At 40.4% G+C, this 144,179-nt stretch overlaps 2 protein-coding genes across 4 annotated transcripts; one reads left to right on the top strand and one right to left on the bottom strand.

Moving 5' to 3' along the window:
* Positions 1 to 29,021: 29,021 nt before the first annotated feature.
* On the bottom strand, positions 29,022 to 73,580 carry FAM120B (family with sequence similarity 120 member B). 3 transcript variants are annotated; one of them, XM_083352257.1, is made up of 11 exons: positions 73,443 to 73,580; positions 65,449 to 66,511; positions 64,731 to 64,911; positions 56,079 to 56,174; positions 47,900 to 48,072; positions 46,353 to 46,445; positions 34,039 to 34,245; positions 32,835 to 32,943; positions 32,145 to 32,285; positions 30,533 to 30,590; positions 29,022 to 29,133 (listed from the first exon to the last, which is right to left on the bottom strand). In XM_083352257.1, the coding sequence occupies exons 2-11, from the start codon at positions 66,472 to 66,474 to the stop codon at positions 29,121 to 29,123; spliced, it is 2,097 nt and encodes a 698-aa protein (XP_083208383.1). In that variant the 5' UTR covers positions 66,475 to 66,511; positions 73,443 to 73,580; the 3' UTR covers positions 29,022 to 29,120. The 3 variants fall into 3 exon arrangements, with proteins under 3 accessions (XP_083208383.1, XP_083208382.1, XP_083208384.1); XM_083352256.1 differs by lacking the exon at positions 73,443 to 73,580 and adding an exon at positions 71,750 to 71,769; XM_083352258.1 differs by lacking the exons at positions 30,533 to 30,590; positions 73,443 to 73,580 and adding an exon at positions 71,750 to 71,769.
* Positions 73,581 to 87,809: 14,229 nt separating this feature from the next.
* On the top strand, positions 87,810 to 104,154 carry DLL1 (delta like canonical Notch ligand 1). Its single transcript, XM_083349563.1, has 11 exons — positions 87,810 to 88,572; positions 89,498 to 89,830; positions 91,655 to 91,715; positions 92,068 to 92,325; positions 97,500 to 97,560; positions 98,319 to 98,449; positions 98,590 to 98,759; positions 98,865 to 99,081; positions 101,807 to 102,602; positions 102,712 to 102,826; positions 103,253 to 104,154. Exons 1-11 carry the CDS (start codon positions 88,513 to 88,515, stop codon positions 103,256 to 103,258), a joined length of 2,208 nt encoding a protein of 735 aa, XP_083205689.1. The 5' UTR covers positions 87,810 to 88,512; the 3' UTR covers positions 103,259 to 104,154.
* Positions 104,155 to 144,179: the final 40,025 nt, after the last annotated feature.

Below are 144,179 nucleotides of genomic sequence, written 5' to 3'. Positions count from 1 at the left end.
TTGTTTTTTTAACAAAAATTTAAAGAGGAAAAAAACACCCTAGACTGTAAATGTTAGCATTTATATTGTAAAAGATGATGTGTCTGAAATGAACTTAGGGGGAAAAAAGCCTACACCCAACTGGCAGCACGTTGAAGAGACATGGTTCAGGGCAACCGTGTAAAGTGAATACCATTGGCCCTGTACCAATTGGAACACTGGTTGGACCGCAGTTGCAGCAGCAAAATGTCTTGAGCGAGTCCCACATGGTGTCCCTGAAATTTGAGATAAGCAAATGAGACTTTGCTTCAAGCTCTTTTCTGTTTGGATGGTTAAAGCGGTGTTCAAAAGAAGCAGAATATTTTTATCAGTATTGTGTGCTCTGGGCAATTGACTCTAGTTGGTTCTGTTTGTTAACGACTCTGTTTATGATATTTGTTTTATTCCATAATGAGAATGTTAAACAGAGTTAAGATTCTTTCCCTTCTGTATTTTTATTTAGGTTTTTTTTTTAAAATCCAGATACAATTTCTCATAATGATTTTATAAATATGCAAGAATTTTAATATTTTCCTCCACCTCTTTCTCCTCTCCTCCTCCTCTTCACAATCCAGTCAAGATTGATCGTGGGTGTCTCCTGACTTAGACAAGGTTTGAATCCCAGGATTGCCAGTTTCACATCTCAGATACCCCAAGACACCTCAGGTTTCATTTCCAGAGGTGTATTGCTCAAAGGTACTTTGGGAGATGTGACATGGGAAACTAGTCTGTCCCCCTTCAGAAGTTTCTGCCACCTTCCCATTAGTAAGAAAAGGAGAACAGGGAAAAAAAAGTCACTTGCACCTTTCTTTTTCTTTCTGTGTTTTTTCCTCCCCTCATCACTGTCCCCTTTGGTTCTCCCAAGGAAAGTTGTGAATAATGAAGGGTCACCAGAATCTCACCTTTTAGTTTTGTAGGTGATGAGATGTTGCTTGTTCACACTGATGTGAGAACAGCTCCTCAGCGGGGAACTGTGTTGTTAGAAAGTCAAGATAAAATTATAATGCCCTGACACCTCTTTCAGTTTGCATCCCTCCCTTGAAATTCACACAGTGAAGATTTGATGAACCTGTGTGTTAGCTTTAATTGAGAGGGATGAAACAGTTCTTCTAAGCTGGCATAAGGCTCTTTTTACTAAATTTAAATATAGTGTTTTGTTTCCATTTCTCTTTTCAAAATAAGATTGGGATTTGAAGGCCAGATGACCTATCATAAATCTGCTCAATAGAAACTCTTCTGTACCTGGTGTAGAATAAGAAAATAAATACCAGGAGTGGAGAGAAAGCATCGTTTCTTGTTCTGAAATGCTGCTGGTGTGGGGATAGTGCTGGTCTCATCAGGGAAAGTTATGGAAAAGTTGCTTTCAACAGGTGATCCCTGTTGAATACTATTTCTACATTCCAAAAAACGGGAAAGAAAATGAGCTTTTTTTTGCTCTGAAATAGATTCAGCTTGTGTAGAAAGTAAAAATGTTACTATTACTTTTAGGATGGAATTTTCCACAATGTGGGTTATATAAGTGAGGCCAATTAATGTTCTCCAGGATGTGTCCATTTTCTAGTCTCTGATGGATTTAATTGTAGTCTCTGTATGGATTAAATTCTCTCTTCTCTCTCAAATTCTCCATTCTCTCTCAATACAGGCTACCGTGATGGGTCTTTATTTTGTGGGTAGCAGCAGGAAGACTTCAATGTATGCTTGGTGTTTCCTAAAATCCATAAAGTCCATTTATATTCCATAAATCTTATAAACAATCAAACAAACAAACAAAAAACTTGTCTTGAATGTTCAAACAAGAGGAAAAGGTCTATATTGTTAGGTCTCTATTGTAGAAGCCTACGAATCTATTAAATTGACCAGGACCATCCAATGTAATCTGACAATAAACAGCTTGTGTCAGTTACTTTCTCAATTTTTTCCAGAGCACTTCTGCTTCCTTCATGCTCCTCCTTTCAACAGATCAGGCTAGTATCTCCCCCCCCCCCCCCCCGGTTTAGCTCCTTAAAAAAAATGAAAGAAAGAATTGGCTTCAAGTGCATACTTGGCTATTCTCTGTGGCTTGAGTTCCGCTATATCTTGCCTAGGCCAGAAAAACCTCATATTTTTGAAAGTGTGATATTCAATTCTGTGCTACCAACTTTTGTACTTCCACTTCCAATAGTCTATTGGCCCTTGGGATAATGGGAGGTGCAAGTGGGAGCATTTCAAAGCTCCGGAAGTCCTCTATTCTATTTGGTGTGAGTCCAAAGGACAAAAAGAAGTCATCAGCACAAGTATGTTATCTAACACCTTCCAATAATGGTGATCTGTACCACAAACGTAGACATAAGGACAGGTCTGTTTTCTTCTGCATTTGTTTTAAATTCTTCCAGATGTGAACAGGGCCTAGAAATAGTTACAACCTAACAAATACATCGACTGTAATGGCAGAAAACAGTTAGGTTTCTTTAATATGAGCAACTGACAGGAACCTCTAGTGTAGGATCATATGATTTAGTATCAAACTGAATTGCATTTTTTATTGCACCATTCCTAAAATAAGCTAAAAATGATATTTTAATCTCACAGTTACACAGATTTAATTCATTTGTTTTCAGTATACACATTTCAGTATACACAAATCCGGTCCACAAAAATTAAGATCACCACTAGATAGCTACAAAAACATTCAAACAACAATTTTTTTTCCTACCTAGTGGTCATCTGGATTTTTGCACCTCAGGTATAGTTGCCTTTTTATACCACTTTGTAGTTAAGCCATGCCATTATTTGAGTCTGGAATCCCCAAGTTTAAAAATGACACTCTAGCTACCTCACAGGGTCTGTGTAATTCAGATGTATTTCAGCTCTTGATAGAAGATCTTGTTTGCCTGCCTTTCAATATGGCTTTTGAAGTAATGCTTTTGCAGGTTTATGGAAGCTGCCGGTGGTGGTGATGATGATTTTTAAACAGAAGGGAATGATTAAAAATCAGGCAATAAATCATAGGGGAATAAAAATGGCAATGTCTTAATCGAATGCCAGAACAATCAACATCATGCTTTAAATATCAAAAGTATTATTACACTGGTAATGATCTTTGCTGTCCAAATTCATTGGCTTCTCTGTCTTGGAAAACTCATGGGCATGTAAAAAGGAATCATGTAGCCCTTGTCAATAAGAGAAATTAGTAAAAATAATTCAGTCCTTGAACAAAGGACTGTTAAATTGCATATGCTAATAAAAATCACAGCACAGTGTAGAGCTGAAATAGTGGCATATATAATGATTTCATAAAGTAATTACTTCTATGCTGCCCAGACTCCTTCTGTGATGGGCGGTTTCTAAATTTGATAAATCAATAATCAATAAAACAAGTACAGGATTTGACCACTTCATTGTTGGAAGAACTCTCATCATCTGATCATCAACATGCTAAAGATAAGTGGAGGAGACCAAGTTGAGAAGATGGGGATAGGTAGACCATTTGCTCAGCTGGTTTATTTGTCAGTATGAAAAACTCTGCCATTACATTTTCGGTTGCCATGTAAATTAGGTCTGCCTGTTGTGATACATCAATTAAGCTGTTTGAATAAATTAATCTGAAAATTCTATGAGGACGTGTCTTTGCTTTGGGATTAGACAGGGAAAAATCAAAACAAAGCAAAATAATCCTGACCCAGTCACTTTGGCGGGAGAGATCTGTTTTGTGATTTGTTTTCCTCAGCAGATAATTCATGGGTTGAACATCTTTCGTGCATATATTGTTGTGTTTAAATAAGGAGTCAAAAGCTTCACCATTTGGTTTAAAAGGCCTCAAACACTTCTCATAATTTAACTTAATAGACTTCAGCAATGTGCCAGCTAAACAGAATGCCATGTGCATATTGAAATGGAGCAGCAGTTTGCAGCTGACTATTGCTTCATTATTTCTACTGATTACATATTCATCCCGCCTCATGAAGCAGCCTTGCTGATGATTTGAGTGAAAACTCTTTATGCTGTGCCAAGTGAAATGACTGCCACACTGGCTTCAAATCCCAGTTTTAACAATGAACGTAGAAGCATAGTGAGGTACAAAATCCCAGTGCACAATCCTCTGCATTGAAACGTATGGATGGTTAAATGGGTTTAAGCTATATCATGCTAGCAGATTAACTCGATGTAAGACTCACAAATCTTGTTCAGCTGTCTTTAAGACTCCATAGCAAAATAATAATAATAAAATTAACGAGCCAAATTATGCCATCATTATAAGGGCCTTGACTGCCAAAAATGTTTTGCTTTGGGTCTTCTGTGATTGTGATTTCAGAAAGGGAGCTTTAAGCTCTGCTGTAAGGATGGAATCTACTCAGCAGTCATAGAATTCTTATAAACACAGCTCTGTGGGTCTAAATCAGGGGTCCCCAACCCACAGTCCATGGACCAGTACCAGGCCATGGCATGCCAGCAACCGGTCCGCACAAACAAGCAAAGCCCCATACATGGGATGCAGGTAGCATTCAAAACTTTCTCCTGGGAACCGGTCCCTGGTGCCCAAAAGGTTGGGGACCTCTGGTCTAAATCATACAGCTGTTACCTCCCCTGAGTAGAGAGAATAGCTTTTCAGGTGTTCAGTGATTATCAATGGCTACTAGTCATGACAGTAATATGAGTCCTCCAGAATCAAAGATTTCTAATTTGCAGAGTACTGAAAATTCCACAGAGTACCATTTTATTGCCTCTAGGGCTGAAGGATCATAGTGGCCCATCATCAACTACAGGCAAGACCCAGTTTTCAACAGGGCTAGGGAAACCAGGAATTTTGAGAAAGTCTTAGTGGGGAAGACCCCTACTGCCAAGCATGCAATGAGGGTTGTGTTTGTTCAGTGGGCATTTAGTTGTCTGAGCACTGTGGTGTGGAGGACATGAAAAAAGTGAGATGACAGATTTATTTCTTTAGTATCTTTTCAACCTATCTTCCCTCTAAAGAGCTCACGGAGGTCTTTGAGATAACACAACAAGCCGGTGAGATGAGTTGGCCTAAAAGATAGCAACTGATCTAAAGTCACTGAAGGAGCCTCATTGTATGATGCATGGAGGTTAATGTTTGGGTAGCTAACCAGAATCCCCAACATGATGTTAAATGTAATCGTATGTTCCATAGACTAGATATATCTATATAAACAAAACTTGAGGATAAGGACAAAGATATTCTTTGATGTGGCAGCACCAAAATTAACCATTTTACTAAAATCGAGGTAAAAGTGCTTTTTACATAACCCTTTAGCAAAAGAGGATAATTTTAAAATCCCTCCTTTTGAAAATAACTTGTTACAGACCCACTAGAAACAAAACAGCATGTCTAATAAAGCAAGTATATCTCTGAATCTTTGCTCTCATGGGTTAGCTTTAGTTTGCTATAGTTTTGCTTATTGCCCAGCATCAAGACTGTGTAACTTTTTGCCCAGATAAAGATGTATAGTACATGCCCCACCTGATTTGAGAAGATTCAAAAATAGTTGTACGTTTGTACTAACAAGTTGCACACACTGATCTCTAGAGCTGGAGCACAGCTGTTTATATTTTCTATATCTCTGATAATTCTGGACATAATGGAACATATTGGGGTTGGGTGGGAAATTACTACTAAGATTAATTGCCAAAAAAAACTCTTTTTAACACATGAAAGATTCCCTCTGGAATTGTGTCTCTACATCACATTCTGGCAAAATAATAAGCATGAAGGTTGAGAAACAATGCCTGCTTTGGAGAAAAGGGTGGTGGCGGTAAAAGGATGGTTGGTAAATATTGCAGACCAATTATTCAAATACCCCATTCACAGTTCTTTATTAAAGCCAGACTAAATTAGCAGGTCACCTCCCCACTCAAGTCATGTCTGTTTACTCTCAATAATGACAAAATGTAGACGACTGTCTGCTAGGACCAGGGTAGAGTTGGCACATGCATCCCAGACTAGCAGAATGTTGTGGGAAACAGAAATGGAAGCATCTTGATATATGAGAAAAAATTGTCATGGGAATTATTGTTTCTCAGTGCAACAGCTATAATAAATAGTTGCCATATGCTAAGCACAGATGCCTCTTTGAAAAGCATCACAGTGGCAGCCCAGCCAATGTTCTCTAGAGTGTCGGATCTTTTATCAAACAATTGCCTCATTGCAATATGAGCTAGTGCCCCCAAGAAAAGGTATCTCTCTCTTTTTTTTCTTCTCTTTAAAAAAAACAAAACTTTAGCTACAGAGCACATTACCAGTTTAACATAAGTGGTAATGTTCTGTGGGCTTTCTATAGAAACTGAAACGGAATCACTTCAGCAAGGTGGAAGATGTTGAAAAACGTATCCTTAGATTTCCAAATATTTCTTAGCATATCTAGGAGAAGAAAAACAAGGAGAAGATAGTGCTAGCTTTCAGTTTCAGAACAGGAAAAAAAAGCCCTGTAACCAAATAAAATGAGAAGGAAGAAGTGCCAAGTTTATTTGGGTGTACGCACAGGATAGGATAAGGGACGCAGTGGCTCAGTGGGTTAGGATGCTGAGCTTGTCGATCGGAAGGTCGGCAGTTTGGCGGGTCGAATCCCGAGTGCCGCGTAACAGAGTGAGCGCCTGTTACTCGTCCCAGCTTCTTCCAACCTAGCAGTTCGAAAGCACGTAAAAATGCAAGTAGAAAAATAGGGACCACTACGGTGGGAAGGTAACAGCGTTCCGTGTGCCTTTGGCGTCTCATCATGCCGGCCACATGACCATGGAGATGTCTTCGGACAAGCGCTGGCTCTTCGGCTTTGAAACGAAGATGAGCACCGGCCCCTAGAGTCGGAAATGACTAGCACGCATGTGCGGGGGAACCTTTACCTTTACCTTACAGGATAGGATAAGCCTAAGTAAGTGACTTCAGTAAGATCGCATCTTGGAAACTAAGATTTGGAGCTTAATGTAAAATATTACGATTTGTCCTCAGGAATCCATCCATATCTCAAGGTTTAAATAAATTTCTCCAGAAAGTAAGAACTGCTAGTGGTCACTAATCCAGAGATTCAAAAACTGCGGGTCACAATTCCTGGGGAAGTTCTGAGCAGCTTTGGAAGAGAGCCACAAACTTGGGTGGGTGGGAGGTGATATTCAAAATGATTTTGACTTTCCCTGGGCCAGCTGGTTAACTAACTCAAGAGTCCTGGGGAATGAAATCTGACACAAATTTTGATGACATCATTTCTTACAGGACCCAAGAAAAGAGTCACCTCTGCAAACAAACTCTTAGCAGAGACCAGCAGGAGACTAGTTGGAAGGACATAGCTCAGTCTTCCCTCTGATTGACAGTTGCCATGGAGATGCTGCTGTTAATGAGGGACAGACCAGGGACAGACTGTTGCTGGAGTTGGACATATTGGTCTTACGCAGCAGCAACTTTCCTCATCCTTCTCAACCATTTTCATGATCATCCATACCATTGCCATTTACATTTGTAGGAGAAAGCTGGTTGCATTTGAGATACTAAGAAGGAACGACTCAACCCAGAAAATGGAGAAAAGCCATTCTCTGCCCTCAGTCTCACAAAGGGGTGTTTCAGGCAGTGCTGAATTACTCAAGATGGGAGGACCAGCAACCTAAGCCATTTCCTGCCCTATATGCACTGAAGCACAGAAACAACAGGTGCCATGCACAGAGAGGCTTTGGCAGAGAGGTTACTTAGCACCCAGGCCATCTCTTCTTTGCAAGGGCTGTAGCATAACTTCTGCTGTAGAAATATCATAGCTCCAACAAATACAGCAGCAGAGGTGGGACATGGGATTTAAGCAGTCATGGGCAGCAGGCTAGACATAGAAAGAGGACAAAGCCTTCTCTGCTCAGAGCTTTCCCACCTGGAAGACAAAGCTGGCATTTGCCTGTTTTAACATGGTGTGAGATTTGTCTGAAGACAAAAGCTCAGCACCTCATGGTCCTCCCCGCCAATTCTGCAGCTGTCAGCTTATAGGGACTCTTCAGGACTGCTAGTACATATACATGGGATGCCTCCTGGTAGTCATTGTAATTAAAAATGCCACATAGTATATGCACTGCCTAAAAATAGAGAAATCATAGAAATCATAAAAAACCCTCTGTACATGCAGACATGATGTAATATATCAGCTGAATCTCTCTCCTCTAAGAGCTTAAGGGAAGGTGAACTGTATATACTTGTCATGGCCCCATTGGAGCCTGGTTCGGAAGAGGAGGAGGAGGAGGAGGAGGAGGAGGAGGAGGAGGAGGAGGAGGAGGAGGAGGAGGAGGAGGAGGAGGAGGAAGAGTTGGAACCGGGACTATCCAACAGGGATGGCATGTTTCTCCCTTGGCATGTTTGGAGAGCAGGGGCTCAGGGCGATGCTGTCCCAGGCTCCTCAGGCATTGGGAGAAGCAGTTGATCAGACGGACAGATACCTGCCTTCACAGACACAGGAGAGAATGAGCTGCTGACAGGCAGTAGTGCTGATAGGCAGCAGATCCCCTCTGATGAGGACAGCTTCCTCCTCCACTCGATCCAAGGGCATGAACAGCAGAGCACAAACAAGCTCAGAGAAGGGCTGCAAGGCTACTCGGGGGAAAAAAGTCACTCCACTCCTCCTCACAAGAAAGATCTGGAGTGGAGTGACTTATGGAGAAGCCACAGGGAGTTCGTTTTTGCCAGGAACAATTGTTTGTTTTGGATTACACTCTCTTGGCTTTGACTCATGCCTTGCCTTGTCTTGAAGATTGCTTGTTGCCTCTTGCTTTGCTTAGCTGTAAGGATGGCCTTCTGCCTTTTATCTTGGACTTTGCCCTTATCTTGTGGAGTGCTGTTTGTCCTTTGCTTTGCTCTGTCTTTGGAACTGCCTTTGCCTTGTACCTTGTCTTTGGTCTGAGGACTGCTATGTGTCTTGTGCCTGAACTTTACTTTGTGGACTTCAGTTTGACTCATAGACTTGCTCAGCTGGGTGGATTGGACTTGGAACCTTGGAGCTTGCCCTGTGAGGGTGTCTTTGTATTATAGGGGCTGAGTGACTGAGTGACTGAGCATGGCTGCCTTCAGGGTAGCGTGGGGTGGAGCCTGACCAGTCATTGGAGGGCCATTCATTTATTGAGAGCAATAAAGAACTCTCTAGAGCCTGTGTTGCCTTGACCACTGGGCCATAACAATGCCATTCTGAGATATTCCGAATTCATTTCTGAGACACCACCCTGCTTCTTGCTACATGAACCTGGAGCTGTCCGGTAAATATCACAAACAGTTCTGTCAGCAAAACAGATCTGAATTTTTCTAGACAGTTGTTAATCAATTTCAAAATCCTTGCAAAAATATGGAGATTGATTTTCCCACTTTTGTAACTGACATGCACTGACCACAGCTTTCAAGTCTCAAAAAAGAGTCAAGCAAGTTGTTATTCTCTTTTTTGAACATGCACAGAAACCCTGCAATGGACCTTCAGTGTGCTTGCAGTTTCTTAAGCAATTTTTTAGTTTTATGGGGTAGGGCAGGGGTCTTCAAACTTGGCCCTTTTATGACTTGTGGACTTCAACTCCCAGAATTCCTCAGCCAGCAAAGCTGGCTGAGGAATTCTGGGAGTTGAAGTCCACAAGTCATAAAAGGGCCAAGTTTGAAGACCCCTGGGGTAGGGCATAACCCTATGCCCAACCCTTATCCAGACCTAGGACTGACTGGGTTGCCTTAAAACAGAGATGGCTCAGGTGGAGTTATGTGCAGATGCGTGGTGAAACAAAGGGGGGGGGGGCTTGCAAGAAATGACCACCAGTTTAGATAAGGAGGCCAATAAAATTGGCTTACATATGGATTTTGAGAAGAGCAGGTTTATGCAAGTCAGGATTAGTTTATGCTGAGTATATGCTCAGGATTACATGCCTATAACAGTCCTTGGCCAGGCTGTAGAACAAGTCCAACAATTTACTTATCTTGGTAGCATTGTATCTATCGATGGAGGTACAGATAAGGATATTAACTATCAAACTGGAATGGCAGCAGCCATGTTTCAATGCATGCGCTCAGTTTGGTCTATGGCAGCCTTAAGTATTACCACAAAGATAAAACTCTTCAAGAGTGTTGTCATTCCAACTGCAGTATATGCTTGTGAAACATGGAAGTGTACAACCAAGATGATTAAATATTTTTCAACAATGCTGCTTGAGAAGAATCTTCTGCATCTCATATTGTGACCACATCACTAATGAACAGGTACTACAAAGATCAGATTTAGAACATCTACTGGGAACTGTGAATGCAAATTTATTTATTTATTTTATTATATTTATATACCGCCCTTTCCCGAAGGACTCAGGGCGGTTTACAGGGTGGTTAAAACAAAAAATACAAAACTTAAAAACAGATTTAAAAAATTATATCCGTCCCTGAACAAAAAAAAACCCAGTTAAAATTAAAATTAAAATTAAAATTCTCAGCCTGGGCCAGAGAGCTCGAAGAGCCAGGACTTCAGGTCCCGGCGGAACGAATGGAGGTCAGGGGCGGTCCTAAGCTCCACTGGCAGCTGGTTCCAAAGGGCAGGTGCACCCACTGAGGCGGCCCTATCCCTGGGTGTTGTCCGCCGGCAGTCTCTTACCGGCGGTACCATGAGAAGACCCTCCCTGTGGGAACGCACTGGACGAAGGGAGCTTGATGCTGGCAGCAGGTGTGGCTCATTGGTTATATCTTACATGTGCCTAAAAACTGACATCTAAAAATTGCACTATGTTGGATACCTCCTGGGAGAAATGAGGCCGGCCTCAGAAAACTTGGAACACTTAAGAAAGATCTTAAAATTATTAATATCCCTTGGGATGATGCTGAAGATGCTGCAAACTGCGAGAACACACTTGCTGCTCAATGTGCTCTGCACAGGACATGATGATGATGATGATGATAGAAGCACTGTTCTGTAAGCCATAACCACGATTTTAGCTGTTGGAAAAATGCTTGACTGGAACACTACAGCAGCATTGCTCAACCCTGGCAATTTTAAGCTAGGTGGACTTCAACTCCCAGAATCCCCCAGCCAGCTACATGAATATATACTGTAATTCATACGCTTGTTTTGTATTACCTGATTTTTAAAAGTTTTATTTTAAGGAAGTTATATTTTCAAAAAGTAAGCCACCTCTAGAGTGGTTTTTTTTTCTTTGAATGGAGCTGAAGGAAGTGATTTTGGCCGATACCTCTTTTTGTGTCCTGTCCCCATACTATCTCATCTTCCAACACCAAGCCTTTTGAGTACATTATCATGAAAAAGGGAATAGGTAAAAAAATATTATTTTTTATCAACAGTCTGAACAGCATTCCACTCTTGAGAAGCCATAATTGTTGATTTAAACATTCTTAAATGTAAACCTAATAATAAACCTTCCAAAGTTCATCACTTTTGTGCAACCAGTTCCGTGTGCCATGACTCTCTTGTCTCAAGCTGCAGGGAAAAAACAAAACAGTTTCAAAAGTAGTTTAAGATAGGGTGGGATGCTTTCTTCTCCCCTTGTGTGTGAAAAGTGAAATACCACAACTCCAAGCATCATCTGCCAAGATGGGAGCTGAAGATGAAGACATCTGCAACCCATCTAGAAGATGACTTGGTTATACACCGCCCAAAGTCTCTCTCTCTGAGGGAAGTGGGCAGTTCAAATATGTGAACAATAAATACATGAAATTAAAATAAATAAGGTTGGGAATGACCAATCTACCAAACCATTAAGCCATGTGCATTCAATAGTGTAGATTACACTGTGAGGTCCATGAGTCCATTTGGAAATCTGTGTAGAAAAAAAAGAAAGAAAACCAGGGAACCATTATGTTGCACCTAGAATACCAAAATGAAAGCAGACACATTTGTTGGTGGATATGCCAGGAGGAGTGAAAGGATTTCAGCAGCATGGGAATGTAAATACCTAATAGGCCAAAGGTGGAACTAGGTTAAAAAAAAAGGGAAATTATGGCTAATACTGCTACTGGTGTGAATAGAGCTATAAAAGTCTTTAAAAAGCAAATGGCACCAAGAAAACAAACCAAAAAAAAAAATCACACTTTGTTTCACACTTCACTTTCTAAGGATGACTTGAAGGCATTCTCTGGCAGAGGGATAAGAAAGACCATGAAGCTTAACTAAAATCAGGGCCAACCCTGGAAAAATTAACACAATCTCTACCAAAAGTATTTCTTCCCCCTTCAATAAATGTACATGTTGATATATAAATGCCTAATATCAAACACCCATATATTTGCAGCTGAGACTTCTATATCCTGCAGCCAAACAATCTGTGTGCATTATTTCAGGTAAGTCTGGAATAATTTAGTGCTGATGGGGTTCACATCAGGATAACAGCAAAGCATCTGTGCTGGTGAGGGAATATGAATAGAGCCCCCCCCTCCCCCCTCCCCTGCTTCTCTTTGGAATGACCAGATGGCCCTGAATGGCAGATAGTTAAAAAAAAACAACAGACAGGCTCCATCTATTCCTCTTCTCACTCTAATCAAGGTTGATTGTTGTTATTTAAAAACAAAAACAAAACAGCTCAAACCCAAGACTAAATCTCCTGGATGTTTTATCAGAAACTATTTTGCCTCATTTACTCATTGTCCAGGAGACCACTGTCATTAAAATAGCTGTAACTTCACCAATATGTTCATTAATGTGTTTGGCCAGAGAGTGAAAAAGGAGCTTCACAAGGAGACTGCAATTTGTTATTAAACATGGGGTTATATATATCCATAAGAATTATGTGGAGCCATTGAGTTATTTCACTTCTCATGTACTGTAATAGCCAGTGGCACAATTAAGCTTCAGGCCTTAGAAACAGATTCTTGCTTTCACATTACGTGACTGGCACTTGTTTTGTCTCCGCCTAGAGAAATGCTGAGAGGACAGTTTTGCATGACATTGATGGGACTCTTGTTTCATCTTATGTCTTGGCTACTAGCAGCCAACTTCAAGAATAGGCACTCATGGCTCTTTCATTTCCCTTGTCTCCCCACCATCACCATTTGCTAGGAAAGAAAAAACATCAAAGAAATTCCATAGTAAGGACGCTACTTTTCCCTCTTCCCTCATAGCCGACTAAATAGACCTTCCTTCCTCTCCTCATTTACTGAAATTTAAGACAACAGCCATGAGGGCATCTGTGCAGAAATGCTCAACCATAGTGGAAAGCCAGAGAGTGGGGCCAAGGGCTGGATGGAAATGCTCAGATGCCCCAACTTTTCTATTAGCTGAATGCTGCAGGCATCAATACTGTATATCTGAGGCCACACACCCCTGAACCGTGAAGAGTACAGTCAGCCATTTTAGGACAATAGTCACAAAGCAGCTAATTCTGGTGGCAGCAAGCAAAAAGTTAACAAGATTGAAGTTTTGCTCACATTGCTCCCTTGATACCTTTGGCAGAGAAGTGTCCATGTGCCTCTTGTTGTCCAGTTTGAGGAAAATATAATGTGCCATAGCTATAAGCTGGGAGACTGGTAAATGATCAATTGGGTAACAACACCAGTGTTAGTGAGTGTGTTCCCTATTTACATACACTTGCCTTGCTAGTGTTGCTGGTATGTGGTTTCTCCTTGGCAATTCCTTGATTAGGGTAACTAAGTAAGCAGAAATGACCTTCCTGGTTATTTCTTAAGGATGCAGGTCACGAAGGAAGGTGATGATGGAACCTCTGTATAACTATTGCACATTATTGCACAGAGGGAAAGAGAACTGATGAGCATAACCATCATGACAGGAAAAACCATAAGAGCAAACAATGTCATGCAAAGGGAAGGAGTCAGGAAAAAAAAGAGATAGTCGTAAGTGCAGGGAGAAGCACCAGCCCAGAATACATGGAAAATATTTTCCAGTCAGCTAGATTTATAATCATAATCATAATAGTAAAGTTGGAAGGGACCTTGGAGGTCATCTAGTCCAACCCCCTCTCAGGCAGGAAACCTTACACCAGTGATAGTGAACCTTTTAGAGACCAAGTGCCCAAACCGCAACCCCAAACCCACTTATTTATTGCAAAGTGCCAGGGCTGCATCAGCATTGTGGTGCCCTCTAGGAGGGCGGGGGTGTGGCCCACTGGGTGGGCGTGGCCAGGGTGGTCACAGCAGACTGGGTGGGTGTGGCTGAGTAGGCGTGGCCATCTCGATCCTCTAACACCTCTACTTGAGCTTGCTAGCCGGCCATTTTGCCTGCTTTGTGCTGGGTGGGGTTGCTGCTCCGGGCAATGGCAGCAGTGCCCTAAGGGATCTGCGCGAGCTGCTAATGGCGGTGGTGCATGTGCCCACAGAGAGGGCTCTGAGTGCCGCCTCTGGCACACGTGCCATAGGCTCGCCACCACTGCCCTATACCATTTCAGACAAATGGCTGTCCAGTCTCTTCTTAAAAACTTCCAGTGTTGGAGCATTCACAGCTTCTGGAGGCAGGTTGTTCCGCTGTTTAATTGTTCTAACTGTCAGGAAATTTCTCCTTAGTTCTAGGTTGCTTCTCTCCTTGATTAGTTTCCATCCATTGCTTCTTGTCCTGTCTTTGGGCACTTTGGAGAATAGCCTGACTCCCTCTTCTTTGTGGCAGCCCCTGAGATATTGGAACACTGCTATCATGTCACCCCTCACCCTTCTCTTCATTAAACTAGACATACCCAATTCCAGTAGCCGTTCCTTATATGTTTTAGCCTCCAGACCTCTAATCATCTTTGTTGCTCTTCTCTATACTCTTTCCAGAGTCTCAACATCTTTTTTACATCATAGTCAGTGGCGTAGCATGGGTTGTCAGCACCCGGGGCAAGGCAAGTAATTTGCACCCCCTAACAGCACGCCTGGCACCCCCCTCCACAGTGGGTGGCGACCCGGTGGCTCGGATCAGATTCGCACAGCCAGCACTGCAGTGAGAGAGAGTGAGTGAGCCAGGCAGGGGCAGAGAGCTGCAAGTGCGAGCACGCCCCCCCCAGATGTTGCGCCTGGTGCGCCCGCCCCCCCCTGCACCCCCCACGCTACGCCACTGATCGTAGTGACCAAAACTGGATGCAGTATTCCAAGTGTGGCCTTACCAAGGCATTGTAAAGTGGTATTAATACTTCATGGGATCTTGATTCTATCCCTCTGTTAATGCAGCCTAGCACTGTGTTGGCTTTTTTGGCAGCTGCAGCACACTGCTGGCTCATATTTAAGTGATTGTCCACTAGGATTCCAAGATACCTCTCACAGTTACTACTATTGAGCAAGGTACCCCTTATACTCTACCTGTACATTTGGTTTTTCTTGCCTAAATGTAGAACCTTACTTTTTTCACCATTGAATTTCATTTTGTTAGATAGCGCCCAGTGTTCAAGTCTGTCCAGATCCTCCTGTATCTTAAGCCTGTCTTCTGGAGTGTTGGCTATTCCTGCCAGCTTGGTGTCGTCTGTAAATTTGATGAGTTCCCCATCTATCCCCTCGTCCAAATTGTTGATGAAGATGTTGAACAACACTGGGCCCAGGACAGAGCCCTGGGGCACCCCACTACACACTTCCCTCCATGTAGATGTGGTTCCATTGAGGACCACACGCTGAGTACGGCCAGTCAGCCAGCTACGAATCCATCTGGTGGCAATGCTGTCTAACCCACATTTTTCTATCTTATCAATTAATAGTTTGTGATCTACTTTATCAAATCCCTTACTGAAGTCCAAGTAAATTATATCCACAGCATTCCTCTGATCCACTAATTTTGTCACTTGGTCAAAGAATGCAGTAAGATTTGTCTGGCATGATCTGTTTTTGACAAACTCATGTTGGCTTTTAGTAATGACTTTGTTTGCCTCTAGGTGCTCACTGATTCCTTGTTTGATTATCTTTTCCAGAATCTTCCCAGGTATTTATGACCAAGGCTATTTCATAAAGAATGCCATTCTCTCTCTCTCTCCTCTCTCTCTCTCTTTTTTCCCCATTTTCCTGTTGTTAGACAAGTAAACACAACTTTGGGGATATACTGGCTTCCTAAAATTGACTCCAGAGTTCAACCCCTGTAGTACATATATTCTGTTCTACGTTGGTACTCCTAGAATTCTCAATCAGCACAACTGAAAGTTAGGAAACTTTGGAAGACATATAAATGACCTCACAAAAAAGGTGCCCGGCTTTGAACTACCATGTCAGCAGTGGACAATCCTGAACAGGATTCGCACCTCACATGGCATTTGCCGGGCTTTACTGCATCAGTGGGCTATAATATCCTCCCCTCAGTGTGACTATGGAGACCCTCATCAAACTGGAGATCACATAGCTATAAGCTGAGAGCATACACTGATCCAGTATCTGATTTCTTTCATATAAATGATGTTGCACCTCCATTGATATTTAAACATAGATCTTTTTAATATTTATATTTGATATTGGTATTTATTTACTAATCTAGGTAAAATGTTTATATGTATTGCTAGTTCATGTATAGTACGCCACATGCTAAATAAATGGAGACTTTTAAAAGTTTGACTAACAGCATCCCTGGAACGGTATCGGTGAGTGCCAAACCAGTCAATCTGACAAGATTGGCATCACACTGGGGATGCACCTGAAAAGCATAGTTTGCAGCAGGACAGCATGACTCAATTTTCTTCATTTAGAGGAAATCAGCAGGAGATGCAGATGCCTAAGATCTCAACACATCCTGGAGGGTGATGCTTTGAGGAAGACTAATTTGTCCTGTTACCCCCTTGAACAGAGTAAGGTGGCTGTATTGTCACAGATTTTTCTAAAAGTAAGGAACACAACACTGAGAAGAAGCATGTTTATTGTAATGATTATTAAAGGCCTCCTTGAGAAGAAAGAGGGACTCTGAACAATGGAAAAGCAAAGTTTTTTTTTTACATATTTAGAAATTGAGGGCTATAAGGTGGGAAATCCTAAGGATCTGATTTGCGGGCCAGTTTGGAGAAGCTAGGCCAGTCCTTGTCCATGTACTTGGGATTATTTCCATTGTTGGGCAAAATGGACCTTTCAGGAAGGCAGCAGAGCCAAAGAAGTCCATTGTTAAGGAGATGGGGTGTTGAAGTCATCAGCTGATAAGAAGATGGAAGACTGTGGGTTCTCCAGGTTGCAATTTCCTTGTAAGTGTTGACCTTGGGTTGGGCTGTGAGCTGGTAGGGAGCTTCTATTTTGAGGTCTAGATGGGATTAAAAGATATTGTCTGCAGTGTGTGTGTGTGTGTGTGTGTGTGTGTGTGTGTGTCATTTTGAGTAGGGTTGAGCGTGATCATATCCAAAAGATGGAGTTTGGGACAAAGAGTGTAGTCTACATTTACTGAATTAGGGTACATAAATGAACATTGGACACTAGAGGGAACTAGAAGGAACTAAAAATTACAATTAAACCAGAACATTTAAACTCAGGCTACAAATACAGAACCAGGCAAAATGCACTAATACTGAAGGATATTTGTGAACAATGGACCCATAAATTAATTTTAAGAGTGTCTGTCTCTATAGTGTTTAAAAGATGTTATGGAAGAGGAACAAGTTTCACCTGACAAGACTGATTTGAAAGTGGATTTAAAAATGACAACTTGTAAGGATGACATGGGAAAAAATGTTACATTGTATATATAAAAGAAAGTAGCTGATATTTTAATGATAGAAGCATATCAAGAATGTAATGGATTTCTGAAAATGAGTGTTTACAGTGATCCTAGTTTGAAAACACCAGTTTGTCACTCCCTTTTCAACTTCATCCTGATATCAACTGTTTACAAATTGTTATTACAAACTGAACACTTACAGATATACATGTAAAAAAAGTTTAAACATGTAAAAAAGATATTCTTAAAAATCTGTCTGTTATCACTCTCTGGGGAATTTGGTTAAATGTCCCTAACCAAATAGAAGGGAAAAATAGAGTAAGATATAAATGTCTATGGAGATTCTCACTCATCCAGCTTATAGTTGTTTCAAAGGTGCTTTTTCAAGGTCATAGTTGCAAAAAGCACCTTTGAGTAAAAGATAAAGTTTTCATTTCCAAAACTGGAAATTGTCAGCCACCTATTACCATTGCAATTTGTAGCAATGACTAAAAATTAGACCAAGTGATTTTTGTCAAAAGTTCAGTGAATAGAATGGATCCCAAACTTTTATATTTAACATATTCAAAGTCAGTCAGCGTCGCATAAACTGTTTGGTTCCTGACAAACATCTTTAAATTCATAAAAGAAAGGTAACTTTCCTGCTCTGAAATAAATGAATAAATTCCCAATACAATCACAACAGTTGTATTGTTTAGCCAAATGAGGCCTATAATAAGATTCAGGAAACAGAAAAATCCCGGGGCTCTGAATGAGTTCAATAAGGCTTATTTCCCACTGAATGTAAAATAACTAACATATATTTTCTGTGCAATCACAGTGAAATATCCGAGGGTTAGGGTTAGGGTTAGGAACCCTTCCCCCTTTAAAAAAAAACCAAAAAGAGCTACAACAGTGCAGTTACACTGAGTATGCAACTTGCATAAGATGACCTTCTGTTGAGTTATGTGGGGTGTATTCCCTCAAAACCCGCTAGAGCACTAGAACCTTAAACCCCTTGGTTACTTTAACTGGGCCTTCTCTGGAAGAGAGGTGGTAGAGGACAGCCTAAGCAGCCCATCTCCTTCCTGCCATTCCTTAGCAGGGATAAAAGTGAAACCAGAGGAGAGAATGTTTGTGGTGCCCTTAGCAATGGAGGGTTCCGTTGCCCCAGTAACTGGAACACTTCATCAGCTCAGCTAACAGATGGCCAGTGAGCAACAGGCAGCATATGTTCCAATAAGCCCTGACATCAGCACAGATGGAGGGTGGGCAGGAGGCTGGCCCTGCAACATAACCTGACATTTCCTTCTCACTTGGTGCTGCATTGTTATAGCTCACACAGGAAGATCAGCAGGGAAAAGTGAATAGCATTAGAGAATCTGCTCAAGAACCAATTACTCACACTTCAGTGCCGTTTTAGATTTTTTTACTTCACCAGAATGCAACATTGTTAACAACATTCAGCTGCACAAAAGGAAATGCAGTGGGTTTAACGGAAGGGCTTTCATCTTCATCCGTGGCAGGTTTTCCCAGGAACACTAATTAACAGGGAATGCCAAAGCATTCCCTTATCTACCTTATCTATTTTTTTCTCTCTGTGTCAGATAGAGATAGATGGATAGATAGATAGATAGATAGATAGATAGATAGATAGATAGATAGATAGATAATAGATAGATAGATAGATAGATAGATAGATAGATAGATAGATAGATAGATAAACCCAAACCATACACAGAACCTAGGATCATATCAGATTGTTTCTATTCAAGTTTTCAGGAACTGATCTGATAGCAGTATCATTTTATAAGTACAGCTTGGCTTGTAATTTTGATTCTAGTTTTCCTCTTTGTAATAGAAGCCAGCAGCTTCCATATCACCACTTAAAAACTTTTAAGGGCAACGAGACTTTCCTCAAGATTTCCTCAAGCCCTGCTAATGGTCTGGGAAGATGCAAAATGTAATGAATGGGAAAAGAGGTTGAAAACATAAAATACAAAATCTCAGTATCAGAAAGACAAAAATATCCAACAGACCTCTGGCGGCGGCAGTATATTTGTAGAAGATCAAGGAAACTCAGAGATGGAGACACATATCCACGCTTGAACCTCTTCTCATTTCAAAATATGAAAGCGAGTGGCTTATTTGGCTGCAATGCCTTTCCTAACAAAGCCAAAACATGCTGAGAAAATAAGGGTGAAAAGAAGTAAAATATTCATGTGTAGTTCCCCCCTCTGATATAATAGGTAGGTCAGTGATGGCGAACCTTTTAGAGACCGAGTGCCCAAACTGCAACCCAAAACCGACTTGTGTATTGTCGGGTGCTGGATGGGCATGGCCCATTGGGTGGGCGTGGCTGTGGTGGTAACAGCAGACTGGGTGGGACTAAAAAGTTCAATCAATCAATTCCAACTTTGCAAGATCTTTTTTTTACTGCGAGAAGTTGAAATTTTGATTGATTGATTGAACCTTTTTTTTTTGCACATGGCGGCGGAGGCCTAAAGCAAAAAGGTTTTATAAAACCCAGCTGAAGGCCTAGGACTGGGGCGACGGCACGTGTACCCACAGAGAGGACCCTGCATGCCATAGGTTTGCCACCATGGAGATAGGTGATGCCTTTCATGGTGTGGGAGGTGTTCACAGGCTCTTTTCTCTAATGTATCTCCATCCATCTTCTTTCTGTCAGTAGGGGAACAGACTTAAGGTACTTTTGCACAACCTAGCAATGGGCCAACCTAGGGACCTCTATGGCAGGTGTTCTCAGCCTTGGCAACTTTAAGATTTGTGGACTTCAACTCCTGGCTTAGGAATTCTGGGAGTTGAAGTCCACAAGTCTTAAAGTTGCCAAGGTTGAGAACCCCTGCTCTATGGAATGAATTCCTTGTTAGCTGAGAGAGTGAGCCAATCAGTAGATATGGCTGAGCATTCTGCAAAAATCAGGGACAGTTATGCAGACCAAGTTGTGACCCTTTATACAGAAATGAAAACTTGCTGTTTCAAAGAATTCTTGGTGACTGTTCTCCTACCTAGCACCTTCCACATGCATTAAGACTGCGTTTGCCTTTTGAGTTGTTGGTGATTCTTACTGACTGCCTGAACAATTCCTTGCAGTTGGCAAGATTTGGGAAGCGGTTTGTCCTTGACTTCTTCCTAGGCTTGAAAGGGTATGACTTACCCAAGGTCATCCAGCTAGCTTTGTGCCTAAGGCAGGATTAGAACTCATGTCATCTTGGTTTGTAGCTCAGTGCTTTAATCCCTGCTCCAGACTGACTCTCTTCAATATATTAAGAGTGCAGTGACCAAAAATCCCTATAAATAGTTTGTAGTAGAAACACCGGTCTGTTCAGGAAAATATGTTTCAATCTGTAGATGGATCTGAAACCTTCAATCAAAATACAGGTAGTCCTCTTTAGGAAAATATAACAAATGTTGATATTTGTATTTACTTAGTGTGGGAAAATGTCTATTACTAGATGAAGGGAGGTTATGTGGCAGGGTGTAATATTGGATTAAGTTTGAAGAAGCTTAGGTGTACTATGAAATTACTGATGGACCCAGTCACCATGTTGTTTAATTAGGCACTTGATTGTAAAAATAGAAAATCAATAAAATATTTACAAAATGCAGGTAGTCCTCGATGTAGGAGCACAACTGAGCCCAGAATTTATGTTGCTAAGTGAAAAAATTGTGATGAGAGTTTTGCCCCATTTTGCGACTTTTCTTGCTGCATTTGTTAAGTGAATCACTGCACATGTTAAATTAGTAACATGGTTGTTAAGTGAATCTGGCTTCCCCATTGACTTTGCTTGTCAGAAGGTCGCAAAAAATGATCACATGACTCTGGGACACTGCAACAGTCATAAATATGAACCAGTTGTCAAGCATCTGAATGTAAATCATGTGACCATGGGGATGCTGCAGCCGTCATAAATTCAAAAATGGTTATAAATCACTTTTTTCAATGCTATTGTAACTTTGAATGGTCACTAAATGAACTGTGGTAAGTTGAGGTTTACCTATATAGTAACTGTGACAGGAAGAAGAGTAAAGGGTCTACTAAATTCCAACCAATGTTATTGTTGTGTTGTTACAATGAGTATTATGATTTTCATTGAACAGATTAACTGATATAATTCATCAGTGATAGTATCAATTGTGTAATGGTGGGAATATCATATATGAGACACTAGTGTACCATTCCATTACCGTTGAAAACCCAGATTCAACAACCTGACCCACGTTTTTCTGTTTCATAGAAAACAGTTTATATTGCACAGGATATTTTTTTCTGGGTCTTCCAGGAAACTTTATGATAATATAATTCATAGACCAATGGTTATGTCCAAAAGATGTCTATGCTTTTTTTTTTGCTCTTCCGTTCTGGGACAAAGTCTTAGTTGTAGTTTCAGACCCTGTAGATATTTGATTTTTGATGAATCTGACTCATTTTCTTCATGCCGCTTTCCTTTGTTGCAGATCCACAATTTTTGGCAAAATGAATGTTATACGTTGTATGAATCAAAACACTGCTGTTACAGAATACTCATGGGGGCTAGAATCTTAGCTAAACTATGCCAATGTTAAACCTAGTAAGTAGGCCTCTCCCTAGCAGTTCCCGTGAAAGGGTTGTCTATGTAATGTTGAATCTTTCCATTATTCTTACTCAGGGTTGATCTTTACAGAGAAATCTAAAATACAAATAATAACAAGGAGGAAGACTGTTGACTTTTTTAATGCAATCTATCTCTCTCAGCCTTAAGTCTCCTTGTCAGCAACATGGGAGAAAATACTATTGTCTTTTGCTTAAAAGGGAATTATGGGGCTGATAACTAGATAATTTTATTATTATTTATTTATTTTATTTATTAAATTTTTATACCGCCCTTCTCCCGAAGGACTCAGGGCGGTGTACAGGGCAATAAATATCAAAATATAAATACAAAAGTTAAAAAAGAGTTTAAAAGAATTAAATAATTATGCCCAATATAATACAATAATAAAAGTGTGTTAGAACTAAATCCAACCCCAAACCCATCAGACCAGGCCAGATTGTTCAAATAAATAAGTTTTTAAATTGCGCCGGAAGGAGCGAAGGTCGGGGGCCATCCGGAGCTCAACCGGCAAGCGGTTCCATAGGTCTGGCGCGCCCACAGAGAACGCCCTCCCCCTGGGGGCCACCAATCGACATTCTCTGATCGGAGGCACCCTGAGGAGGCCCACTCTGTGGGAGCGCACTGGACGGAGGGAAGTTGATGCCGGCAGCAGGTGCTGCCGTAGGCAATCCGGACCCATGCCATGTAGGGCTTTGTAGGTCATAACCAGCACCTTGAATCTCACCCGGAGGGCAACTGGCAGCCAATGCAACTCGCGGAGCAGAGGTGTAATGAAAGTAATAGGACCACTTTGGTATGAGTTATACCTCTGTGGTTTAAACTCGAAGGAACAGATGTAGACACATGCCTACCCTATGTTATTTGATATCGTATTCACGGAAGTAATTTTCTCCTTTATAACTGAATCTCATTTTTTAAAAAACTATCAGCATTATTACCTAATGTAACAATACAGCACAACACATCTTGCCCAGGTTCGCCTGGTGCGCCAGTTGCGGCCCTATCTGGACCGGGATGCCCTGTGCACGGTCACTCATGCGCTCGTGACCTCTCGCCTTGACTACTGTAATGCTCTCTACATGGGGCTTCCCTTGAAGACCACTCGGAGGCTCCAACTGGTACAGAATGCGGCCGCGAGAGTTGTCTTGGGAGTTTCCCGGTACTCCCATGTTACACCTTTGCTCCGCGAGCTGCATTGGTTACCAGTTGTCTTCCGGGTGAGGTTCAAGGTCTTGGTTATGATCTTTAAGTCCCTACATGGCATGGGTCCGGGGTACCTCGGGGACCACCTGCTGCCGGCTTCAACTCCCCTCCGCCCTGTGCGTTCCCACAGAGAGGGCCTCCTCAGGGTGCCTCCGGTCAGGGAATGCCGACTGGCGGCCCCCAGGGGGAGAGCCTTCTCTGTGGGTGCCCCGGCTTTGTGGAACCAACTGCCGGTGGAGCTCCGGACGGCATCGGACCTCCGAACTTTCCGTCGTGGTCTGAAGACCCATTTGTTTGAATTGGCTGGTCTGGCCTGATGGGGGAGCTGGGTTTTAAATTGTTATTTTAGATTGTATTATTGTTTTTTAATTGGGCATTGATTTAATCTCTGTTTTAACTTTTGTATAGTATTGTATTTTTATTTATATGCCCTGTGAACCGCCCTGAGTCCCCAGGGAGAAGAGCGGTATATAAATTAAATAAAACGTAAACGTAAACGTAAACATCTGCTAAACCTAACATATATTTGCTGATAATGCTGCAGTTGGCATTTTATTGATCTTCTAGCACTGGTAAAGAGACGAAAGATAAGAAGTGTTTTATTTAATTCCTGGAGGGATGAAGGCAATCATTGTCTTGATAGGGAGATTCTTAGTATGCTGCATCACCAGACCACTGCTGGTGGGTGAAAAATGCATCTGAGCCCTCTGAATAACTGTTCCTAGATTTTGCATACATAACAGAGCTGTTTTTGCCCTGGCCCTATAAAAAGCATGTTGCCTTGAAGTCCTTTCACAAGTCTTGCAGGTGCCTGAAAACAGCAATTGGAGGGCGGGGCTGTAGAGAGTCTCCCTCCTTCTCTTCTCCTACTAACCAGCTCTTTACTGTAGTTATAGGGCTAAGAGACTGAATGCTTTGTAATGAAGGTATATTGTAACATTTCTCACCAGGTGGCACTTTGTTAGCAACAATTAGATCCTGATTGATCTTTGAAGAGCTAATTCTTACACAGTTTTGCGAGGGTCCTAGAAGGAGCAAGTGTTGAGTGGGAGCACTTTAAGAGTATTAGTGGGGTGGGAGAAAAGAAGAATAGAGCCTCAAGACATTTGCAATACAATGGCTGGGTCTCCTTTGCACCCCTTTAGCAAGCATTAGTTAGCACAGTAATTTGCTCTTACTCCTGTTATTATCCCCTTGGGCCCTAATGGTCACTTTATTAATTAGCTGAAAATTGTATTCTAGGTCAAATGGCAGCTTTGTTCCTCCATTGTTGCAAATTGCTACTGGCAGAGCCCAGATAAATAGGAGGGTTATTGTGAATTGAGAGTGATCCTTTGCTGTTCAAGATAAAGGCCACGGACCAGCTGCACTTTCTAGGACTCCAGAAACGATTTTAAACACCACCTTTCCCAAAATTGGTTTTTAAACAGTTACATCTATTTGGTTGGTACAATTTCTAATCATGGTTTGATCCAGCTCTACTCTATGTGCCAACCTTATATAGCAAACTTTCTTAGGTTCAGACGTACTCCCTGGCTTATTGGTAACAAAAGAATTCACAGCTCTTGCTTGGTATTTTCAGTGTTAAATGTTTCTTCTTCTTCTTCAGTTTGATCCAAAGTTGAAACTGCCTTACCACCCTTTCTACCAGCCTTTCCAACCTGGTGTCCTCCATTGCTTCCCCAACAGCTTAAATTTGTAGCCAACCATCCCAGGCTGCAAATATTGGGATGATAACAAAAGATGCAAAATACCACTGTTTACCAGTCATCTGGATTTTTGCAATCCAGATTTAGTAGCCCAATTCTACCCCTAAAGCATCTGAAGAGGATCTGTCTAAGAAAGAGCTGCTTTATCTGTATAAACTGAGACCTTAGTGCTACCCAATTATAATCAAACCATTTGTATTTCAAAGCTCATGTGCATTATAATAAAATGTGTCTTTAGCTTTGTTTAAAGTGGCCTCACAGCCTTTTTGCTCCATAATGGAGCATCATAATAGTGGTATTTAGAAGGTGAAGGCTGGGATCAGATCTTCGTTGAAAATGAAAATAGCTCCATACAACTATCTTCTGCTCTTCATTTAGATTTATTTATTTAAGAAAATTTATATGGCTGTCCAACTCACTCTCAGGACTCAAATTGATGCAAAGTTCATGTGTAAATTAAGCAAAGCTGCCCACATTTGTTCAGCTTAAGACATAATGTAGCATTATGTGCATAATGTATCACCTGCATTAATCCAAAATCCCAAGTAATGAACAGCAGTACTTCAGATTCAAACTAATTATCTAAGACTATATTGCTGGAATGTAAATATGATATTATATTTCTGGCTCCTCATTTTACTGACCTTGGAAGGATGGATGGCTGAGTCAAGCTTGAGCCGGTCAGGATCAAACTCCAGACATTGGGTAGAATTAGCCTGCAATACTGCATTCTAACCACTAGGCTACCAGTGCTCATTACAAAATAAGGTCTAGCTTGGCATTGAAGAAAATGCTTAATTTTTTCCCCATCAGGTTTTGTGAGTGCAAGGCCTAGTACAATTTCTTAATGATAAGGAAAATTGGATATAAAGAGGAAAAAGATCAATGAAGTGTAAAGCCCCATCCAACTGGCATCTAGTTCTAGTTATTATTATTATTTATTAAATTATCCTGCGCTTATGCATTTCCAGAATTACAGAAATATTCTTTTGTCCCCCACTTTATAATGCAGTATAGTTCTGATAAAATGATTTGTATAAAGCCATAAAACAAGGGATAGTGACAGTTCAAATCATGCTGCTAGCTTCTTCAGAGCACATCTGATACTGAACAAATATTATGTTGTTATATATTGCCATGTTCTATACAGTACCATGCTTACAGCAATTGCTAATTGTCAAGCAGATGAGAGTTGTTTTGGATCCTGCCATTCGTGTACAAGCAAAGTTGATAGGAAATGATTGCTCTGTCATAAAACAGATCTGGAAAACTTTAGGAGTCTAGTGTAGTGGAATAAGACATTTCTCCCAATTCAGTAGAAAAGCAAGATAAATTCCTAAACATCCAAATGATTTAACTTATTGGTTAGTTCCATTAAACACAGCTGTACATAAGGACATAATCAAAGTCTAGAAGTATCAAAACGTTCCTCACTAAAGCAAAAGAAAATCAGACAATATTTTGTGCTAAGACATTAATATTTGCAATAGTGACAAATTCGTTACCAGTGTAGGTAACATTTTCAGTGGAGTTTAGGAGATGCCAGTGTCAGCCTGGTAACAAAACATTTGGAAACCAACCCATAAGCTCATGACCTCACATTAATATTTTCCCACTCTTTAAAATGCAACAAACAGATGATGCCTTGGCAGCCCTTTCCCATTCCTACCATTGTTTTCTTTTGGGAAAATACCAAGCAGATGCACACAAAGGTAGGTGGAGATAGAAGAAAATTAACTGAATGCTGCTGTTAGCCATCTCCAACCAGTCAGATGCAGGGAGCAATGATTGATTTATGGCAGGGGTGTCAAACTGCCAGGCCGCGGGCTGGACATGTCATCTGGAAGCTGCGCCCACCCCATTGCCGGCAATGGCAAAACAGTCCCAATACATCTCACGACATCACGTGACGTTGCAAGTTTGACATGTCTGATTTATGGTATTCTCAGCACTTCAGAGCTTTCCAAATCATTGGATGTGTGGTGGTTTCAAATGGTTTTTGGGAAAAAAAATTGGGAACTGGAAATCGGAGTACTTGGAGCTGGCCGTACCTACTTATTAAGAACCCTGGCCTCCCACGGCAGCTTATAACATAAATGTCAAATTATAAAAGCATGTTAAAATATGTAAGCTAAATGAACCCATAATAATGAAATAAAATTGAAGACTAACTGGGCATGACATAATTAGGTTGGCGTTTCAACATTAAAAAAGTTAATTTGGCCTGACGTACAGGGGCAATTAAAATAAAAGTCACAAAAATAACAACATGAGTTGATCCTGAGTTATATTAAAGTTCCTGAATAAATAAAAATAGGTATTTCCATATAGTTTAATGGAAAATAACACAAAATAGGTATTATAGATAGGTAAGGATTTTTATAGGAAAACTTCAGATAAGCTATAATTATCAAGACATAAATATATCTAATACAGACACAATTCCTAAGAACTTTTGTATCATAAATATTCTCAATTTATCTGAACGGAATACTCGCTACTTACCTTCAGTTAAATCTACAGTATTTGATAACTATACAGTAGTTCTATTTAATTAATTTTAAGTGCTGCTTTTGTACGTGCGACATCACGCTTAAATTCTTATTTTGCAATTATGTCCAAAAGGACAAGTATTAGATACAAGCCATACTGACATGGACACATGCCGTAGATCAGCTACAGTATGCCAGAAAAAAATGTATATATATTTGGCAGAAAAAAAATGAGACTACTTCTACCAGATCAGTTATGTGTGACTGATTGTTGCAAGTGAGAATAAAAACAGAAAAAAAACCCCATATTATTTGCTATATTTGATTCAGAAATCCCGTTGGTTTCAAAGGATCTTTTTTTCTGATGTCTGTGTTCACTTTGTCACATAAACCTTTTTTTTCTCAATAATAAAGTAGCTCCTGTCCATTCCTCCCCATGTTTGATCTGTTACTCACAACAAGATGTTCTGGACAAGCTTGGATTGTTTTATTATCCAAACCCAGCAGCTACTCCTTGACTCAGGACCCCAATTGAGACTGGAATTTGGGTATAAGTTGTGGCAGTTGTAACTTGAGGTACCAGGTGATTGGACCCTATTTTTCACAGTTTTTGTTTTACAGTGGATGTAAATCAAATGCACTCTCCCAAACGGCCGATTTTTGCCAGAAACTAGCAAAAATAAATCTGGAAACCTGCTTAAACCCCACCACCCTCAAATATGGTCTCATGACCATGGATGGGATGCTGCACCAATTGTAAATATGAACTGGTTGCCAAGTGCTCAAAATATGGTCACATGAACACGGGGGGGGATGGGACAGCGCAGCATTTTAGGATGGCCAGAGTGCTCTGTAGGCCATAAAGCACTCTTTCCAAAGCTTTTTTGACTATGAATGGTCATTTAACAATCAATTATAAGCTGAGGACTATGACAACTTACAACCCAGTTGGTACCAGAATTTCTATTGCTAAAGCAAGAAAGCTGTTAAATGAGTTGCACTCAATTCTATGATCTTTTCTGTCATGGTTATTAAGCAAATCACTGCAGTTGTTAAATAACTTAGTCAATGGTTAAGTGAATCCACTTTCACCCATTGACTTTGCTTGTCAGAAGCTGGCTGGACAGATCCCAAATGGCAGTCTTATGAATCCGGGAGAGCCTGATTGCTGTAAATACATGTGTTGCCAGTGGTGAAATTTTGATCACGTGTCCGTGGGGACGGCGCAAACAGTCGTAAGCACGAAAACTGGTTGTAAGTCATTTTTCAGTGCTGTTGTAACTTCAAACAGTCACTAAATGAATGATTGCAAGTCAAGGACCACCTCTACTTGTATATTTGAGTTGTAGCTTTTGAAAACTATTTCTTTAGAAAGAAAGCCTATTGTCAATGGTGCAACTACATGAGAACATGCAACTTTAAAGGGAAAGGCATTTTATTTTGTGGAAGATACATGGTGCCTCATTATGCTTTACAAATCATAAAAACAAATCGATCAATAACCTCATTTATTCACACAATTAACTCTGTACATTATAAGAACAGAACTTCTCTGCTCAAACTCATCTTATTCATTCATAGCCTTGAGGAGTGTCATCTTGGCCATCTAAAATGAAAAGAAATTAGTTATGAAGGAAAAATGAACAATTCATTCTAGTAAGAGAGAACCTCTCCTCTGCATCTTCTATGGGAGATAACAAAACAATAATGCAGATAACAAAACAATAATGCAGATAACAAAACAATAATGCAGATAATCCTCATTTAGCAACCACAATTGAGATAAATCTTCCATAATACAACGGGCACAATGGTGACCATTCACCCCTCAAAAACATTCAGGAAGAGCTACCGGTATTTTGAAAACCTCTTGAATGGCAACAACAAGGGAGCCAAATTAAATTCCTAGAGCAGTGTTTGTCAACCTCAACCACTTTAACTGGACCAACTGGCTGCTGGGAAATACTGGGAGTTGCAACCCACTTATCTTCAAGTTGCTGAGGTTGAGAAACTCTGCTCTAAAGCAGGGTTTCCGAATCTTGGCATCTTTTTAGATGTGTGGACTTCAACTCCCAGAATTCCTGAGCCAACAAGGAAATTCTGGAAGCTGAAGTCCATGCATTTTAAAGTTGTCAAGATTGGGAAGCCTAGTCCATGACATTAGGGCTGCAACTGAAAAAACAGCCCGTGAGCTGCATATCTGAGAGACCATGAAAAAAATATGGTGGCAGCATGGATGCAATGGGAAACAGGCAGACCGCCTCACTGTGAGGTGAAGGCAGTTCTGTAAGCACCTTGATGCCAAGCCAATTATTGATTAGTGCATTGACTGTACAATTAGATGCTACATGATTCTAGTGATTTTTGATTCTCTAATATAGGAAGTACCATAGTTAGTACTTCTGCCAGTTTCTGAATGGTCTTCTGAGCACAGCGTAAACCAACAAGTAAGGATAAAGGTATGGGTTACTATGGCTAGGACCTCTCACTCCCTCCTCAAGCTGGGTTAAGGTTCCTGGGCCACAGCCTCCATATAGTTATCTAGTAACAGTAATTACTTCAGGAGGAAGTCATGGATTTGCTGATTTGGGGAAGTGTCCCCCCACCACTTTCAAGAGTTATCACTGGAGCTGGCAGAGATCCCTTCTGTACAAACGATAACTCTACAGATAATACTCCACTTACAACTCTTTGTTTAGTGACCACTCAAAGTTACAACAGTGTTGAAAAAAGTCACCATTTTTAACACGGGTGTTACGGCATCCATCATGTTTGGGTTCATTTTCAGTGTATTTTATTCCACCCAGCTCTGAACAGCCTCCATTTACCAGGTCAGGATTCTCATAGCATCTGCAGCTTGGCCCAAGGTAAAGATGTACAGCTGAGTATCATCAGAGCACTGATGACATCTCACCTGAATCAACAGATGACCTCTCCCAGGGGCTTTAGACAGAGGTTAAAGAGAATTTTCCTTACTTTATCCCGTTTCTTCAAAACCTACTTACCGAGGAACAAATTGGAATTGTCCCCTCAAGGATTGGTGGCTTGGTCTATATTGTGAACCTGAGGTGTGGGAACAGATTAATTTATAACATGCACAAAAAGCAAAGAAACATGTTCTTTAGAACTTTGCAAATACTATTTCTTATATTTTAGGAAGTGACAGTCCCTCAAAATGCTCAGAGTGATGTCTATTCTTGATCCATGTGGTATTTTTGTTTCAGGCCCTGCTATTTTACCTCATATGTAACTGGAAGCCTTCCCATCAGTCACAAAACATCTCAGGACTATAATGACATGAGTGGGAAAAGAAACTGGAAGGACAGATTTTAGAATTTTTCATGGAACACGTGATCTATAATCTGAGAAAAGGATGTTCATTTTTAGGGGAGGGAGGGAGAAAGAGATTGAAGAAGTAACACAACAAACAACAAACCCAATATTCCACACGTATTTTCTCTCTTACCCGGCAAGATTCTCTAAACCACCCTTCTCCATTCTGGGGCCATCTAAGTATATTGGCACTGTAAATCTTGGAATTAGCCATCAGTGTGGCTTTTGTTTCAAAAAGTATGATAAATGTGTATCAAAAATATTGCAGAGGGATCATCTGTCTTCAAAATGATTTGAGTGTGGTAAAGTAGTTGGGAAGTCTCGGATGAATTCTATTACTTTTCCAAGGAGCTTGGAAGCAGGTTAAGCTAAAAAGCGACATCCATTAAAAAGCCTTCCTAATGTTACTATATATATATAGTTATATATAAAATCTTTATATATATTTATATATATATAAAATCTTTTCACTAATATCCTATTCTGCCACTGCACCTCTCTCTCAAACAGCTAAGAAGTGCTAGAGAGAGACTTGATCAGACCGTTGTTTAAAATGGTAAATCACACTTTTGTCATTTCAGCTGATAAATTAACAGATGCTCTAAGCTTGATGTTTTAAGAGGACTAATATAAGGCTGCCAACCACAGACAATTACAGAGCCAAATTGCAGACAATTAAGTGTGATATTTTAATTGTCCCATTGAAAAACTGAAGAAAACTCAAGCTTGAAAGTGGGAACCGCCTTTATTGCAATTCAGAGCTCACTTTCAAGTATGTCCAAGAACCATTCAACAGAGATTCTGGACAAAAGCTTTACTGATCTGAGGAACAAATAAGGACAAGAGAAGACAGGCAATTGGTGGGCTGGCTAGTGAAATTCCTTAAGAATTGGATACAAAACAAACACAGAATGTCTTTGCTTAAACAGGGAAATCCTGCTGATACATGAGAAAGAAAGATATGCTGCAGTAAGATAACTTTGTTTTGACATGGTTATTTTTTTCTGTCGTTCTTAGAAAAGTTAGCTTTGCCTCATAATTAAAATAAGCCCTCTTCTTGTTTACTCACTATTTTCACTGTATAAAAATCAATTGACCACTCTCAGGGTTACGATCAAGACCATGACTCATACTTTAACTTAAAAAAAAAGTGAGGTGAAAAAAACTAAGTAAATAATTTCAAAATTATTTCAGTTGTAAAATGTGCAATATTTATTTATTTATTTATTTATTTATTTATTTATTTATTTATTTATTTATTTATTTATTTACTTACCTACCTACCTGAAGGCTGAAATTCAGAGAAGGAACCAGATTGTTGAGGCCCTGTCCACTGGCTTTCCCTGAACTGGGGCTGATGACAAGGAGACGGATTTCTTCTGTTCAGGGGCCTCCAGTGAGAACTTCTGCCTCTTCCAGGCTTCCCTAAAGAAAATGTTGGCCAGTGACAATACACTAATGAAAAAAATAGCCCCATATTTGCATTTAAAATGAAGTTTCTGTAGATGAAAGCATTCTGGTTTTTAAGCTAGAATGGAAAAAATATGGAACATATGTAATTACTACCTCTTTAACATATAGAAGCAACAGAGGTGAGGTTTATTATACATGTTTCAAGCAAAATTAGATTTTATCAATTTCTTGTATAAACAGGATTTGGTATATTCTGAGTGCATCCTGTCCTACGTGAAGAATGCATATCTCTTTTCCTGAAAGAACGTTCTCACACGTACATGGAGCTCCCTCATTCTTTTGGTTGGAGTTCTACTGATACAGGAAATCAAATAAGGCATTTATTTCCAATTTACTTCTTCCATGATTACTCTGTTTTTATAACAAATACTATTGGACTACAGCACATCAACATTTTATCTCTGAAGCTTTGTACCATTGGATCTTACATCTTGGCAAAGATGGATAAATTCTCATGAGTCACACGCAGTGAAATTTCTGAAGAATTCAGGTAGTACCTACCTGTGGTAAAGCTGCTTGGTCGTGGTCTGCTCTGGATTTTCCTCCCGTTTGCTGAGCTTACTTTGCAGATAAGGTCCATCAGATTCTGAAACTTTGTGCATCGTAATTCCTGTAGGTGAAGTAGTATTGGTAACTGAGAAATTTTCATTTCTTTTGAGGCAAATTAAAATTAAATCATAAAGGTTTGGTTCAGATGTTAATGATAAAAGTATGTGCTAGTAACCCAGTCCATCCCTAGACCATCCAAAGAGATGGATAAAATATGGTTACACAAGGCTTTCTCAATGTTGACAATTTTTAAGATGGATGGACTTCTTCAGCCAACATGGGCGTTCAAGTCCATCTAGCTTAAATGTTCCCAAGGTTGAGAAACACTGAATTAGACTAAAGCAGCTTGTCTACTTTTCCAATTCCAGGTATGGCTTCATTTAAAAAATGGCTTATTGTCCAATTATGAATGAATCAAAACCCAACAGTTTTTTAATCTTCCTTATGAACAAGGAAAAGATTGAAATGGTGAGCATGAATCTTAGATTCATTCAGCAACTACTGAATCATGATTTAGAACTCTGTGCATAAAGCCTCTGCTAACTTAAAAGGCTAGTTTTAATTTATAAAAGCCTGCGCTTTTCAAGTGTTATTTCATATACTGTAGAAGTGTTTTGTTCATTTTTATGAAACACATTGAAATAGCAATATATCAGCTCTCTAGTGGACAGTTGTCCTTGCATCAACATTCCAGTATTTATATAGTCCAGTGTTTCTTGATCTTAGACACTTTAGGATATCTGGACTTCAATTCCCAAAATCCTGGGAATTGAAGTCCAAACATTTTGTAGTTGCCATGGTTGAGAAATGCTGATCTAGTCCTTCCATTATAAACATAGAATACTTTTTGAAGTATCTGAAGAGATTACAAATAATCCATGACTGTACAGCACTTCTAAAACTAGAATCATGATTAGTAATGCTTAGAGAAGATTGTGACAAACCTATGTCATACTGAATTCATTATGTCAACTCTAATTATTACTAGAGCTGAGTCCATTTCTCCACATTAACCAAACATTAGACAGGAAAGTCTGGGAGACTGCAGGGGCTAAATGTAACATATACATAACACACACACACACACACACATTTTACTGACCTTTTTAAGTACAAAAAGGTTTTACTCAACCTAAAACCAAAACTGTATACTTGCATTGTGTTCCAGGAGCTGATCTAAAGGGCATCCTCTATGAACTTGGTGGTATTTCTCCTGAAAAAGTTTTCCATCAAATATATGCCATGGCATCAAGTCTTCCATTCGAAAGGGGAAACCACAGGCGCTATTGGCCATCACCAGCATACCTAGGCCCCGGACAAAGAGAGAACCAAGCTGTACTGCTCTTGAATCAATTTGGGCAAGCTGTTAAAAAGAGAAAGGGAGACCAGCAATTAATGGGAATTAATATGGTTCCTGTAGGTAAGAATGGTAGTTTTTTTACATTTAATACAATACATTGATGGCTTGCATGAAAGAAAAATGCAGTAGTTCCATGTTCTGCAACAAGATCTGGAAGAAATATAAAAATGTGTCTTACTGGCTTCCTCCATCAAGCATGAATTCCATGGTTCCCAGTATCACCCTGCATCCTGGATACAGTTGGAATACATCACATAGAATTTCCAGGCTACTAAGGAAGGAAATTTATCATCCATCCATTTGTCCGTCTGTCCATCCATCCATCCAATTTAAGAACTCTAGGATGTTACAACCATCCAGACCTGTAGTCTATCCGCATTTGGTGAAGAACTGCTAGGGAACATGGCCTTGAAACTGCCATTGTGGTCATGTCTTGTTTGTGGGCTTCCAATCAGATTCACTGGTATTAGTAGGAACCCCTGTTTGTTGTTACAGTATGTCCTATGACATATGTAGGCCAATATGACATATGGCCTATGCCCCTATTCTCTAGTTGTCTGGATGTTAGTATGGGAGGATTTTTAATAAAACCACAGAATATATGGCTGTTTCCAAATGTAGTAGTGACACAGACCCATCTACCTGGCAAATAAAAGTTTGTATTAACCCAGAATGGTACATGTAGAAGCCGTTTCCAGACAACACAACACAATCAGACAATGATAGTATGATAAGCCCTACAAGAACTTGTACTACAAACAAATACAATTTTAAGGTTATTGACAGCACTAGCATGGTATGGCTGGCAGAACTGAATTCTGATTACCAATAAATGGATTAAGATGCTTGTTTAGCTATGAAACTCCCTAGGTAGACAATTTAATGTTACCTTACAAAATTATCTAGCAAAAGAACATATTGAATTTAATTTATTATGAGCATGTTAACAAAGGAGAATGCTGAAGCAAGGATATGATTATAGAAAGCTTTCAGGTACTGTTCATTTGCTTTGGGCAGTCTAGTAAAATTAATTCACTTTGTGCAGAAAGATCTGTAATATCTTAAAATAATTGTTTTCTTCCTACCAATTGTCTAAAACCATGGAAACTTAAAGGCTCCGAATATATATTTTCTTGCCCACTCCTCCAAAGAGGTGGTAAGTTCAGTTCCCTTCAGTCATTTTAAATGACATCAATCAAACATACAGAATATTATAGTTCTGTGTTCCCCTTTTCCACCAGAATGCAGTGCTATTTATCTTGAAAATACAGTTATATTATGTGTGTGTTAAAGATTAGAGCTCAGGTTAGTCCTTCCTGCCTAATCAAAGAAGTAGCCCAGACAAGAGGGCTAAAAATAAGAAAGGTCTTAAAACTACAGCATTGGCTAGAAGAGACAAACTAGAATAACCAGTTCCATAATGCATCACAGTAAATATTTAACAGTAAACAAATCAGCAGTTTGGGGTTTATATGCTAGAAAGGTTTATTTGCTGAGCTTCACAAAGGCAGATTTGTGTAAAGTGATACTTTGGTAGGACAAAACTCATATTTACTGTAAGCTGAGGCTCAGAATGAACCTAAACAGACAACCCAATATCGCTTTACATTTCAGTGTCCCAACGAAGAATTCAAAAATCAAAACAGACCAAGGAACTCACTACAAATAAAGCCATGTTTATTCATCAAACTCAAGCCAATTAAATTCCTTTCCAAAGTTCAAAGGGATTTCTGTTTGAACCAAGCCCCAGAAGTTTCCTGTACTCCTGTTTTGACCAAAGGTGATGTAGAAAATCAGTAGATGGCAAGTGGAATATTCAAATTACAGCAGGAATAGGCCCCTTTTGACTTGAGAAAAAGAGGAAGCCACATGTCACCTACCATTTGGGTGAGCTGCTGATCAGCACAAATTGAGAACATTTTCTCCCCCAGTGAACACAATGGAGATTGCAATATATATGCTAAATTATGTTCTAAATGAGAACTGCATAGACATTTTTTTAAAAAATCAGTTCCCTTGAATCTCATATAGTGTGTGTGAGTGTGTGTATGTTTTCTTACAGCTATTATATTCTTGTAGACCTTTAGATGTTATCACACTTTGATAACGTCAACAGTGGTTTGAGGAAAGCTTAGTATTTAATAAAGTTTGTGTGTTTGTGTGTGTATGCATATGTATATGTATATGTATAAAGCCTTCCTAAAGGGGCGCTGCAGATGTATGAACTCTCAGAATCCCCCAGCCAGTATGGCTGTTACCAAGAATTCTAGAAATTAAAATTCATACATTGGAGGGCACCCAGATCAGACAAAACTGATGCAGAAATGACAAATCCCCAATTTTCAATTCTAGTCTAATGCTAGGATGTCACTACATGTATTTCAGGAAGGCCACTCTCACTAACGTCCCTTCCCCTCCTTCTCAAATAAGGAACAGAATATCCTAATTTGACAGGGCTGTTTGTTATGTATGCTGGAACTCAAGCCTGCTAAACAAAAGCTATTTTGTTATTGCAAAGAACACATAATAACAGATTTATGTATTTGTTTTCTGAAACTCAAAAATTGAAGCTTTTGCTTTTCTGATGCCGCTTCAATTTTTTTAAAAAAAAATAGGGTTTAGCTCTAATGCTACATATTTAGCATTGTCAATGGACCATGCCTACATTTCATACCTACGTTTGCAAACATAAGTAGAGAAGACAAAATTAAAAACTAGAGTTCAAAGTAGAAAACTTTTTTTTAAAAAAAATCATATTAGCAACATTATAGAGCAATACAAATACTCTATACAGATAGTCCTTGACTTATGACCACAACCACAATTGAGCCCCAAACTTCCATTGCTAAGCGAGACAGTTGTTAAGTGAGTTTTGCCCCATTGTACGACCTCTCTTGCCACCGCTGTTAAGCGAATCAATGTAGTTGTTAGTAACACGGCTGTTAAATGAATCTGGTTTCCCCATTGACTTTGCTTGTCAGAATGTTGCAAAAGGTTGATCATCACTTGACCATGGGCAGGGGTCAGCAACCTGAAACAGTGAAAGAGCCACTCGGAACCGGTTCCCTCACAAAAGGAAAAGCTGGGAGCTGCAAAAAATGTGTGCGCATGTGCGTACATCCCCGCATGCGCAGAACAGGGTTTGACTGAACAGTGGAGCCAAGGCAAGATATGCACCTACCCTGCATATTTGAATTGATTGGTTGAACTTTTTTAGTCCCACTTTTTTTTTTTGGACTGCACATGGCAGAGGACTGGGAGCCGCATGCGGCTCTGGAGCCGCGGGTTGCAGACCTGTGACCATGGGGGATGCTGCAACAGTTGCAAATGTGAAAAACAGTCATAAGCCACTTTTTTCAGTGCTGTTGTAACTTTGAGAAGTTACTAAATGCATGATTGTAAGTCAAGGACTAGCTGTAAATTGGTTTCAATGTATTATTGAAAGCAGGTATTGGTAGGACTGAGGATCAACAGGAAGGAAGAGATCCGAAGTGTGGGAGTGTGTTCCCTGATCCTTAGCTAATACTGGATTCATAAGAAGCAACTGTAGTTAACAGTGCTTCTGCACTCTTCATCCACTATGGTAACAACACTCTTTATTACTGCAACGGGTTACCATTGAAAAGTGTTTAGGAATCACATAATGCAAAATATGGCAGCTAGCTGGTACAGGTACAAGGATCACATAATGCATGAAATTAAAGACCTACAATTTAAGATGCTAGTATTCACTTTTAAATTCAATAGGAATTTTAAAAAAGCAGGATGGCATTGAATATCATAGTTATGTTCATGATATGGACAACTTTCTATCCCCTTGGGGTGGAACATGTCTAGAGCCATCTGTAGGTGATACAGTGAGTGGGGCCACTCAATCTGCTTCCCTCCCTTTGTCATCCTCCCCTGCTCTTATATAGCCATACTGTAAGGGCTGAAGTTGATGAACAGGGAACCAATGTTGCTTGGATCAGACAGACTTATGTCCTTAGGTGTCTTTTAGTCTCAAGGGTGGCTAAATCTATAATCTCTCTCTCTCTCACCCCACTTCTCTCCCTCTATCATCATCATCAATCAATACACTCTCTCAACTTTTTAACTAAGCTACCATCTCTTTAAGGGACACGGTGGCTCAGTGGGTTAGGATGCTGAGCTTGTCGATCAGAAGGTCGACAGTTTGGCGGGTCGAATCCCGAGTACAGAGTGAGTGCCTGTTACTCGTCCCAGCTTCTGCCAACCTAGCAGTTCGAAAGCACGTAAAAAAAACCCGGCAAATAGAAAAATAGGGACCACTACGGTGGGAAGGTAACAGCGTTCCGTGCGCCTTTGGCATCTAGTCATGCCAGCCACATGACCATGGAGACGTCCTCGGACAAACGCTGGCTCTTCGGCTTTGAAACGGAGATGAGCACCGGCCCCTAGAGTTGGAAACGACTAGCACGCATGTGCGGGGGATCCTTTACTTTTACCTTTACCATCTCTTTCTCTTTCTCTCTCTCTCTCTCCCTCCCTCCCTCTCACATCTATCACTAGAGTTCTGTGTTCTGTAATGGGCAAAAATCTTTTACATTTTCGTTACTATTTCGTGATGGGGTGGGCTTCTAGAGTACAGAGATTTATAGTAGCACTTCATACATGAACATTCTACTTCTTCTCCACAAAGTCATAAATATTCGGCGAAGAAAAAAAAAACTAACAGGAGGGGCAAAAGATGCATCCCTCTACCTTTGTATACTGCTCAAAAAAAAGGGTACAGAAAATAAGACATCCTACTATTAAATACAGTCCACTGTGTTGTTTAAGTGTTCCCTTTATTTTTTGAGCAGTATATATGCCAAACATTATAAACAAACCTTTACCAGGTTGTGGGGAGCACAACATTCATGGAAGAATATGTGGGAAGCAGATTGGGAAGTTTAAAAGGCTTGAATGCCTCTGATGGGCTGTAATGGAGGCTTGGAACAGGCTATGCTGTCCACTGAAATAAATCCTGAGATAAAGAAAGCCATAAATATCTTTTCTTCACATTGCATCCTCTGAGTTAGATTTAAAATGGTAGAGGAAATGTCAATTGACTAAGCAGCAACCATCCATACACTACTAATACAATCATGAATGAAAAAAATAAAACAATATGTTTCATACACTGAAATATGTTTCACTCCTGCAACAATAGTCTGAAATGGAGGCATATAAATAATTCCTTTTCCTTATTTTGACCTAGGGCAGTTCCACACCACCAAACTCTTCACTTTTCAATCTTTCACAAAGTAGTTTGAAACTGATCTGCAACCATTTTCCCTTCTCCTGACCTTGAAACACAGAGAACACCATGAACCAATCGGTGTTTACCCACTCCAGCTGGCCAACAGAAAAACACAAAAAAGTATAATCAAATCAGTATCTTGCCTCCTGAGATGCCATCAATCATGGAGTAATAAACATTTCATTTTCACTTTGCATAGAAAGAAAAGAAAATGCTAGCACTCTGTCCTTATTTCTTAACAAAAACAATGTATTTGTGCATAGTCATCTGCTAGCGAAAAAAATATATATGAGAAGTTACTGAGAGTGGGAGCTACATAGATGTTGGGGTTTAGAGAAGAATGCAAACAAAAGGATTGAAAACCTCAAATGCTTCCTGGCTGTTGTGCCATCATCTTTACAGTACATTAAAAAAAAAACCAACCCTAGGAATGTTGAAAATGAAATAATAACAAGTCGGCAAATTTACAAGTAAGCACTTTACCTAATATTTGTGACCATGGGACAGGCTGTTATGGCACTTGGATTGAGGAAGACATTAACACAAAAGGAACAGAATGCTAAACTCCTACCAAGTGGTGGCAGTTATTAATAATAACTACCAGTAATTAACTGGTTGAGACCAGGTAAATAGGGTGAAAAAATTCCTCCCAAGGGAAAAAAAATGGATCACTCACAACAGGGCTCTCCAACCTTGGCAACTTTAAGACTTGTGGACTTCAACTCCCAGAATTTCTCAGCCAGCTTGAACTCCACAAATCATAAAAGAGCCAAGGTTGCCTACCCCTGGACTAGACAATAGAGGCTTGATAGTACAGGAATATCGTATAGGGATAGTCTGAGTGTAGATGTAATAGCAGCAATATTGCCCTTAGAGACAGCTAATTAATCTTCTGATTTCAGTTCAACCCAATTCACAAAACCTTGTGGTTAGGCTAGCACAGTCTTACCTGACAATACGCCTAACTTCAGATGTTGTGCCCATGACTGATATGGAACATGAAAGAATGCTTTCATATGTATTTTCCTATGCTTTCCTATAATATAAAGTCATAGTCCAAGTAACTGCAACTGGAATGGGGATAGTTGTCATAGGAATGTTTTCAGTCCTCACTGAATATTTAGCAAATGTGTTCTCCGACTTTAATTTTAATTATTGCTAGGATTATATCATTGTTTTAAGTTGTAAAATCCAAAGTTATGCACTTTGAGTTTTTTGACTGTCAGCACAGAAACTCTGCCAGTAAATATGTACAATGTGCCATGCAATATTCTTCAAATTCTTGAGTTTCACCGCTAGGCTTCTACACTATCACTCCACCTCAAGCATAGGCAGATGTGAAGATTTGCATTCCTGCTCTTGTGTAACAAAGATAGGAAGACAGGTGCAGAAGAATGCAAGAGCAGATGTCAAGCAGGTGTGCCTGCTGTGACTTGCTTACTACTGGCTCCCTTCCCCCATACCACACCTGCCAAGAACAGGTCACTGCTGGTGCAGTAGATATTAGCCCAATAAATGCTATCTTCTCTCTTTATCCAACCCTTTTCTGATTAGCCTACAGAAAGAATGTATTTCAGATTCTCAACTACCTAGTCACTATATACCAGAAGTTGGTATAATATTTAACAGGCAATGCCAACTGATATGCAGTTGTTAATTGTATCCATCAGTTAAGTACTAGTTTTTGGAAGCTAGCCTTCTCCATATTTTTAATTGATGGGAGTTGACAAATAGAAAAAGCTGACATATGTCCTGCCAGGTTTGTGAATGTAATCTTAAATCTTATAGTAAACTTTACTTATAATAAACCTTGTAGCTCAACAGAACTTTCTTCCTAGTTCAATAATACATTGAACTGGGAGTAAGTCTAACTAAACAAAATGGAACTTGCTTCTGATTAGCTAAGCCCACCATTACCTGGCAAATGAATTACTCCAGTGAGCAAACTTATCCCTCTGCATTTGTTGAAATACACTTCAGAGCCTAGGCATAGAATGCAAAATAGTATCTGCTCCCCTAGAAAGCAAATATAAGGGATGCACTGTACCAGGGGTAGGCAACCTCAGCTCTTTTATGACTCATGGACTTCAACTTCCAGAATTCCTGAGTCAGGAATTAGAGGAATGGCAGAGAGGTATCAATAAATTTATTTGGGCAGGGAAAAGACCGAGAGTTAAATTTAAGATAATGCAAGATATACGTGAAAGAGGTGGTCTTAAAGTGCCCAATCTTAAATTATATTATGAGGCTTTATCATCAATTAGTAATTGGTTTAATTTAACAGAAGGGAGATTATTGAATATTGAGGGGTGTGATTTGTTATATGGCTGGCATGCTTATTTATTGTATGATAAAAAGGTGGATAATGTTTTTAAGACACATATATTAAGGTATGCCCTGTTGCGAGTTTGGAAAAAATATCGATATAAGTTAAGTTATAAAATACCAATTTGGGCAATACCTAAACATGCGATAGAAAATATAAATGTGGGATTTAAACATGATGTAACTACATATAAAGATATCCTTAGACCGGAAAGGAATGTATGGCAATTAAAGCCATTTAATATTTTAAAAGAGGAAAAAATAGTACAAACTTGGTTTCAGTATGGCCAGATACAAGCTAGATGGAAAGAAGATCAGAAAATTGGCATCTCAATATCAGTTGTAAATTTGGTAAAACAAATTAGAGATCAAAGTCAAGCACACATAAAAAGGATATATAATGCATTGATAGAAATAGATTCTGAAACGGAACTTGTTAAAGATTGTATGATAAAATGGGCCCAGAATATTCAAGAGCCAATTACAATGGATACTTGGGAAAAAATCTGGGTCAGAAATGTAAAATTTACACAGGCACATAACTTAAGAGAGAACTTTTATAAAATGTTTTATAGATGGCATTTAGATCCTAAAAAAATAGCATGTATGTATCCAAATTATCAGCCTAAATGTTGGAGGTATGGTTGTGATGATGCAATGTATTATCATATATGGTGGACTTGTAAAAAGGTTAAAGTTTTTTGGATTAAAATTTGGTGGAATATGCAGAAGATATTTAAGAAAAAGATAAAGGTTTTCTCCACAGTTATTTTTGTTGGGTATTATTACAGATTGTACTGTGATAGAGACTAAATTGATGTTGCATTTAATAACGGCAGCAAGTCTTTTGGTATCGCAATATTGGAAGAAGGAGGAATTGCCTACTATAGAAGAATGGACTTTAAAAGTTTTAAACTTGGCAGAAATGGCAAAAATTTCAGCATATTTGAAAGAACAATCGCAATAGAGATATATACTGGAGTGGAGAAGATGGATTGATTATATACAGAATAAATATGGGACTAAAAGGTTTCACTTAACATATGAATATTAGTATAATTATTATTAGAATTATAAGACATGTTATTATTTAGTTATGTTACCTTATGCCGTAACACTGGTTTTACATGTAAATGCTCTTCCAAAATTCATGATTTACAAACCACGATGTCTAAAGTTGCTCACCACAGTAAGGCAAAACAATGAATTATTCTCACGTTTTAGTAGGATGTCTAAATAAATTTGAATATGCTTTAGTCTTCTGTTAGGGACAGTAGAAGGAAAAACCAAAGTTAAGCTAAGAATGATGATACTGCACTTAAAAAAGGAAGATTGCCTTACACTTACTGAGAATATGCGTATTTATTTGAATGTATTTCTTTACTTATTTAGTTAGTTAATGTATAGAATGTAGTGATGAAGGCAGATAAAAGTGCAATATTTCTTTTTAGCTATCTTAAATTTAGGATAATTCTCTTTTCAATGAAACATATTAAGCAATTTTAATCTTAGGTATTCATTTTTATATTGGTTTTAGCATGGTACTTCATAGATATTGATTTCTGTAAATATTTACATGATTTCTATAATTTCTCTTGTGGAATACAAATTCACAATACTTGATTATGTAATTATTGTGCTGAAAACAGAAGCATTTTAGCCCCAATTCCCTGTCGGAATAAGACAGAAATTGCACAGGCATACTTGATGATGTTTTGTTGTTGACTTATTGCCATCATTATTTGATGATTTTTCATTTACAATCACAATAGCAAATTTGAAATGTGAGGGGAAGAAAATTGTTCACAGCTTTCTGATTTCAGTAGGAGGCATCACGTATACAGACTTTAGGAACGGTTATCCAGGAACAGCTGCTTCCGAGCAATTTGTAAGCCTATCTAAAAAGTGCTCATAAATGTACCAATAAAATATGTCAACATTACATGTTCTCATTCTATTTGCTTTACCTACACTTAAGGCCATAAAGTCAGGCAGTTAACAGCTCTGTAATGTAAAGTCTTTGGCTGTATGACACATGCTTCTCTACCCCCCCACCCCCCAAAAAAACACAATTAAATTAAAAGGCCACATTGTTTTAATTACAACCCTGGGTCTTTTTCTTACATGATGCAGATACATGACACTCAAATTCTTTGTTTGACAGAGCAGATAGAACTGCCAAATTAAAAAATAAAAATAAAAAATCCCAACAATGATGTTTTTAGCTGTCGAGAACAAGACAAGTACTGACAAGGTATAGAAGGAAGGCAAAAGATGCTTGGAATTTCAGAGTAAATACAGTATAGCAGAGAACAATGGGAAATGCCGTGGACACACGACTTGTGGGAGGCTCATTTACCTTGAAGTCAAACAAGGGAGTGTTAAAAGAGAATGAAGAATCAGTTCAAAGCAGCCAACATACCAAAGGTGGGGCTGGCTGGTAAAGATGCCCCACCCAGTGCCTTCCCCAAGAAGTGGCACATGCCCAAAGCTACTAAGCATGCAGTCATTAAAAGAAAAAGAAAAAAAAGACATACACACACACACTCTGTTTACCAGACAAGTGTATCACAAGCCCACAATATATTTTAAATGCATATTGTGTAGTTTGCTTGACTGCAACAAAAACCATAACTTGTGATTGCAAAATGATTTTTCATACAGGCATATACAATTAACTAAAGGTTAACTGAACTTGCATATGTTGACTAGGCAATACTGTAGATACAGGCTATGTACATAAAGGCATGCTTATCTTAGTAAACTAAACCACAGTTTACAGAATTGCCAGAACTAGAACAACAATGTAAATAATATGTCAATTGGGTTTCTGCAACCCAATGAGAGTTACAGGGCTTAGCATGTTAGGCAAACCCAGTTGTAGGGAATTCAGGTTATCAACCAAGAAGTGCCGTTCATGCTTTTCCATAGAAATGTCTAAAAATTCAATTATGGGCTAAAACCAACATAAGTAATATTTGCCCTAGGAAGACTTTTTTTAAAAAAAAAAATATTGATTTTTTTTTATAATAACAATCCTTAGTACCTAGTGTACAGCATGTTGTCTTGGTTCATAAATTTTGAAAAAAAACAAACAAAATGGTGGTTTTTGTTGTTGTTAGTTGCGAAGTCGTGTCCGACCCATCGCGACCCTATGGACAATGTTCCTCCAGGCCTTCCTGTCCTAAATGGTGGTTAATTAACAGTAAATAATAATTAATTTTTATACTACCATAATATATTAATAGTATATTTCTTTGATCTTCCCTTCTCCCAATAATATTCTCCTTCTTCAATCTTAAATATAATTGTTAATATTTTGAGTGTGTAAATGCTTAAATAAACATTTTTTTCATGTTTGTACAAATAATAGCATCCATATATAACTTTTTTTCTTATCAACTTGTGTTGTTTTTATAAAAATCATCTTATTAGTTCACCATATATATCCTATTTTCATAATTCTTATTTAAACTTAATTTCTCCTTAATAAAATGTAAAAATATTGGGATGATGTACGTATATGAAAAGTTTGAAATGCCCTAGGAAGTCTTAATGACTGTCAACCAATGGCCACACCACTTGAGAACCCTGTGCAGGTACAGGGGAACCAAGATCCAATATACCTAGAATGGGGGCAGGCTCAGGAATTCTGGGAGTTGAAGTCCACGAGTCATCAAAGAGCCACGGTTGCCTAGCCCTGACTTAGAAGAATTAAGAAACCTATCTTAAGAGGATGATTTAAATTTGGAAGAAGTTGCTCTTATCAAAATGCAAGTGAAAGTACTTGACCTTTCTATTGTTTGATACTTCTGATTTGTTCAAAAAATGGTATACAGATAGTCCTCGACTTACAACAGTTCATTTCATAACTGTTCGAAGTTATAACAGCCCTGAAAAAAGTGACCTATGACTGTTTTTCATACTTACGACCGTTGCAACCGCCCCATGGTCATGTGATCAATAATCAGATGCTTGGCAACTGATTCATATTTATGACGGTTGCTGTGTCCCAGGGTCATGTGACACCCCCCCCTTTTGTGACCTTCTGACAAGCAAAGTCAATGGGAAAGCCAGATTCACTTAACAACCATACTACTGACTTAACAACTGCAGCCACCGTGGTGGCAAGAGAAGTTGTAAAACGGGGCAAAACCTAAGAAATGTCTCACTTAGCATCAAAAAATGTTGGGCTCCATTGTGATCATAGGTACAAACAAGTACTGACAGATAATGGAGAAATGAGAGTCTGAATTACTTTCCAACTAAACCATCTGGGTCACAGTCATTGAGAAACAAGGGTTCCAATGTGGCAGATCTTTCTAAAGTTTTAGCTGGGTCAAAATGAAGTAAGGATTTCAGATATCAATAGTTCATCAGCAAAACAAAGCAGGAGAGAGACCCCCCCCTCCCCCCAAATCTAATCTCCTGCATATCTGCGTTAAGTCAAGAGAATGCCATGCAATCAATGTTCACCTTAGGGATATTGCGAGTATTACATTAAGAGTTGTGTCGGCTATACCTGCAGGTCGGCTAGCTGAGCAGCTGATTTCTCCTGGAGGCACAGGGCCTGAGCCATAAATGCATTCAGATCTTCTAAAGAGAGGCTGTCCACCTGTCCCAAGAGACCAAGTTTTAAGATAGAAGCTTAGCTTATAAGCAGAAAGATTCAAGCTTTGTTCATTATCTGCATTTCTTTTCAAGGGAATGTCAGTCTTACACCTTATCTCAATTGGTGCATGCTGATTTTCATATCTGAATCTGCATCAGAATTCTTCAAAGCTATAGTTGCTATACTCTGCTATTCGTGCTTTCATTTTTCCTTACAGTCATAGTAAACGTTAAAGATATATAGTACATGTATAGACACACATCCATTTCTGTACACACACCACTTTGGCTATATGTCAGGAGAAATACGATCCCACATTAAGAACTTTAGCAATGCTATTTTTGCTCAGTTTTAATTTTATTTTGAAAAAAAGGTTGGTTTGTTTTTTTGTTATTTTATGCAACATTAAAACAGGGAGTTACCTTAAAAAAACTTCCTTAATGTTTTGGCTTAATTTATTTATTATTATTAATTAATAGACACATGATAGAAGGGTGATGGAGTGAAAGCAATCTGATCTGAATGTTTGCTACCAAGGCAAGAACAAAGATCCAAGTCACGGCAACTTCCTTTAGTTAGCTCACTCGCAGCAGGCAATGGGAATTTATAGTTTGGTAATATGAATGTGAATTGCAAGAGACTTGAACTATAATTTCGCTTTCCCCAGTCTAGTATTCTTCAGATGCGCTGGAACTGCAGTTTGCAGAATTCCCAACTAGCAAGTACGAAGATCAGGATGGGTAGGAATTCTGGGATATTCACAGCTCTGAGGTGAATACAGCATCCAGTGAAGACTATCAACGGAAAGTTGGGCAGCATGTAAATTTAATGAATTATTATTATTCTGAATAAAAACACATGATGAAATACAATTACATGGTGAGCATTGTGACCTAGAAGTATGGCAAATAAATACCAAATAATCTGAAAAACAGGCAGAGCCTACATTTTACACATTTATTTCACTATCCCTTCAATGGATTTCATGTGTGTCACCTCCAAGGACTATTTGTATTCAAACTTGTATTTGTCTGGCAGTGCTCTAGTTGCTGAAATAATCATGGAACCCCTTAGCAAAATCCTTACAACCTATTTTTCCCAATAGATTTTCTTTTTATAAACCATCTCCATTATTCCAACCCCATTCTGGGCTCCACAGATGTGAGGTGGATTTTACATAACTAGAAGCAGTATTAGAAACGGGTGGCGATATCTTTCAGGAAAAACGCTTATCATGACCATAATCTTCTATCGCACAACCTTCCACATCTGTAAAGGGTGCAAGCCATAATTTCAAGATAGGGAAATCCCATTACACGTCCTCTTCCATAATTCAGTTTATGGTTAGAGGCAAGACCCAATCCAAGACATCAAGTAATTTAGTTTGCAATTTACTTATTCTAGAGTGCATAGAAAAATAGGCTGAATGTGGAAGGAAGAGCTAGGATTTTCTTTACTTGCAAAACAAGGTAGAGTAACAAGGAACAGATAGTGAAGAAGGGAATTTCCAGAGCCTGGAGTTCCTCTGCTGCATCTTGAAGTTGAAAGCATGCCAGAAAAGTCCAAAGACGTCGCTTCTCAGCCTCAGCGCTCCTGTTGAGCCAGAGCGTTCTCAGATTAGGAGGGTCACCTAGGAAAAAAAACCATTACAGGTGTCACAGAAGCAAGCTATGGAAAGTGGGCCATGGCATTTCAAGGAGAAACCTCAAGCTTGCAATAACTGTACTGAGCTTCTAAGACTATCAGAGAAGGGAGCTGTTACAGGTAATCCTCAATTTACAACAGTTCATTTAGTGACTATTCCAAGTTGCAATGGCACTGGAAAAAGTGAGTTATGACTGTTTTCACACTTAACGACCATTGCAGCATTCCCCCAAGCTCACATGAGCAAAATTCAAACGCTTGGGAACTGACTTGCATTTATGATGCCTTCAGTGTCCCCAGGTTGTGTGTGTGTCACGTGTTCACCTTTTGCGACCTTCTGACAAGCAAAGTCAACGGGAAAGACAGGTTCACTTAACCACCGTGTTACCGCTTTAACAACTGCAGTGATTCACGTAACAACTGTGGCAAGAAAGGTTGTAAGATGGGGCAAAATTCACTTAGCAAATGTCTCGTTTAGCAACAAAAAATTTGGGCTCAGTTGTGGCTGTAAATTGAGGACTTACCTATACTGAGATCAGAGCACCTGCTCTGGTTCTTTGTGAATTGCTGCACTGGTGCTAGGAGGCTTGCATGTTGGAGGGCAGAGGATTACAAAGCTGAAATATTTTGCACAATTCCCCAAATAAATTTGTTGGCATATGTAAAGAACATAACTCCACTGAAAATGTAACAGATACTTGGTAGAGGGGGAGACACTTTGCCTTTTCTCATAGTATTTTGATCTGGAACCCAATCGTTTATGAAATGATCTTGGAAGGATCCATTTTAACCTTTCATTTTTCTTCACCGCACACGTCCCCTCCATGACAATCATCTTTGTATTTTGCATACAGTTACAATTTCAAACATGCAGCAACTTGGTAAGTCTTCCTCCTTGAAAGAGAGAATCTTACAGATCTTTATAGCATCTACCAACTGGCTCCACCCCTCGGCCTCACCCCAATGTGCCTTTATTCCTCTAGCAAGGAAGGGGTCAGAAAAGCGAATAAACTGTCAAATGTGGCATTCTGCTGATACAGGATGATCATAACATGCATTTTGTAAACTGTAACTGAGGTTTCCTGCTGCATCCTACTCAATGGCTTTTTGATACAGCCAAAAGAAATGTGGGCACTCTGCCGTGCATATATTTTCTCATTCATTTCAAAAGCAGCAGATCAGGGAGTATTAAAGAATGGGAGAGGGCAACCTGTTTTTTTATAAAATAGCAAACCACACATTCACAGGTGTACCCATCTAGCTTTAGGATTGCACCATTTGTCAGAAATTGCTGGACAGGGCATTTCCTTTATATTATAATAGTATCTATTTTATAAGTGGATTTAATCTGCATATTGGAAATAGTCTTAAAATAAGGACACAATGTCTTATTAACCCTATTATCTAAGGCAGACATGTCAAACACAAGGCCCGGGGGCCTGATCCGGTCCACGAAGTGGTTTCATGTGGCCCGCGAAGCCATCCTGGAAACAGTGAGGAAACAGCCCCCACTGCCTTGGCCCTGGCCCAGAGACCCTCCTTCTGCCAGAGACCCTCAGATCTGTCCCACTCCTGCCCAGGCCCCCATAGGCACCCTTGATGCAAACGATGTATAGCTAGCCATGCTCACCCAGTAGGCCATACGCACTCTAGCCACGCCCACCCAGTAAGCCACGCCCACCCTGGCCATACCCACCCGGCCCCCTGAGAACAACCGCACTGCTGATGAGGCCCTCAATGAAATTGAGTTTGACACCCCTGATCTAAGGGATAATTAGAGAATGCCAAACCAGAGTACCTCCATGAAGCTATTATATATTTAACAAGAACACTTTTAAGTCCCTTATATTATACTGCATTTTATATATCTTATAACGAGATACTGCCTCCCCAAAACAAAGTTTCAAATGTTACTGTTTATCATTTTTACTTAACTGCCAAAATACTGATGAATATGAAATTAAAATTTGACACCTAGTAAGTGAATAATTTCTGGCCAGACAGTATTTTAATTCTGTATTTCAGATAAACCAGGTACTATTTTAAGACCCAATTGTCCAAGCTACATTTGGTAGCTTATCTTTTTTTCCTTTTTTTATTGTTACAAACAGAAGTTGCATTCCTCTGAATAAACTACTTGGCTGCTATAAATGATTGCAGTGTTGAGATATAACTGAGTGAAAAAAAGAGCTTGTTTATTTAGCAAACAAAACTCACTTAACCAAATGGTACTTTTTTCCCAAGACCCAAAACAGAAAATAAATATTTTGTTCTTCACCTTTAAGACTAGTTTCTTTCCAAGTGTGAATTTTCTTAAGTATAAGGCCCCAGGTTTAAAGAAAATGTGTACTTTCCCACACAAAGCTATATGGAGTTCAGGAGTACTATTGCAAGAATATCTAAATATCCCACAATTAAAGACATTTCTGTTTTTCTGTCTTTCACTCTTTATATATATTGCTAGCAATTTTTTTCTTTTCTAAAAGAACAAAGATCATATGGGCAAATTTCTGCAGGAGCCTTTGAACTGAGAAGCAATTCAGGAATACTTTTAATTAACAAAATAATACATGAGCAAAAAGTAATAAAACAGAAAAAGGAGTTCATCATTAAGAGCTAATGTGACAGTCTTCAGGTAACCTCTGACACTAATAATGGTGGCAATAATATAAATATTTTAGGAGGCAATCTTAAATGTGTTCGTGCAAAAGCCTTACTGAATTCCATTGGGCTTTCTTCCTAATAAATATATTTAATATTGCAATCTAGACTATTTAAGAATAAGTCCCACTAAAATATTATATAAAATCTCAAATCTTTAAATCCCTGAACAGCCTGAGGTCTGATTATCTGAACAAAGATTTTGTCCCATATATACCAACACAAACTCTTCAAACGTCCTTTCCCAGATACCGCTGACAAATCTGATGAGGCAAGTGGCTATTAAGAACTGGGCCTTTTCAGGAGTATCACATTAATGTTTGAATGCTGTGCTAGACAGTCCTGGGGTCTCTACTTTTTAGAGCCAAATAAAGCTTATCTGTCTTTTTATTCAGAGAGATTGAGATCAGACGTTCAAATTTTAGAAGGTGAACTTTAGGCGCAGGAGAAAAGAGCACATTGATTTTTCATGAAGGCTAATAGCTGCCTTAGAGTCTTGGCTCACAATTTTCTCTCTGATTCTGTCCAGTAGGCCACAGGATTTTAGCGAAACAATAAAATAGATTGTAGAACCTTCAAATGATGCTCATTTCCTTGTAGGTTAACACACAGCTGCTTGGCAATCTTCCTTGCAAGCATCTTAATGTTCTCTCACCAAAGAATTATGTAAGATATAAATATACAGTTGATATGGAAAGCTGCTGCTGACATTGGTCTCAGGCTGAAGAAACATGTCCCTTGAGAATTAGCATCTGTCAATATCTCATGCAAATATATGTAGTACAAAAGATTCTTTTCTACTAAATTGAATAAAAAAATCAGAAAAAAATCATTAGGTCTACCAATTTAATTAAAAAGGTAAAGGTAAAGTTTCCCCTGCACATGAGTGCTAGTCGTTACAGCTCAGTAAATTAGTAAAGGCTGGATTGGATTGGACCAGTCACAATATGGTTTTCTTGCTATGGATTATTATTTTCTGGAAGTCAAAAATGTTGTCTTATTAAATAGACATTTATTAATCAAACTATGATTAGCATGAGCTTGTGAGCTTAATCACTGTTAAATAACAACAAAGTTTAATGGAACATGATTTGAACTAGTTTTGTTTTGTCATGTGTGCAACTATATGTATGCACATGTATGTGTGTAGATTCCAAAAATACTGTTTAAACAAATGTGAACTTAAATTTGTTTTCCTTCATTGACTTCAACTGAAATGCAGTAGTAAAGCATTTTATGATTTAAAGTGTCCAGTGCTAAACTCCTTATTTGGTGAGTTATAGTTTCATCCTGAAGAAAAAAAAAAGGGCATGAGAAAATTTCAGGCATACAAAATTAAACGGCTCACTTTTTAGAAAAAAATAGTTGCTTTGGCATATTGTACTAAAAATAAACTGGAACTCTTCTGGACTAGTCTGAAAAAAAACACGGAAGTAGCAAACACTGCTCAGAGGCAACCCGTACTATAAATCCTCCTTTTGAGGGAATGTTTTATTGAAATTTCTCATACTTATATTCAGCCCAAATATGATTTTCTGCAAGCAAATTCCACAAGAGATTGCTTGGTGTTGTTGCATCCATAGAAGGAAAAAATAGCAGAGTATAAAATTCTTTCCAAATGCTACGTGCTGCCTACAAATAAAAAGCATTTTAAAAACAAGCTATCCTGTTTTTCACCATGTTCAATCCGCTCTCTAGATATTTTCTGCCCTAACTGAAATTGACTCACTCCCACCCAAAGAACAGACCGTTCCTCAGCACCCTGGGTATTTGTAGCTGGCCCAACAAGAGAAACAGGCTCAGTTTTTAAGATTTCTTAATTTCAAGGCATATTACTCAGGCAGAGTATTGAGAACAAAAATGAGGATTAGATGTATGGTATTTGAAGCCGTATAATATCTTAAGAGAAGAAAAGATTGTACAAACTTGGTTTCAGTATGGGCAATTACAGGCCAGGTGGAAAGAAGATCAGAAAATTGGCTTTTCAATGACTGATGAAAATCTGGTAAAGCAAATTAGAGATCAAGGTCAAGCACATATTAAAAGGATATATCTTGCATTGATAGAAATTGATTCAGAGACAGAACTTGTTAAAGACTGTATGATAAAGTGGGCTCAGAATTTTCAAGAAGTCATTACAATGGATACTTGGGAAAAGATTTGGGTGAGAAATGTAAAATTTACGCAAGCTCAAAACTTAAGAGAGAACTTTTAAAAAATGTTTTATAGGTGGCACTTAGATCCTAAAAAATTAGCAAGTATGTATCCGAACTGCCAGCCTAAATGTTGGAGGTGTGGTGGTGAGGATGCAACGTATTTTCATATATGGTGGACCTGTAAAAAGTTTAAAGCTTTTTGGATTAAAATCTGGTGGAATATGCAAAAGATATTTAGGAAAAGGATAAAGTTTTGTCCGCAATTGTTTTTACTGGGTATTATTACTGATACTACTGTTGTGGACACTAAGTTGATGTTGAATTTAATTACGGCAGCAAGATTTTTAGTAGGGCAATATTGGAAGAAGGAAGAACTGCCGACTATAGAAGAATGGACTTTAAAAGTTTCCAACCTAGTGGAAATGGCAAAGATCTCAGCGTATTTGAAAGACCATTCGCAACAGAGATATATTGTGGAGTGGAAAAAATGGATTGATTATATCCAGAATAAATATGGGGCTAAAAAGTTTCATTTAGCATTTGAATAAGTATTGATGTGATATTTATATTGCTTGTAGTTATTTTATAAGAGTTAAAGTACGATAGATTTAATAGTTTATTGTTGTTTGCATATGGTTGTTTATGATTGTTTTTACTTTTATACCTTGTATTTAGCTCTGGGAAGTCGGGGATGGGGAGGGAGGGAGGTGTTGGGGAGGGTTGGGGAGAGGGGAGGGGGTTGGGAGGGGTTTTGTTTTGTTTTGTTAAAAATATAATGTACTGTAAAACTTTTCAATAAAAAAAATGAGGATTAGAATTAAGAGTTCATTCAGCCTGACTTTTTTTTTTAAATCAAGACATTTCTACTGTTGTTGTTTTGCTTCTGTTTCCTCCATAGAATGTGCATAATTTCTCCTTATGGTCAGGGCTTTTTTTCTCATAGAACGCTAAGAACGGAGTTCCGGCACCTTTTTTGGATGGAAGCTTGTAGTGTAGGCAAGGCGGGTTGTATGACGTGTGAATTCCGGCACCTTTTTCTTTTACAAAAAAAGCACTGCTTATGGTCATCCTCATTATCAATGTGATGAATGACTGGATCAGCACAAAGTGCCCTAAGGATGCTACCCTACAGTTAGTTATGTTTTTGACTGTCCTAGATATTAAATGGGAAGGTGGCCATCTACTTTATGTGACCTGTGCTAATTGCTAGCAGGCCTTCATACTTTTCCAGCTCGACCTGCAAATATCAGGAACAGGGCAGGAAATCTTTGACACGCATAGCATGTTTTACTACTGAAATACAGTCCTTCCCCAATGATGTTAATTACTATTTTCTTTTCATTTAGAAACGAAGGATTTACTTTATGCCTCAGAGAATGTGTACTTCTTTGTTTATACTGGTTTCTCTGGAGAAGAATGGGACCTATCTGATAAATTTATTGGACAGAATATCCTTAAACTGAAGCTCAATTAACCACTTAAATTAAACTTAAGTCCTCTGGCAGCTGAACTAAACTAGCTTCTTATTAGGGAAACTTTACGTCATGCTATATTGGCTAATAGGGGGCACGATAGCTCAGCGGTTAAGATGCTGAACGTTTCTCTGTCTGGAAAGCAGACAGCCAGGGTTTGAGACCTGAGCGCTGTATGACAGGATGAGCTCCCATTACTTGCTCCAGCTCCTGCCAACCTCGCAGTTTGAAAGCATGCACAATATGAATAGATAAATAGGTACCGCTTTGGCTGGAAGGTTACTGCATGCTGTATTTTTATACTGGCCACATGATAACAGAAACGTCTCAGAGTCAGTCATGACTGACAGGGGAAACCTTCAATCCCTTTAATATTAGTGAAGATCAAACAAATATCTCTTTATACAGACTAAATCTCTTGAATTGTATACTATTTCAAATCCTAAGATGAAGACTTTGTTGGAAATGTAATAAATATGCAGATCTACTGCAAGTAATTAGGATTATGTGGTTGAGATTATCGAGATCAGCCTTCTCTAATCTAAGATTTTGACATATCTGGAGGACAACAGGAAAAGACTAATCTAGATCCTGAGCACTCTAGTTTCTGGTTCGATAAAGAACATAAATTGTACTGGTTCTCCTGGATAAAGATCTCTACCCAGAGACAGACAAGCTGTTCCTCATTAAAATTAAAATTGATTTCTCCTTATCGTTCAATACTATTAACTGTTAGGGTTGCATTCTTGAAAGGAATAGAAATACAGTCTTGGAATATTTTTGGATTCCAGCATGAGTATTTAATATATGTTCTTAAGTTTGGTGTGTACATCATTATGGCTGCTTTTAGCAATGTGTGATTGTGTGCACACACAGCACACAACTTTTTAGGAACACAAGAATAGTCTTACTGAATTAGCCTGTATTTAGACAGTGTTTGTCTCATCCCGTGGCCCACCTGATGCAAAGGGTAGCCTTCCTCATACATGTACGAAACATGTAGAAGTGGATGGGTCTCATGCTTGGAAGCAGTATCTCTCAAGGTAACTTAGGAAGAATGATTTGCAGATAGCATAGTTATGTTGGAAGAACTGTACTGACTTCCAATGTATTATTCAGAGTTCATTTTTGATAAATAAACTTGCATGGATAATTTTCAGGATCCTGCAGTGAATGTTTCTATCAAATGTGCTCGAGTACTAAATTAGGGTAGGCTGGCCTCCTAAATGGCAGGGCCTTATTAGAAATGGCATCTTAATTAAAAAGTTCATCCCTAAAAAAAGAAAAAGCTGACTCTTCTCACTTTAAAATAGGACAACGATAAATATTTTAATCTATTTACACATGATAGTTGACTCTTGCTTCCTGCATTTATGTTTTACTTGGAAACACTGCTGTTTGATATATATTTTTTAACATTACTGTAGAGTTGTTCTTTTTGGTTCTTGATATGTGGAATTTTACTGATGTTTAAGTGTTGTATTATTGTATGTTTTTGTATTATTGTTGTTATGTTTAAAGGTCACAAGCTTTTCTGAGACTTACAACATCTTCTTAGCATACACTACAATTTTTTTAAAAAATGTGTAACTTGACTTCTCAGAAATGCCTGATTCTCAAAACTACAATGTCTGATAGGATATTTCTCAACAGGTATTTTATATTTAGTTCACATTTTAATGCAGAAGGAAATCTTGTTCTACCTGGAAGTTGCTTGGGTTGCACTAGGTCTGGCTGCCGCAGGGAATTTCCAGCATAGACAAACCACTCCTTGACCACAGGGTAAACTCCCCTGGCATCTAAAGAATAAAGAATTGGTTCAATGAGTTTAGATGAGAACAGACATTGTACTATTTGTAAACCTTTGAACAGAAGGGTATGGTGATTTAGACTCATTCTCATACCAACTTAGAATAGATTAAACCCCAATGGACCCAATACATTTTTTTTCCAGAATAGTAACATTTAGAGCCGAGATTCCTAGAACTTTTGCCATCACACCTTCCTTTATCGTAATCTTAATGTACATGCTTCCCCTAAAAATCCAAACACCAAAAGGGAGAAAAATAAATAAAAAGTGTAATGAAAACTTTGGAAACGTTTTATTGTAACAACATAACTAAAAGGGCCTTCACACCTCCCCTGGACTCTGTCCACACCTATCCAAGGGGGGAACACGGTATTCCATATTTCAGGAGCCAGTATTGTTCTGTTAACCTGGGAAGAAGCCAAGCAGTCCTTAAGGAAGCAAACAGCTGTATTCTGGCTTTTCAAAATACAGTAGGTGATGTATTGAGATTGCTTATTATTAGTACTGCATATTGCCCATATTGCCCAACATGGATTTCCCAGTGATTATAACTAAATCTCTTTGATTGTTCTGCAATTTTCAGTACCACTGAATACGGTATCTCTCTTGATCATTCAGGACAGGGGTAGGCAACCTTGGCTCTTTTATGACTCGTGGACTTCAACTCCCAGAATTCCTGAGCCAGGCTGGCTCAGGAATTCTGGGAGTTGAAGTCCACGAGTCATAAAAGAGCCAAGGTTGCCTACCCCTGATGCAGGAGGTTCAGGAATAGGGTGCATGAGTGCAGATTTCAGGTCCCATCTGCCAAGTAAATTTCAGATAGCACCCCTTGCAAAAGAGATATTCCTCAAAACAGGGAAACTCTGCATAGTGCCCTATTTGAATTAAGTTTTTGTGTTACCCCACATCAAAATTGTGCAAAATTACCACCGGTTTTGAGCTGTCATGATCCAAATGGACAGAAAAGAAGATTCAGTGGGCAGCACGCTGTCCTGAGTATAAAATGCTCACCCCACTCCTACATCAGGAACAAAGGAACTGTGAAATTGTCCTTAAGAAAAAGGTCCATGTGCTTTTGAAGGATGCAATCAAATCTTCACATGGATGTTATTAGCTGCCGAAGTCTACAGCTTGTATCAAAGATATGATTATTATCCCCCACCCCTGCTGCCAATCCTCAACAGAAATGCTCACAACAATGAAAACCTTGGACAGGAGGAAGAGCCCTGCCGGGCGGGCAGACAGGTGTCTTGCTCGGCTGTGGCTTGGGGGGGACTTTTTTCAGTGCCATTGTAACTTCAAACAGTCAGTAAGTAAACTGTTATAAGTCGAGGACTACCTGTACTTCATCATTCCCCCCCCCCCTTTTTTTTTTGATCATGAAGTTTTGGACACCTTGCTAGGAGACTGGTGGTACTCGGATGTTGCCATATCCTAAAAGTGGTACAATGGGTGAAAAAGTTGAAAAGCCTTGGACTAGAAGACTCCAAGGTCCCTTCCAGCTTTATTCTGTTCTAAATTCTGAAACATTTGGCATGATTACAGAGTTGATGATTGCTTGATCAATGTGGTGAGAATGCCATATGATGGAAGTAAAGTATGCCGGAGAATAGAATAATTAGTGAATGGTTCAGTACTCAGCTGGAAGTAAGACAAAGGGTATTCTCTTGGCTCGTTAATGCATTTATAAATACAGTACATTCACAAAGAATTATTTGTGGAGGTTGGGGGCATGAAAGTACAAGTACTTTTATAGCAGATAATACCATGTTAGCTGACAAACTAACTATGTGGAAGACCACATAGGAGCTGTGTGTTGTGACTCAGGGCCAGCCTGTGGGTCCGACAGCCGGCTCCGATGTATCGGATGACTCAGATGAGGGGGAGGAGGGAGACGAACCGGCTGATGATGGTTTGGAGGCTTTGCAGAGCCCTCAGCCGGGGACCTCTTCTCAGCTGCGTGAGCCCGATAGTGCGGAGGATGATGACCCACAGCTGGCCCTGTTCAAGGACGCCCGACGCAGGAGGCAGTCGAGCAGGAACAAACAAAGAAAGGCTGTGGGACTCCTCGGGAGGAGGCACAGGGAGACCACGCCCTGAGCTCTCAATAAAAGGAGTGTTTGGGGAGGGGCTGGTTGCTGAAAGCAACTCTTCCGCTTGAGGAGACAAGCTCTAGTGTTTTTGTTAATTAAGTAATAAATCTTGGCAGATGCCTTTTAGCCTTGGACGCTCTCCAGTCTCTTCTTTCTGAATAGGGGTTTGCCTTACTACAAGGCCAGAAGAGGGCTGGTTCAGAACAGTTTGCTTTCAGCCTCCCACCCCTTACTACTACGATGGAGCAGCTTCTTGCCGAGAATACCCAGCTCACCCAGCAACTCACTTTGTTGGCAGCTCAGGTGGCTCAACTGCAAGCTCAGGTACATGCTGCACCCCCACCCAGGAGGAAATGTCAGATAGCTATGCCGGATAAATTTGCTGGTAATCCAGAACTGTTTCCTGCCTTCCTGGGACAATGCCAGCTTTTTATCAGCGTGAGAGCAGCTGATTTCCCCACTGACCGGGATAAGGTGGGGTTCGTGTTGAGTCTTCTGTCGGGGGATGCAGCTCGTTGGGGCACGCCTTTGCTGGCACAGCCTAGCCCTTTGTTGGATAACTTTGGGGGGTTTTGTGACCATATGCGCCTCATGTACGAGGACCCAATTAAGGCGCAGACCGCCACCCGACGCCTGAAAGCTTTGAGGCAGGGTCAGCGCCCCCTACAGGCCTATATCAGTGATTTCCGGCTGCTTAGCCAGGATTCCGCCTGGAATGAGGCTGCGCTCGTGGATGCCTTCCAGGATGGCTTGTCGGAGCAGGTGTTGGATGAGCTGGCCCGCGTGGACATTCCCTCAGACCTGAATGGGCTGATCCATCTTTGTCTGCGGATCGATGCCCGGCTGCAGCAGCGAAAGAGTCGCTGTGCCACTCCACAGACCCCTGCCGCTCCTGTTGTGCGTGAGCCCCCAGTCCAGAGGGAGGAGCCAATGGAGCTGGGTGCCGCCAGGTCCCGTCTCTCGGTGACGGAAATGGACAGACGACGATCGGGGGGGTTGTGTTTTTACTGTGGGGACCCTGGACATTTGGCTGCTTCTTGCCCGAGGAAGCGTCAGCGGGCATCAGTGACCAAGCCTGCCCCGAGAAAGTCTTCTACTTTGCTGTCGGGAAACGGCCCGAGCCCGATCTAGACGGTGTGATAGATCGGGCGACCCACAACGACCACGCCGAGCGACGCCGTTCTGACGGTGCCTGTGAACCTCCACGGCATTTGATTTTGGAGGCACGTCTGATCCTTCCTGGCAAGCCAGAGGGGATTCCGGTCCATGCCTTAATTGACTCTGGGGCTACCACTAACTTTATGGACTCGGCCTTCGTGGCCAAATGGGCTGTTCCCCAGTGTCCGGTGGATCCGCCCATGCTTGTGGAGACCATCGATGGTCGAGTGCTCCTGTCCGGGCCTATTACGGCCGCCACGCAACCCGTGTGTATGGCCATCAGTTCTCATGTGGAGGCCATCCAGTTCTACATCACTTCGGAACTGCACTTCCCCGTGGTCTTGGGATTGGCGTGGCTCCGGGCGCATGATCCACAGATCTATTGGTCTCAGAACTTGGTCACCTTCCCAAGTTTGCAGTGCGTGGATCACACCCGCCATATCTGTGCCGGCCAGGTGGAGGGTTCCCCAGGGGTTTCCTTGCCTCCCGAACTGTCCGACTTTGCTGATGTGTTCAGCGAGTCAGAGGCGGACCAATTACCCCCGCACAGGCCCTATGACTGTTCCATTGATCTAGTCCCTGATGCGCCTCTCCCAGTGGGGCGTTTGTACTCCATGTCGGAGCCCGAGTTGGCTGCATTGCGGGACTTCCTGACAAAGAATTTGGCTCGTGGTTTCATCCGGCCCTCGTCCTCGCCAGTGTCTGCGCCCGTGCTCTTCGTCAAAAAGAAGTCGGGCGAGTTACGGCTTTGCTGTGACTACCGGAAACTCAACGCCATCACGGTGCGTAACCGCTACCCATTGCCCCTCATCCCCGAGCTCTTGGACCGACTCCGGGAGGCTAAGATCTTCACGAAACTGGACCTGCGTGGAGCTTACAACCTCGTCAGGGTTCGGCCGGGTGATGAGTGGAAGACGGCGTTTGGTACTCGCTATGGACATTTCGAGTACACGGTGATGCCGTTTGGCCTGACCAACGCCCCCGCTGTGTTTCAGCATTTTATGAACGACATCTTTCGAGATCTGTTGGACCAGTTTGTCGTGATTTACCTGGACGACATCCTGATTTACTCCCCGTCGCGTGAAGCGCATCATCAGCATCTCCGTCAGGTCCTGCAGCGCCTCCGGAAACATCGGCTGTTTGCCAAGTTGGAGAAGTGCCAGTTCTACCAGGTGACCATCGATTTCTTGGGTCACCGCATTTCTCCTGAGGGCATCGCCATGGAACCGAGTAAAGTTGAGTCGTTGCAGAGTTGGCAACCCCCGCGTCGCGTGAAGGATGTTCAGCGACTTCTTGGATTTGCCAACTACTATCGAACATTCATCCCTGGCTTTGCTGCCTTGACAGCCCCCCTTACCCGGCTCCTGCAGAAGAAGACTCGGTTCCAGTGGAACGCCCCCGAACAACAGGCGTTCCAAGCTTTGAAGGACGCCTTCATGAAGGAGCCCATCTTGAAGCATCCTGACCCGCAACGGCCGTTTGTCGTGGAGGCGGACGCCTCCGACATTGCCATTGGGGCCGTGTTACTCCAGGCAGCGACGCCCAACGGTACCCTTTTCCCTTGCGCGTATCACTCTCGGAAATTGAACCCCTCGGAGCGCAACTATACCATCTGGGAGAAGGAGCTGCTGGCCATCAAGGCGGCGTTCCAGGCTTGGAGGCATCATCTGGAGGGGGCGCGGCATCAAATCGAGGTCCGGACGGACCACAAGAATCTGGAAAGCCTGCAGAACGCTCGGAATTTGAACCAACGCCAGATCCGGTGGTCCCTCTTCTTTGCGAGGTTTGACTTCCGGGTGCGGTACATACCAAGCGGGCACAACCAGAGAGCGGATGCTCTGTCCAGGAAGCCCGAGTACACCCGAGTGGAAGACAAGCTTCCGCCCAGGACAGTGATCCCCGTCGAGTCTTTTGCTGCGGTGCGGGAGCCGGTGGATATACGGGCTCGGATCCGGGAGGCGCAGCAGCAGGAGGCGTGGGTGGCTCAGCGGAAGGAAGAGGTGGGGCCAGATTCGCCTTGGTCGGTCACGGATGGACTCCTGTATTATCGTGACCGGCTCTATGTTCCAGGAGGGCCACTCAGGGGACTCGTCCTCAGCCAGTGTCATGATAACCCGGCTGCGGGGCATTTTGGCCTGTTCAAGACTCTGAACCTGGTCTCCCGTACCTTCTGGTGGCCCCGAGTCCGACACGATGTCCAGTCTTATGTCACCTCCTGCATCCCATGCAGGCAGGCCAAGTCAGCGACAGGGGCCCCGCCTGGTTTACTGCAGCCTTTGCCAACGCCCAAGAGACCCTGGGGGGCTGTGTCCATGGACTTTCTGACGGATCTACCCCCATCCTCCGGCTTCACGACAGTGTTTGTGGTGGTGGACATGTTGACCAAGATGGCGCACTTCATCCCCTGTCGCGGCTTACCGTCAGCTCGCGCCACTAGTCGCATGTTCATCCAACAGGTGTTCCGGCTGCACGGCCTTCCCGATAGAGTCGTCTCCGATAGGGGGGCCCAGTTTACAGCCCGCTTCTGGCAGGAATTGATGCGGGCGTTGGATATTAAGGTTTGCCTCTCGTCCGCGCATCATCCTCAGACCGACGGGGGTACCGAGAAGGTCATCGGCATCTTAGAGCAGTATCTGCGCTGCTACGTTAACCTGCAGCAGGACAATTGGGTGGACTATTTGGCCATAGCCGAGTTTGCCTTTAACAACTCGCAGCACACCTCCACGCAGATGACACCGTTCTTGGCCAACGTGGGTTATCACCCCCAGTTTTTCCCCCTTTCTCCCATGGACTCACTGGAGCCGGCAGCGAACGAATTCATGGCGGAGTTACAGGCGATCCATCGGTTGGTGCGACGGCAGCTGGAGAAGGCCAAGGCCGACTACAAGAGGTTCGCCGATCGGTCGAGAAGGGATACGCCTCCATTATCGGTGGGGGATCGGGTCTGGCTGTCCACCAGGAACCTACCATCCACTCGGCCGGCGAGGAAGCTGGACCACCGTTACCTTGGACCGTTCCCAGTCGAGGCCGTCATCAACCCGGTCGCCTATCGTTTAACTCTGCCACGTTCCCTGCGCGTACACCCAGTCTTCCATCGGTCCTTGTTGGTCCCCGAACAACCGGCTTGTCCACTTCGCCAAGCGGAACCTCCCCCATCAGGACCTCGTGATGGCGACAGCACCCCCGAGTACGAGGTCGCCAGCATCAGGGATTCCCGCTGGCTGAAAGGTCGCTTCCAGTACCTGATCGAGTGGAAAGGGTACGGGCCGGAGGACTTCACATGGGAAGACGCGACCGCCGTTCATGCCCCTGCATTGGTGACTGCTTTTCACGAACAGTTCCCATCCCGACCGCATCCGGATCGGCAGACCCGGGGGAAGGGCCCTGCGGTGCGGGATAGTGTTGTGACTCAGGGCCAGCCTGTGGGTCCGACAGCCGGCTCCGATGTATCGGATGACTCAGATGAGGGGGAGGAGGGAGACGAACCGGCTGATGATGGTTTGGAGGCTTTGCAGAGCCCTCAGCCGGGGACCTCTTCTCAGCTGCGTGAGCCCGATAGTGCGGAGGATGATGACCCACAGCTGGCCCTGTTCAAGGACGCCCGACGCAGGAGGCAGTCGAGCAGGAACAAACAAAGAAAGGCTGTGGGACTCCTCGGGAGGAGGCACAGGGAGACCACGCCCTGAGCTCTCAATAAAAGGAGTGTTTGGGGAGGGGCTGGTTGCTGAAAGCAACTCTTCCGCTTGAGGAGACAAGCTCTAGTGTTTTTGTTAATTAAGTAATAAATCTTGGCAGATGCCTTTTAGCCTTGGACGCTCTCCAGTCTCTTCTTTCTGAATAGGGGTTTGCCTTACTACAAGGCCAGAAGAGGGCTGGTTCAGAACACTGTGACCAAGGGGGCCTTCTCCCGGGTTCGACTAGTTCGCCAACTACGGCCTTATCTGGACCTGGATTCCTTACGTACAGTCACCCATGCCCTTGTGACCTCTCGCCTAGACTATTGTAACGCTCTCTACATGGGGCTGCCCTTGAGATCCACTCGGAAGCTTCAACTGGTGCAAAGTGCAGCGGCACGGACACTCTTGGGAGCCTCCCGATACTCCCATATCACACCTCTCCTCCGTGCGCTGCACTGGCTTCCGGTTGCCTTCCGTGTGAAGTTCAAGGTGCTAACGATGACATACAAAGCCCTACATGGCATGGGTCCGGACTACCTACGGGAGCACCGTCTGCCAATGTCAGCACCCCACCGTCCTGTGCACTCCCACAGAGAGGGCCTCCTCAGGGTGCCACCGCTCAAGGAATGTCGGCTGGTGGCCCCCAGGGGGAGGGCATTCTCAGTGGGTGCGCCAGCCCTCTGGAACAGCTTACCAACCGAAATCCGGATGGCCCCCGACCTCCGTACCTTCCGACGCGACTTAAAAACCTTCCTATTCCAGCAGTCCGGCCTGGCATGATAGCTTTAATTGGGGTCCCAGTTTGTTTTTACTATTGTTTTTTATTGTTCAATCTGTATACCTTCCTTCCTCTGTACACCGCCCCGAGTGTACAGGCGGTCTATAAAAACAAATAAATAAATAAATAAATAAATTTGCATGAATGTTAGATAGCTTATATAATGCAAGGAGAGGTATCTATTTTGACAATTAATCTATCAAAGATCAGTGTAGCTGTGTTCCATATACCTGGAATAAAAATGTATGTTTCCAAAAATAAAAAAAAAATCAGTTTCTGTTTCATCTCATGTTTTGTGCTAACTAATATGACTGTGCGATCCATTTGCAGAATTGCTTCACCTTACGTTGTACTATTTCTACTAAAATTTGTTTTCCTTCATTGGTATTCTAAAGATAATTTTGAAAAAAAAAAGAGTTAATATCTTAGGGACAACTTTCCAATCTACAATTATTACTTCAACGCTTGGGAGGAAAGTACACATTTTTCTTAAGGTAACATTAAAAAAAAATCTGTTGTACTAGGCTACAGTGTTTTGCTCTGCTTGCTGATTATTAACAGCTTTCATAAGTATTTGATTATGGAGGGTTTTACAAAATCTCCTTAAAAGGTTCAAAAATGCACCAGCCTTCAAGTGCACACCATTTCCTTCAATTATTTCCAATGGTCTTCTTCTAATTACATGTGGCTTGCCTACGGTATCAAGGACTAAATCGCCTTGCATTTAGAAAACTGCACAAATCCCTTTTTCAAAACTTGCGCGTAAGGATGTGACCCAATTGTACTACATTACTCCCAGCTTCGAGGATTCAATAGTACATTTCTACTGCACCTTTTACCTTTTGCAGATTCCAGCAGGATAGAATAGATGTGCTGGCGAGCAGGGCAGTAGATAAGTGCCTGTCCGGGAAGTGAAGTATCATATTCATCTTCCAACGTGTTGCTGCACTCAACTTCTGCACGGCTTAGGATATTGTATACCATATGATTTTCGGCTCGCATGTGTTGTTCTTTAGCTATCTGTCACAAGCAGAATAAAAAGAAACATTTGCTTTTGCTGTTGTCATTTTACGCTTAAGACTGAGATGGACTTCAGAACATGCTTTTAATTCTTTTTCTTTCCGTTTATGAGGGCCACAGAAACCCTAGAAGTGATGTGACATATGGAGGCAATGAAACTTTCAGCCCTTTTGTTATGGAAGACTAAGATAAAGTAGGTGGACTAAACCTAGCATTTATTTTCTGTATTTATGTGAGTGTTTGTTTCACTGACGTTGCCAAAAAAGTATACCACCCAAAATAGCCTCTTGTGTCACCTTCAACACCACTGAACTGTTCCACAAAGGCCATAAAAATGAACCTAAGAGCCATGAGTGGACTATGAGTTGTGTAACATTGGGAGACTAATGAGGATTTAATGCAAAAGGAGAACAGATTAGCCTGCACAACCTATAGAAGGATTAATAGTCAACATGGTAGATAAAATATCCATTTGTGTAGACAAAGAATCAGCTCTTTGTAATTGCCTGAATTCAGATAACCCAGGTAAGGAGTTACCTGAAAGATCTCCTGATCTAAACAAATGGGGAAATCTTTCTTCTGCTCTGCTGCTAAATGTAATGTGGATGTGAAGTCACAAGGAAGCCACGGAGAATGCTGTCCAGGCAGCAGGTAAGATTCTATTCCTTTGCGCAATATTAATTTGTCTGATCCCAAAGGCAGCATTTTTTCCAGATCCATCAAACTCTCACAGACATGTGGAATAGTTGAAATATAATTTGCCACAGCAAGAATAATATCTGTTTTCTTGTTAAAGCTTTGCCTTTTTGCCTGATAAGAAGATAAACATTGATTCCGAAAAGCTTCCATAGCTCTTTCTGGGACAGTGTCTGTGCCAAGGAGACAAGCAAGAAGGGGAAGGTCTGGGACACTGAGACCAAGCCAATGGCAGAGATTTTGTCTTGAGTACATTACTGTTTCCAGTGAATCCAAGCGTAGCTTACTAATGGAAAAATAAGGAACGGTATCATAAATCAGGTAATCAGTGTCTTCTGCAAGAATTCCCATGCAATTGTTCTTTTGTGCATAAGATGCTATTTCATAGTCTGCTTCTTGCAATGAACATATCGTCTCTTGACCAAGAATTTTCAAGGCAAAACGTGTAAATGTGGCCAGCCCAGCTGGTATAAAGAACATTTCTCTTCCAGGTTGTTGCTTATTAGCTTTGATGAACTCAAAGATCTTAGCTATTTCTTTGTTATTTCTCAATCTTCGTTTGACCCATTCATTTCGCTTTTTTTGCTCTACAAGGCCATCAAAACAGAATACTAGCTTGATACCAGCAGTTGTAAAACGATTTATGAAACTGTCCAAATTGGAAAGATATTCACGCCATTGGCCCCCACAGACCCAAGATTCTGGTGTATACCACTGTCGAAGACAAGACATAGCATCTACTACAAGAACAGGAACAGATCCAGGATAAGTCCTACAATGGTTTTCAGCCACATCTTTCAGATTTATCACTAGAAATCCATCCGGACAGGCAGTGACCACAAAGGAATACAAGCCTTTGACACCCATACTTGTATTGCATGGAAAACTCTTTTTCTTCCACCAGCTAAAAAAAAGAGAAAGAAGAGAATAGTTGTCATAGTTGTTTACTAAGTGCAATTTCTATCCATTTCAATTTCATTCCAAGGAGAGATAAGATGATAGGATTTTAAAGAAGTATTCCATTAAGCTGAAAATGATGAGCTCATTATTATTTTTCACTATCTTTACCATACAAATGATTTTCACAAATCTTCAGATAAAATTTTTATTCACAGTATCACATAAAAGATCAGAGTCTTTACATTTTGAGAAATATGTTTAATTTTGGGAACTATACAGTATTTTTGAAAAATGTTGAGGAATGTTTTCAGGGGTATGATAAAGTCAAGGTAAATGTGAACTTTAAAAATAATGTTAGACATGTCATATAAGGCAAAATTGTCTCCTAAAATACCTTTATGGTTGTCACCGCAAGAAACCTTTTATAGAAATGTAATGATAGTTAAGCAAAATTGGTTAACCTATGCTGAATTGCTAACTTTGTAAAGAAGAATTTAATTTAAAAATAAGAGAAAACTTTGAGTTAAGTTCTATTTGCCATTGGTTTCCCTCTGTTCAGCTAATGGAAAGTTAGATAAAAAGAATTACAATTTGAAAATGGTAAAACTGAATTTGATGTAGAGCTCTGTACAGATGATGACCGTATTATTGTTAGTACATACAAAGTTATTGAAAATCATACAGAAGATAAACAAGTAATAGACTGTATGATAAAAAAGGCAAAAATCTTTAAGATATAATATACAGTTGGATCAGTGGGACAGTATGGGCAAGAATGGGTTGAAATTTAGCAATGAGGAATCTCACACGTATAACCTTGTTGTAGGATGTTTTTATTCACCTCTGATTTATTGAAGCAGCCTTCTCCAATCTGGTGCTGTTTAGATAAACAGGACAATTTCTAAAATTCCCCAGCCAGTATTACTGCCAGCACAAATGGACAACAGCGGGTTTGGGGTTGTGTGCTATTAAAACATATTGTTGCAGAATATAGATACAACAAAGAAAAAAACTAAGCCAAGTAAGTAATTAATTTCCAAAGAATGACTTCATGAGAACTGTTTTTTTTTTCAATTCAGTGGAATTTTTGAAGAAGAAATTAATGATAAAGTGTGACTATTGCTAGTCAAACTGTCTTTCTGCTTCAAAACTTAGTTAATATATATCAAAAAGGATAAAGGTAGGATTTAGCTTGCACTGAGGGTGGATGGAATCAAATCTTGAAACTCAAAACAGATTTTTTTTACATTAGTAAATGCCAAGGATATATTTTATTCATATTTAGTTAATTTAGTTCATAAAATTATGAACTGATTTGGGACAATAACCTATTATATACAATAAGGATTAGAAATTTGTAATCTTCCAAACATTGAATTGAATCAAGATTCATTTTACAGCAATTTGTTTCTCTTCATGGACAATCAAGCACTCTTTTGCAGAGGCAAAACTTTGTCAAAGTCTTTCTGAAAATCTAAGCATACCACGTTGACAGAGTTGCCTTTATCTGTGAGCCTAACATTTTCAAACAACTTTTGAGTAGTGAGATAGAAGTTAAGTTGCAGACTTTGCTAATGCTTTTCCTTCAGCAAGTTTATGAGCTTACCTGCTTTTTCTTTAGTTCCCATTTCCACCTATTTGCCTAATATAAATACAGTATTAAACAGGGCAGTCTTTCCCTTTTCTTCAAGAAAATCACTATTTGTAGCTTCCTACATAGTCCTAAAGAGGCACGGTAGCCTTTTTCCGGACTTTGTTCCCTTTCTGTTATGGAACATATTCCAGTTAAACCTTAATTATTATATTAAATATTCTCCAAGCATCATAGAAAGATTCCGTTTTCTTGAATTTTCCTTTGTTTCTTTTTCACCAGCTCACTCATTATGTGGTTTCCCTTCTGTTATCAAGCCTGACTAACAACAACAACAACAATAATATAGAGTTGGAAGGAACTTTGGAGGTCTTCTAGTCCAACCCCCCTGCTCAGGCATGAAACACTATACCATTTCAGACAAATGGTTGTCCAGTCTCTTCTTAAAGACTTCCAGTGTTGGAACATTCACAACTTCTGGAAGCAGGTTGTTCCACTGATTAATTGTTCTAACTGTCAGGAAATTTCTCCTTAGTTCTAGGTTGCTTCTCTCTTTGATTAGTTTCCATCCGTTGCTTCTTGTCCTGCTTTCAGGTGCTTTGGAGAATAGCTTGACTCTCTCTTCTTTGTGGCAACCCCTGAGGTATTGGAACACTGCTATCGTGTCACCCCTAGTTCTTCTTTTCACTAAACTAGACATACCCAATTCCAGCAACCATTCTTTATGTTTTAGTCTCCAGTCCCCTAATCATCTTTGTTGCTCTTCTCTGTACTCTTTCTAGAGCCTCAACATCTTTTTTTACATCATGGTGACTAAAACTGGATGCAGTATTCCAAGTGTGGTCTTACCAGGGCATTATAAAGTGATATTAACACTTCACATGATCTTGATTCTATCCATCTGTTAACATAGCCTAGCACTGTGTTGGCTTTTTTGGCAGCTGCAGCCCACTGCTGGCTCATATTTAAGTGATTGTCCATTAGGACTCTGAGATACCTCTCACAGTTACTGCTATTGAGCAAGGTACCACCTTTACCGTACCTGTGCGTTTGGTTTTTCTTGCCTAAATGTAGAACCTTACTTTTTTCACCACTGAATTTCATTTTGTTAGATAGAGCCCAATGTTCAAGTCTGTCCAGATCCTCCTGTATCTTAAGCCTGTCTTCTGGAGTGTTGGCTATTCCTGCCAGCTTGGTGTCATCTGCAAATTTGATGAGTTCCCCATCTATCCCCTCATTCAAATCATAGATGAGGATGTTGAAGTGCACTGGACCTTGCTGGCAATTTGCGTTTGCACAAATATAAATATAATGCATTATTGATAGAAGACAATATTTCTAGCTCAGGTTGAACTGTGGGGTTCTTGGTGCTCTCTAAGCTTGGTGGTCTTCTTGAAGACATTTCATTACCAAACTGGGTAACATCATCAGTGCCAGATAGAAGTGTATATATATAATTTTATATACTGGTGGCTTGCCCTGTCAATATTGGTAGGAGCGGTCTTGGTGGTTCCTTGATTAGGCTATTGTTTACTATTACGTAGCTTGCTTATGTTGGCATTTCCTAACTTGAGGTATTATTTACTTCTCGATTGTTGGTTTAGTGTTAACGCAGACAATGTAAAAACAGAAAAGTTTTCATAGCATGTACAATGAGAAAAAATTAAATTAAAAATTAAAAAATATATTTAAGTCTTTTTTTTAACCAAAAGCAAGCCTTATAATTCTGGTATAAAAAAAACCTTCTGCTTTTTATGTTACTGAAAATAAAGTCTCCTCATTTCTAATACAGAGTAGAAATTAGCAGCACTTAATTAGTGCCACATCATTCTTTCACACTGCTGATTTCTCACATTTTCATTACTGTACAAACTACCTCAGAAGTGTTATATTCAGTATCTTCTATTCATGAAGGTAACTGCAGATTTTTAACCTGCAACTTTGAAAGATGCCTCTAGGTTTTCTTTAATCATTTCTACCCCTTATGTGCTACTTTCACATTCCTTTTTACTATAGTGCAAAAATAAATGTTTTTTCAATTGGTCTAGAAGCTACTGATGGATGCTTTCTATTATATTCTTGGGAACACAATATTCTGTTCTTTAATCTGAACACTATTTATGAATTTAGTCTGTGTCACAAGAGTCTTAATTTATAGCTGGTTCTTTTTATGTGCAAAGGTGAAAATATCAGAATAAGGAGTTTTTCTTAAAATCTGTCCAAGATAGACAACCAGATTTAATTCTAAGTGATAACCAGGATTGTATTATGAGATAATGTGTTGGCTTCCAACTTGGGTGTCTTCAAAACGGGGATGAACCAATTCATGAAAGTAATGGGGATCACTACTTAAGCCTTGATGATACCATGACTACAGTACTTTTGAAGGCCATTTGCTGGGAGACTTTCCCTGTGAAGTTGCCTGACCATTGTGAGAACAGATTGCTGGATTAAGTAGGTCAGGGGACCAATAAGGGCAGTGGCAATTTTTATGTTCTTATACTCTCTAGACACCGGGGCACTAAAAACCATCATAAATACATGTCAATTGCAAAGTGGCTGAAATTTGATCAACTGACCATGGGGAGGCTGTGATGGCTGTGAATGCAAGGGCCAGTCATAAGTCACCTTTTTCAGTGCTGCTGTAAATTCAAACAGTTGCTAAATGGATGGTTGTAAGTCAAGGACCACCTGTACTCAAAATGGTGGTTTCCCCCTCATTCTAAACTCAAAGCTCTTCCACAATAGTCATCACAACTTGCTCTGAATGTGAAATAATTGCTTCACACATTTGGCACACAAAGTGGTCCTTCTCAAAATCTGCTGCTGGAGGGGGGAGGGAGCCAGAGATTGTGAGTGTGGCTGGGGAAGCACCATGGGATGTTCAAAATGAGCACCACGTGACCACAGAGAAACAGCCTAGCAGCATTGAAGTAGTCACAATTTCCCCAAATTTCATTAACTTGAGTGTCATGGATCCAATATTTTGGATGTATTTTGCAAGTTAGTCCATTTGAGGTATCTTGGTTCAAAAATTGTTGCCCATCATGCACCATTTCACCAAGTTAGAGGTTACAGAATCAAGAGCACTATACAGACCATTAGTGAGTAAGAACTGGCAACTAGTAGATAAAATACAACAGCAAAGCTGTTCTGGATAACTGTTAATTTAACAAAGAAACAAAGGGTATACAAGTGCAAGGGAAAGGGAGATTGAACATAAGGAGTTTAACCCATTAATCTACATTAACGCACAAAGTATGGATAACAAGCTAGCTGAAAGTCCTGAAGCACAAATATAATACAAGGGGAATTACTGAAACATGGTAAGATAAATTCTGCCAGTGGAACATTAGGCTTGAGCAACAACAATATAACTGCTGCTGCAATGAACTCACTTGTCAGAAAGCTACTTGGCTGATGGTAGCATTAATGTTGAAAGCACCTGGGCTAAGATAAAAGCAAGCCAAGAGAAGAAATATATTGCTACTAGTCCACTGGAACCATCAAACCAGTCAGAAGGAGATGGGAGCACATAAAAACAATTCTGCACTTGCACTAAAGCATCTGTCTACTTGAAGAACACAAGATGTCCCAGAAAATATTATGCCATTTCATTTCCACCCTATGACACCCTGATAAAATACTAACCAGATGTAATGGCCTCTTTGACTTCCTTTTCTTTACTAGGATGAGAAGGGCTCCAGTCTGCATGTATTTCCAGAGACTTCTGGTTCCTGATAGTCTTTCATACATGTGTTTTATATTTAAAATATAAAACTTTAAATAAAGCAAATAGCATTTTGAAACAAAACTAAAAATAAACACCAACTCCTTTCAGCTCTCTATAAGGACATTTTAATTCAATAGTATTTACTTTTCTTCTGGTTTTTAATCTCAAAGCAAAAATTGTAAAAGGTGGGAATGTAACTTATGAAAAGGGTTTTGTTCATTTGTTGAATATCTATATCTGGTTTCAAATGTAAAGGCACAGTAATACAGCACATTTAGCTACTAAGCACAAATGATGTCCTCTCTACCAATAAATAAATAAACTAGATAAATAAGATTAATAATAATAAACCTTTATTGTCAAAGTACAACATGTGTACATTGAGATTAGCTGAGCCTCCCCCCCCTGCTCTCTTCCCACTACATTCAGGAATGTGTGACAACCAAAAATTCAATCAGTGCATAATGGAAATACAATAAAGAAATCAGTAGTATGGATCTATATTTTTCATATATACCATTACATTGTTAGTGAACATCAATCTTCATTTTATTTCACTTTTGACACAAGGGCACATGATGCTAAATCAGAACAATTTTTGAAAATGTCAGGGCATAAATGCCTGGCTCAGCTATCGCGTATAATAGTGTTCATGTACCACATTATAGCTTACTGTAATATCTGCATTCAATAAAATAGTTCATGTATATTAGTCAACAGTAAGGAGAACTCGGTTTAGTTTGACATGCTCTCATGCTTACTACTGAGTAAGCCAACACAAGATTTCAGGTTTTGATTGATGCCTAGGCAAGTTTTAAATGTCATCTGATGAGCAAATGTATTTATGATTGCATCTCACCACAGCATGAATGACCAAACAGCAGAGAAAGGTAAATACTCAGACATGCAGCATAACGACCACTACCGTACCACCGAACCTCTGGCAATTTTGGCTCGTCTTGCATATGCATCATATATAAAAGCACAAAAAACTTTGATCACACCCTATGGCTACCATCTTGATGTTTTCAACCACACCCTGTGGACATCCCCTAAATCTGAGGTCCTGCCTTCCATTCTGCCCCTTGCACCATTTTCCCCACCTTGATAAATACCTCAATGCCCAAGATGCATATTGTTTATAATTGCCTTCAATAAATCACTGCATTTGCTGGAGGCTGCTCCATGGTTCACCCAAAAATACTTAACTCAGTGAACCTGGGTTCCTTTTCTAGCTGCCCACAACTCACTGGATCCTTAAAACACAATCAAGTACAATGTTGCATTCCCTATTATCATCAGCAATTAGGTTCTTTCTCTCAGCAGCCCCACATTCCACGAGCCGGAGGAAACAGACTTAGTTCTGAGCCGGGAGAGACGGGAACAACACCCTGCAAAGGACAGTGTTGCCCTTGGACAGAATGCTAAGCAAAGCTCTTATCGGAGGCAGCAACGTCCTACCAGCCTCCCGGGCAATTCTTGAGTGTATGATTCTCCCAAAAGAGTTTTAATTCCACCCTACAGCATATTCAGAGCAATTTCACGACCCTTTATTGAATAATCTGTTCGAGAGGAAGAAGTACTCTTAGGACAGCAGCCTTAAGATTCTACCTTATGTCTCTTAACTCTCGGGACTCTAGGCCGGAATACTAAGACGTCAACTCAGAGCCAGATGCCGGGTTTGCGCTGAACGCTTCCTTTCAATGTATCTCTTCGCAGTGCTGTTGACGGAGCGTGCGCACACTTAAGGTCTCTATGGTTCTTTCCCCGGGAAGAGGGGAATCGGCAGCGGTCACGTGATCCTCTACCAGACGCTCTCCTTGTCCCTGAACACAAAGAGCTGGCGGACGAGAAAACAGTTGACAAATGCAAAATGTAGTGTTTAGAAAAAGGACGTGTGTCTCCGTTACATGCCACTACAGCGTGGAAGTTAAATCTCTGACAGCTACAGTAATTTATACAAACAGAGCAAGAGCATAGGAGCGCTCTGCGTGTGATGTCCATACGTAACTTGCTACAGTTTTGTATAGTTTTTGCTTTGGACATAAATATTTTCGTATTGTATTTCTCTTAAACAATTTGTTATCCATGTATAACTTTCTCTACCTTTCCATTTGAAGCAATAAAATAATGCTTACAGATGTTGCTTTTAATCTCAATTATACATTGTAGTTAAGGTTCCCAGTGAAATAGTTCAGTGCATAAGATGTTTAATGGGAAAAGGCTGACTTTTGATGTTAGTCGCTGATGCAAGTGGTGAGGAATATTGGATATTTCTAAAAAGATGCATGCCCTCAAATATTCTCCTGCTGCAGGATTTTTTTTAAAGACTTGTTTAAACAAAGTAGCAACAGGAAAACTATTTTTTGCTTTATTTTTTATTGGGGGCTGTCCCTTTTTTGAAGCTAGGATTTAAAAAGGTGGTTTCCTAGCAGCAGAATGCAGAAGGGCCATTCATACAACAATAGACAGAGAGGAAAGAAAGAGGCTGGTTTGTTTAAACTGCTTCTGTCTTCATTCACAGCCTGATATCCATGGGCATTGTGCAGGCTACAATGGAGCTAAAGGATGCATTGTGGGTGAAAACAAATCAAAACAGAGGAAGCGATGATCAGAGAAGAGTAGTAGAACAAAACTGTTCCTAAATTGAAATCTTACACCTGAGATTACGGTTACTTTTTAGCTGCTTGGCATATTGACTGAAGTTTCTATTAGCTACAGTATTAAAAGTTTAATGAACAAAACTTTACATCAGGACTTTGACCATTTGCAAAAGGCAAAAAGGTACACTCACAGTGATGTTTTGTTCCTTCGCCATTCTTCTAATGTTACAGGAATTTTGCACAAAAGGGCATTAGGAATTTATCCAGAAAGTTTCTTTATTGGTGGTTAAATAAATTTTTACTAAATTTTAAAATATTATCTATGCCTTCTGTTCCCTTACCATAGCAAAACCATGAGTGTCTTTCTGAAATTTTCTGATAATCCCATAACTGACTTCAGTCCAATAGGCAACAGGTGGAAACTTGAATAACTTCACATATTTTTCCAGGGGAAAATGGGCACAGTAGGGAGCCAATGGGAGAATTAGATCAGATGTTATTGCCAATGAAGAAATTAAATAGGGCAGTGCTCAGGGGAACACAGATTAATATATTTAATGACTTTGCATATACAAAAGCTTACCATTGTAGCCACATCTGAATGCCTATGAATAGTGTGGACCATGTGCAGCCTGTCACTGCAGGTGCCCACATCTGTTCTTCTACAGGCAGATGCTCACAGAAAAAAGACACCTCCCATTCCAGAAGCGGAGGATCTATATCATTCCCAAACTCTTCTTTCATAATCCCATCTGAAAAGGACTGAAAATCAGTTTCTGAAAAGAATTTCTGCTTTAGATGAAAAACGAAACTATGAGAAAAGTATTAAAAGCAAGTGGTATATTCAGATTTTCTGCAATGACAAAAAAGCAAAAGAGGTATTCTAGAGTATTTATAAACAAATTGTGATTTTCTGTGCATTTTAAGTGCATTTAGTTTGGATATAGTTTCAATGAATTCTGAAGAAAATTTAATATTTGAATTACATTAACAGAAAAATGAATAAGTAAATATCTCCTTAATAATGCAATTCATCCCATGCTTAATTGTACATACATTAGCGGATCATATTCTGTATTTGCTATTAAAAGCTTCATGTTGAAAAAAACTTGTATAAAAATATCTCCTTGGAGATGACCTTTGCATGTATTTCACAATGAAGTCTGTACAAGCAGAATAACACATTATTACAATAACAATCCAATATTTAAACTTAATGTTTAATAGAACTAAATGAGATTTTTGAAGTTTAAGTCAAAACAGACACATTAAAGAACTAATATGATTAAGTTACACAAATAATATACATTGTGATATGTGATACGTTTGTTAATATTGTTGTAAGCCACACAGAATATTCCTTTCATAAGATGGGCTGCAAATGATTTTAACAAATAAACAAATATCAATAATACAATACACTAAACATTCTTGATAACTTTTCAGGGTGACATGGGTTGGGCATATAACATAAAATGGAAACATCTTTATGTTAAAACAAGTCTTCCAGATATTAAGGAAAATTCACATTTCTACCACAGGTGATAAAAAAACCCCAAATCACAAGGGGAGCTTTTTCAAAAAACATGCAATCCCATCTTCATTTTATTTTTTGTGATCACTGAATCTTATAAAGATATTCATTCTAAGACCTGGTTTTTGTTATTTTTTAAAAGCAATATACTAGCACATGTTCAGAGGGATAATGAACACAATTTAAAAATTCAAACCTACATTTTTACATAAGTTTGAGTCCTGCACATGCTTATTGCTTATCTCCAAAGTTATTGTGTTCACAAGTTATGCCAAGCCATGGTTTACATCCCCTATTGTCTACAATCACTAGAACTTTTCCACCCACAATGTGCCTAATGTCTTGCTTACTCCAGGAGTCACAATCTAAACATGTTATATTGGGGCTTAAATATTGCTGCATGATTCTAATATATTTCCTCTGCACATGCTTCGTTTAAAGCAAGTCCAGTGTGGGAAGATAGGATTCCAATACAGCTTCTTATGTGAGTTCCATGAACAGATTGCACTTCAGATGCCCTTATATAGTGAACTTAATTTTGTTGTATTCTTACTGTTTTTATTTTGGTTTATAACAGATATTGTTAATTGCTTTTTCTGGTTTTAATGGGGAAGGGGGATTGTATCTTGCTCTGGGTTCTTAGAGGAGGAAAAAGTTGATACTAAGTTCTGGCTGTGGCTTCTGTTGATTTCTTAAGAAATTGTGGACTCTAGATTTAGCAGTCTAGAGCCCATCTCTCTTTTCAATAATAATGATAAGTCAACAAGCTCATCTGCTAGTGAAATATTCTAACAAACCAGTGCTTTTGTTCTTATTGCAGCCATATAATATATCTAATGAGAATGGGTATAAAAATCAAGCCTGAATGAGCTCACATCATCCGATGACATCACAGATGTTCTAGAGAAGAGTTTTATAAGCAAAAATTGCTGCCAAGTTATTGTTTATGTGACAAAGGAAAACGTATTTCTAAAATATGTTTAATTTTTATTTAGCTTCAGGTCAGAGTCTGTTTTAGGTTATACTTGAAGGCCTAAAATTATAGGCCCTCTACAGTACAAAGGAAAAATGAGAGGAGAGCTCTAATTTTACATAAGTTTTGTACAGGTAATATTTTAGTTTATGAAGATAGTAGATTGCAAGTGTATATATGTTAAATTTTGAAAACATATTTGATAAATTGTGATAGTATTTTTTCTTCTTAATGTTTTCCTGCAAGTGTAGAGCCCACTTTTTTTCAGATCAGCCAAATGTTATAGGAATTGACTGACCAGCTTATTGTCAGGCATCATGGACTGAGAGAGAATGAATGACCCAAGGTCAACCAGCTGTCTTAGGTGACTCTAAAGTGGGATTAGAATTCAACCAGTCTCCTGGCTTCTAGCCTGGTGCTTTAACCATTAGAGAAAACCTGGCTCTCCTATTTGATACATTTTTAAATGGTCTGAGAAAAGTAGTTTAATGTGAAAAATTTGGACTTGGAAAAACCGTCTACAGTGCAGATTTTAGGACCACATTTCTGCCCACCATGGGCAAAATGTGCTGAAATAAACATTCTAAGAGGAAGCATTCATACCATTATTTGCATCCAGTTCTTTCCAATTATTAATTTTACTTGATTTCTTTCCTCCTTTTCTTCCATTAACCTGTTGAGCGGTTAAAGTTTAAAGTGCGTTAAGTCCAGGGAATCAACTCAGATCAACTCAAATACTAGATAGATAATGAAGGCAAGGACGTCTAGGAATCAGCTCTATAACTTCAGTCAGTTATATGTATGGTTCAAACCCCAAGTATCCCCCTGCCCTCTACCCACCAAGAAATCTAAACTTCCATCATCCACTGGGGAGCCCTACAAGCAATCTGGGGAGAAGTTGATACAGGATCCTGAGCGGGGAAATAGCATCCTGCCTTGGTAGGTAGACCTGCAATGTTTACTAAGCCTCAGAGAGGTCTCTTCTGGCGGCCCTGGCAACTAGTTTTTGATTTGCTCAGCAGCCCCCCTCCCTGCCAGATGCTCCCTGGGTCGATGTCCAGGCACACGACTGACCTCAGGTTGGGAAAAAGAAAACCCCAACCCAAAGTCCTTTCTGAGATGGAGAATATATATATCTTTTAGGGGGGGAGTAGTATCTCTTTACTCTCCTACCATCCGGTAGGAGATATAGGAATATAGCCAGCCGTACCAACAGGCTGAAAAATAGCTTTTATCTGTGGGCTGTTAGGCTTTTAAATGGGACATAATCTTATGCAGATTTAACTTGGGAGGCCGGTGTGTGGTGTAGTTGGTTCACATGGTGTGGTGGGATGGAGGGTTTGTTGTCACTGTGTGTTGGGGGGAGAGAGCAGGGGGGGGGAGGCTCAGCTAATCTCAATGTACACATGTTGTACTTTGACAATAAAGGTTTATTATTAGTAGTAGCCCCAAGCTGGCTCTCTCCAATGGCGCAAGTTTGTCAGAAACTAAAGAAATCGGAAGGAGAAAGAGAGCGAGACTTCCTAGCCAAATGCTCCTTCCTTCCCAATTCAAAGACTTGTCCCTGGACGCGCTTGTCAAGGCCACAGCCTAGGCTGGCCACCCCGATCAATTTTACCGAAGCAAGGGCTGGAAAGAGCAGCTGGCGGCAGCAATCTGATGAAGAAACAAAGGAATGCCGCGCCGGTTCTGGGATCCCAGGTAAACACGCCTGCTTTATTACGGAGAGGACAGGAGCAGATGATTTGCGATTGGAAAACGGGGAGGGAGAGGCGGAGAGAGGGAGAAGCGGAGCCGGGGAGGGGGAAGCGGGGGGGGGAGGGCGGTCGGTCGCAGGGAGCTGGTGCTTATCTGTCATCTGGCTTCTCTGTGTGCCAGCTGAGCCACGCGACCGCCCTTTCTTATTCTAATCAGCACATGCCTTTACAACTTTCGACAAACCTGCAGAGCAGGCGAAACTTATTCACCCGGCTCTCTCAAAAATCAATGCGTGGGCTCCAGCTTTTACCAACGTGGGTATATGTGGAAGGGAAAGCCTAAATTCGGTGGGTGCCGGCTCACCGTGATCCCCATTTTCTCCCTTCCCCAACTCTCTCTCTCACACACACACACCCGTTTCATTTTTGCAGCGTGTGAAAGTCCTGAGTGGCTGGAGTACCAAGTCTGGGTTGAGGATTCCCTTCCCCCGTTAATTCTCAGTGACCTGCACATGTGAAGGGGGAAAGGAGGGAGGAGGATTGAGGATTGTTGCAGAAAAGGACAAATAGGTTACCTGAAGCCAAGAAACCACGTTTCATAATGATATTACATATTCAAAGCCAGATCCTGTGCAAGTCGGGGAAGTTTAATTGCCATTACATTTAATTGGGATTACTCTCAAGTGAAGTCTGCTGTGAACAACACCTGTTAACTCCCCTTTGGACTTGTTTCCTCCCAGAGATCATCACATCTGAATGTCGACTGTTTCTGTTCATTGGGTTTGTCTTTGCAGCCATCTTATCATAGGCACCCCATTCTAAATAACAACAAAAACAACAACAATAATTTTATTGTCACTTTGAATGTACACCAATCGGCATACTTCAAAATGAAATTTCATGGCATACAGCTCTGAAAGGACCATCACCTCCAATATACGCTGTGCTGTTCGTGGCCAGCTCAAGTTTCAGAACGTCCCCAAAACAGATGGGCAACTGAGGCAGTGGCTTCAAGTGAGCACATTGAGGAATAAATTTGATCCCTGGAGATGATTTAATGTGAGACACTATCAAAACAAACATAATCTTGGTAACAATTTTTGTTTTTTTTTTGATCGAGCAGCTAAAAAGACACCCAACTGGCTAGGTGTGGCTGCTTAAAATCCATTTTTGTGGTGAAACTAAGATCTTTATCAAAAATGTATCCTTAGTTTCCTGTAAATCTTGTCAATCACTGTGATTGTTAGAGCTGGCACAAAATCTGCTGATGCAGGAAGATAAACGTACAGGAGCCTTTTCTTCCAGTTAAGTAATGTCAGTATCTAGAGCAGAAAAAGAAATTATACAAATGCCATTCCCTTGGTAGTTGTCGTTAAAAACAGATGTGGAATAACCAAAAACTGTTTTCAAAGAAACACCCAAGCTCATCCCTCTGAGCCTTTTTTTTTGGCCTAACGGCAGAGCTGACCTTAAAACAGAGGTCTTCAAACTTGGCCCTTTTATGACTTGTGGACTTCAACTCCCAGAATTCCTCAGCCAGGCACACTGGCTGAGGAATTCTGGGAGTTGAAATCCACAAGTCATAAAAGGGCCAAGTTTGAAGACCCCTGCCTTAAAGATTATTATATCTACAAGGCAACCAATACTGCTTAGTATGAAATCCCTCTCCCATAGTTAATAGCTGTTTAGAACTTCCAGATTGGCAAGAGTGGGCTTTCTCTGCTCTGAATTCTGACTATGCCAGATGGATATTCTGGATTCATAGAAAGAAAGGAGACTTGTTGGAAGATCAACACTTCTCAGAACTTGCATCCCTCATGAAGAAATAAATGTCTCATTCACCTTCAATTGTGGGCTGTCCCCTGACACCACTGGATGACATCATCAGGGCTCCCTGCCTTGGAAGTGAGGAAAATTCTCAGGGATGACTCACACCCTGGTCGGTATCTCTTTACTCTCCTACCATTGGGTAGGAGATATAGGAGTATAGCCAGCCTTACCAACAGGCTGAAGAACAGCTTCTATCCATGGGCTGTCAGGCTCTTGAACGGGAAATAATTTTATAAATTTTATGTATGATTGACTTGCGAGGCCAGTGTGTTGTGCAATTAGCTCACATGGTGTAATAAGATGGAGGATTTGTCTCTGAGTTGGAGGAGGGGGCAGGAAGGGAGGCTCAGCCAATCTCAATGTATACATGGTTGTACTTTGACAATAAAGGTTCATTCAAGCTAGTCTTGCAGGCATTAGTTATGCCTTCACAATTTTTGCCAAAGTGGAAGACCATCACTGTAGATAACCCTCCTCCTGTTTTCATTTTTTTATTCCATTCAATTGTGTCAGATTCTTGTAGACTGCCTGGACAAATCTCTGCTTTTTTTGTCAAGTTTTGCCACTGAAGTGGTTTGCCATTGCCTCTTTCCTAGGGTTAGAGAAGATCACCCAGTTGGCTTTGTGCCTAAGGTGGGTATAGAAACTTTCATCTTAATAGCAGCTAAATATTCCACACTGTGCTCAACCCATATGAAATTTGCGGACCTATCACAAACATGTTTAAGACAATATTGGGGAGCATCTACTTTATTTCTACGTTTCTGCACGTAACGTGTCCATTTTTCAATGATTTGGAATTATTATGATGATCTATATACCGCTGTTCACCTCAGCAGAATTGAACTCCAAAACATATAGCCCTCACGATTCATTCAAGCTATGTATAGTCTACTGGTTATTAACCTAGTGGTAGTGGCCGAGCACATGCCCACATCACACTTCTGATTGTATCCTGCAAAAAAAATAAAAAATAAAAATAAATAATCACCTGATTTTACTTCTCCCAAACTGGCAGGCAAATGGGCAGTTCTTGAAGTTGGGGGCTTCAGTTTCCGCTAGCCAGGAAAAATGAGACCTTTTGCAATGTGATGCAATCTTGCTTGTAGGGTGCCTGCTGGCCACCCATATCCATACCCTTCTCTAGAAGGCTCCATTCCACCCTCTTTTCCATTTCCCTTCAACAATCTGCATCCTGTGCTCCTTAACTCAGTTTTTTTTATAGTTTTTTTAAAAAAATATATGCACATTTTGCCATTTCCTTTTTTAAACAAATGCTTCCTTTTTGTATTATGTCCATAGCTTTCTTATTTCTGGTTATGTATTGTACAGACCCATACAAATTCAATATGAATATGATAGTTAAATTGAACCCTCTATGTTCAAGGAACTAAATGGGAAAGATATGTTTCCTTCATGCTTATAAACGTAAGCATGGTTTTGCATATTGTGTGGAACTATCTTTTGTTCCTTGCATAAGCCTCGGTTGATTGGATTCACATTGCCTCATGATTTAAGAATATAGAAATTTATATATTAAGTTGAATCCAGGTATAATCCCCTTATCATTTATATTCAGAACAGGTACCACTTGACCAAGGGTTCCGTAAAGCTTCTTACTTGGAGTTGACTTGGGCTGAACTTTCTCCAGACCAAACAAGTTCTCTGCCCCTTAGACATGACTGTTGTGTGGCAGAGGAAATGCTCCAGCAAGGTACATTCTTGATCTGCTCTTATACTGGTAGTTTGTCTTGGCTATTTCCTGCCTCAGAAAGGCTGCTCACAGTCTTGCTGGAGAGAAGGGTAACTACAAAGGTTTTTGCATCCTCTCCAGAAGGAAGTTGCAAACCTCCCATTTCTCAGATGGCTAGTCTCTCCTATCTGAAATTATTTCAGAGCCTTTTGGAGCCAACTGGGCAAATTCTCAGGCCGCTCAAAGGACAGGGATGCTTTTCTCTCTGCTCCCCCTCCACAGAAAGAGCTCCAGCCCCCCACCCTCTCTGATCTTGCTTCTCCCCCTCTTCCCCCCCTTAAATAGCAACAAATTCACCTTGTCTTCTGCTTCTAACATTTTGTCCGTGCTGCTTAATGAGTTCAACGTAGTACAGTAAATTTGCTGAGGAATCAAAAAGTATTTAAAAGGGGGTTATGGTACTGCCTTAATGAAAAAGGTAAGGATTTATCACTTTTTTTCTGCCTGGGTTTTCCTTCCAATCCCCCTCCTTTCTCTCTCACTCCCCCCCCCCTTATTCAACATAAAACTTTAACTTAAGCTGCCTTTGCATTGAGTTTTTGGTGGGGGGGGCAGGGGCGGAGAAGAGCCAGCTAGAGAGACTGAAGCTGGAAGTGTGAGAGTGGAATCTAGAGACACACAGCAGCTAGGATGAAAAAACGCCATTTGGTTAGGAGCAGATGGCTGGCCAGGGGGGTGGATTGCATCTAAAGGCGTGTCATCCCCCTTCAGCTCAAATCCCAGAGGGCTCCCCTTGTCTTCAAAATCAATGAAAATTAAAGCACAGAGAAAGGATGAATGGAGAGACCTGAGTCTCTTCTTTGTTCAGCCCAGCTACTGGTGGGCAGGAGTTAAACTACAACAGCCTCCTATAGAAACACTTAAGTTAAACAGTCTCCCCGTTAGCCCAGAAGCATCTGAGAAGAAGGGGGGGGGAGCAAAGCAAAGAGGAAGGGGAGAGTCAAGAAAAAAAGAGCTTTCTGCTTGATTTCCCCAGTACAGAATCGCGTGGCATAAATTAAGTTGGAAGAGAATAAGTGCTTTGGGCAGGATTCTGATGGATTTTATGATGCCTTTCAGTTCCGCTTTGCAGACCTAATCGAGAAATCTGTGCTGCGTCAATTTAACAAATCCTTGAGAGCGAAGGCAGGTTAGTCAAAAAGGTTTGGAGACTTTTTTTTATTGGGGGGGCAGGGGTTGATCCAGGGGAAGCAGGCTTTTAAGCCCTTGCACGCGTTAACTTTGATTCACACTCCTTCCCGTAACAGGAATGTCAAATGAATCTCCAGAAAGTCTGGCTTCTAAGATCAAATCACCGTGCATCCTCAATGTACTACTCCTTTATTCTACAACACCCCCTGACTTAACCGACTTAGGAAAAAATGCCACCACAACAAATTTCTCTTTGCATTTCTCTTCACCCTGCAGCCTGGCAATTGTCTATGAAAAACAGATAAAGAGGGATTCTCTTGCATAAGAGGGCATGTTTTGCACAAGGGCCTTTGGTATTAATGAGATCCAGAAGGGTTTTTTTTAATCTTTTGTGTTCCAACTCCACTTCCTTTTGATAGTAGCTGGTGATAGAAATGTTTCTGGCTCAGTTTTCTGGGGCATTTCCAATATATTTCTTAGTTGTTGTAGATGGTACACTTATCTCTGAACATTGCCTCAAAGACCATTTTAGGGAACCTAAAATGATTGAGGAATGAGTCTTACTTACCCTTTCTGTTTACAATCCCTGACAACCGCTACAATGAAATCTCTGAGCTTTTACAAAAATTACGAATAATTAAGAGTAACAGAAAAATAATTTTACTTCAGTGTATAGAATTACAGATGAATAGATGATACTCCCCATTTAAATAAATATATGAATTAGTGGTATAAAATTAAAATATGTGTCCAAACTTGAAAAACTTAAATTTGACAGTACAGGATTTCACCTAATAGGTTCAAGAGGAAGTGCTGCCTATTTTAACTTCCTTAAAATAGTTAAAAGAATTCCCTTTCCTTCTAAACAGGCTGCATCAGGCCAAGAATATAATGCAGCCACAATTATTTTCTTCAGAAGACATTTACATTTGCAATATACAACTACAAATATATCTGCTGTTTTGCTATTGTGAGCAGCAAAGATCCATTTATGCTTCTGTGGAAATGCATTTATCTAGGCTAGGCATACTTTAATTTATTCCACGCTCAAATTTCCTTCTGTACCCCATTCCTTGTGTTCTTTCACAGGCATCTCCTCTCTCATTTTAGACCAGTCTGTCTGCCACATGCTTTGTCCATCAGCATTCCCCATCCAGATGCTCGTTAGCCATTGGACTACAATCCCCATCATCTTATAGGCCAACATACATGAAAAGCACCAAATGCAGAAAGTTTACAATAAGGTATAGGTTAGCAGAGTATAACCAGATGAACTTTCAGAAGACACCAGGATGATTATTCTCAGACTAATTTATTTCCCAGTTATTGGTTTGTTTGTTTTTTAAAAGAATCACTGCCTGCAAATACAAAGCTATATTTACAAACCCCAATGTCCCTGCAATTGACATGCAAACTTCAATAAACAGCAATATTTCTTCACTCTGGTTCTGTATTATATTTGAATCATTTATTTTCCTGGAGGAACTGGAGCAGCCTGCATTCCTTAATATTGGACCTGTTAAAAGCAGGCATTCATACTGTGGCTAGAGTGAAAATCACTGTCTGTGCCACTATGAGGTTATATTCAGGTGAAGATGTGAAGGCCATTTTATAATTTTGACTTGGTTGGCTTTCTGAGTTTGCCTTTAATGAACTCAGGCTGCTTGGTGCAAGATGAGTCCATCATTTCCAAAATCAGATCACTGGGCTTCTAGTCAGTGTCCATTCCAACTAATAGACTTATGTGCACTGAGGCAAAAACCCATTCAGACCCTATCAGAGACCAAGCCACATGGCTGGGATGTTGTCTATGCTTATAAACCACCATACACTTTCCTATTCCCTCCAGTTCAAACCTCAGCAGAAAAAAACAGAGATATTTGATCAGAATGAGCCAACATTTTGCAAAAAGTGCACTCCTCATGCCATGTTTGACACCTTGCATTAAACTACGGTTTGTTTAACAACAGTCTTCTCTCCTCCCTCCAAAAACTACCCCCTTAATTGGCTAAATGTACATAATCAAACACATAATTATTTTATGGCATACCACGCTGGGTAAACCCAGCTATTATATTCAACGTTAAATGTCTCGTAGGCCACCAGGAAAAGTAGACTTGTCTTCTCCAATGCATATCCAATTAGTGATTTTCTTTTAATTGACCTTCAACAGCAATTGGATTTGATGAAGTGGTTTAGATTGTTTTTTCCCCCTCTTGCGTTCCTCACTCCCCCCCTCCCCGCTCCGCACGCCCAACACGCACATTGTAAGGCAATTTGTGATCAAGCCATCTGCTTCAATGAAAGTCGCATTTTATCATTGGAAAGGCCGTTCAAATCCTATAATGCGACCATAAAGATTTCCAGCGGGCCATACATAGGGGGAAGCTACCTCTTCATGGCCAAATCTCTCTTTCACCATCTTAAGCTGTCCCGGAATCTCTAGCGCTTCAAATGACGTTTGGGCAGATAAGTTAAGGCTGCCCTAAAACTGCCTGTTTATGGAGGGGGTTTTTGCAATGAGGCCCTTCTTCCTTTTCCTTTCAGTGCCAACTTCCTGGCGTTGCTGTTGCTTAATTATTTCTAAGTTCTTGCTTCCAGGAAGGCAGTCTTACTAAATTTTGCTCTGATAGCAGAGCGTTCATTTCTCTATACGCGTTTTTAAAAAAGTATAAAAGCTTCCGCGTTGATAAATGCGTTAAAAGGAAAAATGGGGAGGGTAGGAAAAAAAAGGTAAAGATTGACACAGAGTAGGTTCCACCCCCCCTCATTTCGGATAAGGTAGGGAGGGGAAAGAAGGCCGTGGAAAGGGATTTCTTTTTTAAAATGGGCGCACATTGTTGTAGAGTCACTAGCGTGCGCTGAGGGGAGCTCTTTCTCTCGGTTGCATTGTGCGGAGAGCAGGTGCTTGTCCACATTACCATACAGCTGAGGGCACAAAGCGCCAACTGATGCAGGCCTCCCATAATAACAAACTGCCTTAATGACAGCCACGCGAACGACCCGCACCGCTCACGTTAAACACACACATGCACACAACACAAAAAGCACGCTCAGAGAAGGGGAAAAAAAGGCAGAAAGAGACAGCTAAAGGCACGGGGGAAAGAAGAGGAGGAGAAGAAACGAAGTTGGGCCCTCGATCGTTGCAAGTTCGCCAAGAATTCAGGGGAAAGGGTGGTGGTGGTGGGGGAAAGAGTGGAGCGAGGGACTGAAAGAGCTTCTTTTGGGGTCTTTAAAAAGCAAAACTGTTTACCCAGCCAAACTTCCCTCGCCGGCCCTCCCCCTCCTCCCCCCTCTTGGAACTTAACACAAGGCAAGAGTGCTTTCCGGATTGTTTGCAACTGAAAGTCTTCGGGGTTTATTGCGCGTAAGGATCAAGGAAAGGCGTGCAGGGACTTTTTGAAACCTTCCTATCCAACTCATTCCCCCCCCCTCATCTCTGGCTCTAGGATCCCCCAACTCCATAGCGCAAGCAGCCTTTGAAAAACCAACAAGCTGTACAACAGACACTTTTGGGAGTCTCTCTGGGTCTACGCCTCCCGACTTCGCGTTTCCTTCCCTTGTCCTGTTTCTCCCAGACATACAGAGTTCAAGGGATGCCGATTCCCAGCGGAAGAGACTCCTCTGCTCTAGATAAATGCGTTGTACTACAGTTCTCATCACTTTGGGTCAAGGTGATGGGAATTGTAATCCGACAAACGAAAAAAGGTCGAGGACTGCCCCACTGCGGGCGGCTTTACGCATCCCTGCAGACTATGCTTAAGAAAAGAAGCGAGAAGAAAAAGCTCGATGTGCACACGTATATATATATATAGGCGTTTCCAAAACGGCGTTTTCCGATGCTCGAAAGGTTTCCTGCATTTTTCATATTCGGAGAAGAAAAAGCGCGAGCGAGGCGTTCCTATTTGGGAAAGAAGAACAAGGGCGTGCGTCTGGCAGGGAAGGTCGCTTCTCGCGGTTACCAAATTTGCAGGCATGGAAATCTGCTCCCCCTTCCCCTCTAGATTTTGGTGGGAGCTGGCGGGGAGGGGAAGAGGACGAGGGTTGCCCATTTTACAGCTCACTGACCATTTGGTGATCCATTGAGCGGGAGGCTCGGAAAAGTGGTTCCTTTGTGGCCGCTCTAGCCAGATTGGGGGGCTGCTCATTTGCATCTCATTAGCCATGCAGGCGGCCGGCGAGATATAAGGCAGGCAGGCGCCCGAACTCAGGCAGATCCTTAGCGCTACAGAGCAAGCCAGCGAGCAAAAAATTTTTTTTAAAAAAGAAAAAAAACCGGAAAAAAAAGAAAAAGGAAAAAAAAGGAATAATTTTACTCCAATCCGGCAGGCGGTTTCAAGGCGAAAGCAAAGCTCACCCAATGACCTAAAGCGGAGAGCAGACATTAACGCGGGCACCGCTAGCCATCGATTTTGGAAACCCACGAAGCGACAACATTTTGCTGGGTTTTTTTTGTTTGTTTTTTTGCGGCGGGGGTCGGGGGGGGTGGGGAAGGCTTGGATTTCTTTGTTTAAAAAAAACAAAAACAAAAAAAGCAACACACCGATCGGAATTCATAGCCAGAAAGTGGCGACCAGCAAAGCTTGGGGGATTTGCAAACGGCTGCTTGTGCGTAATCGCCAACCCCTCTGCAAACACATGCACGCCAAAACAAAAAACCCGCCACTCTTCGCCTGAAGCCACCGGGAATTATCTTCTCGTCCCCTGAGGGATTTCCAGATCGTTGATTATTTTAAGCTGCTTTGGGAAAAGTCTTTTCTTCGTCCCTGGGAATTAAGTGGCTCTTCCCTCCTTTGCTTTGGTTGGAGCTAGAGAAACCAAAGCGCCAAGAACTGTATCTGGAAGGGGGAAGCCAAGAGGAGGGGAGTCCTTTCCTTGCGCCTAATTCATCTTTAAAACAAGATCTGTCAGTCAACTAAAGGGCGTATCTGAAACGCATCGACGAGGGGGGTCGTGGGGAGAAAGAAAGACTCCAAACAAATAAATCTTCATTCTAATCCCCCCTCCGGCCAGGCTCGGAGCGGAGAACCGACCCTCGGCTTGGCAGAAGCTCGTCTTGGTTTGCCGTTTTTTTCCCCCTTTGGAAAGGAAAGCCGGGGACAAGCAGGGAAGAAGCCCAGACCTCTTCCCTTATTCCCCCGTTTCACCAGCCCTGACAAAATGGGAGGACGGTCCGCGCTGGCTTTAGTTGTCTTTTGCGTGCTTCAGCTTCCCTACCAGGTAAGCCTCAGGGTGATGGGGGGGGGTGCGTGCCGACGGGGCTCTAGCATTCCACCACCCCAAAAGTTGGCGGTCCCTCTCCGGGAGCGCAGCGACGCTCACCCTTCCAACTCTGGCGAAGGTTGGGGTGGGTGGGGAACGCGCGAGGAGAAGCGTCTGCCCTCCTCCCTGGTGAAAAGAGAGCCCAGAACCGCTTTCCTCGCGCGTTCCCACGAGAAGCTTCCGCCTTCTCGTGAAGGAAAGCGCGGCTCGAGCGATTCCTTAAGCCAGGAGGTCTTCAAACTTGGCCCTTTTATGACTTGTGGACTTCAACTCCCAGAATTCCTCAGCCAGCCAGGCTGGCTGAGGAATTCTGGGAGTTGAAGTCCACAAGTCATAAAAGGGCCAAGTTTGAAGAGCCCTGCGGCTTAAGCATTCCCGGGACTGTGATACACTCGGGACACGTGCTCTCCTCCGCGCGTTTCTCTCTCCCTTCCACCACCCTCTCCCCCGGTCGGAGCGTTTTTGTGAGAGGTGCTGGGTGGGCATCAACCGGGCGCATCGCCATGGCCATGGGTAGGCAACCTCGGCTCTTTTATGACACATGGACTTCAACTCCCAGAATTCCTGAGTCAGCTATGCTGACTCAGGAATTCTGGGAGTTGAAGTCCATGAGTCATAAAAGAGCCGAGGTTGCCTACCCCTGGCCATGGCCAATTCGGCCTCGGCGGGAGGTTGTCCATTATGCGCGGCGGGAGAGGCGGGGGGGGGGCGCATCGGACGAGCGCCGCGGCGGCAGAACTTTCATTGATCCATTGGCCCCGCCCCTTCGAGGTGATCCCGGCCCAACCGCGGCGCTGCCCCCGAACAACCCTCGCTGCTCCAGCCTCTCTAATCGTATGCCATTACCTCTCTCCACCCTCCCCTCCCCGGCCCTTCTCCGCAGGTTTGGACCTCCGGCGTCTTCGAGCTGAAGCTACAGGAGTTTGTCAATAAGAAGGGGCTTCTGGGCAACCGCAACTGCTGCCGAGAGGGCCTGGGCTCGGCCAATGCCGGCGCTCCGGCTGGCTTGCAACAGTGCGACTGCAAAACTTTCTTCCGCGTCTGCCTTAAGCACTACCAAGCGAGCGTGTCGCCAGAGCCGCCTTGTACCTACGGCAGTACCGTCACTCCGGTTCTTGGAGCTAACTCGTTCAGCGTCCCCGACAGCACCGTCCCCGGCGGCAGCGAACCGGCTTTCAACAACCCCATCCGGTTCCCCTTCGGCTTCACCTGGCCGGTAACGTCGCCGGAATCTCTCTTAGGGGAGGAGGGTCCTGGGTTTGGAGAGGAGGAGGGTCGCGTGCAAGAGGGTAGACTTAAAAGGCCGTCTCGAAGAGGTTTAAATTGTATTGCAAATTTGTAATCGGATAGCGTTTTGAATGCAGTGGAAGAAGGTGTCAGTTACTTGGAAATGACAATGCCACACTGTTTATTTGGTCACAGATACAGTTGAGAGCCATCTTGTAATTAGGGAGTTAGGATTGTCTTGCCAATGGTAAAAAGTCTTACTTTGGTGATCTGTATTGGGATAACACCAATATAATATATACAATATGTACATTTTATAAACACACACACACACACACACACACACTATAAATCACTAGTGAGGAAATGACCTTGGAATGCCATTCTGTCTAGTTTAGGAAATGGATGTTCACAATGGAAAATGCATGGTCCAGAGAGGACGGGTTATTTTTAGTCTTTCCAGAAGTTGGAACACTTAATGGTACTCTTGAAGGCACTTAAATAGAGGGATTCTGAGTTCAGAACCAAGGGATTCAATTTATTTCAAGACACGTTATACAGAAGGAAGTTTTTATGGGCGGCTTTTATTGTGCAGTTATTCTTCTTGTTCACAGAATATTATATGGGCTCAGATATTATTTGCCTCTGCCACCTGTGCCTTTCCCCCCTCTTTCTTCATGATTTTCTTCATGCCAAAGGAAAGGAACAGCTCTGCACCCATTTAAAATGCTAGAAGGCACTTGTGTTTGCATGCTGTAGGAGCAGGCAACAGGTTATCCTCTGATCAACGGTTCTCCAGCCAGGCAACTTTTAAGATGTGTGGACTGCATGGCTGCCTGGGAATTCTGGGAGTTAAAGTCTACTCATCTGACAGTTGCCAAGCTGGAGAAACACTGATCTAAATGTTTCGGGATACATTTCCTGCAGTCCGCTGCCATTGGCTTTTCTGGCTGTAGCTGATGGGAGTTGAAATCTCAAAATCCTGGATGGAACCAGGTTGTCCTTCGGTGATGTAATCAAAATGGGTGCCTGTTTTGTAAGCATAGAACCTTTTCTTCATCCTGCAAAAAGCATCTAACCCTTTCTCAAGACCTTCAGTTAAGTGGCTGCTTTCCTGGTGTTCCCGGGAGTATTCAGTGCAGCTGAACACTCAGGTTACCAATGCTGTTGACTTGGACCAAGTGGTGGTTTTCTATCAGGGAATATCATTATTCTACAGTTCTAACATCTTTCTCAAGATTGTGTGGTGTGCTGAAATTCTGCCACTGGAAATGCAAAACTTTTTGCAGACTGCAATTTGGCAGTGGCAATTTGACAGTTGATCATCACTAGGAGCCACAGCCGATCCATTGAAGGGAATGTTAAAGGCAGGATTGACAGATTACCTGAACATAACCCCACTCCCCTTGTCTGCCTACTGTGGAAATACCAAAAGTTGTTGCCAGTTTGGCCCACCACTCTTCTAGCACATTTTCTCCCCTCCTCCCCTTGGCATCTCTCTTCATTATTCTCAGTTCTCAGAATAAGAATAAGCAGAGGGGGAGGATTGGCAGGCATGGCTCTTCCCAGCCCCTCCCCATTTCCCCTTGCTGCTCCATTTTAATACCATATCCTGTATGAACAGGCTGAAAAAACAGGCCAGGAAGCAAGTTTTGAAAAAGTACTGCCATTTCCTTGAGGGGGAAAAAAGAGGCCTGAGTCAGGAGATCAGAGAGTCATGCTGGCTGTTGTGGCTGTAGTCTCCTGTGATTATATTATTCTGCTGACTGCAGGCCTTCACATTCATTGTTTCTCCCTTTTCTGTATTGTGCAGGGCACTTTCTCTCTCATCATTGAAGCTCTGCACACTGACTCTCCTGATGACCTCAGCACAGGTAAATAATGTTTTCCCAAGTGGTATATTTAGGAGTCTTTCTTAACCTGGAGGCCTTCCTAAATCATGGCCTCTATGTTACCTTTGGGGAAAACAGTCTGGCACACCTGGAGGGCAACGGTTGGGAAGACAATTTTACACATTCCTTCTGATCTAACTGCCTGTTCAATGGACTTGTTTTCCGTTGTGATCTTCAGCCACTTGGCTAGAGGTCAAACCCAATAGCATTCTTCAAAATACCCAGTCCTTCCCGTAGATTATCTAGGTCTCCAGGAGTACCATCACCTTTGTTATTTAATGGAACTGTTTTGCTATTCCATTTTTTTATTCCACCCTACCCCTTCCCTCTTCAGAGAATCCAGAACGTCTCATTAGCCGCCTGGCTACACAGAGACATTTGACTGTTGGGGAAGAATGGTCCAGTGACCTGCATACCAGTGGTCGCACTGACCTCAAGTACTCATACCGATTTGTATGCGATGAGCATTACTACGGAGAAGGCTGTTCTGTCTTTTGTCGCCCTCGGGATGATGCCTTTGGCCATTTCACTTGTGGAGAACGTGGGGAGAAGGTCTGCAACCCAGGCTGGAAGGGACAATACTGCACTGACTGTGAGTATCCACAGATGAAAACGTCACTTTTCTTTCTAAACTTCTGTTGATTCTGATTACTCTGCATAAATCCAAACATACCCCAACTCAACGAATAATAAAGGAAATTACCTCTCTTCCCTTTTGGACAAAATGATGGTGGTTTCCCTTGGGAGATTGTTGGTATAGCCCATTTCCATGTCCAAATGCTAAGAAGTAAATCAATGCAAATAAATTATGTACATAAACACATACTGTACATATATACATATGCATGTGTGTGTGTGTATAGATAGCTAGATAGATAGTATGTGTTTATGTATGTACATAAACATAAAACTATGAATCTACTCATTAAGATATGGGGCAAGGATCAAATACAACATGAATAGCATTTGATCCTGAAATGAGGTAAATCAACGCACAGCAATGATAACAGTTATATCACTATATTATATTAATTACCGGTATATCATATATAATTATTAAACATATAATTATCATTATATATGATGACTTCACTTACTGGGACAAAAGAATGAAAGCCTGTACAGATCTTTTGTTATTTACAAAATTATGATCACAGTCCAGCTAACATTATGTCTTAAGACTGTTTTGTTTTTAAGAGTGATTTGGAAGAAAAAAAAACTGACTCTCATTGTTTTAAGAATTGCCTTAATTTCATTGAGTTGATTCCTTAAAACAAACATCTGTTTTCAAATTTTCAGAGAATCCTGAAAAAATCAAGCTGCTGTAATGAATAGCAGAGATATGCTGCAAGTTCCAAAACAATTCTTTGTAATTTTGAATGCACAGATCTATTAAGTATTAATCAGTTTTAATCCCCATGGTTCTTCCTGGGAGACTTGTGTTCTCCCACTAAAATCTGAGAATTGCAAGTGCTTAACATCAATGCTATCTGGATTCTATTCTTTGAAATTGCAAGTGAAACAATATCTCTGCAAAATGTAGGATCCTGTCCTAGATTCAAAATTTCCTTCATGCGCATCAGCCAAGTTATGTACAGCAGCTTCCTCAACCTACTAGCCTCGAGCAATTTTAGTCCTCGGCTTCCATAATAGTCCAACACAGCTGGAGGGCATTACACTGGGAAAGGCTGATATAAAAGCTTTGGAAAAAGTTGATAGTGTTTTAGAATTCTTATTCCATCTTTCAAAAAGTGAAGCATTTCATACTCTTTCTTGATCAGTAAAAAAGTGGCCATCAGGGAGTCAAATTATTTTACTTGGAGGCCTCGCTGTTCTTTATTAGTGAATGAAGCAAAGTTAAAGAAACTCGCGTACATATTCAGTGACAATTTGAACTAATTTGCTATAGAATAATGCTTCTTGAAGATCATAATTTTTCTTTTGAATAAATATGATTACATTTAATGGACATTAAATGAAGTTAACCATACCATAAGCATGATGAAGAGATTGCTCAAGTGGGGAACCAGCGGGGGGGGGGGGGAGGGAGAGGGGGGAGGATGAGTAGGAGTTCCAGTGTCCCTGTTGCAATTCTTAGTCTCCTCAGCTGCTCTTTTCTGCTGTGGGAGAAGACCCTGGATGCTAGACTAAGCTGAGTCAAATATTAATGCCAAAATCAAAGGAAAGAGGTATCTTGTTGGCTTCTTTATATGGGAAAGGAAGATAATGTCATCTTGTCATTCATCTCAGGTGGCCAAATGTGACATTAAAGCTTACAAATCCCTCAAAGGGCTGTATTGTTCATTAATTAATTAGTAATGTAAGCCAAATGGATCCACCTATTTCCCTCTATTATTTATTACGCCCAACAAACTGACATGCATTGAAATGGTTATCGTAATGTAGCTGTCCAGTAAATGCACTTTGCAAGCGTTTTGTTATGAGCAAAGAAGGCAGTTCTTATTTCTTTTACGTGCGTTCCAATGTTTCTATTAGATGGCATGTTTATTGGGCTGTTAGACCATCAAATTAGACCAGATGACTGTTCCAACTTTCAGATGCTGTAGAATTATTCATTGTTGGTTAGTAAATGATCCAAGATATGGGTAAGGTAGTGGTGGGGAGAGGAACAGAAAAAAGTGACTACATTTTCCTTTTTTCTTAATTTTATCTCCCCTTTCCCACCTGTGTCCTTCACTTACTGTTTAGCATGTAGTTCTGTGAAATCCTGGTGGCTTAGTAAATATATTGTTGCAGTCTGATATTTGGAAAAGCTATTAAAAACAACAACAAAAACTTAACTCCCCTATTTTCTGCATTTGGCATTTTAATATAATTCAAAACTATCCTTTCTGAAAGCTTAGTAAGAAGAAACTAACATAGACTGGCTTAGGGAAGGCCTGGCTGGCATAGGGTGGCAGAGGGAAGGCCTGATAGGGGATGTTTATAAAAGGGAAGATCCCCCAAATAGATGTTTGGCCCTTGATTTCAATGGGTTGTCAGTCATGCCATCCATAAAAGCAAAAAAAAAAAAGTCTGAAATCAGTTTGTTCTCTAAGCAGTTTTATTAAATCCCAATATTGATAGCAAAACTCGGAAAAGCAAAGTTACAGTCACATCCAATTAAACCCAGATTCTACTTCCAAGTAACTTGGATTACATTTTCCAGAATTTCTGGCTATTTTCTATGCCAGCTGCAGTTTATAAGGGTCATAGCTCAAAACATCTGGAGGGCATCAGGTGGCCTAACCTTGAACTAGACCAGGGGTCTTCAAACTTGGCCCTTTTATGACTTGTGGACTTCAACTCCCAGAATTCCTCAGCCAGGCACGCTGGCTGAAGAATTCTGGGAGTTGAAGTCCACAAGTCTTAAAAGGGCCAAGTTTGAAGACCTCTGAACTAGACTCTTCGTTCAAAGTCACACATTGGCTGCATTACAGGGACATAACTGCAAATACAAATATCCAGGAAACAGAACAAGTAAGCACTCATATACTTAACTAGCCAGAGTGGATCATAAATAACATTGAAAACAGCCAGGGGCAATATTGGCGAGAATCCAAGAAATTGCATGATTAATTCTTATACTCAAGAGGTTTTAGGTTTGTGCCTCTTAACAGAGTTAAGTAATGTTGGTATCTGGACTTAATGGAATTTGCTCCTCTTCTCAGTTTAGTTCTTTATTGTTTCATTAATTTTCAGATGTGCCCAGCCAGCCCTAATAAGTTTGGAGCTATCCTTAAAAAAAAATCCTTCACATTGGATGTCAACCATTTGAATTCACAGACTTTCCTAAATAGATTATGATTTAGCATGAAAACCTCCGTTCATTCAGGAGAAATAAGTCTATTTTGTTCCAGAAGTCCCTTGGGTTTAAAGTTGCTTGATACTTTGCCTGGTGGGAGAGTGTTTAAAAATAGTGGTGAAGTGAGGGCAGGAAAAATAATGTCACTGGAAATTTAAAAATTTTACTGTATGGCTCAAGTAACTCTAGATTCTGGCTATTATGATAAGCCATAGCCAGGGTGATTATCACCACTGAGAACTAGCACAGCATACTGATTTAATTACTGGTCTAGGAATTGTATGTTGGCCTTGTGCTCCTAGAGGAAATAGAACAAATAAAACACTGTTACGACTTCATAGGCCCAACATCTACTGGGTTTGTGCAGATATTGGAAGGGGAGTTTCAGCTACATGAAGCTTTGATCGAAGTACTTTGGCAAAGCACTGAATGGAATTGTCTCTCGTCAAAGTGATGAATCAGAACAGTTGGCCATTTTAGTCTAGGCTCTAAATAGGCCTTTTCTGTTAACGTAGAGGCCCTTTTCCAATGGATGGAAGCAGCCAGCTGAATTGAGTTGGCCTAGCTGGATGCTTCCATTTGGTCTGTCCAAGTGGAGTCATTTGATTTTTCCAATCAGGATGCTGCCTTAATGAATGCTTCAATGGTCCAGATAAAGGGGTTGCCACAGGATGCAGAGAAGCTGCTTTTTACAGGCCCTAACTCTTGTCTTTGGCCGGAGGGCCACCATGATTCTCATTTGCTTATGGGTCAAGTTAGTAAGAAACCAACCCCCCCCAATGTAACATGATCCAATGCATGCTGCCCCCTTTAATTAGATTTAGGGGAGGAGATGAGAAATAAGATATTGTTGGAAGCGTCTGAAGAAAAAAAAAACCCACCCTGCTTTTCTTTCCAAAATTCTGAACCTTGTTAGAATGCACGGTGCATTTACTTGGTGGGCTTCGGGGAGAGGGAAATGATGTCAACCCAAAAGCCTGTCCCCAAATTGGCAGGCTTGTCTCGTCCGCACGCTTGCCCCCATTCATTCCTTCTCCTCTCCCCACCTCCCCCTTTAACAATCTGATGATCAGTCCCGTTCTTCTTCTTCGTCTTCTGCTTCTCCTTCTGGGCTTGTCATTGTCTCTGGCTTGCTTTGTGGGGTTAAAACTCACAGTGCCTGCTTAATGAGTTCCATAACCAGGCAAAGTAATGAGCAGAAGTCTTCCCTCCCCGCCCTGCTCCCAACCTCCCTCCTGCTGGCCTGCTTACCTCCTTCCTACGTCTGTGTTCTTCAGGCTCCACTCCCCCTCCTTCCTTTTGGGGGTGTGTGTGAAAGAACTTTAGACTTAATTATTTGAATAAGAAAAACCCTTCCCCTTTGCCCAGGAATCATGCGCGTGCCATAGATTAGATCTGGGCAGGGATAGGCTGATGAGGAAGCACGTCTTGGCTCTGATTGGCTGTAAGGAGTTGGGGTATTGTTGCAGTGGGGCAGCTGCTGGGAGAGAATAGACAATGGTGCAGCTGTCCCGGCTGGCACCCTGCACACCAGCTGTCTATCCTTATCTGTGCATGCTCTCTCTTGCTCTCTCTATTTCTCTCTCTCTCAAACTTGCAGAGGATGCTGAGGATACCAAGAGGAGGAACTCTGGTATTGAATGGGGGTGGGGGTGGGGAAATAGGACTTTTGACCCTTTCTGGGAAGAAAAGGCGAATGGGATTTTGTGCGGGGATTTTGTGCGGAAGGGAGTTATTGTGTGCTCTCTTTTGTTTGTGTGCAACTGCATTAAAGGGAATGTTCATTCCTAGTGATAAGTAAAGCCCCCTGTTACAAAAGCACGATCCACTACTCTTAGCAAGCTCCGAAGATTCATTTAGCTGCTGTCACTAACTCGACTGTCGTGAAAAGAGTTTGACCTAAGCTCATAAGGCTCCAGAAGGCTTATGGATATATTTGGGGTTTCTTTTGTGTTTTGCAGCAATTTGCTTGCCAGGCTGTGATGACCAGCATGGATTCTGTGACAAGCCTGGAGAATGCAAGTAAGTTTCCAGATCTCTCCTTCTCCTGCTCCCACCCCATCCTTCTGCCAGCAAACTTGATTTGAGAATCCCAGATTTGATTATTTTCAGGCCTGCTTTACTTCTTACCTAATATCCATGTAAGTCAAATAAGAGGGTGCCCCCAAAGCACCACTCCAGAATTTATGGATATTTAGAAGACGTTGAATGGGGCTTAGTGTCTAGTAGGAGCACATTAGTTTTCAAACATAATGGATGCATTGTGCTTTGTAACTACCCTTTTGAAATCATTAATTTGATAGAATAATTAGATGGCGGTTTATGGGTGTGATTACTGGAATAACTCAATCAAGGGGAGGATGGGTGTGTTTTAGTTCAGAGCAGGGAAGTCTGTCTCTGATGAACTATAAAAATATGTGGCCCTTAGGAAATCAATTTCTCTGTCAGCACAATCGTCCTTAGAGTTAATGTGGAGATTAAATGGGATTAGCATCCTTAATGTCTTGGAAGAAGGGTGATTTATAAAAGTGACGGTTAATAAAATCAAGGCTACTGGCAGAAGGAACTTGAACTCAGGAATAGGGACAACAAAAATTAAAGACATTAATTTTTTAACCTACCTAAAGGTAGTGAAAAAGCTTCTGAGTTTAATAAGATCAATAACATTGTAAGAAGTGCAATATACTTAAGAAGTTTGACTTGTTTAGTTTTAATTTAAATAATTTTCAGTTTGTGGCAGGACTGCCTGTACTAAAATTGTTTAAAATTTGTTTTCACAGATGCCGTGTTGGTTGGCAAGGACGTTACTGTGATGAATGCATCCGATACCCAGGTTGTCTCCATGGTACCTGCCAACAACCTTGGCAGTGTAATTGTCAGGAAGGATGGGGTGGTCTTTTTTGTAATCAGGGTAAGTTCTTCATTTGTAACTTACACAGTCCAGTTTTCTAGGCTTGGATCTCTCTTAAACTAAACTTACACAACAACATCCTTTCAGAGTCACAGGCAATTCTATGGATGTAACCTTTTTGTCTGTAACTTCTCCTACAGATCTAAATTACTGTACACACCATAAGCCTTGCAAAAATGGCGCCACTTGTACCAATACGGGCCAAGGAAGCTACACCTGCTCTTGCCGTCCTGGTTACACCGGTTCCAATTGTGAGATTGAAATCAATGAATGTGATGTCAGTCCTTGCAAGAATGGAGGAAGCTGCACTGTAAGTTAATGCCGCTGCTACAGTGAGTCTGAAAAGAGGGTTGCGTCCCAATTGTTAAGATACATAGTAAAGATTGCTAAATAGGGTGGGTCTTTCTTCCAACAGGACCTTGAGAACAGCTATTCCTGTACCTGTCCACCTGGCTTTTATGGTAAAAACTGTGAACTGGGCGCAATGACCTGTGCCGATGGGCCTTGCTTCAATGGAGGACGATGTACAGACAATCCCGAAGGTGGATATAGTTGTCGTTGCCCCGTGGGTTACTCTGGATTTAACTGCGAAAAGAAAATTGACTATTGCAGCTCCAGTCCTTGTGCTAATGGTAAGCCAAATCGGTACCTGTATTTGATCACCCATTCAAGTTAATGGCCATTTTGCCATAAACATCCATGGGAAATGAATGACCTTCCTGCTGCAGTTCACTTAACTTCTAAGGGGAAGTGAGTAAACTTCTCACTGCAGTTCACTTGATATGCTATAATGGGAGGTCTTGGATTTAATGGAGGAAGAGAGAGATGCAAGCAGCGCTGAAGCTTGCTAAGCCACACTGGTTTCTGTGGGAGAGAAGCAACAGTTTGTGGGTGTGGCCTTCGGAGTAAACCTGACACTCTTCAGTGCTTCTTAAACAATTCTGAAACTCTTAATGCAGCTTTTTTTAAAAAAAAAACTGTGAAACTGATAAGAAGACAGAAGACAGCAGCTCAATTTTTCCCTGTTTGGAGAAATTTTACTTTGGCCTTTCGTAAGGAGAAGGGTGCATTTAACAGGAATGGCATTGCTCTGATAACGTTTCTGAGAAGTTTTATCTGCCTTGCCCAGCTTCTTCTAATCATGTTGGATTTCAATTCTTATAATTCTCCAATCCCCGTTGAGCCATGCTAGTTGAGGGATTGTGGGAGATAAGGTTCAATATAGCTAGAGGGCATCAGATTCAGAAAAGCTGAGTTACGTGTCAGTTTTGTTTCTTCTTTCCAAACTGGGTTAAAGGCAGAATCCAAAAAGAAACATAGATATAAAAATGTCAATCTGAAAATTTAAATCAGTACAATTGCCAGCTGAAATGATATTGTGTAATAGTCTGCATCCAGACTAATTTGTCTCTCACTTTTGTCTGAATTAGTCCACAAGGCTTGTCTGTTCTTTAACCTAACATTGAAAGCTTGTAACCTTTGATTTATCAATCTACATGTGAAATAATGCCAAAAAAGCCTGAAATCCTATTTGTAAGATTGCAAAAGTATATGTGGGAATTTCCATTTAAGTGAGCCCTTGTAGGATGGCAGGGCATACCACACTCTGGTACAAAATACAGTCCTTATAAACGGGATGCCTAATGCCACCCAATCCCCACAGGATGCCTAATAGGGGTGTTGGGGGTCTCAGTCCATCTGATTGGTGATGAGAGTGGCTGTCAGCTGTTCTTGAAGTACCAGGCTTAATGATACTGACTTGATGAGTCAGTTTATCCTTTTCAGTTAAAGCAGCCAATACCAATGTTTTCTTGAATGCTCCACTTTAATCTTTGGGTGAAAAATTCATATTTGGAAGTTTCTTACGCATTGGTCTTTCCCAAAGGTGCTTCTTCCGAAAGGCAACTGGACTTTCTTGGGTTTTTTTTTTCCTTTGAAAACCAAAGAAGCTTCTTGGATGAGAAGTGAAATGTTTTCAAAGGAAAAAAAACACCCAAGTCCAGTTGCCTCTCGGAAAAAGCACCTTTAGGATAACTATGATCTGGATGATTAAAAATCTCCATAGACAGTTGATCCTTTCCCCACATGTTTGCTGGTGGATTCTCATAGCAAATAGTCATACAGTATCTGGGAAGAGCAGAATCCCACCCTGTGCCCTTTAGGAAGTGCTTGGGACTTTGAGACCTGAACCCAAAGGCTACTGGCAAAGCTGTATTCTCTTCTCTTTGCCTAGAGATGCAGCAAAGAGGGAACATTTCAGTCAGAGTGTTTGGAAGGAATACTGTGGGCTGATAACATTTATGGTGCCTTCTATGAGGGAGAGGTTAGCTTTTTCAGGGGCACGTGCTCTTCATGGGGTAGTTATGCAAAATAGGGCATTTGACTAGGATTTGGTATTCCACAGCAAGGCAGCTGTGAGGAAGTAGTTTATACTCAACACTGGATCTGATTTAGGCTAAACGTAGTCTTGGAGTTAGTTAACTGACTGAATTAACCTCTTTTTAATGTTCCCAGACTACATTAAGCCCCACTTTAATTAAGAAAGATGTGGGAACAGGTTGTAGAAAACAAGAAATTGGGGTGAGACATATAATCTTATTTTTAATATGTTTTGGGAGATTTCATTTGTTCATGTATGAAAAAACGTTTCTGTTGTGTACAAAATTTAGCCTGAGGTGGCCAGCTCAGAATATGTGCTGCCACATGGTTCTGTTGTGTAGGCTTTTATTCTGTTTTAAGGCTGTTGTTCACTTATTTTGCTCTTAGTTGCTTGGACATTATTATGTTAATCAAGGAGAAACACCTACAACATTTAAAAACAGCTAGATAAGTGACCTGATTTTTAAGGTGAAGGGAACTGTGTCCTCTATGACTTGTGGACTTCAACTCCCAGAATTCCTGAGCCAGCCATGTCATAAAGTTCCCCACCTCTGCATTAGAATAATAGTTGTAATAGTTCCCCAACTCTGCATTAGAATAATCGAAGCTTACTTTTAAAATAGTAATAAAAATATCTAGACTGATTGTCATACAAATAATATGGTTGCCTAGAAGAATGTGCCATCTATTTATTCATTCCTGACTGGTCTGTTCTTATGAAGTTTAACTAGAGTGAAAAGCTCTATAGCAGTACGCTCTGAGGTACTGATTTTGTAAATCTTGGTCCTCTTGAATCCATAAAACTATGTTGGTGATCTTGAATGGACACTGTCTCTTATTCTTTGTAGGCTTGTTGGAAAGATGAAATAGGCAGCAGCCTGGATAGGATGCAAAGATAATAGATAATACATCAACAGCCCTGTCAGTCCCTGTGACTATTTCCTCCTATTTATCATTGTCCTATCCAAACCTTTGCAGGAGCTCAGTGTGTGGATCTTACGAATTCCTACATATGCCAATGTCAAACTGGCTTCACGGGAAGACACTGTGATGATAATGTGGATGACTGTGCCTCCTTTCCTTGCTTAAACGGAGGGACCTGTCAAGATGGAGTCAATGACTATTCCTGCACCTGCCCTCCTGGATACAATGGAAAGAACTGCAGCACTCCTGTCAGCAAATGTGAGCATGATCCTTGCCACAATGGGGCTACTTGCCACGAAAGAAACAACCGTTACGTGTGTGAATGTGCACGTGGTTATGGGGGCCCCAACTGCCAGTTCTTGCTTCCTGAACCCCCTCAAGGGGCAGTCATTGTTGACATCACCGAGAAGTACACAGAAGGTCAGAGCTCCCAATTCCCCTGGATTGCAGTGTGTGCCGGAATTATCCTGGTCCTTATGCTATTGCTGGGCTGTGCTGCCATTGTGGTCTGTTTTCGTCTCAAAACACAAAAGCGGCAGCCTCAGCAAGATGCCTGCAGGAGTAGTGAAGTTGAGACCATGAACAACCTGGCCAACTGTCAGCGAGAGAAGGACATCTCCATAAGTGTCATTGGTGCCACCCAGATTAAGAATACTAATAAGAAAATAGACTTCCACAGTGAAAATGCTGACAAAAATGGCTACAAAGCCAGATACCCATCAGTGGATTACAATTTGGTCCATGACCTCAAACAGGAGGACACTGTTAAAGAGGATCATGGCAGATGCGAAGCTAAGGGTGAAACATATGATTTGGAAGCAGAAGAGAAAAACACAGTACAGCCCAAAAGGTATGGTGGTAGCAGAGGGGCATGGTCTTTAATTTGCCAAAGGTGTGTGGGGGTGTGTGTATTGAAATTGGTCACGAAACCAACGTCGTCTGAAATTTTCTCTTTGCAGTGAAACATCTGAAAGGAAACGACCAGAATCGGTATATTCCACTTCAAAAGACACAAAGTACCAGTCAGTGTATGTCATATCAGAAGAGAAAGATGAATGCATCATAGCAACGGAGGTAGGTATATTCTCTCCCAGGCTCAAAACCCACCCCGTTGCACTAATTGATCACTTCCTCTAATGCAGCTCAGTTCTTAATGGAAGCCCTAATGATGGTTTGTTTGCTTTGTAGGATTGAGTTAGTAGGGCAATTGCAAAAGTATGGCCCGTAAGACGATGAATATTTCCCGTAGTATGTGGTTTTGTCATCCCATCAATACCCATGGGCAGATAGATTCCAATCTTTCAGTTCAGTCCAATTAGATGTATTAAGTCACCCTGTCCGTGTAGGAAGGTGGGTGGGTGGGGAATAAAACCACTTAAAATGTCTCACCAGGAGCAGGCATTTGATTCTCCTAATGATCGAGTGAACACCTTTTTATTGTCTTAATGGGTATCCGTGGATTATTTTTTCTCACCTTGCCTCTCTTCTGAACTTTCGCAGGTGTAAAAAGAAAGATGACATGGCAAAATTGTTGTTTTGAAACAATTTTCAAAGGTTATATGCCCCAGTCAATGCTGCTGAATAAGGAAAGGGAGAAAGATTCCTTCACTGACTGCTGCTGAGAAAACTAAATTCAGACTGAGCTGGTTCTCTACTGAAGTTAGCAAAAGGGACTGCAAATAATACACGATGGACGCTAGGTCAGGCTCTGTGTTCAAAGATACCTGTTGCACTGCCTTTTATGAAGATTTATCATTGCACTATGGCCAGTTGATTCCCCCCCCTTTATGTATTTAAATGAACGGACTGAATTCCTACACAAGAAATGTGCACTGCCTGGAGTGTGTATTTTGGATTCTATGAGCCAGTTGATTCTTGAGATACAGACACTGCCTTTACTACCCTTTTTTATACTAAAATGTGTTTTTATTAGGTGGGGAAAGAAAGCGTGTTATTTTTTTTAAACTGTAAAAATTATTTTCAGGATATTTGTAAAGCTGGGGTATTTTGTGATTTTTTTTTAATAATTTAATTTTTTGGTAAATATGTACAAAGGCACTTCAGGTCTATGTGACTTTTTGTTTGTATATAATGTATTTATGAAACATTGTGCAAAATGTTATTTGAGGTTTTTTTTACTGTTTTTGTTAATAAAGAAATTCATTTTTAAAATATTTTTCCAAAATAAATATTATTAATGATATACAAGGCATATGGTTTTTTTTGCAAAACACTTCTGCACATTCACAGTTGAGAAGCTGCTATTGGTACGGGAGCAACAACACGGAAAATAATGTTGGCAGTGTATGTGATCAGGTCCATATGTGAAGGTCTGATTAAATTGATTTATTGCTAATCATGTCTATGCACAGGAATCTTCTCAACTAATAGCATCTGTTTGGGGCTGGATAAATATCAACAGAAAAGGGACGCGGTGGCTCAGTGGGTTAGGACGCTGAGCTTGTCGATCAGAAGGTCGGCAGTTTGGCGGGTTGAATCCCGAGTGCCACGTAGCAGAGTGAGCGCCTGTTCCTCGTCCCAGCTTCTGCCAACCTAGCAGTTCGAAAGCACGTAAAAATGCAAGTAGAAAAATAGGGACCACTACAGTGGGAAGGTAACAGCGTTCCGTGCGCCTTTGGCGTCCAGTCATGCCGGCCACATGACCACGGAGATGTCCTTGGACAAGCGCTGGCTCTTCGGCTTTGAAACGGAGATGAGCACCGGCCCCTAGAGTCGGAAACGACTAGCACGCATGTGCGGGGGAACCTTTACCTTTACCTTTACTAAATATCAACAGAATTCAAGGGAGCTTGGGCTTAATTTGTTTATGACTATGTAGGGATTCTAGGCTGATCCCTCTTTTAAATACGCCCCGCAGATTCTGCCATTCCTTCTACAGTTTGAAATTTCATGTTTCGTTACTAATTAATCTTAGAAATTAAAAAGCCTTAACAGTAGGGGTCCTGGAGAGGTCAAGGAAGGCAAGATGGTAGCTATGCAGTGTAATCAAAGCCTTATCCCTTTATGTTTCCATAAGACAGCAATCAACAGAAAAGCAAAACAAGGGGCATATGAAAGGGCAGGGCTATAATAGAACTATTGTGTCATTGAGAAAGAGCAAGCTGAGATTCAACACTGGGCTGGTTAGATCAGTTTTATAAATGATACGAATATAGTTTCTCACAAATAAATGAGTGTTATTGGCCACTGAGCCGGAGGTTAGGTTAAATAATCTCTATGGCTCCTTCCAAATTTTATGATTTAATTACTATTACTAATTGTATTCAGTTACGAGTTTGTCCAGGTTTGGTGGTAGAACATGAAGACTTGCCCGTTCACCAAATATAGCTATTTTATTTTATTTATTTACTGTGTAGATATTTTTTTTAAAAAAAAACTTGGGCTTTGGGGTTTTACCTGCAAAAAAACTCTTTTGAGTGCCTAGTTTATTAGAAAGTCACAAGACTTGTACTGGAATAAATTAGTAGACTTAACATATTGGAAAATTTTTATGGCTTTCAATTTCTTGCTAATATGTAACGAGTAGACACTTTCTGGAAACTTTATGAAAGACCTAACACTAGATCGGGGGTAGGCAACCTTGGCTCTTTTATGACTTGTGGACGTCAACTCCCAGAATTCCTGTGTCAGCTTAGCTGACTCAGGAGTTCTGGGAGTTGACGTCCATGAGTCATAAAAGAGTCAAGGTTGCCTACCCCTGCACTAGGTTATGTGATGACAAGCTCACTGTACAGAATGGTGGGTAAAAGACATACTAAACAATCCTTTCACACAATGGATCCTTCAACGTTGATTCCCAGTTCCAGCTTTAATAAGGGCCCAGTTAAATTAAAAGATTTCCTGCCATACTTCTAAAACATCCTATATACTATCACGCTTTCAATTCTGTTTTGTTTTGTTTAGTATTTAATAAGTATCTGTACCAGAATGCAGTACATAGCAGTGAAACAGTTTATTTTTGAATAAATATGGATCATAAATGGATGCCTGTAGCCTTATTTTTTTATATGGTGCGTGCATAATCTTGTTTCTTAAAGAAAAAAACTTTAAGAAATCCTAATCTTGTCTTCTGAAAGAATCCTTTATATACATTTTTAACCAGATAGTTTTTATTAACCCATATCCAAACAAACATATAATGGAAGATAAAACAAACATACACAAAAATATTTTTGCTGTTCATAAAAACCCACACTGGTTGTAAAAATTTTAAATTCCAATTTAAATTCTACTAAATTCTAGTATAATTTAGTACAATACACATGTCTTTAAACTCAGTTTTCTCGATAATTCTGTCAACACATTATATGATTTTTCTCCAAAATGGAGTATAACGAAGAACATGACTAAAATAGGTGACTTAAAGTGACTTCAAATTTCTTGAAACACCAAGATGTGTTGAACTTGATTTAGTGAATACTACTCTGAACAGATTATGAAGACAATCCAAATAATCTTTCCACATGAAAGAAACCAAAAGAGGAAGAATATTAAAAGAGGAAGAAAGGGAAATGAGAAAGATGAATATTTTACCTTTATTATTGCTGCTGATGTCATAGCTGCACAAAGGAATGTCATTAAGATGTGCGACATAAAATTTAGTAATCTGTAACAAAAAAATAGCCAGATATAAGGAATCTGAATCTTACAACCGCAATTGCAAAACTGCTAGTCCTTCTGTGAAAGCTCTGGAATTTTCAACTCTGTGTTGCAAAGTTTGTGTAGATGTGAAGATCTATATGTTATAAAATTCCTTCAATAGAGTTGAAACCTGCACTATTTCTTTATTTTAATTCAGAGAAAACTTTGCAAGACTGACATTGGCTATCTTAGTGACACAGTATAATAAGCCCTAATCTGGCCAAAGGAGGAGACTTCTTTTCAAAATGAAAGTGGACATGGAGAACAGGCCTTCCATGTAGAATCAGTGATCTTCCAAATCAATTGGGTTCTCATTGGAACAGGGAAAAAACATTTGCTGATTATTAACGGAACTGTTGCCAAAGTAAATAGCATAAACAATCTAGCTGCATAGTCCAAGGGCCCAGTTCAGTATAAGGCAGCATCATACAAGTAGTCCTCTTTTAGCAACCACACATGGGACCCGTAATTTGGTTGTTAAATGAATGAGTTACTAAATGAAGCCATGACTGTGCGTATGATCTTACTTCAACTGTCCTTTGCTTTACAGACCAACAAAGTTGCTTTTTCATCATTATTGTAGCTGAACATATTTATCCAGAAAGCCCATATTTCACATGGAACTAAGAATCAGCCCAATTCATCAATGTAGGAAGAGCAGCATGTTGTGACAGGATAGCCGCAACTTTAACATTCTAATTCCTGATCACAGGTCCAGGATCATTACAGGTAAATCACATATTCCTCAAGGGATACTGCAACATGTAATTTTATAGAATTTTAGTTTCCTTGTTTTGTAGCTGTAACCAATGGATCAAACAATGCTGATAATATGAGCTTTACTTTATACAATGATTAAGAGACCCAACAGCAAAAGCAAGAATAGTTGGACTAAAAAATATCAATGCACAACTAATAATAGTAACCAGTGCTTTTTTTGTAAAAGAAAAAGGTGCTGGAACTCACACATGTCATACAACCCACCTTGCCTACCCTACAAGGTACCATCCAAAAAAGGTGCCAGAACTCTGTTCTGGGCGTTCTATGAGAAAAAAAGCCCTGATAGTAACACGGTTAAAGACGAGCTAACTTCAAAGCTCTGGAAAGAAATACTTTCCTTTAATCTTAGGTCATTTATCGATCTGTCATCATAATCGTCTGCTTTTCCACTGGCCGCTTTAATAAGAAAGAGAACACCCAAATGCAATTTCCAAGCCTATGGCAGTGGTTCAAGGATTGTTGATTGAGGAATTCTGGAACTTGAAGTCCACAAGTTATAAAAGGGTCAAGTTTGAAGACCCCTGTTTTAAAGCATTGTGTAATTGATCAGGTTATTGTAGTTTACACACAACATCCCCTAAATTTTATCAGCCCAAAGACCAAAATTATACCAGTTGATATGGAGCTAAAACTCTCAAGTACCCATAACTCACCAGCTCATGCTACATTCTGAGGATAATCATTAATGTCAATTCCATCACTATTATGACAAGAGGTGCTTTGAGAAATGCTTAGAATCTAATCCAGGATGAATCTTGCTCAAGTCCATTGGCTTAAGTGGGTTCCTCCCTGTCTCCTTTAGTGTTAGATTTGGTCCATTTCATCTGATGATGTTGTTTTACACTTCATCTTGCTTTCTAGTTTTAATGAAGGGGAAAGCAATATAATCTTAGATACTGACAGGCTATTTGTGTAGGTTGCTGCCTAGGTTGGCTTTGAATTAATTCCAGGAAGTGTTATCTATTTGAACAGCAGCTGTGAGCACCCAGAAGTTGAGCAGGTTTATCTAGGTTGTCTATCTGTCAAATGCAAGAGTTCTTTTGACATTTCCTCTTGAGAAAGACAATGCCATGCTTTGTTCAAATTTGCTGTTGAAGGATTGTTGTCCACTTACATTTGTCTTGTGGCATAATTTTGTAACAACATGTTTTCACAAAGTTCAAATGAACAGAAGTGTTTTCACAAGTTTGTAGAACAAAACCCATTGGCTTACTTACCTTAACAAAAATGCACTTTTATTTTCGACATACAGTTAGTATTTAACTAATAAGGTTATAATTCAAACTGATAAAAAATGGTTTCCATTTACTTCATAAAAGTGACCAGTTAAGCATTTAGATTTTTAAAAATGCTGTTAGAGCTAAACAGAAGGAATTCTTTTAGGCATTCTCTTATTTTATTTTATTTTTACCTGCAGTCTTCAAATAAGAGGTCTTCCCTCTTGATAATATCTAAAAATATAACTATAAAGTGGAAAGGGAGCTCTCAGCTCCTGACTTAGAAAAGTATGATCATTCTAAAAAAGCTTTGTGACAAAAAATGGAATTATGGCTATCCATTTGGGTTTACACATGTGGGACATATTTTCATGCTTACATCCCATGTTCTTAGGATTCAAAGGTAGGGAGGGGAGGAGTCCCTGCGGATTTTACTCCACTAGCCATTAAAAATCTAAATGCTTAACTGGTCACTTTTATGAAGTAAATGGAAACCATTTTTTATCAGTTTGAATTATAACCTTATTAGTTAAATACTAACTGTATGTCGAAAATAAAAGTGCATTTTTGTTAAGGTAAGTAAGCCAATGGGTTTTGTTCCACAATCTTCATTTTAAGGCCATTAAGCCAGCACTGTCCAAAGACATTTCTACAGTTATGTGGCCAGTATGATGTCACGGAGCCCTGTTATCTTCTCACCAAAGTGGTACTTATTTATCTTCTCACATTTGCATGTTTTTGAACTGCTACTTTGGCAGGAGCTGAGGCAAAAACTGGAGCTCACCCCAATGTGCGGCGCTCGGGTCTCGTACCCAGGTTATCAGCTTTCCAGCCAACAAGCAGCAAAGATGATTATGGGACTGGAGGCTAAAATACATAAGGAATGGTTGCAGGAATCGGGTATGTCTAGTTTAATGGAGAGAAGGACGATGGGGTGACATGATAGCAGTATTCCAATGTCTCAGGGGTTGCCACAAAGAAGAGGGAGCAAAGCTGTTCTCCAAAGCACCTGAAGGCGAAACAAGAAGCAATGGATGGAAACTAGTCAAGGAGAGAAGCAACCTAGAACTAAGGAGAAACTTCCTGACAGTTAGAACAATTAACCAGTGGAACAACCTGCCTCCAGAGGTGGTGAATGCTCCAACACTGGAGGTTTTTAAGAAGAGACTGGGCAACCATTTGTCTGAAATGGTATAGGGTTTCCTGCCTGAGCAGGGGGGTTGGACTAGATGACCTCCAAGGTACCTTTCAACTTTATTACTATCATTATAAGCCAGTGTCTTAACCACTGAGCCACTGTTCCACCCAAGAATTGAGAGGTACCTAATAAATAATGATTTCAGGCCAGTCTAATCTTGTATCCTCCAAGAAACGCATCACATGTTCATGACTAGATTTCCTGTATTCTACAGAGTTATTAATCTTTAAGATTAGGGCTACCTAATCTCAAAAATCAGGACAGTCACTAGATGCTGCCATCTAAAGATCATCTGGATTGTTTGCAACTCAGAATCCATGCATGCTATATAGGCCCATTAATCTTTAAGTGTAGGGCTATTAGATGTGGTTATCATCTTTCTGGAAGGTGTCAACCACCTGGAAGAACCAGAGGACTGGAGGATAATCAATATAATAATACAACAGTTTAAAGGAGACCTCATTAAGGACTTTTGCTCACTGATAATTGAGCTGCAGCACTCAATTCCCAGAAAGGCAATCCTGTTCTGTCCATCCATAGCTTGTCTTTGAGTGCTTTTCAAGAAGGAAACTGGAATAACAATGTTGTGGTTTACCTTGCTTATTATGAGTATAAATTCCAACTGTTAATTGCAGATTAGAACACAGGATAAACTGTATTAGGAACCCATGGGGGACTGACTGTTTAGCTTAATGGCAGCTTTATTTGTCTACTTCACATACCCTGATGACAGGGCCACCATCATCCCGCTAAACATTCCGAACAGCAGTCAAGCTTGGGCAGGGAAATATGTAATTCAAATGTTGCTGAACTCCAATTCCTAGAGGCCTCCCTTGCATGGAGAAAGGTGAAAAATGCTGGCATTTGGAGTTTAGAAACCACTGTAGGGCTAAAGGTTTTCCAAAGTGTGAATTAAGTGATCAGAGCTGAGCTAAAAACTAGTTGGTACATATGAAACCATTAAACCCATTGACAGATTCCTAGCCACTTCTGCATGGAAACTATAGCAAAAAAAATGGTCTTATCACCATGCAGGGAGAATTGGGTTGCTTCTTTTGTTGCAAGAAAGGTTTTCTTTGAGCATTTTTTTAAAAAAAATAAGATATCTTTCACAGCTGAAATATGCCAATCAATTACCATGGAAATGCCATTATAAAGAAGCCATTGCTTTTGCAGGAGACAGAGATTTTCTTAGTGCTTTCCAGAAATGTTACAGGAAGTGTAACGATGAGGATAAATAACAGGTGCATTCAACAGCTGTTAATGCACCACAAGTTGCCTTTTTTTTCCAATTGGCTTTTTGATAAGTGATCAAGATCTGTTTTTTCCAGATATTTCATCAAATATTCAAAGAATGTTTCTTCTTTTCTTCTCTTTTCTTTTTTTTGGCTTTTAAAATTAAAGAAAAAGGAAAAAGTGCCGTTCTTCATTTGGTCAACATGTGGCCTTCAAATTAATAACCTTTCAGCAATATTAATAACTTAGCTTATTGCTTTCTGCATGTGAGCCATATAAACACATCTTTTGGAAACCCAAAGAAGATTTCTGATGAATGCCTTGCAGTAAAAAGGCTTTAGAATTATTATAAACACAACATTGATATAAGTACAGTATAACACAACCAAATTTGCAAATGGATAATAGCTTAGTTGGCTATATTATCTTACCTTCCACCTGAATCAGAGTAGAAGTGGCAAAAAGGGAAATTAATATAAATATATTTCCTAATTTGTTAGATAGATATCTTGTCATTCTTCCACTATGTCAAGGGAGCATACATAACTGTTCTTCCAAACTCTGTGAAGGAGATTGTGCCAAAGTATAGTGATTAATTTTAAGTGACTTAGGAAGTCTCAATAAAGCTTCAGTTTTACACCACCCCTTAACCATTACACTGCCCAGGATCTCTTCTCAATATTACTTCTCAATTGCTTTATTCAAGTTTGATCAGACACAAAATTTTGCAGTATATCATTTGCCTCCTTGTTATTTTGTTCCTGCTCAGGGTTATAACTAGTTAACTACCATCTCCATTTCTGGTATACTTCATACAATTCTATCACTCCATCCACCCATCCCTTTTATTTATTTGCTACTAGTTGATACTCAACATTTTCTGGCTACCAATGTATTCAATTCAATCCATGCTGAGTTAGAGAAGATTTGAGAAAAAAATGTGTGTAAGCAAGAGTGCATTTTTGGCAAGTTAAATTCTACTGAGTTAATGCCACTCAGTTAGAAATCACTAACAATGGCTTAAAAGAAGTCAAGTATTGGCCAATGCCAGCAATTTCATGCAAACATTTTAAGGTGGGGAAGCTGAGAATAACAATTAGTGTAATTAAATTTACAAGGACTTATTAGACCAAATATCATGAATCTAAAATGTAAAATGCAGGCTATGGAAACGTGCCATGGCTTCTAACAATGCTGGAAGTGATGAAACACATTACCATTCTTTGCCAGAAAATGTATGCCAAGGTTAACTAAGAGCGAGCAGTAAGGGGTTTGGTTATTTTTTTTTGGGGGGGGGAATCCAGTGTCACTTCTTCTTGTCATTTTATCATGAATTTCTTCTACATTATTATAAAGATGTGCTATAAGATAGTATAAACTCAGAATAAGTGACCTTATAATTAAGAAAATGTAAATGAACCCTACTTTAAAAATCAGAATGCATACAATTTATGCCAGTTTACGTTATACTTGGCGGGGTAAATTCTTTTTTTCCCCTTAAAAAACAAACTGTATATATTCAAATATGAAGTTACTTATGCATGAAGTTTAGGATATTAGAGCTTGAACTGGCAGTTTGGACAGCCTGGTGTCAACACTTGTCAATTGTAAGGAAATCTTGTTTGGCTTTAGAACAGTTCGTACTTCTCTTCTTTTTCAGGATGGGAAAATGTTATAAAGCTATAGAATAGTTTCCTCTGGGTTATATTCCACTATATATATATGGGGCTTCAGCTTCCATAATTCCCAACCATTATGGGAACTGAAAGAATTATGGGATCTAAAATCCAACAATGGAAGGGACCAGACAAGGAAAGTTGCTACAAAATGCAAAGAAAAAACACATTTTTTTGAGAAAGAAAACTCCAACTCTTTCTATTCTTTTCTTCTCTGTCATACCATTGCCATGGCCAGGAGACCATCCAGGTGTATTGGGTGGATCTGCCATATTATTGACCTGAAGAACAGTATGATCCATTTTATGAATTAAAACTTTTAACATTTTCAGTCTTTATATGAATATGCACATTTACAGGATTCTGGTTCACAACATAACTGTGGATCCCCATGTTCCTGTAATGTGTGCCTTTAATGTAATTAAAACATGATGGAGCCACAATGAATCCGATGAGCATTGATATGACCATAGTCATTTGCACTGGGAAGACTCTTGCAACTTAAATGGTTGTTTCTGGAAGCACCATCCTTAGTTCCCTGTTATACAAACTGTGGAGGAAAAAAAGAAGTGTATTTCAACAACCACATACAGAAAGATTTACCAACTACAGGTAGTCCTCAACTTACAACAGTACATTTAGTGACTGTTCAAAGTTGCAACAGCACTGAAAAAAGCGAGTTACGATCTTTTTCACACTTTTTTTATTTTAATCCCATTTATATCCCGCCCTTCTCCGAAGACTCAGGGCGGCTTACAATTTAAGCACAAACCAATGTGCTTAGCAATAGACTTCCTTCTATGTATATACCTGCTTATTAGGGCTTTCACACACACATCCCAAGGGGCATTATTACAAAGTCAGCTTATTGCCCCCAACAATCTGGGTCCTCATTTTACCTACCTCGGAAGGATGGAAGGCTGAGTCAACCTTGAGCCTGGTGGGATGCAAACCTGCACTAATTGTTACTTAAGGAGGCATTAGCCCACTGCTCCACCAAGGCTTATGACTGTTGCCATGGTTCCGATAGATGAAACCCATTGAAAGAACTTCAAGGCAAAAATTCTTCCTTAAAGAACATTTTATTCAGGAAACAAAGTATCGCCACTACACAGTTGAACCCCAAAACGAAATTCCCTTCCCCCGAATACAAAGTAACAAAGTGCAATTCCCACCCCCAATAAGTTGTCATAAATCAGATTCTCCAATTAGCGTGGGCTTTCACCTCAGCTCAGCCCGCCAAAAGGTTATCAGTTTGTTCTTGGGTTCCCACAAAGCAGCGTTATTATTATGGCTAGCTGAGCTTGAGCATTTATCCCAACCTAAATACCAGAAAAAGCATGTTAAAAGCAAAGAGAAAATGGCTGCAATTTTCATCAGTTGTCAGAGCGGGAACATCCAATGTTTACAGCATTGACACATCCCCATAGTCATGTGATCAAAATTTTAGACGCTTGGCAATTGACTCCTATTTATGATGGATACAGTGTCTCGAGGTCATGTTATCACCTTTTGTGACCTTCTGACAAACAAAGTCAATGGGGAAACCAGATTCACTTAACAATGCTTTCTACCCCTTCCCCTTGTTTCTATGGTTCTATGGTTTCTATGGCAAGTTGAGTAGTGATAGAAGTTAGCAGGCATCTTAGCAATTCAACCTTGTGGCAAGAAAGATCGTAAAGGTCGTAAAATAGGGCACTCAACAAATTGCTCGCTTAGCAACAGAAATTTTGAGAACTATCTGTAATTAAATGGTTGAGATCCTATACTGTAGTGGCTAAGGCTTTACCATATTTAGAATGATTATGAATCTGACTTTAGAAGTTAAATTTTATTCAGCCTCAATTCTTGCATTTCTGCCTGTTGTTAGATGTATGCTTCATCGGAAGCAGCATTTTCAAAGTGAAGAATAAAATAACAAACATATACGCCTTTTTTCCTCAATCCAGTGTCTTTGAAATATGCTAAGATTACAACTCCTGGAAACCTGACGAAGTCATTTAAACCAATGTTTAATTCAGAATAGTGGAAAAATAATAAATTGCACAGACATTTTTGATGTCTATGCAGAAGATGGCTATAATATTCACCATTTGGTCTTTTGTCTTTACCAAAACATTTATCCCCAAATCAACTCTGAATTCCTCAGTTTGGGCTACCTTAGGAATACATTTGTAGTATCTAAAATGGATGGAGAAAATAATGCTCTGTTAAAAAGATTTCTACTTCAGGAAGAACAGATGTTAAATTTAAAGGTAAGAAAGGTCATTGGGATGGTTTGTTGATCCCTATGGAAATTAGTGGCCATTGGCTAATGATCTTAAAGATGCATTCCTTTCGTCTGCAATAAATCTATCCCATAGTGTTTCCCTTTTAATCCTTTCATATGGAGACAAACAAAAAGATATGTTTGTAGTGAATAACTGGAGCTGATATTCTTGCCAGCTGTTAGGGGACATGTTTTTTAAAAAAAAAAAACCAAGGGGGAAGTAAGGTCAATGACATCTGGTTAACAATGATGTTTCCAAATAGAAGTATTTGTTTAGAGATCTGGAAAAAAAACCTCACAAGGTAATAAGAGATGCTACCAACTACTCAATCTGCATTTCCCTTTTTGAAAACTGAAAGTGACGACATAGAATCAAAATCCCAGTAACATTAATAGGAACCTGATAGCAAATAAATTGTGACATTGCATTAGCTCATATTAAATAATACAAGCATTTGTATTATTTAATTATTTGTATTATTAAACTTTCAATTTTAGCTCTCTCCCCCCATCATACTACTCAATGGATACACCCCTTATTTTTTTTGTGCTGGGATGGAAAATATGGGAAGACAGGCAGAGAGTGAATTGTTTTGTTCCTCCATCCTTCTTTTACCTTCTCTTTCTTTTCTGCTCAGCAGTTAACCACAAAGATTTTCACCACAACTCTTTTGCTCTGTCTCGGCTTCCCAGTTTCTTTTTCACCTTCTTTCCAATTTTACTGATCATGTCTGAAAAAATGTCTATAAACACCTTTCTTTTTAAGCATTAACATCTTGCTTGTTGTTTTTTAAACTACAGTTTAGTTTGACCACTCTTGGTACAAGGGCCTAGGATTTTCAAAGGAAAAGATGAAAGGCCGTATTTTCATTCTCTGATTTTCCTCCTCAGCTCTTCAAGTAGAACGTGTGTTGACTTTTGCTCAAGACTAAATTCAACTTAGCCTGCCTTTCTCTTTCTGGCTGTTTCACGGAAGTCTAAGCAGCTCAAATCAGCAGATAATGAAAATCCCAAAATGGAAACAAGATTTATTTTTCCAATAAAGTTGTTTCCTGAGGTCAACAAAGGACAGGAAAGGAGATGACAATTACTTAAATAAACAGAACTCAGAGAAACAAAAATCAACATGCAAATAAAATCACAAAGCCACCAAACTGTGAAGCCAGCAACAAAAAAATTATTCTTCAGTCTATTAAAACGTTGTTATTTTTAGCCAAATGGCTTCAAGGAATATCTTCTATCTGAAAGAATGCTATGCTTCTTTTTTTATTCCTGCAGCAATAGTATTCCTAGTATTACTACTTCCGTTACTACTAATAAAACACAACTCCTTGAAAATATTTTTCAAGATAATAGTAATACCAATCAGACAAAGGGGATTCCTCTGGATTAAAGACCAATTTCGGATTAATGATCTCCAAATGAATCTCAGACTTTATTTACTACTCCCAAGAAAGTATGGCCCACCATTACTGTTTATTAATACCAGTAAGTTTAAAGACTTAATAGATTTACCCTTTGCCTCAACTATTTTAAATTACTTCAAGCAATAAAAGCAAGTTATGTGACTCATGACACATGGAAAAGCACACAGATCTGAGAGAAAAACAAAAACAGCTTGAAAACAATCTTTGCTTGGTAATAGAGAAATCCATAAGGATGACATTTGTCATATAACATTTGGACTGAAATGGCTGTTTTGATACAAGCCAAAGTGTCTATCTTTGTCCTGTTCTGCAATAACTGAAGGACCAGGAAGAGACCAAATAGTTTATTCTGGCTTTGCATGACAGGAAAGTAATTCCTCAAAGGAAGAATTTATGTAGTTTCTTTCTCAAACTTGGTAGCTTCCGGCTAATTCTGGATTTGGGGCATTTTACTTCCCATATGTTTGAGGCAGTCAAGCTGGGGAGAGCTCTGATGTCTTTGGCAAACAAAGCCATATTTTTCAGATCTTGATAACTCCTTATGGCAGGCCCCTTCTGTACCCCCCACATTCGCCAAATCTGTGAACATAATTTTTTTTAAAGATAATTTAAATTCCATGAGCTCAAAATGTGAAAGCTCAAAATGTAGTTGTTGAGAATAGTCATAGGATCATTTTGTTCTTGAATTAAACCAGTATTCTGGTGAAGCCCATTGAATCTCGTTGCCTAATTTATACATTGGTATTTGTGTAAGAGAGGGATGCGGTGGCTCAGTGGGTTAGGATGCTGAGCTTGTCGATCAGAAGGTTGGCAGTTTGGTGGGTCGAATCCCGAATGCCACATAACAGAGTGAGCGCCTGTTACTCGTCCCAGCTTCTGCCAACCTAGCAGTTCGAAAGCATGTAAAAATGCAAGTAGAAAAATAGGGACCACTACGGTGGGAAGGTAACAACGTTCTGTGTGCTTTTGGCATCTAGTCATGCCGGCCACATGACCACGGAGACGTCCTCGGACAAGCACTGGCTCTTCGGCTTTGAAACGGAGATGAGCACTGGCCCCTAGAGTTGGAAACGACTAGCATGCATGTGCAGGGGAACCTTTACCTTTACTTTACCTATTTGTGTAAGAAGTCAATGGTTATTCAATACCATTATTTCCTCTTGCTTTTAACATCATAACAATGGTAGTATGCACATGTGTGTATCATTCGGTGATCATCACTCTGAGTTAAGGACAATATTTGGAAAATTAGTTCTACTATACAAAGATTGGAGGGCATGAGTATTGACCAACTAACTCCCTAATGGAGCTATTAAAACAAAATAGTCTTTTGGAGCTTTCATGAGAATCAAGTTGGTGACAGCACCACAGTCTGGGAAGCCCTATGTTTTGGCAAAATAATAATAATAATAATAATAATAATAATAATAATAATAATAATAATAATAATAATAATAATAATAATAATAATAATCCTAAAAGTGTTTAGGAAAATAAGTTAGCAACTAAATCAATAAATAAAATAAACTCTTCACCATTCAACCTGTTGAGTGACCGCACATTTTTGAATGCTAGGAAGAGCCTGAAAACTTGGATTAGGGAAATAAAATTGCTAACCTGAGGTAGCTGGCAGGAACTCCAGATGGGAGCCATCTGACCTAAAGCATTTTATTGCTGATCATATTGTTCAGACATATATAAATTGGAAGCACATTCATGAGTGGCCGGCTTGTCTGTTGCTCCCTGTTTCTCCAGATCTTCCCAACATACATACAGACTGTTGCTATGCAGTCAATAGAATGCAGTAAAGCTGCTAGGGTGACTTTCAGTAATTGCAGTGATAAGTTGTCAGAAACAAAGATATCACAGCAATTCCAGGAGTTTCTACACATAGAATTTCTGTCTGGGTATTCCTACACTTGATTAGAATGACAAACAGAATAATGGGATCTATTGTCTAACCTTGTTGTTTATCTCATGATCCTATGCTCAGCCCTGCTATTTTTCATCTATTAGAGCTGTCTTGTCTAAACTAGGGCTCTCCAGATTTGTGGGCAAACTTCAGAATTCCCTGACCAGCATGGCCACATATTTGGAAAATGCCAAGTTTGGGGCAGATTACTTTGAAGCGTGAATATCTGTAACAGAGAAATAACACTTCCCTGCTGCATACGTTCCATCTCTTCCCTAATATGGTGGGAATAGGGTTTAAACAGATTCAAATGTTATATTTCACTGACATCTACAATGCTTTAATCAGCTTAATTTTAGGATTATTCAGGCTCAAGTCTAGAATGGTTGCCTCTGACTCTTTTATCTTAATTTTTTTAACAGCCAAAGAATAATCATTATAAAGATTGGAAATCTAATATTAAAAGTAATCCTCATTTAGTGACCACAATTGAATCTGCCGTAATCCATTATGGTTTTAAGCAGGTTACCACGTGATCTGACTCGAGTTTATGACTGTTTTATGATGGTCACTGCAGTCGTTAAGCAAATCACATGTTTACTAAGTGAACCACATGGTCATTTAGCAGATCCACTCTCCCAAAGGGGCACTTTTTGTTAGAAACCTGCAAAAAACACCAGAAACTGGCAAAAAATGTCGCAAATCGCAGTCATGTGCCTGCAGGATGGCTTTCCCCCTCCCCCGTTGTAAGCACTACCTAGTTGCCAAGTGTCTGAAAAGTAATTATGTAACTAAGGGGTGTGTATGTGGGTTGTAACTTCAAGGATTAGTCACAAGTAACTTTTGAGGGTTGGTCATAATTTTGAATTCTCATTAGGTGAGTACTACCTGTATATCATGGAGGAGTGAATGATATTTCAGAATATATAGGATATTCAGCTCCATCTTGCAGGGGACCCCTTGCAACTCCACCTGAAGTCTAAACTTTGGCATAATAGGGCAGCGAGCTCCCATTCAGCAAATGCTTCTGTGGCTGGAGCAAAACCCTATGCTATACTGTCCCAGGGCCCTGGTACCTCTCCTAGTCGGAGTGTCTGACTGGCGATTCGATGGCTGGTCCCTTTGGTGACCTCTGCAGACAGACGCAATGTGGCCAGTCTTTCCGCAGGCCTGGCATGTGGCTGTCCGGAACCTACAGTCCATGCATTGGTGGCGGCTGCCACACCCTGGGCACCTAAGGAAGGGATCTGCCTTGTAAGTCGTCCCTTGTTGCTTGTCGCTGTGATGCTGTTGGTCATTGTGTCTTTGTAGCTTGTCAACTTCTGTGTTGTCTTTGGGGTCTTCTGCATGTTCAGCATCCTCGTGGTGGATGGCTTCCTCGTGCTGTGCTGTTTTGGCGGGCTGCATGGCTCGTACGGTCCCGGCGGCGGCTTCGTCCAGAATAAGCTGACACTGTGGCCCAGTTTGCTTGATACTCTACTGCTCAGGATGGTTTAAGTGTGTTGACCAAGCTCCAAAATCAAGTTAATCAGCTTTGCTATTTAACTCAGAAATAATTAGACCTAGCCCCCAAACAACTTCCATCATCTCCTGGCAAACTATTCACTTCAGAAGATGTCCATGCCGGGAAATTTCAGACAGACCCTGCAAAAGTGGGGAATTTTTTTACAATTGACCATATAGTCAACCACTTGTTTAGGCTGGATTTGGCATTTTTGTTCACTCTTGAGTCCTTCCCAAGAACCTGGAATAGGCTGATGTTGTTTAACAATATTAAAGTTATCATCACATGATGTAAACTATTCCAAGTAAAGTAAAGTAAAGTTGACTGATGGCGGTTTTGTCAATGTCCAAAGTGTTCAAGTGCTGCTCCAGATGTTTTGGGATTGTACCCATTCTTGGTACTATTTTTGTTTTCTTTTGCTACAGTCATTCTACTTCTGTTTGCAGGTCTTTGTATTTTGTTATTTTTCCCCCCAGTTCTTTCTCTTCTGTTTTGCTGTCTCCATGTGCTGCCACATTCACTGTCCAGCTGCCACATTCACACCAGCTGCCTGCAATTAGTGCAGGTTCGAGTCCCACCAGGCTCAAGGTTGACTCAGCCTTCCATCCTTCCGAGGTAGGTAAAATGAGGACCCAGATTGTTGGGGGCAATAAGCTGACTTTGTAATAGTGCCGCTTGGTGGTGTGTGTGAAAGCCCTAATAAGCAGGCATATACATAGAATGAAGGCTACTGCTAAGCTGAGTCTTTAGAGAAGGGCGGGATATAAATGGAATTAAAATAAAATAAATAAAATAAATATTATTTTGTCTTTCTTACTGACAGTTGTTACGCTGGGGTGTTACGTGGCAGGTGCTTGTCTGTTTGAATTCTAAAGTCTCAGAGCCCTTTAGGCTTCTTCATTTTCTATTACTTTTTAATTCTACCAGTTCTTGCTTACAGGCAAGTATATTTCTTGTAGATATTCCAGTGCACCATTGTTGCTACTTTACACAGTTCCACATGTTGAAGTACCACATTATTGCTCCTACTATTTTATTACACTTGTTCTTGCAACCAGAAAACTATTATAGTACATATTTAATATTTAAATAGGTAATTTTAGATAAAAACAGTCTGTTAGTTGGTTGCACATGTGCATTATTGTCATAATCTGATTTGCGGTTTTGTTTAGCATATGACCCCAACCATTGTGCTTTGGGAAGCATGTTTATAACTTAGCATATGGTCTGAATCTAACAAAAAATGGCTTGCTCAGTAAACTGTGATTAAGGAAATCACTATGTACATGGTCAGGGAACCTGCTGTCGTTTTAGTTTAAATTCAGACAATACTGTATATCTAAGCAAATTCTTAGATCTGAATGTCAAACCTAACAAAAAAATCAGCTAAATTGACAAAGCAATGCTTTTAAAGAAAAGTTCTGTTTTCATCAGGTTACTTGAATGTCCTGTGGCTTGTCAAAAATGTAATAGTTTACCTGAGAGATCAGATCATTAAAACATTTTACAGTGAAATGCCTTTTGTTGTCAGTTAAATGATTCATTTTTGACACTCTGCGTGCACTGAGCATATCCATGTCCCAAAAGACAACTGGACTGGCTCATGGATCTTTAATAATGCTTCATGGCTTTCCAGTTTTCAACTGTGTACTATATACATACAGTATAGTCACAGTCATACCTAGTAGGTTATTATTATCTTCCAAGTAGCTCCATTTGATGCCAAAACACTGATGTTCCTATGTCAATTGGTGCAAGGAACAGAGCCTTGTCTCTGAGGAATAATTTACAGGTATTAATAGGAAAGGGAATCGAGAGGTCTTGGGAATATTACTTGGGAAGAATTTGATCCTGTGACTCCGGAAAAGTGGACAGGATCATGGGGAAGCTGAGTTCCACCACTTGTTTACTGGACCCGTACCCCTCCTGGCCAGTTTTTGCAGCTCGGGAGGGGACATGAGGCTGGCTCCAGGCAGGAATAACTGCTTCTTTGAGAGAGGGTAGCTTCCCCGCCGCCTTGAAGGAGGCGGTGGTGAGGCCCCTCCTCAAGAAGCCTGCTCTGGACCCGGCCATTTTGAATAACTACCGTCCGGTCTCCAACCTTCACTTTTTAGTGAAGGTTGTTGAGAGTGTGGTGGCTCATCAGCTTCCTCTGTTCCTGGAGGAAGCGGATTATCTGGACCCCTACCAATTGGGCTTTAGGCCCAGGTACAGCACGGAGACGGCATTGGTCACACTGGTGAATGATCTCTGGCGGGCTTGGGACAGGGGTTGCTCCTCTGTCCTAGTCCTATTAGACCTCTCAGCAGCTTTTGATACCATCGACCATGGTATCTTACTGCAGCGCCTCAGGGGGTTGGGAGTGGGTGGCACTGTCTTACAGTGGTTCTCCTCCTACCTTCTGTTGTGATTCAGGGTCAGCCTGTGGGTTCGGCAGTTGGGTCGGATGACTCAGAGGAGGAGGGGGGTGTTGAAGAGCTTGCTGAGGGGGTTGGAGAGCTTGCTGATGAGAGCCCCCAGCCAGGCCCCTCCTACCTGGTCATGACAGAGACCCAGCTGTGTGAGCCTGACAGCGTGGATGAAGATGACCCACAGCTGGCCCTGTTCAAGGACGCCCGACGCAGGAGGCAGTCAATCAGGAGTAAACAGAGGAAGGCAATGGGGCACCTCGGAAGGAGGCAAAGAGAAGCCACGCCCTGAACTGTATAAAAGGGGAATGCGTGGGAGGGCTGGTTTTCTGAAGGCAACCGCTTGAATAGTTCCTGTTTCATAGCTCCTGTTTCATGGTTCGTGTCTTGTTTTGCTCTGTTTTATGTTAATAAATTTGGCAGGCTTGGTTCCAGCCTCTTGCCGTTTGTAAAGGGGTTGTCCCTGCCTTTTCTGCAGGGCCAGTAGCAGGTTGGTACAGAACACCTTCTGGGTCGTTCGCAGTTGGTGTTGGCAGGGGGACAGAGGTCGACCTTGAGGCCTCTCGTTTGCGGAGTTCCTCAGGGGTCGATCCTCTCGCCTCTCCTGTTCAACATCTATATGAAGCTGCTGGGTGAGATCATTCGTGGTTTTGGGGTGGGGTATCATCAGTACACTGATGATACCCAGCTTTTTATTTCCACCCCAGATCAACTCAGTGATGCCCTCTCTGTGATGTCCCGTTGCCTGGAGGTGGGGAGGGTCTGGATGGGGAGGAACAGGCTTCGTCTAAATCCCAACAAGACCGAGTGGCTGTGCGTACTGGCATCTCGGGTTGTCCATTCTATTCCATCTTTATCTATAGGGGGTGAGGTGTTACCCCCTGTAGATAGGGCTCGCAACTTGGGCGTCCTCCTTGATTCACAGCTCAATTTTAAAGATCATATAGGAGCTGTGACCAGGGGGGCTTTTGCTCAGGTTCACCTGGTGCACCAGCTGTGGCCCTATTTGGACCGGGATGCCCTGCACACAGTCACTCATGCGCTCGTGACCTCTCGGATAGACTACTGCAACGCTTTCTACATGGGGCTGCCCTTGAGGATCACTCAGAGGCTCCAGCTGGTGCAGAATGCGGCTGCGCAAGTTGTGATGGGGTCTCCCGATACTCCCATGTAACACCTCTGCTCTGCGAGCTGCATTGGCTTCCAGTTGTCTTCCAGGTGAGATTCAAGGTGCTGGTGATGACCTATAAAGCCCTAAATGGCATGGGTCCAGGTTATTTATGGGAGCACCTTTTGCCGGCGTCAACTTCCCATCGCCCTGTGCGCTCCCACAGAGAGGGCCTCCTCAGGGTGCCCTCGGTCAGGGAATGTCGACTGGCGGCCCCCAGGGGGAGAGCATTCTCTATGGGCGTGCCTGCCCTCTGGAATCAGCTTCCGGTTGAGCTCCGGATGGCTCCCGACCTTCGCTCGTTTCGCCGCGACCTGAAGACTTGACTATTTGAACTTGCCGGCCTGGACTGAGGGACTGGGATTTTAGATTTTTAAATTTAAAAAAATAAATAAATTTTAGAATGTGTTTATTGTTTAGGGCTATTTAATTTAATTCTATTTTAATTTTTATACATCATGTGTTATTTATAGTGTTTTAATTGCCCTGTACACCGCCCCGAGTCCCTTCGGAGAGGGGCAGTATATAAATCCCCCCCCCAAAAAGAAAAAAGATATCAACTTCTCTAAAAAACCCCGCCAATAATATTCATATTTAAAACTATAGTTCCCAGGGCATTTCTCTTTTATAAACTTCTCTGAATCTGGATCTTTATTTCCTCTTATTCTTGTGTTTGAACCTACCCAGGGAAACCTCCCTTCTTGCATCTTCAAGATATAAGAAGTGAATATTTTCCCCCACCCCACTCATAATGCCCAGGATATTTCAGTTTCAAATATAAAATTGTATGAGGTGCTCAGATCAAGATTTTTCTGTGCCTTGGTAACAGGGCCATTTTATTATAAGTGGAACACACATGGTTCACCTCTGCAGAAATCCAGGCCATGGATGGGTGGGGTCAGTCTCAATCACATGACACAAAGGTGGGTATCATGATTGTGCTGGTAAATCAGGTACCTATTCTAGGATTAAGAACTGTCCCCTTAAGGGATAGCCTTCTGGGAAATGTAGTTTGTAGTTACTTGTTCACATCTGTGTTTTAGATTGGCCACTGGGAGGGACTTCCGTTTGGGGATACCTGGTTTCCTGCATACATGTGGGGCTGCATGTCTTGTAATGAATTCCAGCCACAAGGACCACAGGGTTTTCCGCTCCATCTAACATGGGGAAATTAACCTCTTTTTACCTATGTGGGATAGATTATGAAACGTATTTCAGAAGAATCTCTGCAATAACTGTGAGTTAATGTTTAGAATGCCTGATAAATTAAATAATCTCTATGAATCCATCCGTGGAGTTAATCTGTCTGAATCATAGCAAAAGCAGCTGTGTGAGAATCAGAACAATGATACTTGCAACAGACCCCTTAACACCTGGATGTGGTAAAAAGTTCAACTAGGGGTTAGGAAAGCCACACTGAGGATTCCCATTACACTAAACACCCTAAATCTCTTCCTACCTTTTAAAATACACTTGGAAGCAAGAGCTTTGATCTCCTTATTCTTATATCTAAGAATATATCATGGATTGGGCCATGCTATATTCTTAGATATGTGCTATTTTAAATACGAGTTTGTTGTCAATCAGTGCTGAAACAATTTCCTGATATCCTGTTGTACTTTTTGTACTATCCCCTCCCTCTAAACTCTCAACACTCAACTATGTGAACTTTTTCTTGATTTCAGGCCTCATAATTGCCTTCTATAAGAGCTGTATAAGAGCTATACAAGAGTATGTTTGGAAGAGTTAGCAGTAAAAGGAAACCAGGCTGCCAAAGAACACAGTGGTGGACACCATCAAAGCTGACACTACCCAGAGCATAGAACAACTCAAACAAGTAGTGTGAAATCAGAAGATATGGAGAAACCTGGCCCATAGAATCGCCAAGGATCAGGCATGACTGAGTAGATATCATCATCATCATCATCATCATCATCAAGAGCCATGTCTTTTATATCTGATATTCATCATGCCATGAACCTGAAGATGTTTTCCATTCTTCCCTCTGCTGAGTTGTGTGTTGTAATCTTCAGAATGATAGATCTCATTCCTACCCACAAGCTTGATTATGACAGAGTCTTCTGGTTGTGACTGAGTGTACTCATGAAATGCAACTCTTAGCAGTTCCTCCCAGTTTAACCATTGGAAGGCCATAGATTCCCCATTCTGGCACAGCAGAATAGTTTTTCTTTTAGTAGTGGGAGCGTCAGAATTCTCCTATCACCAAAACCCCATCATTTCTACTTATCTTGCTGAAGTATAGTGGCTGGAAAAGCAGGAGAGGAGTGGGAACTGAGCATTTTGGGTACCCAGTTTTCTCAACATTCCAAAAATGGGATGTGGGTGGGGGGAAGCAGGAGTTTTGCTGTTACTTCTCTGATCTCTGTGTAATGAAAAAAATTGACAGCAAGAGACACTCTCATTCTTTCTCCTGTTCTCCATGGATTGGGGGAGGGATCTGCTGCACTTTCCCTGGTACCAAAAAGATCTCCTTTCCCTTTGAAGGTCCACTTAATGCCAAGGGCACCACCACAAAGATGCTACTTTCAAGGTAGACATTTCTCCCCACTCCCCCCCCCCACACCATGACTTAGGTGCTAAAGTGCCTAAAGGAATGGGAGTTATTTTATAGTTATTTCTGGTTCACATGTGACAGTGGTGTACTGGGTGACCACTGGGTGACCACTGTCATGTATATCAAGGATTGTTAGCTCTTCAAGATAGGTGAGTTCAGAAAACAGACTGTCTAAAATTAAAACAATACTCAAAAAGCTGGACAATATTTTGTTTTAGGTCTATGTCTGCTGGAAAGAGGACAAGTCTTTCTTTTCAGATATCTGGTAATCCTAAGCAAAGGAGATGAAAGGGGGAACTGGTTCTATTCTCTCTCCCTGCTAATATTCCTGTGAGGGAACAGGAGTGCTGGAAAATGGCTTCTTTGGTGCTGATGAATCTTCTGCTCTCAGACACTAAAAGGAAACATTTCTTATCTAGCCTCTCTCTTTGCCTAAGATCTAAGTGCAGGCAGAACACTTATTTTGCTTCTCTGCTGGGACAGAACAGGAATCTGCACTGTGGTCAGCAGTTCTTTGAATTGGAAAATTTGGGGCCAACTCCTGGTGTGGATAATGGCACTTTTGTGCTGCTGTATGGAAGAGCCTTCAAGCTCAAAACAGTCATTTTGAATTTGAAACCAGTTATTTCAAGTCAAGAGGACATGTTCTGTCCTGAACTTATTGGAAGTCCTCTGACCTAGAGATCAACATGTCCTTTTCCCAGTAAGATCAAAACAGTATCAAGCAACTTCCTTTGATGCTGGAGCAGCCAATTTCAAACATGAAATTGTCTCTCTAGGGTAAGGACATAAATTTGCCTTCATTCGTGAGAACATAAATAGTCTAGTGAGGTTCATTGTAATTAAGATGATGATGTACACTCTCATTCTCCCATTCCAAATTTAACTTCACAGAAATCTGCTATTGCCCCTTTCCCTCTTCCAAAACAAATTCCATGCTGGAGATTTTTTAGAAAGGCAATGAAAATAAAATTGCCAAGATCAAGATACCATATTAAAATTTATGATGCGTGGGGCACATCTGGTTTGGCTATAAACCTGAAGAACAATTTTGTAAAGTCGACTGAAGTATTGGAATAGCATCATTTCACGAAAAGGTTATAAGGTTTGACACCTTCTAATTTAGAAAATGATGACCAAGAGTAGACATTACACAAAATTATGTACACATTGGGAAAAATAGGTACACTTTCCTTTCTCTCTCATAAAACACTAATCTTTGCTTTGGTATGAGGCAGAGCAATGAGAGTTCAGGACAGGTAAAATGAAACATTTCTTTGTACTAAACATTGTTAAACCGTGGAGTTTCTTACCCCAAAACATGGCATGTTTTCTTGCTGAACATTTGTATGGTATCACAATATTGCACTATTGTTTTAAAAGTAAAACAAAATTCCAGTAAGACTGTACTAACTGCTATTCTACACCTATTACCTTCATTTCCATAAAGATATGAGATCTGGTCATATCTTAGGTGAGTAAAGCTCCTAAATTAGAGTAGATGAGCAGAAGATCTCCATGCAAAAAGGAGATCCCTGCAGATCTTCTACCCCAATGCAGTAACAGCCTGCAATGTACCAACAGCAATGAACAGAGGCTGAGGCTAACAAAATCCATATCTCTCTCTCTCCCCCCACAGTTTTTTTGTTTAAAAAAACCTCTTTGATCATTCTCCTTCAGATGATGGCAGGCTGTTAGTATTGATTTTCTGCCTAAGCCTGGCTTTGCTTCAAACGTCCACTCTGAAATCTATCAGGCTGCTGAACTACAGAAGTCAATGCATCCCTCTTGAAGGATGAATCTATCGGCACACAAAGGAGGGGTGGGGGTGGGTGGGAGAGGCGGTTAGTACTGAGGCTCTAACAAAACCACAACAGATCTCCATATGGTGCTTTGCAATTAAAAAAGAAGGCACTGGGTGGATTAATATTTTTTTGAGAGAGGTAGTGAGGGAAAAAAGGGGAGGTGTGGGCTGTGGCAAGATAATGAGTGAGGTGGAGAAAGAAGTGGTGTTTGGCCATACACAAAGTGGAACCCTTTCCCTTTCAGTCTTTCATTTCTGGGTCACCGGTTGCAATCTAACCCAGGTCGATGGGGAACAAAAATCATTTTCCTCTGATGGCTGCTTGCTGACCTATGTGAAATGAAATGGTCAAGTCAGCCACCTTTTCAGTTGACAACTGTCCCTGTAAGGAAATCCAGGGATCGTTAGAAATCACAGTCATGTGACAGAGCACAGGGGTCATTTAACTCAATCCTCCCAAGCCAAGGCAGGACTTGCTAGACCACGTCACACACACAATGGGGTCCTCTCCCCAAATGATCTTCATACTGAGGAATACCATCTAAAGCAGGGGTCCTCAACCTTGGCAACTTTAAGACTTGTGGACTTCAACCCCCAGAATTCCTCAGCCAGCAAAGCAACAAAGCAAAACAACATTCAGCTGTTGTCAAACATAAGTTATCACTTTTCATGTTTACTGCTAAACATGTAACCAAAGGACTCCAACAACTTAATTATTGGTCAGAACTTGATCTGGTTCTAGCACAAGTGTTTTAGCACATTTTTTCTCCTGTGTGCACCCAAAGGAAGCCCTGTTATTGGTTGATTGCCAAGTTGAAAAAAAGATGACAAATATCAGCTGTACTTCTGCCCTTTGAACATACCTGTTCAAAATACTTGAGCCAAACTGAAGTGAGTTTTGACAGATGGCTAAACATCTGAACATCTACCAGTAATTATCCTTTCAAACTGGTTTCTTTCCCCAGCCCCACCTCCCATTTAGAAGAATAATTGTGAATATTTTACATTTGGCTAGTGGTGTTTTGTGGGAAAAGGATAGCATGGCCAAGGGAACTCATAAGTCCCTGATTGTAAGGCACTTTATAAATGGTAAATAAAGGCAGCCCCATTTATTAATGTTGTGCCCGTTTCAGCATATTTTTTCTGCTGGCTCAAGGACATGTGAATAGCATTTTAAGTCAGCAGTGGGGAAGAGCCCCAGGAAATACTTTAACTGGCTTTGACTGATGAATTAATTGTCCTCTGAACGAGAATGGGCATTGGGTATTCACATCTTGTTTCATTGACAGATATTTCATGGTTTCAGAAATCCAGATAAGCAGAATGTTGTAGCATGTTCACTTAAGGGGGGGGGGGTTGACCAGAGAACTGTCTGTGATCCAAAGAACCATATTTGTTTCACACATGACAGACTTGTTTCTTGAGCATCTTCCCAGGCCTGCTGGCAATTCATTTCTCCAAATGCAATACAGACTCCAAAGCAGCTGGTGATATTGCATGTAGGAATCTGCTGCTTGAAGTGCAAGAAAAAAAGAATTGTGCGAACTTGCTCAAATCTTGGCTATGTTCCTAGCTACTAAATTCTGAAATTCTGAAAACTGTCATCTTTTTTTTTGACATACCAGAAAATTATGCAAGTCTTGTGGAATTTAAGTGCTTCTGAGAGAAAGTAGGAAAAAAAAGAGATATTGTAGCTGAGTTTTCCAAAATTATTGAATCATTTGACATTTTCTAGTTTCTTGAAGGGATGCGGTGGCTCAGTGGGTTAGGACGCTGAGCCTGTCGATCAGAAGGTCGGCAGTTTGGCGGGTCGAATCCCGAGTGCCGCATAGCAGAGTGAGCGCCTGTTACGCGTCCCAGCTTCTGCCAACCTAGCAGTTCGAAAGCACGTAAAAATGCAAGTAGAAAAATAGGGACCACTCCGGTGGGAAGGTAACAGCGTTCCGTGCGCCTTTGGTGTCCAGTCATGCCGGCCACATGACCACGGAGACGTCCTCGGACAAGCGCTGGCTCTTCGGCTTTGAAACGGAGATGAGCACCGGCCCCTAGAGTCGGAAACGACTAGCACACATGTGCGGGGGAACCTTTACCTTTACCTTTTAGTTTCTTGAACCCATAGAAAAATACTCTTTATATTACTCATATCACTATGAAAACCTAAAAAAACCCCTAAAGAATGCAATAAGAATTTTGCTGTATCAGGTCAAAAGATTAACTAATCCATCATTGCGTTTTGGATTAGCAGCCAACCAGATGCTGAATATCTGGATAAAGTGACAATTGAGAATTGAGTGCAATTATATTAAGAGCTGCATACTGTCTTTGATACTGAGATAATACACCACCATCATTATTAATGATCATTGCTAGCCTTATCCATCATAGATTTGTCTAATCCCTTTCAAGAAATGTCAACTTTGCACTAATATTAATGCCACTGCAACTGCGTAGCTTAAACTGAGCTGGTAACTTGACAAGTCTAAGGAATAAGTGTTCCTTAGATGACTGGTTGAATCTGTTGGACAATTATTTTTCTGAGTGTATCCGGACATCTAAAAAATAATGTGGATTCCCATGTGATCAGTTTTGCCCTGATTATTTGCTGCAGCAACTAGAGGCTTATGGCAGACCTCACTTGGCTTTGATAGCAGTAAAACAGGGAGATGTTCCCCATCTTGTTGGACCATGCCATGTAATTCAGGTTAATCCTTGTGAATTCAACAACAGCTTCTACCAGGTCAGACCATCAAAGGGGAAACCACATTTCAAGACTTCTCTGATTTGGCCAGCTATTACATGGAGCAGTAAATGAGAATTCAAATTGATTAAAGCCTCCTGTATTTTAAGGAGGAAAAAAAGCATTATCATCTCTTCTCCTCCAATGAGAATGGAGGAGCTTTTAGTATTATATCTTTACCACGAAAAGTAGCTAAACAAGTAACACAGCTATTACTAGAACTTAGTGCTTCAGAAATCATTTTATAACCTCTTGTCGAAAGGTGATGTTATGCTATACAGAAACAGATGCAAATTTCCTGCACATTCTGTAATGAATGGAGGGTGATGTGAGATATTCAAAGTTTCACAACAATGCTCAGCTGGATTCTGCACCTAAAACAGAAGGGGTTTGTTTGCTTTCTGGTTGTGAAATTGCATTGTGAAATTCTCTTTAAGAGAATTCTGCATTTTTTGCATCTCAGTACCTCTCTTCTTTTACTTCAGTTAGAAAAGAACAATTAATTAATAAGAGAGAAAAATAAGTCAGTTGTAAAGACAAGCCATTTTAATTCAATACAAGTTGATTTAATAATGGATGTTATTTATCAAAAACAGATTCTGATTGATTGATTGGTTGTGTATATTCATTCCTAACAATAAGAGTAGATTGACAGTGGAACCAATTCCCCACAGAGATGGTAGATTACCCTTCATTACAGCTCTTTGACAACCCTCTGTTTCTGGGATACTTTAGTTTGGATTCTGCACCAAACAGAATCATCATCATCATCATCATCATCATCATCATCATCATCATCATCAATCTACAATTATATTCAGTCTAAGACTTGTCTGTTTTAAGAATTATTAAGGTACTGTCTGAGAAAATAAGCAGTTCCAAGCACAGTACTCTTTTGTAAAATTAGGGTGTTCAGGTCTGACCAATTCAAAATTTCCAAATATTAAGGGAATTGTTTAGGTATTGCTTCAAGGGCTCTAATCATCATTGGCATAACAACAGACTTTCCCCCATAAATCTTCAGTTTTGATCTGCAAGTTGGCACCTTGAAAGATATTTCGTAATTTTTTCCAATTGCTTTTTCTCAACCCTAGCATCACGCAGTATGGCAATATCAATGAACCAGATTTTTGTCTTTTCAATAACTTTTACACCAGGCATGTTATGAACAAGATGCCTATCTGTTTTATCTTAAAGATCTTATCTACAATATCTTAACTCACTCATTTTTCAAAACCATCTCAACTTGATGGTCCCAGTAGTTCTTCCTACATTCAAATCCAAACTTTGGCAAAATTTCCAATAAATAATTTTGGCATCTCAGTATTGATGCTACTTATGGTCACTTTAAAATTATGCTGCAGCCATTGATCAAATTGTCAATTGTTTCATCTTTTTCACTCCAGAGGTGACATTTACCATTGTTTGTTACTTTCCTTTTCATTCAATTAGCTGGCAAAGCTTGTTCTTGAGCTGCTCAAATAAAACAGTTTCTTTAACATTCCTGATCTTAAGGAGCTCTGTGTGTGATTTTAAAATCACTTTCTTCTCTATTTTTCAAATATTGACCACATATTGGTTTGTTCTTACAATTAACAAGTGAGTTTTTGATTGGTTCTTTTCTATAGTCATCCATCACTTTCGTTGTGTTCAAAATCTTTCCTTGATTGACTTCCTTCAATAAGGATTATTCACTTTTTCTAATATAGTCATCCAACCCATGTTTTTCTTTCTCCCCATTTGTTTCACCTACAGGAGTCCTCTGCCCCTTTTAGCACTTTGCAAATACAGCTGATCAATATCACTTTTTGGGTATGGAGCAGGGTGCATTGGCACTAAATTTCTTGTTTTCTGATCTTAATTACCAAGTTCCATCTGGGTTCAGTCAACTGGTCTTGCTGTATTTTGTGTAACAGGGACTGCCAGGTGTTGATTACTTTAGTGATATTTCCACCATGTAGTTTATTATTTTTAATCTTTTATTTCGATGATGATTATGAGACTGATGATTCTGTCTGACTTCAATGACTCACGAGTAAAAACATTTTAGAAAATTACAAAAATAAAACTGTAAAAATTGCAAAGATGACAAGAAGCAGTTAGGGATAAAAAAAGAAACCCCCCCCCACAATCTAAGGGGCCTTCACTCACCTTTGCCAAAGGCATAGGTAAACAGCCAGATCTTTAAACCACTTCAAAACACCAGTAGAGTGTGGGCCCATCCAGATCTCAGTAGAAATCTCATTTCAGAAGGTATGTGCCACAACAAAGAAGGCGCACTTCAAGCTGCAAGACTAGGAAGACTCCCACTTTATACAGTACACCACTCTTGAATGTGGAAATGGAAACTCATCTAAGACAGAAAGGTCTGCATGGCCTGAACACCCAAAGCCTTAGTTGGACTGAGACAGAAACATTTTTTCTCCATCCAGATCCATTCAATATCCAGGCACTGGAAAGGAACCTGGAATGTTTATATTTGTCATTTCAGACAAATTGTTTCCTCCAATAAATCAATGGATTGATTCAGGGCCATGCAATTTGATGCCAGTGGGACTTAATGGCAGTGAATTTTTAAGGGGAGATTGCATTTGACTCTGCCTTCTCCTCTATACTTTATTTAACATTATATTCAAGGGTCACCAAATAAAAGTTCCTCTTGCATTTGAAGGGTGTACTCAAGGTGTGCTATCAAGCAATTTTGGAAGTTCCTTCTAGCTAATTATCTAGTTTTAAGACCAAATTTGTAATCCTTCCATTAACAATTGATTATAATCACGATGACTCTGATGGGAACAATAAGCTACTTGGTCTCATCAGCAGCTGTATCTTCACCTCTGTCATTCATTATCATATGAATCCACCATAATAAGTGATTCCTTTGGGGTGACTGCCTCTTTGTAAGACTGCTGGCCAGTCCATCACAAAACAGGCAAAGACCAGGAACCACATTTGTACACTTAGAGTGTGGTCTATGGTTTTCTTTTAAAAAAAAAACTCTGTGGAAAGAGAGGCAGAGCTTATTATATTCATAAATATATGCATACAATTCACAGGCTTGTTTATTTGCCTCAGTTGGGAAGATCTTTGAATACTTTGTTATTATATTCATATAGTAATGTGAACTATGTACACACTTAAAATGGTCACTTGGCCCTTTGAATAATTAATTTGTTAATTATAATTGTTAATTATAAGCCTTAATGCCTTCTGTGATTTTAATCTTTCCCTTGTGCTAGTAATGTTAAAGCAATTTCTTCTCAGTATGTTTATTTCGGTAAATATGCGGGTTGCATTACACACAGCATGGTTTTAAGTGTTGTTTAGCTAAAAGTGTGGAATGAAAATGCAGTAATGCAGATGTATCATAAAGGGATACATGGAAATAATGTGATTCTGTAGCTAGTGTATTGAACTAGGATGGGAAGAATGCAAAGAGTGCGACAGGCTTTCAGACCCCCAGCCAGATATGGAACTTCGGCTTTGGAGACCAAAGTTCCTGACAAAATCATCCTCATGGAGAGCTTGCTTTGTGCCAGACCACTCGCCATGGCCAACTCACCATGGGACAATTCACTGTAAAAGAATTCAACAATTCAATTTAAGTATTTAAAATAATGTCAAAAAATATTGTCATTTCTGTCGTTCAGATTTCATTTTGTCCCTCCATTTACATCCTTTTTAAATGATTTTATTCCACAATTTCTTTGATATTAGTGTAACTTTTGTCCTGCAGCGAGTAATTGCCTGTGGCAAGTTGACCACGGTGAGTTGGCCATGCCGATTTGGCTGCACTGAGTTGTCCTTGACCCACTTGTGCTATCCCAGTTTATTACTGGTTTGTGAACGACCTGCCCAAACTTCGGTATTGCAGGGAAAATGAGAGTAAAAGGAATGCTTTTCTCATCTACAAAAAGGTTCTCCTTTGTTTTTGGCTTATTAAATGACAGTTAAAATTCATAGTTTAGCATAGCATATGAACGAACCCAATGTTACTGTTAAGTTAAAATATCTGTGAGATGTAAGATAACATGCTACAATGTGTAACATCTTGGGGAAGAAAATAATTGGGTAAAGCTTCACTAGTTGCTACAAATCTCATGTTTAGTTTCCAAATCATGTGTAAAATAACCTTTTAGCATTGTTGGCAGCACTGGGGGAAATGTTCTCTCCATTTTTATGTCTCAAGCATCATCTATTTCCTTATGGGTTTCTACTCTAATCTGTTCTCTTAACATAACAAGAGCTATAGTAAAGCAATTGTTAACCAAAGCAAAAGAGTTGTTTAAGTGAAGCATGTGTTTCAGCTCCACAGGTTGATTAATCTTGTCACTACTTTTTTTCCTTTCAAAAGCTTTTCACTCGAGGCTGAGGGGAGGTGAGGTGAGGTAGGAGAACAGGGTGCCAGCACCTCTGCCTTCCAGCCTGTCTTTGGGTCTGTCCTTCCTTCTGCATGGGTTGGTCCACGTAAAGCTGTTTTCTACAGCCAGGACCCTCAATGGCAAGTTAAATTTATTAAACAGATTGCGAGGAGTGGAGAACATGGGTCTGAGAAAGAAGATCTGGCTCCATCCCTGATCCACTCTTTGTTCTCAGATAGTGGTCACCTGCCAAAGAGCGCAATGGACCAACCAGGCTGGGGAAGACCTTCCTTTTCAGGGCTTTCCTCTTCTCTTTTCAAAAGAGCAGCCTGTGTGCATGCGTGTGCGTGCACGCGCACTCCCCCTCTCACATGCATGCATATATAAATGTGTGTGTGTTTCAGGAAGGGAGAGAAAATCCACCCTATTGAAAATGCGAGGGGGGTAGTGAAAAAAGGGAGGTCCCTCTTGGTGACTTTCTCAGCTTCCTGTGGTCTCCTTTGCAGGCAACCCAAAATGGAAGACAAGGGAGGTGGTAAGAATGTCTTAAAATCCACCCAAAAGTCACACTTAAAACAGTAATGCAGTACTGAATGGATGACATCTCCCGCTGTCCCATAGTCATCTTTTTGAGTGGGAGAAAAGGAAGAGCATGTGATTTGGCACTGATGATCTCCTGCAAAGTTAAAAAAAACATCTCTGTTCAGTGATGCATGAGAGAGAGAGAGAGAGTGAGAGAGAGAGAGAGAGAGAGAGACTCCAGCAACTTGCAATCCTCCCTGCTGGCTTCCCCTTTGACTTTCTGGGCAAGCTGGCAGGGAAGATTGTAAATTGCAAATATGCATTTGTTGGGTGCTTGGTAATCAGTCAAAAGAGTAAATGTTTTGCCAGTCACCCAGATTGTGATCACATGACCACTGAGGCACTGAGATTGGCCAGGACTCTGACGACCAGTTGTAACCTCCATTTGTTCAAAATAGTTGTAACCTGGACTGATTGTGACCCAATGATTGTAGGCCGAGGACTACATCTAGAAGACTCGCCCTCCTCCACTACAATTCTATGAGGCAGTCTATGCTAAGTGACCAAACAAAGTTACCCAGTCATTTTTTGAGATTTGGGCTGGAATAAAATCTGGGTCTTTCCCCTTGTCGTCTGACACTGTAACTATAACACTATGCTGCTTCTCCATATGTTTTTCCTGTTTGTTATTTTGAAGCATGTGGGGATAAATAAATACCATGTGTGTCTTTGTTAAATTTTATGTTAATCTTCAGTTTTTTTTAATTTTGTCTCCTTGACAGTTTCGCTAAAGGGCTTTTAAATTTTTTTTCCACTTCAGTGCTTCATCAAAATCAGTTTCTACTCCCCATTTCAAGTTAACTATGTTTTATTTTTAATCAAGACTTTTAGTGGCTTGGACCTGCTGTGAGCAATGATATTAAGAGAAAAAAACATAACTCTTAATCATGTCCAAATGAAAAAAGGCCTAGTCTATTTTATGAAGAATAGAATGTTTTGCATTCTACTCTTACTGTTATACCTTTCTAAAGGCTTTTTCACCTTGTAGTCTTCAATTACTTGCCTTCCTTGGTTAAAATAGTTGGAAATGAAGCTGGTTTAAGAAATCATTTTCTAGATTTTTATGTGAGTTTGCCAATGGTTTGCACACTCCTTTAAAGTCATTTTGAAAGACACCATCGTGTGTTTATTATTTAAATGATACCGTAGTTGATCATGCATTTAAAGGAAAAAGGTCCAATAGGCACTCTAAAATCCTATTTATAGACACATTTGTTATTTTATTAGAGTACTGATCTCATTCAGCAAAATGAACGTAAGCCAAATAAAACTGGGATAGGAGCAGGGGAACTCAATGCACTGAGTAGCTGACCTGGTCATCTTTTAAGTCAGTTTTAAACAATGCGGCGTGTAAGGGCGATAACTTTACAGAATGCAATATGTGTTTTACTAGGAACATCTGTTGTACTTTTCCCCTCCCCTCCCTGACTCACAGTGGGCTATTATGAGCTGACATCAAGGATATTGTCAGGAGTTATAAGTAACTCTCTAGAGAAGGGGGTTGTGAGCACAGAGAATGCCTTCCTATCAAAAAGTTCCCAGGAGAAGCGCCTGGCACATTCTCCCTTTGACAGAGGGAGGCAGCCAGATGACAGCCTGGGATGCTCGTGTCCATCAAAAATATCAGCCTGCATCCCACTACCCAAGGGTATTTAAAGAACAGAGCCATAAATAATAGCATTCACACACATTTTGCTACAGTGCTTAATAGCCATAGCACAGGACACAGACACACACAGACACACACACACACACACACACACACACACACACACACACACAGAGAGAGAGAGAGAGAGAGAGAGAGAGAGAGAGAGAGAGAGAGAGAGAGAGAGAGGACACAATAATTGTTTTATTGTTATTTTGGAGTCAGTTCTTAAATAGGTCTGTCCCCCAGCAAACTTTCTGTTATGTTTTCATGTACATGTATCTTTGTAATGGCAGAGACCCCTTTTTTTTGCTAAGGCCAACCTATATTAAGTTTAAACTAAGCAAACATACCAACAAGGGGGAAAAAATGAACACATTTCCATTAAACTGTCTAAGAAAAGGCAGTGGCTTAATATATTTTTTTAAAAGAAAGGTTAATTGCAGAACTCTTACTGTTTTGGGATAGGAAGGGCTAGGCAGAAAGACTTTGCGCTGTGTGGCAAACTGCTGCATCGTGGGAACGGGCTGAGAGAGACAATGATGGAATTGACAATAGGGCATACAAAGGCCACCTTTGGGAGAAACCATATCTCATGGTACGCTGGGAAAAGTCCAAAATAGTAGCAGATGCTGTCAGGACTATAAGCAACAGATGCCTCCTGGCCAGTGTTCAGCTATTACAACCAGATCACACTATTCATAAGCAGGGAAGCATTTCCCCCTCCCATTTCCCCTTCTCTTTGTGGGAGGGAGATGGTTGCAAATACAGATATTGCAGAGGAATTAAAACCAGCAGATGGTGGCAGGAGGATTTGATGAAATCAGGGTCAGATATGGGTATACGTGTGGTACTGGCATTAATCCTTCTTTCCTCCTGGGAATTGAGACTTCAGACTATGAATGCAGCATTAAATCAGCCACCTTCATTTTTATGTTCTATTTAACCCCTCCCCTTTTGTCCTCCTCATGTGAAAACACACACATACCATACAATCCGAAAGTTCTTCTATGTGCACGTATTCATAAGAGTTTAAGAGAAGGTATATTAAATTATTTGGTTAATTCATTTTGTGTTTATATATTTAGCCCATCCTAAATGGGGAACTTCTATAGTCTGATGCTAATACAGTCACATTTTCCAAAGCACATTTTTGCACCATTTAGTAGCTTATATTACTGTCGTGAACCCTTCCTTCCTTCCTTCTTCTGTCAAAATGTGATTGTAGACCTTTACAGTTTGTGTGAAACCACTAGTAATGCATGTATAGGCATAGAAACTCCCTACATACATACTTCTGTAAACTAATCTTAATAATTATAGTTTCCATTAATGAGTATTTTTGTTATTAACAGAAAAAAATATGATATTTAATATTAAAGTAAGTCATGTGTAAGTGGATGGCTGTAGAAATTTAACATATATGTATGTATATAAAAACAATTTCCAATTGCTCTATTGAGCAATTTCCAATATGTCCAAATTTGCAAAAAGCAATTTTCTTATTGTTCTATTTCTGGATAGAACACTGCACCTAAAGATCCATTCTAGCACTGTTCGAATAAATAATAATAATGACCTGTCATTACAGAATTGCTATAAGGAATATTCAATGAATAATACCACAAGGGTTGACACACTATTACTATAAGATAGTAATGATGTTAGTAATTGCCAGACATGAATCCCATTGAATGGCATTAAAATATTTATTCAGCTCTTTTAGGCCACTCTAGGTCTTTGGAAACAATGAAAAATTGCTTTTTTTGCCCTAGTAAAAGAACCATTGAGAAGCCTGATTAGAGCAGTCTTCCTAAGATGTTCCTTCCAGATGTTAGGCAGAAAAGATGTAGCCTGAATGTTCAGAATGTGTCCTTAACTCTAGACAAAGATGCATACATTTCTTGTGAATTAATGGCTACTTTGGTTTTGATTTGAAGGTTAAAAAAAGATTCTATGAGGGAGAAAGGCAAGTGAAAGACTAGAGGATGGGAAGGAAACACTTCTTCCATGGGCATTCTTTGTATTAATTCATCTTAAATTGCATGATTTTCTAGGACAGTAAACATGTGCAATCATATATATTTTATAGATCTTTTATTAAAAATGTTAAAGAGAACATAAAAGCTAACAGAAACAAAGAGAACAGAAAAACTAAGAGAAAAAAGAGAACAGAGAAAGAGACAGAGTCAAGAGAATTAAAAATAAAAGTGCAGAAAGAAAGAAGTTTCTGCTTTTCTTTGCAGGAAATACAAGTAAAATGACAAAGTTCTGTCTTACTCTACGATGACAAAAACAACTCACTTTTTTTCTGTTACCCATTTTCCCCCCTAATCATCAAAACCTCAAATCATATGGACATTCTGTCTCATGCAACAAGTCTATAGTGGGGTTTTCAGACAACCACAAATGTAGATACTGTCTGTTCTCTAATAAAAAAGTTAATTTATCCGACTTTGTAAGTTCCGTCATCTTCACCAACCCTTTCTCCATTGTGGGTGGCAAGCATTTTAACTTAAACAAGACAGACCAATTTAAATTGTCAAAAGCCTTCTCTGAATCTAAAAAGATCAATGCAGCTTGTTTTTTCATTATGTTGTCATCAATATTCCAAATTGTCCAACACACTTCTAATATTACCTTTTCACTGTCTTTTAGGTAAAAAGCTGAATTGATCCTCACGAATACATTCTTGCCAAATTATTTCCAGTCCTTCAGCTAAAATTGTAAACGTGCTGCAGTGATTCACTAATGATGTTGGTTTGTAACGTCTTGCCAAATCTTGCTTCTCTTTAGGGATTAACGTTATATTAGCCTCTTTCCAAGTCTCTGGCATTTTTCCTCCCTGTAAAATAGAATTCATCGTGTACAGGCCTTTTGATCAAGCCCACGTATTCCTTTCCTTTCCTGGTTGGGATTTCATCTTTCCACCCAATAGGAAACTCTTTTGTTTTAATGTTCTGTGTCAATGAGCCAATTAATTCAACCTCCCTTGAGATGGCCTCTCCCCTGGTGTAAGCACCCACAGGTCCAGTTGTCATTAGTCCTTTCTTCTGAAAGGGACTCATTTCCATCATTCCTTGTCATCCATGAATGAGAAATTAATCAGCATCATTAGAGAGAAAACTCCCACTTCAATTGCAGGATCTTTTTCTCCACTTTTGCCTGATTGTGATTTCATACCTTTTATGTAAAGCAGCCTGCAAAGCTGTTACCTATTTAAGGAATTTTTCAATTAACATTTTTTCCCCTCAAGAGTGACCAGGGCCTTTGCAACCCAACCACAAAGGGATGGCTTGCTTTTTTAAAATATATATAGGCCTTTGCAGCCCTCCATCCCTTCATCCTCAAGGTCTTTTATTTAGCAGGGATAATGTAGTTCAAACTCGCTCCAATCAATAGCTGATCAATGCACAGCAGGAGAGAATCTCGGTTTAAAAACCACTATACTTCAAGGCAGTAAAAAATGTCTCATTTGAACAAAATGTGCCTTAGTCTTTTTTTTTAAATGGACTAATTGGCCCCTGGTTAAAAATAGAAAGACCTTTGATTTTTATCTTTCTTTTTAAAAGCAATCATATTAATACAAATTAAAATCTTAATTAATGAAGGTTACTTTGTTCTTTTAGAAAGCAAAACCTTTATTAGACTTTAACATAAATTAAACTCATAATAGTAACCTGCACATTAAATTAAATTCTGTACAAAATGATAACGAACAGTTTCTATAAAGGCATTCCATGCATTCTTTTAAAGTAACAGAACATGGTAACAGAATGAAATGCACTTGCCTTCTTTAAAGGCAACCCAACAAGATGACAGCGAAGAAACTATTGCATCCTTTATTGTGTTTATTGCATGATGTTTTGCTTTCTAGAAATTTTAATCAACACTAATAATAAAAACAAAAATCCCTTGTTTGAATTTTTTTTACATTTTATTTCAGTCATTGACCAGCACAGTAAAACAAAAGGGTCCCAAACAATTAAAATAATGGTTAAATATTAAAGCAAAATAGTAAAATAACAGACCTGAAATATACAGAACCAATTATAATACTAAAATTTATAGACAAGATTTGATTATTTTTATTTCACCTAGAAAATGTAGTGATGTAATGCATGAGGAATAATATATGAAGAGTGGTTATGGCTTCAAAATTAAAAAAATAGAGTCCCATTACAGTGACTCTACTGTATATATACTTCATTATTATTTATTATATTTTTAAAGTTCTACCTTTATCACTTTACAAATAAATCAAGGCAGCGAACATACTTAATACTCCTTCTGCCTATTTTCCCCCACAACAACCCAGTGAAGTGAGTTGGGCTAAGAGAAGGAGAATGAGTGGTCCAAACTCACCCAGACAGCTTTCTATATTGTTACAGTAACTCTGGCAGTTAATGAAATTAGGACAGAAATAAGATTCAATCGACGGCAAGGATATAAAATATTGATAAAAAGTAGAAACAAACAGACAGCTGCATTTGAAATGTTTCCAAATAGAAAATATCTAAGAGTTGTTTGAAGAGAAATTATGGTGTTTTGTACAAACTATGTAACAGTATTTGGCTGTAATCATCAAATTAGAATTGGCTTGGTCTAATAGTAGCAATTTGAGATAGAAAGGATAGGTACAGCCAGAATATTTGGTGATGAATGGAAATAGTAATTCCTGGCAAACATCAACAATACAATTTAACATGTTCCAGTGTTTCAATTGTTCCTTTACCACATGGGCACAATCTCTGTTCAAAAGGCATGTTTTGATATCTCCCTTCAATAACTGCTGATGGTGGGGCATTGAATCTAGCTAAGGACAAAACCCTTCTGGATTTCTGGGTTGTTATGCAACTGGAGGCATTTGGCTGGATGAAATAAATATGCAGAGTGGCTCAGAAAGATGTTTCTGGAGAAGACTGACAAATCTGATTGTAGCTCTAAGTCAATGGAATTTGTTTAATATTGGCTAATTCACATTTACAGTCCATCAGGGTGATGGCTGCCCATGAGAAGCCATAAGATTTTAAGTTTTCATGTATTGCCCGACCCCAGAGAAACTGGAAGTTGAGAGTCATAATTAAAGGGGGCAAGCAGCTGAAAAAAAAAGTTTAAGCCAATAGAAGAGTATGTGAATCCCAGCAGAAGTATTTATTTTGAGTAGGTTGACTTTATCGTGATGTACCATGTTTGGAAAGCAGCAGAGCACTTGGGAGATAGATCTCAAAAACTTAGTCTTTCAAGGGGAAGAAATGACCTCTAAAGGCTCAACTAGACTCCAAGGGGAAGCTGAGCTTGGATCTTGGCCTAGAAGACTTTAAGCATTGCAGGTGCATGCTGGACTATTTTGGACAAATATAAAGATATAGAGCCGAAGCTGTTTTCTACACATTTAACATGACAAAGTAAGTGTGGGATCTGGAGTTGCCTGTGGCATGAAAAACAATCCATAGGTCTTTTAAAGTTTTAACTTGTACTATTAGATCGTTGTTTAGCTACCAGCCATGTGCCTTAGGGTGCTTGGCAAATACCTTGGTTTTTGAATAGTTAATTTCTAATAGTTTTTCTTGACAGTGCTTAGCTAGTGTATAAAGTAGCGTTTCAGACCAATCTATTTCTGAGAGAAGAGCACAGCATCATCTGTGTGTAGAAGAACAGAGATGTGTCTGTTTCCCAGTTTTGGTGGCTGGAGAGATGGGCTGTTCAATTGGTCTGTGAGGGAATTGATGAATAGATTAAGAAGGAGGGGAAATAGAATGCACTCTTGTCTCATATCTCTTTTGCCTGGGATTTCCTTCATGCAATGTCCACACACATTATATTATACCTTCCTCTGGGAATTTTCAAGGAGTTTGAAGATAAGGACAAGTAATCTCTCCATTAAGGAAGAGTTTCTCCCATAATTTAGATCTAGAGATGAAACTGAAGGCACATCTAAGATCAATGGAGATTTAAATGGGACATAGTACAAGGGGGATAGTTTTAGGAAAGATCCCAAATGGTGACCTGTTGAGACTTTGGCAGTATCATCTGTGGAGCAAAAGTATGATAGCAAAGAAGTGTTGAACAGAGCAGGAAGGTCTAAGAAGACCTTCCTGCCTGGATCTGGCTCTTGGGGTGACAAGTCTAGGAAGAAATAGAAGTTCTCTTCACTTCCATAAATGAAGGAATAAAGTGACCCACAGCATAGGATGTTGCAGAATCAGTTTGATCAGTAATATCAGAAGTTACTGGTCTACTATTATACCTTCTCTTTTTTCTAACACAAACAACTGGCACTTTGTGTGAGACTGAGGCACAGAGATGAATAAATCATTTGGTTGAGTCTCCCTACCAGAGGCCAGGGCAACAGTTTTACCGTGTCTCTGCTGAGGATTTGGCAGATGTTTAAAAGCTCTGGATTTTATTTAAGATGGAAACAAGTCCATTCTTGGATATGGAGGGAGGGGCTAACTCATCGGTCTTTTGAATCAGAGAAGAGGGTCTGATTGCAGCTGGTCTTGAGACTTTCCCCCCCCCCCGCATATGATACTGCCAAAGTCTCAACAGATAGCCATTGACTGATCAGTCCTCCTTATCAGTTGCAAAAATTCAGCACTGTCCAGTGTTGTCGACTGAATTCTAACTTCCCAAGATGGAGGTTGAATCTTTGTGGTAATAGTGGACTATTTCAATAACAATAAAGTCTAATAGGGATTATTTCAAATTTGTTCAGAAAGGGCTTCATTCTGATGAAGGTGAAGGCATGGAGTGTAAATTTAAAGGCACACACCGATCTAACATATTTGGCTAGGGAGGGAAGCCAGTCCAAATCATGAAGGAACATTGGGGCATTCTTTGATCTATGAGATGGAGAGTATTCCAGCTCTCTTTGTTTACTTTAATTCATTGGTTAATGGCAATGAAAAAGTATGAGTTTGTGCAGTTGTAAGAAACATCGGTTATTTGAACTAGTAAAAGTGGAAGTCTTAATGTCAGAGGATCAATCCACAGATATAGTGGTTTTCTGCTTCCCTGTCATATCCATAGGTAGCTGGATCTTAGTGCTGTCAGACAGACAGCAGGCCTTTATTTGTCCTACTTCTCTGATCCAAGATACTATGTAGTGGGTTCTGGACCGCATGGAAGACAGCAGGCAGATGAGTACAGCAACAGCTCTTTATTGTGGGTAGGACTGTACTGAACAAAGGGGGTTACCTGTACCCCTTATATACCTTGCCAGGTACGCTCCCGGCCAATCCCTTCATCTGAATCTCCCGC

Source organism: Vipera ursinii, assembly GCF_947247035.1.
Source record: "Vipera ursinii genome assembly, chromosome: 1".
In the NCBI taxonomy this organism is placed as follows: Eukaryota; Metazoa; Chordata; class Lepidosauria; order Squamata; family Viperidae; genus Vipera; species Vipera ursinii.
The sequence above is the reverse complement of the archived record's forward strand: the minus strand, read 5'-3'. Positions and strand labels throughout refer to the sequence as shown.

What these genes read in the sequence shown, in the direction of transcription:
- DLL1 (XM_083349563.1), top strand. Translation starts at nt 88,513, where the DNA reads ATGGGAGGACGGTCCGCGCTGGCTTTAGTTGTCTTTTGCGTGCTTCAG. An exon ending in GGGACAATACTGCACTGACT is followed by an intron (nt 92,326 to 97,499) that starts GTGAGTATCCAC and finishes TGTGTTTTGCAG; the next exon opens with CAATTTGCTTGCCAGGCTGT. An exon ending in TGGTCTTTTTTGTAATCAGG is followed by an intron (nt 98,450 to 98,589) that starts GTAAGTTCTTCA and finishes CTTCTCCTACAG; the next exon opens with ATCTAAATTACTGTACACAC.
- FAM120B (XM_083352257.1), bottom strand. Translation starts at nt 66,474, where the DNA reads ATGGGTGTCAAAGGCTTGTATTCCTTTGTGGTCACTGCCTGTCCGGAT. An exon ending in TAGATCAGGAGATCTTTCAG is followed by an intron (nt 64,912 to 65,448) that starts GTAACTCCTTAC and finishes TGCTTGTGACAG; the next exon opens with ATAGCTAAAGAACAACACAT. An exon ending in CCTGCTGGAATCTGCAAAAG is followed by an intron (nt 56,175 to 64,730) that starts GTAAAAGGTGCA and finishes TTTATTCTTTAG; the next exon opens with ATGCCAGGGGAGTTTACCCT.